We start from the raw sequence: 106,890 nt of genomic DNA on the forward strand, positions 1-106,890 counted from the left end.
CACAGAGTGAGTATTGGCATTAAATGTGTGGTTCTCGATGAGCAAATCAGACAGAGCAATTCACACTTGTTCTCAGTGCCCTGGAATGGCGGACCCAGGTATGATTGACGCTGCTTTTATCCCCGCTGGCCATTCTGACACTAGCCAGAAGAGCTCTGTGCTCCTGCCAGATCCTGGACCTACTGAAATATCCATCTTCTATCACTGAGGGTGGGAGCCATAAAAGCCTTGCTTTGTTTGGCTTCACAGATTAACTGAGGCATGAGAACCTGGGGAGACTGTCCTCAGATTCCAACAAAGGGACTAAGCAAGAACAAGTATGTGCAGCCCTATGTGTTGTGTAGGTCCCCACACTAGATCATAGGGCTCTTCCTATTAGAGAAAACAGGGCTCAGAGGAGGGCCATCTAGAGAGCATGGTGAAGTCCTTCTAGACCTAGCTGCCTGGAACTGGCCTCTGCTTCACATTTCCCCTTTCCTGGCTGACAGTGGATGTGCAGCAGACATGACTTGAACATAGAAATCAGAACCCTGGTTTCCCAGACCTCTTGCCCTGTTCCCTCTACCCCAGATGAGCTTACGGAAGCTAAGATGGAGCCAAGTTGGTGAAGTAGGGGGTGAGACTTCTTCAGCTTGTGTCTGTCATGGCCTGAACAGATCACAATGTCAGAACTAAGCGAAGAACAGCAATTTGAACTCTGGAATTGGGATGCCAGAGGTTACATGCTATCACTTGAAAACTCATGGATTTGACATTTACCACACAGAAAAGGAGCCATATACCTAGCTCTGTAACTGACTTGAATTTTCTTGGCTTCTCTCCCAGGGTTTCTCCCAATATGGGGCTTCTCTGTTAAGTTGGTATGAGTGAGCATTTGTTTTTTATCATGGGTAAAAGGTGATATCGAAACAGGCCATCCAGACCGGCTGGGATACAAGCTCTGTGATGATCTAGAACTGGCTAGATTTCCCTGGTCCTCAGTCCACAACTCAGCTTCTTTTTTCCTTTCTTCTGTTCTCATCATACTGCGCCGCCCCTGCCTGGCTCCTTCTTGTCCGCAGCTGCACTGGGCAGATCATTTTGCATTGACATAATGTTGTAATTATATCCGTTCTACCCTGTGTTTCCATTTGGGGCTGCTAGTCTCTGAGGCAATCACAGAAATGTCAGAATATGATGTCTGGTCTACTAGACAATACAGACACCCGACGAGCCCTAAGAAAGAGATAACACAGCAGCATCCTACGTACCCCCAGGCCTGCTGACTCAAAAGGTCATGGGTGGGACCTGAAATCTATGGTTTAAATCAATGCTCCCAGGATGTTATAATGTGAAGTCAGATTGGAAATCTGTCTATCCACTCATCAGGGTCTTCCTTGCCCAGAGTCCCTTTCCATCCCTTTCTGTCTTGTTTCCTTTAGCACCATGGCAGTCCTTTCTGCCTTTATTCCTTCGAGACTGCTTTTCATGTAATAACAATTCCTACATGCTTATAATATGCCAGACACTAGGGCAGGCCTTTGATCTCCACCTTTTAAATACCATTTTAGGAAATAACGGATTCCTGTTCTACGGAGGAAAAGGCCTGACTTCCCCATCCTCTGTCTGGATTCTACGGATCTTATAGCTATATGTGGTCACTGATTCAGGTCCATCCTGTGCCCCCCTCTGGGAATAGCCAAGAGTGTAGGGTAGATAGATGGAGCTCTAAGGTTTATCTTCTTAACACAATGCTTAGAAAACAGCAGGTAGTTAAGACATATGGGTTGGTGAGCAGCTGGGCAAGCAGGTGGGAGAACAGGGAATACTGGAAGTTGGGACAGCTTTTGCTCATCTGCCTTCAACCTTCATTCATTCATTCATTCATTCATTCATTCATACTCCTGCTTACTCTCCACCCTGGCTCCATCAGGCCTTCGATCAGACAATGCCTCTCTCTGCATGCCCAATCACTGCCCATCTAGGCCACCTTAAGATTCTGACCCCAATCTTGGTTAAACTCCACAATTGCCCTAGCTGTAGCAAAGACTTCCCTAAGGACTACCAGGCTCTACCCCTGTCTATGAGGCAGAGGTTAGACTAGGACTATCCCTACTTCCCCGTTCTTAGGAATCTGGGTTCCTCCCCACTTCCTTCTCTGCTTTCCCCCTCTCCACTCTTCTTCTAAAAGAAGCAGGCAGAAGGAAGGCTGCTTTGATTCGAGAAGGTTTTAGTGACTCGAGGGGGTGTGGCTCTTTGCAGCCCAGGACCTGCTCAGAGAAAACAGGCAGTCTCATGAGAACATGACTTGCTAATCACTCTGTAATTCTAGAGTTCTAGAATTCTCCTGTTTCTCCATGCAGGAGAGACCAGAATTGCAGTCCTGTAACAAAGGGGCTCTTTAAGAGCAGATAGCTGGTCTTGACCATCTTTATATCTTCCTGCTCCAGACTTTACTAGAATGTCTGGGAAACATTTGACATCCAGAAAATATGTGTTTAAAGATCAAATATCAAAAGCTGCCGTATATAGTCTCCTGCTAAATGTCAGCTACCATATTATCCCATTCAATCCTTTCAGATTTTTTTTTAAGATTTATTTATTTATTTTATGAGTACACTGTAGCTGTACAGATGGTTGTGAGCCTTCATGTGGTTGTTGGGTATTGAATTTAGGACCTCTGCTCACTCTGGTCGATCCAGCTCACTCCGGCCCAAAGATTTATTTATTATTATATGTAAGTACACTGTTGCTGTCTTCAGATGCACCAGAAGAGGGCATCAGATCTCATTATGAGTGGTTGTGAGCCACCATGTGGTTGCTGGGATTTGAACTCAGGACCTTTGGAAGAACAGTCAGTGCTCTTAACTGCTGAGCCATCTCACCAACCCCTCAGGTTTATTTTTAATTTCTATTTATGTGTATGTATGTTTTTAATGTCATGTGTATGCCATGTGTATGGGTGCCCAAGGGGGTCAGAGAAGGGTGTTAGATTCCCCGAAGCTGGAGTTTCAGCCAGTTGTGAGTCACCAGAGGATGTGGGTGATGGGAACTGGATTCAGGTACCCTTGACCTGGGAGACATTTCTCCAGCCCCTCCCTCAACTAATTCTTCCTAGAGAATTTATTACTAACAACGCTTTACAAAGGAAGAATTAACCCAGAAGACCCAGCAACTTCTTGAAAGTCACATGACCACTAAAGTAACAAAGTGGGGATTTGAACTGAAGTCTCTCCGGTTTTCAGGTTCCTCTTCTTTCCCACAGTGCTATCCAGGAACCTGGGACCAGACTAAGATACAATTATACCGACGACTCTGTATGGACTTGGCTAACACTCCAGCCTCAGCTTTCTAGTGTGTGTATACAAACAGACTCCTCTACCCCAGAAGTGAGGTTGGCATTTGAAATGGTCTAGTCATGAATCTGTACTTCAGAGCTTGGTTAGATAAGCACTTCCAAGGCCATCAAAATATATGCCCAACACTAGCTAGGTCTTAATGTGCTTGAGAGGAAATACTCTTTCCTCAGTGAAATAAGTGGTTTCATGACACAGAATCAGCCAGGAAGACTATCTGGGCCCTGCTGCCTTTGAATGAATCAGATAAGCCCAACTATTGACCTGCCTTTAAGTAGGGTAGGTGACTATTTTGTGCCTGCTTGCTGGTACATGAGCAGTTAGCTGATTTGGCCTCAGCCATTTAAAGTATCTCACCCTTAGGAATTGATAAGAGGCCATTTGTCAATGGCCTCTGCTCATGTTCCATTGCTGCTAATAGGAGAACTCTGCCACCACCAAGGATCCAAATTGGTCCAGACTGAATTTTATCCTCACCTCCCAAAGGTACCCTAAGGTATCCTTGAAGCCAAGGCACATGGTGACATTCTTCTCACCTCTGGAGCTCTATCCTTCAGTGTCTGGTCACTAGTAACAACAAGCTAACCATCTAAAATTCAACTATTTGTTATTACAAATGTAAGGTTTTTAATACATCACACTTAGCGTCAACAAATTAATAATGTCAAGAATAAAAAGCAAGCTGGGTGTGGTGGCATACATCATTAGTCCTGGCATTCTGGAGGTAGAGGCCAACAGACCTCTGTGAGTTCAAGGCCAGGCTGATCTACAAGGTGGGTTACAGATCAGCCAGGGAGATACTTGCTGTGATCCTATCTCAAGGGGGGCGGGGAGGGAGTGAAAAGAAGGGCTGCTTAATTAGCATTAAAAGGTGTTTGTAGCCGGGCGTGGTGGCGCACGCCTTTAATCCCAGCACTTGGGAGGCAGAGGCAGGCGGATTTCTGAGTTCGAGGCCAGCCTGGTCTACAAAGTGAGTTCCAGGACAGCCAGGGCTACACAGAGAAACCCTGTCTCAAAAAAAATAAATAAATAAATAAATTAATTAATTAAAAAAAAAGGTGTTTGTAAATACATATATATATGGATATAGACAGATGCATATAAATACATATATGAATATGCATATACATAATATATATAATGACAATAGTTGCATTTGGGTAGGGGTGATCTGCCAAAAACGGATAAAGTCTTAGTGTCCACTATTAGCCCTCTGAATTTGAAATTCATATCATGCTCAAGATTGCCTATTCAAAGTGTATGGAAGTGTCACCCCTTCACAAAACCCAGAGGTCTTGCCTATAAAGTCACTTGGAGTCCCACCCACCCAATTTAACTGCCTTCCTTAGTTCCTGAGCTTTCAAAACCGTGCATGAGAATGCCTAAGGAGGTTTGCTCCGTGGGCAATTCCCCTCTCCCTTCCCACCCCCAGATTCAGATTTAAACCTGGGGTGGGGCTGGGGATTTTTCTCGGTGAGTGCTTGGAGTGAATATTCTAGGCCCCGGGGTGTTTTGTTTCTGTTCAGTTTATGGAATTGGGAAAGGCAGCTTTTGTTTTCCCCTCCCCTCCCCTCCCCTCCCCTTTTCTTTCCTTCCTTCCTTCCTTCCTTCCTTCCTTCCTTCCTTCCTTCCTTCCTTCCTTCCTTCCTTCCTTTCTTTCTTTCTTTCTTTCTTTCTTTCTTTCTTTCTTTCTTTCTTTCATTCATTTTGTGTGCTGGGAATTAAACCCAGGACCTCCTTCATGAGTTCCGCCGCCCACTTAGAAGAAGCTCCTTCCTAACTACATTTCATTTGCATCTTCCTCAGCCCCATCCCCTAACCAAACATCTAGTCCCCTAACCAAACATCTAGTGTCCCACTCCCTCTGGGTGTATAATTGTTATTGTGTGAGTTAGGTATTGCAAACCAGGGCTCCTTGCCCTTCTGGCTCCCTGGCTGTCGCCTTTAAAATAAGCAAGACAAACACAAACAAACAGGTTCTCCTAGAGCTGTAGTGACTCGCTCCCCCTTCTCTCTCTCTCAACTCCAAATCAGTTGTGCAGACTGCTCGCTCCCAGTAACCAGGTGGGACTTTCCTACAGGTGGCTAGACACTCGCTGGGACCTCCTTCCGCGGAGGGAGGGTCCAGTCTGGTGAGCATCCCGCCGGGGATCCCACGCTGTCTGGGGGTCGCAGCGCGCAGCCAGCCCTCCAGGCGGCCCCGGCCGCGCCCCGCGGTGGGAGGCTGCGGCTGCTGAGGTCATTTCCTGTGCCTGGCCGCGAGCTGCCCGCCGAGCGAGCGCGGTGCGGACACAGCCGGCGCGGCGCTGCTCCCAGCGCTGGGGCGGGCTTTGTGCGGAGCTCCGGGGACCTTCCAGGCTCCGACCTCGGCCCGCCACGCCCACCGCGACCCCTGCAGCGGGGGAGCGGAGACCCGGGGGCCTCTCCGCACTCGGGGAGAGCCACTGTGGGGCAGAGGCGCGCGTGGCGGTCGGGGTCGCGGCGGGACTCCCGGCAGCTCACTCAGGTGAGCCGGGCGGGTCGGGGAGGGCCGGGGGGTGTGCCGCTGGGAGAGGGCGTCCGGCGGGACGGACAGGGCTGACTCCTCGCGGCCGGGAGGGCAACTCTGGAGCAGGTGCCTCTCTACCTGGGAGCCGTGGGACGGGCGCAGGCAACCAGGAGCTCCAGGACACCCGCACTGGGAGGCGGTGACTGCCCCTCCCGCAGTAGGTCCTGCTCTTTGGGACCGGCTTGATCCAGTTGCTCCTGGGAAGGCCCCGGGATGTACGTGCAGGCTTCCTTCCAACCCGGTGCTCTCCGCTCAACCCTTCCGCTCCTCTCAGCAGCTTGTCCTAGGTTGCTTGTTAATGTGATTGCTGGATGTCTCTCCTAGGAGTCCTAGGAGTCAAGCTGAACTCATACTGACGGCGTCCTGCCAAGCAGAAAAGAACACAGGTTGGACTCTGAGTGACATCAGGGGCTTTGTGTCCTAGCAATCTTAGGAATACGTCTCCCACGGAGGGTGGCAGAGGTAGCGAGACCCTGTGGAAATAGAATGTTCTCCCTGTTGCTCCTTCAGCATACTTCCTCCCTGTCAGGATCTTCAATCAGCTTCTACTGTAAATCCGCCTCATAAAACTTACTGACATTGACAAACTCCGGGTTCCAGGAGAATGCTCGAAAGATCGTTATTTGAAATAAGTAACCCTTCCCCCCACCCCCAATGTAGTAGCTATCAATCCTCAGCACCAGACTTTCTGGACTGTCTTGTTCAGGACACTGTGCGGTGCAAATAGTCGCCACTCAGTTCAACAATCCATTCACCTTTCTCTGTGAAGGAGGAAACTGGGACTCAGAAAACTTGTGTCTTGCCCAAGGTTATAGTGAAAGACTGTAAAGGTCACGTAGAGACAGGACTCAAACGTAAGCCTTCTAGATTCCACATGTGATACTGTCCTTTGCCTTCCCCTAGCTGCCTAAGGGACCTACTCAGAGCTGTTTTGTGATATTGTTAACCCTGTGGTCCCAAACTTAGGGAAATGAACAATTAGCCTAAACCAGTGTGCTGCCCTTCTGACTGAATCGGTCATCAGCAGTAGAGAGAACTGTGTTCCTCTCAATCCACTCTTAATGGTGTATTCTTTTTCTTTTTTCTCTTTTTTAAATTTCTTTTCTCTGTTTGTCTCTTTCTCCTTCCCCCACCTTTCTTTTCGGAGTCTCTCAACAGCCCTCCTGCCTCAGCAGCCTGTCTAGTGCTGGTGACACGTCACCACATCCAACTCATCTCTCCTAATTATTTTCCTTATCTCTACAAGGCTGTGTATATGTATTGAAATCTGTGTTCCTTACAGGTTGGGGAATGTTTTATTCGTGTAGATGTTTAGGTGTGGGAATCCCCTCCATCACTGCGTACGGGTGCTGAGCCACCATCTGTATTCTAAGGATGGACCAATAAGCTGTCTAACCCTGTCTGACCCTCTACTAATAGCCGGTTCCAGACTGATAATATAGCCTGGCGTGGTGGTCCTTCCCTATAATCAAAATACTTGGAAGGGTAAGGTAGTGGGATCACAGATCCACAGTCTACTATGTAGCAAGTTCCAGGCCTGCCTAGGCTATATAATAAGACCCTGAGAGAAAACCAAACGCTGGAGTCTGATTTGAAGAATAGGCACTTACTGTTGGCTGAAGTATGAATTAGGGGAGCCTCAAGGGAGTGCACTTTACAATGTTCATTACTTAACCCTATGATCCCATTTCTAGGACTACCCTTCAGATATATGCTGATACATATAAAATGAGGCATATTCATTGAATATTCATTGTAGTATTGTTTATTTTAGCAAAAGGTTGGAAAGAACTCAAATGTCCATCAACAAGGGACTCTTAAATAAGGTCATGTAATAGCCTCACAATAGGACGCATTAAGGTTCTTGACCAGGATGTATGCTGACGGGAAGAGCTCTGAGTGCTGCTGTTAAGTACAGAGAATGTAGTGTATCAGGCTAAAGAGGTGGCTCAGCAGGTAAGGGCTTACCGCTCTTGCAGAGGATCTGAGTTTGGTTCCTAGCATCTTCACAACTGCAACTCCATTCCATCTGACACCCACCCTATCCTCCCTCCGGCCTCTGAGGACACCACACATACACACATTATACACATACACACATGCACATTACACACACACATATACATACACATTATACACATACACACATATTACATACACATTACACACACATTATACACACATACACATACATATTACACACATATTACATACACATATAGACATTACATTCACACACACATATTACACACTTATATACACATTATACACATACATACATTACACACACATATGTGTGTATATATGTATATGTATGTGTATATATATATGTGTGTGTGTATGTGTGTGTGTATATATATATATATATATGTGTGTGTATATATATATATATATACATATACATATATATACACATACATACACAGATCTCTGTGAGTTCAAGACCAGCCTGGTCTACAGTGAGTTCCAGAACAGCCAGGGCTGTTATACAGAGAAACCCTGTCTTGTTTCTGTACTCCTGATAGCTCTAAAAACACACACAAAAAAAAACCACAAAACAAACAAACAAAATGAATAACAGTTGAAGTTCAATGGTGGGAAGAAGTTTTACTGTGTACTTTATACTTTTCTTTTTTTAATACTGAAAAATAAGATTATGTGATTATTAAAAAGTACCATGTGGCCAGGCAGTGGTGGCACACGCCTTTGATCCCAGCACTTGGGAGGCAGCGGCAGGCGGATTTCTGAGTTCAAGGCCAGCCTGGTCTACAGAGTGAGTTCCAGGACAGCCAGGGCTATACAGAGAAATCCTGTCTCGAAAAACCAAAAAAAAAAAAAAAAAAGTGTCATGTGGGGATGCCAGTAAGCATATTCTTAACCACATATCCTCATATGCCTGGGGAACATTAGCGGTCAGTCGTTGAGTGCTTATAAACTCAACAAGGGTCAGACTTAGACAAGACTCTTAAAATTTCAAGGGACTTCTGTGCAATGTCTCCTCCACCCCTCCCTCCCTTCCTTTCTGTTGTACAGGTATAGAAGAACCCTAGTCCTCACACACAGTAAGCACACCCATCCCTGGGATGGCTGACCCCTGCACCCCCTGCACCTCCCAGGGCTATCCTAGAACTGGTCCCTCCTAACTCTAGCTCTCTGGTACTGGGAATATGGGATGTCACACCCAGATGAAATTACGTCTCCCTCCATAGCACAGGCCGTCCTGGAATCTGAGGCTGTTTCCCTGTCTTAGCCTCCTAAGGGCTGGGGTTACAGTTCTGAACGACCCTGCCCAGCTTGGAATTGCTGTTTTGACAACGGTCAAAAAGATAGTTGAATGTTGACAGCTTCATAGGTCTGAACTGGTATCACTGCGCTTGTTTTCAGAGCAGAACTGGGGACCAGCAGAGTTAAGCAAATGGATTATTTAGTGTCTGGTCTGGTATTCAGACCCAGGTTGTTTGGTCTTAGTGGGGATTGTCAGAGCTGTGCTGTTCCGCCTGTTGATACCTAGGTTCTCAAGAGATGGGGCAATGCTCTCCCAGCTTCCCGCATCTCCTCCAACACTGTCTGAAGGAGGATGATGCTCACCCCCATTTGAGGTGGAGAGTTGGTTGTTGTTCCGAGAATGGTGTGAGATCAGAGGGATCCCTGTGTTTTGTCTGTTCACCACCTCCTCCCAGATGCATCAGAAGGAGGCATGGTGGTCTTCCTTTCCCACAGTTGGCCTTTAAGAGAGATAGCCCATCCCTTTAAATGGAAGTCACATGGGGCCCTAACATCCTCACAGTCCAGAAAAAAAATGCATCTTCTTCCTCCTTCTCTACTACTTCTCCTTCTTCTCCTCTTCGTCCTCCTTTCCTGTCTTCCCTTCCTTCCTTCCTTTCCTTCCTTCCTTCCTTCCTTTCTTTCTTTTTTCTTTCCTTTCTTCCTTTTTCTTCTTCCTCTTCCCTTCTTTCTTCTCTCCTCCTCTTCTCCCCTCCCCCTCCTCTTTCTTGGAAATTTCTTACTAGTGAACCCTCTGCCTCAGCCTCCAGAGTGCTGGAATTACACATGTGTATCACCAAGCCTGGCCCTCCCTACCTTCTGGTAATGTTATTGGAAGTATTGTGTGGTCCTGGGTCTGCAGTAACCAGACTTGAAGGCTTGAAAGATAGATCTTTAACAGCCTTACTGCTCGAATATTGCACATAGGAAGCACCATAAGTTGGCTGAATTAAGTTAAACCTCGGCATTTTGTCTATTTCTGGCCAAATTTGCCCCAGCAATCTCATAGCAAGTTTGTGTTTTCCCTGATACAGCCTGAGTGCAAAGTCACCAAACTGGTCTTGTGTGGTTTTTCCACAACCTTTTCCAGCCCCAGCCCTTGCCTCTAGCATGCCCCTGTGGGCCTCTATGACACTATGTCCAGGGTGCTGGGAATGCAGACCTTCCAGACAGCAGGTAGGGCCCTGGACATCATCTGGTCATCTGTCATGCACTCAGCCTTCTGGGCCCTAGTAAAGCAGGAGAACAGGTTTCAGACGAGTGGTCATGGGGTGATGAAGTATTGTTGAGTCTCCTCACTTCTTGTGTGTGTTGTAGCTTCCCAACAAAATGGTGGAGAAGGAAGAAAAAACAAACAAAATCCAATAGTGCTGTGTCTGTTTCCAGCTCATTAAGCTACATCCCCAACCTGTCTCGTTGATTTCTTTGGCCTTATATAATGTGTTTATTCTAGGCAAGCCAGGTACCACTGATGTCCACCGTCACTACTGAAGCATTCTCATAGAAAGAGGACTGTTGTAGATGTTGGGATAGCATGATTCTTGGCTCAGTTCTGCTCTTCCCTGTTTGTCTCTAAATGGATCACATGTGCAAGTAACCTCTTGTATTCACTGTATATAATTATATTTGTGCGCGCTCTCTCTCTCTCAAGTTCACATGTTGTGATGCTTTGAAAAGTTAAAAACTGGGGTCTGGGTTGGTTAAGCACTAGCCATGCAAGCATGAGGACCTGGGTTTGAACTCCAGCATTCTTATTTTAAAAAACAAAACAAAACAGGGTGTGGCCACATACCTGAAATCTCAGCTCTGGGGAGGCAGAGACAGGAGAATCCCAGAAACCTGTTGGCCAGTGAACTCCTTGTTATGTGAAAGACCTGGTCTCAAAGACCAGCAACAAACTCATAAATAAATAAAGTGGAGAGTGGTAAGGATGACAGTTGATATTGATCTCTGGCCTTCACACACACACACACATACACACACACACACACACACACACAGAGTTTTAAAATGCCAGCTATTCCTTTCTGTTTATCCTTGAACATCTTTTTGTGTGTGTGTGGTACACATGCAAGAACACTTAGGAGGCTAAGTTCGGTTTTGCTAGCATCTTCCCCTAACATCTCCTGCTTTATAGCTGTCGGTGCTGCCACCTGCTTTAGCCCAAAGCCTCCGGGCCTTTGACTTGGCCGTAGATACCCTTACTCTACTGAAGCCACTCTATGTGATTCCAAACCTTTAAATCCCTTCACAAGCTGTGCCAAGGCAAGCCTAGCTCGAGCCCCAGCCTCCTCAGGTCTTGTCAGCATCCCCAAGGAGGAGAGAAGGATTAGATTCTCCAAGGGAGAAAGCACTCCCTGGAGTCTAAGGGTAATCTCTCAAATATCACTGCCAGGCAGGCACTAGACGTTCTGTTTCCCGAATTCTAGGAGACTGATAATCTGGCATTTCCCAGTCGCCACCGAATCTCTGCAGAAGTTTGATCAATCAAAAAAAGGACTCAAGTATTTAAATCAAACTCAAGTCACCAAATTTCTAGTGACCTGCCTCTCAACTTCTGGGCTTTAGTTCCTAGCCTTGGACTGGAGAACAAGACTCCCCAAGTCCCAGTCTCAGATCTGCCACTTTTCCTGTTTATAGGATGAAAAACACAGTTTCCCCTGAAGGACAAGGAGACTCAAAACATGGAGCGTCCCAGCCTTCTCCGGGCAGTCCTAGACTCTGTTTGTCTTTACAGCAGTGATCTTAGCTCAGATAAGGTCATGTTTTGTTTTTGTCTTTTGTCTTCCTGCTTGTTCCAGTCGGTCCCAGTCTTTTGAAGTGGGACTGGCTGGGAGGTCACAATGTCCCTATTGTCTAGGATGACACTTCTGGGCTTAGGTCATGTGTCCAGTGTTCAGAGGAACCCAGAGCCAAAAGAATCAGACACTAGAACTATCAGTGGCTTAATTGTTCTGCCCTTCTCTCCAGGGCTACTGACAAGGTAAGTGTCTGTGCTTACAGAGGCCTGTGGTGGCAGAATAGCTGAGCCCTAGAAGCCTTGGAAATAGCTGAGCCCTAGATGCCTTGGAAAATCTGAGCTATAGGTTTACCTTAGTTCTGAGGCTTCTGGAAGACATTTGAAAATACTGACAATGTTATCTTCTCTTTGTGGAATCAGGAATAGAATGCCTCAGGTATGCTAGGCCAGCAGGTGTCCCACTACTGACCTGTACCACTGCACCACCGAACTCGTTCTTTCTTTCTTTTCTCTCTCTTTGATTTTGACTTTGAGTGGGTTTTGGAACCAGAATCCCAGTTCTCTCCTGGCCAGCTGTTGAAGGTATTCAGACTCTCGTCCTTGGTGACGTTGTTTGTATGGACAGTAGTGTCTTCTTAACAGCTTCTAGGTTGACCTGAAGAAAAGAGACTGCGTGCGTCTGCTGTACAGTAAGGATTCAAGAAGTCCTTATTTGTAAAGCCTAACTGGAGAGACCTAGCACTGGCCTACCACAGTGCCACACGCCTTTAGTGTCAGCATTCTAGAGGCAGAGGCAAAGGCAGGCAGAGCTAAGGCCAGCCTGGTCTACATAGCAAGTTCCAGGATAACCAGGGCTGCACAGTGGGACCCTGTTTCAAAGACAACAAACAAAACCACAATGGGAGAAATCTATTAGTCAAAGTCAAGTGTGAAGGGAGAAGCAATATTGGTGATTAACCGTGAAAGGTTGCTCCCAGGTAGTGCAAATATCTGGCAACAGCAAAGAAAATGACTGGGTTTTCAGAGGCCGCATGGCTCCTAAAGAATGAGAGAAGAGGATGGCAAAGCACAACACATTTTATTATAGACATTTCCAAGCATATTTTCAAGTAGAAAGACCAGTATAACCAACTTCCATAGATCTATCACCCAGCTTCCCAAATCACCAGCGGTTAGGGCTAAGGTGTAGCTGAGAGGCAGGGAGGACGCCTAGCATTCCTGAGTCTCTAGAACACATGAAATCATGAGTTCAATTTCCAGCAACAAACACACATCTGTTACTATACTTTTTTATTTTTATTTTTGTCTTTTGAGATGGGCTTTCTCTGTGTACCCCTGGCTGTCTTGGAACTCATGCTGTAGACCAGGCTGGCCTTGAACTCCTAGAGATCCTATTGCCTCTGCCTCCCAAGTGCTGGTATTAAAGGCGAGCACTGCTACCACCCATCATTGATTTTATATATATATGTATATATATATATATTTCTCTCTATTATAAACATAACCTCCTCAGTCCATATGTTACTTATATGTCTATGTTCTCAGGGCTGACCATTTGGTATTGGATAGCCAGTTAGTGTGCTCTTTCCTGGGAAAGATTATTTATTTCTCCAGCTCTCACAATGTCTAGGCTTGAGGCCTCATGAGCTCTCCCCCTTCCGTGTTAGCATGTCCACAGCTGTTTCCTTGTTCGGGTCACAGTTGTATTTTTTTAAACTTTATTTTATGTATATGGGTGTTTTGCCTGCGAGCGAGACTGCACCTCATTCATGTCACCCTGTGCCTCTGTCTCTAAGCTCAGGCATCAGTAGAGGCCAGAAGAAGGACTTGGATGCCCTGGAGCTGGAGTTACAGATAGGAGCTGCCATGTGGGTGCTGGGAATTAAATCCAGGTCCTCCAGAAAAAGTCAGTGTTCTTAACTGCTGAGCTGTCCCTTCAGCCCAAATTGTCACTATTCTAACATCTTATTCGACATGTTCTTAACTCACTCTGTCACCATAAGATATTTTATCATTTTCCCTACAAATCATTTGTAATACTTAACAGGTGATATTAAAGAATACTATCTACTTAGAACTATTAACAGTTGCAGGTGTTTTGTTTTGTTTTGTTTGAGATAGGGAGGGTTTCTCTGTGTAGCTCTGGCTGTCCTAGAACTCAGTGTATAGAGCAGGCTGGCCTCCGTCTGCCTGCCTCTGCCTCCTGAGTGCTGGTTTTAAAGGTGTGCACCACCATGGTCAATCTGGCTTTAACACTTTTCTTAAAGTGACTTGGTATTCAGGTGGCCTTGGACCATGGTTTGGTCCAGGCTTTCTTTATGCTTGCAGCTGAGGGTACCAGCTTGCTGCCTGGGAGACTTGCAAGTCCTGATTCTGATGGCCCCCTCCAGCTCTCCTCTCCTGCTCACTCTCTGTCTCCGTGCTCAGGCACACCCATGCCTGCTTCCTTTCTCAACCTTGACCCAGTTTTTTTCTTGTCTAAACTACAGGTAAGGGGCTTCTGGGTAAATTCCCCTGGCTAGGGTTATGAAAGATGGCTTTCACCAGAGTCTGGAGCAAAACATCTAGAAGTCTTCTGGGTTGCATCTTGTGACATGAAGGGGAGGAGAGTTTGTTTCCAGTCAAGATGATCCAATGACAGTCGGCAAGATCCCAGCTAAAGAGCAAAGTGTCAAGGAAACCCTGAGCATATTTCTTGTCCACTCTCAGCCCATCTGACACCAACAGAGATAGAGTCAGGACCAAAGCAGGAACCAGACAGAGCTCTGCTTCCAGTTAACTGTGTGGCTCACTTTAGAGGAATCTGTTTTCTTAAACACCAAGGCCCCCACCCCCTTTCCCTGCTTCTGTTTGTCCAGCGTATCGATGGCACATGTGTTATAATGGAAAACTTCAAGGCAGGGACCTCTCCTTCAACAGCAGAGCCTAGAATGGGATCTGACAATACAATACGGCAGATGAGCAGACAGTTAAATGAAAAACAAGGGGGAGCCCCATGATTCACTTCTTATCCAGTAGGAATAGCTACCATCCAGAAAGCAGGTGACAGCAAATGCTGGCGAGGATGTGGAGGAGGAGGGAGTCACTGCTAATAGGAATGTAAATGTAAACTAGTGTGACATAGAGATTACTATAGAAGTTTAAGAAATTAAAAACAGGGAAGGTGTTCATGGACCTCCACCCCTACCGGAGGAGGAGGAGCTATGGACTGTCGAGGCTTCTGGAGGGAGAGTCAATTCATTTTGAGGGCGGGATGGACACCACGCCTTCAAAAGTATATGGACACCACGAATTGCAGTCACGTTATTTTTTTAAATGTCATAAAAAAATTAAGAGTATAACTTTCAAATGACTCAGCTGTACTACTACTGGGCATATTCCCAAAGGACTCCATATCCTACCACAGGCACACTTGGTCATCCGTGTTACCATTATACTGTTCTTAATACAAAGGAATGGAACCAGCCTGAATCTTCAGCCAGTGAGTAGATAATGGAAATGACGTATGCCAAGTGGAGGTTTGTTCATCTGTAAATAAGAATGTAACTGTGAGCTGGGCACTGGTGGCGCACGCCTTTGATCCCAGCACTTGGGAGGCAGAGGCAGGCAGATTTCTGAGTTCAAGGCCAGCCTGGTCTACAGAGTGAGTTCCAGGACAGCCAGGGCTATACAGAGAAACCCTGTCTCAAAAGACAAAAAAGTATAGTAACAGATGTGTGTTTGTTGCTGGAAATTGAACTCATGATTTCATGTGTCCTAGAGACTCAGGAATGCTAGGCGTCCTCCCTGCCTCTCAGCTACACCTTAGCCCTAACCACTGGTGATTTGGGAAGCTGGGTGATAGATCTATGGAATGTAACTGTGAAATCTTTAGAAAAACTGATAAATCTGGAAATTATTATATTAAACAAGGTGACCTCATTTCAGAAAGACTCTACCTCTTCTTATCTCACTTATGGATCTTAGCTTTCAGTGTGTGTGTATGTGTGTGTGTGTGTGTGTGTGTGTGTGTGTGTGTAGGTTTTGAGCAAGAGTGGCTATAGGTTCTTGTAGGACCCCCATCATCCAGGTTGAATAGCCTTCATTTCACTACAACAGCTGTGACTATTTGCAAGTGACCCCCCCCAAGCTCTCTCCCCACCCCAGCCCTAGATTGGGCTTGTTGACTTTTAAAGTTCCCACCTAGAAGGAGGGGTTGGACCCTCCCCTGAGATCCCTGAAGCTCTGTCTCACCTCCTGCCCCTGCCCTCATTTCACATGACCTTGTGGGGCTAGAGTATATACACTGGAATGTCAGAGTGAGGCGATGCCGTCTATGCAGCTGTAGGGGAAGCTCATCCCTGCTGCATGAAACGGCTTTGCAGTCACCCAGGGTCCTATAAGTGTCCTTTCCCCGAGCTCTGTGAGTCAGCCTGTTACACTCACTGGTCTCCCAGGTTGGACTCTGGTGGAATTATCTTTGGTTTGCGGTTGGTGCCCTGTAAGGAGGGAGTTGGCCATTGTTTACATCTCCCCAGGAGAGAGTTTGAGTAACAACAGTTGGGAAACCAGAAAGGGAACAAGAGAGGGAAGAGCGGTGCTGAGGAAGGTGGCGTGGGCAAGAGAGCATGCGACAGGAGATTGAAGATGGTGCCTGTCAGTCCAAGTGGGGCAGTGGGGTGGAGGAGGAGAGTAGACAAGAACAACTTCCATTTGAAAATACCACAATAAGACCTAATGCTTCATATGCTAATTAAAAGAATCTAAGGCCTGAAACTCTTCATAAGCATCACTTACTATAATATATTAAAACAGTCAACAGGCAACAGTCAGCAGAAAGCAAGCTCTTCTTAAGGCGTCTTGGGTTTTGTCCAGATGCTGCTCAGCCACCTGCTCCTGGTGCTGGATGCCCTGGGCTGAGAGAAGGGGACACCGTAGGGACAGTTGGAACCACCCTCGTCCCCACCCTGTTTTCTCTGCCCTTTGCCCTCCTTTTCTCCTTCCCGCACATTCCTCCTCCTCAGACTCTTATCTTTCCATTTTCAGTGTGCTGGATCTTGGAGCTCCCGGGAGTATTTGGAAGTTGGTTCCGTCATGGCAGAAGTCAAGGTGGAGGTGGCCAGCATAGACTGGCAGAAGCGATGCCTATCCCTGGAAACACAGCTTTTCCGCTTCCGCCTTCAGGCCAGCAAGATAAGGGAGCTGCTGGCTGACAAGGTGAGTCCCTGGAGAGCAGGTAGTTCCCTCACATCCTCAGTGCAGGGGCAGGCAGAACACACTCACTCACGCACACGCTCACACACACACACACTCACATACACATACTCACACACACACACACACTCACACACACACACACACTCTCTCTCTCTCTCTCTCTTTCTCTCCCTCTTTCCCTCTCTCCCACCTTCCCTCCCTCCCTAAGACTTTGCTACATTTTTCATGAAAAATGAAAACTCAAAAGCTGTCATGTGACATTTCTCCTGGCTCTGCCACCTCAGGTGCCAGGCATGGACAAATGATACAGTTGAGCTGGCATGGTGTAGCAGAGCTTTAATTCCAGCAGTCGGGAAGCAGAGGCCCGCAGAGCTCACTGAGTTCAAGGCCACTCCCATCTTTGAAGGATTCAAGGCCAACCTGGGCTATGTAATGAGGTTGTCAAAAACAATTAAAATTTAAAAAACGATAAGGTCTTCTGGGTTCTCTGTCGCTTTGAGCCGCAGTGGCTTATCTTTCTCATCATTTCTCTTGCTGTTACTACTGCTGTTAACACTTTATCCTCTTTTGGGGCTGGACGGCACTTTAGGAGTACAATGGGAGTCCCCACCCTCCTGCCCATCCCTTATTATCAGGAGAGCCTCAGAAAGTGCCTGATTTTCTGGGGACAACAAATAAGCTTTGGAAAAAGACATGCCTGGCTCTATGAACTTCCACCTCTCAGGCCAGGGTGTTCTATATCTCTGAGCTATTTTGAGATGTATCTGATAACTTATGTAAGAGTTCAGACACAAATTAAGTAATGTGAACAGGTGTGCTATCTTTATAAGCTTAGGTAGGCTGGTCTGCAACACTGAGCACTGTTGTCACATGTCTCTGGGAAGGGACATCAAGTGGCTGACTCTCACAGGTATAACCTGTTCAGAGAGTGGAGAGCTGCAGTTAAAATGTATCTGTGTGAGTACACAGCAGGGGATGACTCAGCTAACTGTTCTCTTGATGGTTCTGATTATAGTGTCAGTGTACTTAGCTAATCCTTTCTTGGTACAAAGGTAAGGCCCAGCTCACCCTTATAAGTAAGGTCCAAGCCTTGATTAGTAAAGCTGGAAAGAATGGAACAAATAACCAGCTCCCTCTGGTGCTTCTGCAGCCTGGAGTTTGGGGAGCAAGTGGGTAGTGTCATTTTGGCATTCCCATGGCTGGGGCGTGGCCTTGAACTAGATTGGACTTGAACTCTTGAACTTGCTTGAGTCTGTTGGCATTGCTTTCTTAGTTCAGACAGCGTAGGGTTCCTGTGGATGCCAGCGGGTACTGCCGCCTCAGGGAAAGGATAGTGGGTCTAAGGATGGCGTGGTCAGAACCCCTTTCCCAGAACCACCCAGTGGGTTGTCTGTTCTTGGGTTGCTCAGTCCTCCTGTCTTAAGCCTTCAGAGTGCTGTTAATGTCTGGTTAACAGGCTCCTAGAATGGTTTTGTCGGTAAAGTTTGAGGACCTTGCCTTAGCCTGTGGTGTTGGGGGAGGGAATGAGGGAAAGAGACTATAAGGGGCTCTGCTCAGCCAAGTGGGCTGGAACACATCTCAGGGGGAAGACTTCTGAAATAAAAGTACTACAATGAAATAGCCTCAGATAAAACAAGAGGACCTCGAATGGAGCCCATGGAAACTCTGAAGGAATGAGAGATAAATAGCTCTGGAACACAGCAAGACCCCTCCCCAGAAAGGGGACAAAGAGACAAAGCAGGAGTGAAATGGGGTAGGTGGCTAGCCTCCCTGGTGGTCACACTGGGCTTCAGGTTGGAGTTTTTACATCTGTGGAGTCAGATGAGGTTTGGCTACTTAGAGCTAAAAAATAACCCAGAATCTCCTGTGTACTCTGGACTATTTACAAATGGAAATGCGAGAAGATCACCCACCAGCACCAGGAGATGCAGGAGATGCAGGAGGTGCCGGGAGCGTCTCAGACAGAAGGCTCTGGGAAGAACAATGCTTTAACAGTTGGATTTGTACAGCTGTGTGATTCAAGAACCTGAGTTCTGAGTCAGGGGTGGGTAACACAGGAGAAACTTGTAGGAACAGACTCAATGCTTTGGAGAAACAAGACTTCACTGCAGGTCCCCAGGAATCAGATTTAGTGAAGATGAACATAAAACTCAAAATGACTAGTGCCAGGGGTGGGGGTGGGGTAATCTGTAGTTAGTAGGAATTCACCTATGCAAGAGACAGTTGGACTTCTAATGATACAACTGTGGACAAGAGACTGTAAGTTAGTTCATTAAAAACTACTGATGATGGAATAAAGAAACTGAAGACTTGAGACAAGAACAACACTGTATCCAAAAGACCAGACTGACTTTAAAAGCCAGATAGACCTTTGAGAAAGTCTCCTCATTGAAATTAGTGGATAGATTAAATATCTGGTTGTGCACCGGAAGTTGGGCTGTGTGCCTATTACAAGGGATCAAACCTAGTACCTTGTGTGTGGCGCGATACAGCAGGATGTGGATGCAGGATGCTGAGAACCTGTCTGTTCCAGATCACGCTCCCTCACAGCCATGGAGAGGAACGTGGAGAGAGGCGTTATTTGAAAAGCTCATACCTACAAACAGCTTGAAAAGAGAGGTGAAGCTGCAGATTTGGAGACCACGAGGAGTGAGAACAGGCTACAGAACTTAAACATCTCCGTCTTCTGTTTTTAGCTACTTCACCGTGTGGCTGCTGTAAGAACCACACAGCGGTTAGACAGACACATGCTTGTTTCTGTCATGTGTAACTTCCCAGACAGAAGCAGTCCAGCCCCGAGCTGGATGATGGTTCACCTTGGTGGCCCTGGTTGCACTCTCTCCATCTAAGTGTATGACCCAGAGGTTGCTTGTGTTCTTTCTGCCCAGATCCCACTGGCCAAATCTTAGTCGCGTGGTCATGCTCAGCATCAAAGAAGACTGGGAAATGTCTTTATTCTCGTTCAGCTAAAAGCTGGGTATATTATTTTGTAGAGGAGAGAATGCATCACACAAAAACCAGCGATTTCTCTCCTTGCTTCTCCCTGTTTTCTCATTTTGTGGTACTAGGGATAGAACCCAGGACCTCATGCGTGCTACACAAGCCCTCTACCACCAAGTTACCGTCTCAGTAATCACCTGCCTTTGAGGCTAGAATAATAAAAGTGATAATAAAACCAAAAAGAAAAAACAATAAATAAATAAATAAATATAAAAGTGATAAGTAAAAATAAGTTATACACTAACTCACATCACTACAGTGAGGAAATGGAACAAAGAAAGTCTCCTGAGCCATGGTAAATGGGAAAGGAAGAATAGACAAGGGGACTATAGGCCAGCTATGGTAAGGATGCCTGTGACCCCAGCTCTCGGGAGGAATTCTCTCCTGATTTCCTTGCAGAAGGATCATAGCAAGGTCAGGTAGGGCTACATGAGATTTTGGCTCAAAAAAAAACAAAACAAAACAAAACAAAACAAAACCCAAACCAAACAAACAAAAGGAGTAGAGGACCTACAGGAGGGACAAAAATGCATTGGTAGGAAATAAATCTAAATCTATCAGTCATAGGTGACATATAAGAAATATATATATAGTGGTGCTGATGTATGAAAAGTAGGAACGTGTCTAGTCAGAGCTAAACCTGCCTGTGAGCACAGCACTCAGGAGACTGGTGTAGTCTTCTGAAGCCACACGGAGGACGTCAAGTAGGCCCCCAAACCTTTGCTTTATCTGTACTGTTTTGTCCAGTGTGTAAAAGGTAGGCGTAAGAATGTTGGGCACAAACTTTGGGGTGTTGGGAATCAGGCTCAGGGCTTTGTACATGGTAAGCAATGTTTTATTTTTCTGAGTTGCACCCCCAGCTTTGGGGGGGATTCTGTTGTTGTTTTGAGACAGTCTCACAAAGCCCAGGCTGACTTTCAACTTCTAAGTAGCCAAGGATAACCTTGAATTTCTGCTTCTGCCACCATCTCCTAAGTGCTGGGCTTATAGGCATGCACTCCCACACCTGGCCTGAGCCCCCTTTTCAGAGGGGCAGTTGAGACCCAGGTCTCAGCTCAGGTCTTAGCTCAGTAACTCGAGGCACGACAGTGCTGGGTACAGAAGAGTGCCTGCTACTCCACTGCTGTGGGGTTGGTATTTCACGGTCTGCCATGTGTCACAAGTTGCTGTGGACATGAGGAGTTGAATACCAGATTGGTGCCAAGTGCTTTTCGTCAGATTGCTGGAGCCAAGTCCTAGGGAGCTTATGAGTCTTAACTGCAGCTGGTGAAAGTGGATCCTGGACAGCTGCGTAAACCTGACACCTCCTCGGCTGGCGCGTCAGGAGAGACCCACACACTAAGAGGATAGCTGAGGACATGGGCTTAGGGAACCCACTGAGCAGAAGAAGGAAACCCAGATGCAGAGGGGCCCTGAGTTCACAGCTCCAGGTGTGCCTCGTAAAGGAGGCGTGGAGAAGCAGGGCACCAGTGGAAAAAACACGAAAGTGACGTGTCAGCGTGAGTACACCTGCGAGCGCTCCAGCAGCAGTGCGGAAAATCTGTCTTTATAATAACAGAAACGTTTAAGATTTCTCTTCACTCATGGCCAGTATTGGTAATTGTTGAGTACAACAGAAGATTCACAGATTGGCATGATGCTTTAGTCCTGTCAAAAGCTAAGAGGCTGAGGCAGGAGGATTGTGAGTTTGAGGACAGCCTGGACTACATAGGTAGAGTCTCTGTCTCACGAACCAAAATAAAAGTTCTCTTAAAATTTACTTTACTTTATGTTTATATGTGTGAATATTTTGCCTACATGTATGTATATGTCTGCAGAGGTTAGAAGAGAGGACCTTGGATCCCCTGGAACTGGAGTTATAGACAGTTGTGAGCCACCATGTGGGTGCTGAGAATCAAACCCAGGTCCTCTGCAAGAGCAGCAAATGCCTTAACTGCTGAGCCATGGCTCCAGCCCCTTAAAAGTTCCTTTTTAAAAAGGGAGGACTGAAGAGATACGGCTCCAGGGCTAAGAGCACTTGTTATTCTTGCAGAGAACCTGAATTCGGTTCCCCGTACATATATCTGGCAGCTTATAACTGCCTGTAACTCCAGATCTGGGAGATCTGATGCCCTCTTCTGGCTCACACAACACCAAGCACTCATATTGTACACACATATATTTAGCCGCTCAAACATTCACACAAACAATAACTCTTTCAATAAAGGGGAAAACCAGAAGTTCTATATATTTAAAATCACTCAGTTCAGAAGCTAGTTTTAGGACCTCCTCCTCCCCACAGAAGAGGCATAGAAGCGAGTGCAGAGTTCTGTGGAGCACCAAGTGTCCTGGAAAGTTAATCACAAGGAGGGTTGGTAACAGAGGACCATCAGCTGTGTGGGGCAGAGCTGCTTGCCAGTGGCTGACAGGAGGTGACTGGCTCTGGATGGCCTTACAGGGGCTGTCTGGTGTAGACTAGGCTGGCCTCGAACTCAGAGATCTGCCTGCCTCTGCCTCCTTAGTGCCGGCATTAAAGTTACGCACCACCACCACAGCCTGGCTAAGACACATTTTTTTTTCATGTGACAAAATTAGAAAATGTCAGACAGTTATTGTGGAAGGTCATAAACGTGAATTATTTCCCAAGGAAAGCCTATGGCTTTTGAGCCACAGAACAGATGTTAGAACTACAATCTAACCATCTGGGAAACTTGTCGAGGAGCCAAGACCTTACCATTCAACAGTTCGTTGTATTCTTAGAATACTCCCAGTCTTTGCATTAATTAGATTCTTTCTGGAGGACAAACCCCTCAACACTGGTTAGCCAAAGCAAACAGGAACTCTGTTAGAAGGACCAGAGCAGCAGGAAGCTCGTCATTTCTGCCCAACATCCACGACATGGTGGTGAGGCTGATACTTCTGTGCAGCTCCCTGGCCTCTGTCTTGCCTCCAGGCTTTAGAATCTCAAGAGATTTAACCTGCTCAGAGCTGAAGGGAGAATTATTTAATACTGAGTTGTATCGTTCAGCTCTCCTTCCAGCCACTGAGGAGATTTTTACCCCTGTAATACTGTTCTGTGCGGTGTGGAACTGGCTGGAGGTCAGGGAGCCCAGGCTGGCTTAGACCATGTGGTTTGACCTAAATGATACCGGAGTCTGGCACAGCAGCCCTCTCTCCTCGCTTGAGCTGAGAAATCTGTTCATGATGTCTTTGTTCAGTAGAGTGAAGGGAGGAAGTGCATTTGCCCTTGGTCCCTCTCACCTGTTGGGAGCCCTGTGGGAACAACTTTGAGTTTTACCTGGACCTTTGGAGGAGCATCCCCTAACTGCTCTTCAGGTGCAGTGGCTACTTAAAGTAGCTGTGTCTTCTTGGTCCCAAGGAAGGCAGCCTTAGAAAAGAGGCCCTCTGGGTCTCAAACATGACCTGTAGCTGACTTTCCCTGGCCCACACCAGCACAGCTTCTCTTCTTCCTTCCCACCTTTGCTCAAGGAAAGCAAAACTGCAGCTGAGGTGTGCCCGTGAAAAGACACGGGCGATTGTGTACTGTCTCATAAGCATCAAGCCGAGGTCTGGACCAAGGGAGACAAGGCTACATTTCTGGAGAAGTCAAGTCCTCCGTGAACAGCGGGGTGAGGGCTGGAGTTTGGAAAGGGAAGGGCTCTGGGTCTGCCCAGCAGCCACAAGGAGAAGGGTGAGGTGTGTGTCTCATAAATGAACAATGTAGGTGTGTTGCCCTGCGGCAGGAGGGAGGGACCCAGCTGGCACCATCTCAGGAAGGCACAGGACCTTTGACGTGAGAACCATATGAACCAATGGTTAGTGGTTCATGCAGCACACAGAGGCGTGCCAGCAGAGGGAGAACCTGCACTCCACACTAAACTATGAGCTTATCCCTTGCATGAGTTTCCAGAATTAGCCTTCTGCCCAAACACTCGAGAGGCTGAGGCAGCCAGATCTCTCTGTGAGTTCCATATAAGCACGTGCTAGGCAAGTGCTTTACCACTGACCATACATACTTCCAACCAGCAAAGTAGGTAGTATGTGGGTAGGAAGGTAGGAGGGTGGCTTTGACTATACCTCCAACCAGCAAAGTAGGTAGTATGTGGGTAGCAAGGTAGGAGGGCAGCTTTATTTTTTAAATTACACAATGTGTTTGTATAGGGGCCCATGTCATGCGCATGTGTGGAGGTTAGAGGACAGCTTTGTGGAGCCAACTCTCTCCTTCTACCTTCATGTGGGTTCAGAGATGAGCTCAGATCACCAGACTTGTGCAGCAAGCATCCACATCTGCCAAGCCATCTGACTGGCCCAGTATATGTTCTGTTGTTTGTTTGTTTGTTTTGATTCACTTATTTATTTACTTACTTACTTATTAAGACATGATCTTCTGTGGGCCAAGCTGTCAAGAATTTTGTATGTGCTAGTCCTGGATTTTTTTTTTTAATCTTTCTGTCCCCATCTCTCAGGGCTGTTACTGCAAGTGTACATACACTGCTCTGTCCTGTGCAAGATAGAATTTTAAAAATACATTTTATTATTTTATGTGTGAGTGTGTGTGTGTGTCTGTGTATGTCTGTGTGTCTGTGTGTCTGTGGTCAGAGTACAACTTTCAGGATTTGTCTCTTGCCCTTCTCCTTTCTACCTCTGCACTATCTGGCTCATTCCTAGATAGTTCTGTCTCTGCCTCCCACTAGACCCCATTTATGGTAGAAGTGCTGGGATTACAGGTTCGAACCACCACATCTGTTTGCAGAGATATAATCAGGTTGTCAGCAAATACTTATCCAACAAATGCTCAAATGCTTTTACCTACTTAGCTTTTTAATGTAGGAGTTGGTGGATCATCATGCCCCTGAGTTTCCTCTGACCCCCAGCACATACACAGACATACACATACTTGAGTATCTTTTCTGTTTGTTCCTTTCCTTCTCCCATTCCTCCATGATCTTACTGTGTAGCTCTAACTGCCCTGGGACTTGATATGTAGACCAGACTGGCCCTGAACTCACAGAAATGCACCTGCCTCTCTGCTTCCCAAGTGCTAGGACTAAAGCTGTGCACCACCATGCCTGGCCTTTTTCTGTTCCTTTAAGCTTAGTGAAATCAAGTAAGAGGACACTGATGAATTACCCCAGCTGGTCAGATACTTGGGTAGAGGGAGCATTGCCTTCCACTGGCAGAAAGTGGATGTGTATGGAAGCCTGGTCTGTGCTGGCACATGGGCAGACAGCAGCGTGGCCTATCCATCACCCAGTACAGAAGAAAAAGATCACCAGAGAGAAGAGACCAAGGCAGAGTTGGGGCAGTGGTGTTCAGGAAAAATGACAGTGATCTGCTATTCTACAGAGTGGCTTTTTGTCCTGATGACAGCAGCCATACTTCATGTACTGAGACTTGCCAAGAGAAATCTCTAGCCTGGAATCCTGGAGCCATTTACACAGGCAGTTGGAGTCTGGCCTGAGTATGGTGTCTGTGCACTTGAGTGCCCTGATACCACTTTCATCACCAGGACCTGGTACCAATATCTCTCCTCCCTCTCTGCCCGAACAGATGCAGGAGCTGGAGCAGAGGCTGCTGGAGGCTGAGCAGAGAGCTGAAAATGCAGAAACTCAGGTAACTCTGCATGGGGCTCTGTGGGAGAGTGCTGGGGAAAATGTTCTTCCCTTCCCACGGTCACACGGTCACACTCTTAAGAACCTGCAGTTACAGGTGGGGCTCAAACACATCAAGGTACTGGGAGCTTTCTGTGCTAATGAAGGAGACTCAGTGTAGTGAATGGGTACATTAATCCAAACTGGCTTCACTGTGCTGAGGGACAAATTGAAACTGCAGTCTGTGTTTATCATGTCCTCATGACTGGTCCACACCCATCGGGATTAACTTGGAGCCAGCTTCCCCTGTCATTCAGGAATCCAGACAGAAAGAGGTTCCATTGTCTTTTAGCTGGATCTTACACAGGCATGTACAACTATGGGGTCTGCGTGCGTCCCAGGACAGCACAACACATGTGCAGGTGACACTGTCATGTTACAATGACAGTGTACGAACACTCCTGCCTGGAACACACAGCCTTCTTGGTTGCCACTGGAGAGAATTTACTGGGTACCCATGCACCAGATTTTTAAATACTTTCAACCAATACAGCTAGTTCAAGGTCATTCAAGGTTACAGAGGAGGACCCTGTCTCAAAACAATCAAACTGTAAATACTTCAGCCCAGAAGTATGTATTGTTTCTACTTACAGCCCTTTGGTTAGATGAATGGCATGGCCTTGTCTAACTCTAAGAGGGTTAGGAAATATGAGGAGGCACATGGATGTCCTGTGAGTGGCAAGTTTCTCTGCCCCAGTGGGGTGGGAGCAGGTGCCACCCTGAAGCCAGCTGCTCGGCTTCTGATGTCTTCAGAGTAGCCAAAATGTGTTCTCAGTTGTCAGTTCCTTCGTTGGCACAGATTAAGGTCTCATTGGTCATGTCATTAATTGGCCCAGACTGGCCTGGGTAAGGGCTCTGGCTAGGAGGCACATTCTGAAGCATCAAGGGGTTAGCTCATTCCATATTGTATTAGCCATTGCACACAGTTCACGAGTGACCTGAGACCTTATGAGCACTTGTTGGTACTTTTCAGGTGGGTGTGATGGAAGAGAAGATAAAACTGTCCAATCTGAAGAGTGTGGACTCCACAGGTACCTTGCACCAAAAGTACCAAGAATTGCTGAGAGCCGTTCAAGGCAAGGACGAGCTCATCAGCCAGCTGCAGGCACAGCTGGAGAAGCAGGTAGGGGCTAATGTGAGGCAGAGCACGTTTCCCCTCTCAGCGTCACCATCAGTTGGCCTCAGTGTCTCTAGGGCCTGTGCTTGGGCCCTGGCTCTTCTTTTACTCGGCAATCATTAGCAGCTTCTTCACCATTCATTAGAAGCTAGGGGAATAGAGAGGAAGTAGGCCCTGAGGGGAATGTCACCTCTGCTGCCTGCTGTTCTCTAGGGGAATTGCCTGAGTCACACCTTTATACAATGGAGGTTATGAAACCTCTGAGGTTTGGGGAATAATGAACCCTAGGTATCTGTGTACAGTATCAGACACGTGGTTAGCACTTAGTTAGGAGATCTTTTCCTTCCCTCTGGTGGCCTTGTGCCAGGCCATCATGTGCTACTTGATACTCAGCTGTAGTGTGACTGAAGTGGCATAGGACTGGATTGTCCCCAGCTGGTTGGCCAGTTTCTCAATGAACCTGGACAGGCAGCGAACAGGGTTGACACTGAAAATGGAGACTTCTCGTGAATACATGGGAGCCTAACAGGCCACTGCCCAGTATCTAAGCAAGTTAGGATTCTTGCTTCTAGGGACTTCCAGAACCCCTCTGGCCCTCCCTTCTGCTACTTCCTGTGCCCAGACTTCTCCTTTTCATGGACTTATAAGCACTATTGGGTAGCCCAGTCTGGCTCTGAGCTCCTTATCTTCCTGCCTCTACCTTCCAAGTTCTGGGATTGTGGACATGTGCCACCATGTCTTCTCCACCCCAGTTCCATCTCCTCTGTCACTGGCCTTATCTACCCAGCTTTCCCCTGGTGCCATCTTGCCATCTATTCCCCATAACAAGCCCGAGGACAGGGTAAAGAGACTTTGACCTATCTGCATGTATATTTGCTGTAAAGGTTCCAGTGGATTCAAGCAGTTCCTTCCAGTAAGTGTGGGTGAATGGAAGTTGTCAGTACTCACTGGACATTCCCTTACTGGATGTGCCTCGGATGCACTAATTTTAGAGAAGTTTTTTCCTTTGAGTGGTTCAGAGTTGGAAGAAGTGGCAGCATTCTGATGGTTGATGGGGCAGGATGGCGTGCTCCAGGTTAGGATAAAAATGTTTACAACTATAATCAGCAGGGAAAGATCAGACTGTACTGAGCGGATGTTAGAGAACGGAAGTCTGCCAGCTTTTCATACAGAGCCGAAGAACTTACAACTTGCAACTGCCCAGTTCTGCTGTTAGAATGTGAAATAAAAAGTGATGATCTGTAAATGAGTGGGCATGGCTGTGTTCCAAGAAATCTTTATCTATAAAAATATGTGGGAGACAAACAGGTGGAGGAAGGCTTGCGTTTGGCCTCAGGGCTAATGTTTACCAGCTTTGAACTAGGTGGCTTTTAAGGTCCTTCCAGGTCTGAATTACTGATCTGAGGTCTTCATTCCCAGCTCCTTTCCATAGCCTTCTGGTTTGGAGTTTGTGTCTGTCATCTGAGAATGGTCAGGCAGTTTCCACTAGGAGATTAACGAGAGTCATTTCTGCTCCGCTCTGAACAACTCAGGGGCCATCACTTGCTTCATGCTGTTCAGGTGCAGAAGTAGCTCTCATCATCAGCTGGCTGGTACCTGTGCTAAAAGCACTGAACGTTTGACTCTTATTTCAACTCAGAATGGCCCGACAAGAGTAGAATACCTTATCTTTTATTTTAGAGATGTAGATCGAAGCACAAAGAGATAGGTTTAATGCCTGGTATTTTACAGCAGGAAAGTTTCATGCAGACAAACCTCTTCCTTCAGTTCACTCTAGGCTTCTTTTTAAGCTCTCTCCAGCACTGACACTCAGACTCACACTCTCATGCATGGTGGTGCATGGTGCATGACTGTTCTAACTAGACTCAGGCTGGCCTCAATCCAGAAGTCTGATGGCCTGTCTCCCTAGTGCTGGAACGAAAGGCTGGCTAGATGAACACCTTTCATTCCTTAATTATTTTGAGAAATACTGCTTCTATGCTCATTTAGCTCTTAAAAAAAACTGTAAGCATAATGTATGCTATAGTAAAAAAAAAATTATCACCCCCACTCCCACCCCTATACCATCCAGAAGGGTCTAAATGCTAAGTGGCCTTTGCCCTCTCTTCCCAGTGCTGTTTCTGTGCACCAGACTCTCGTTTTGTGGTTGTGCTATGTTTACTTACTATTGTCGGTGGGCACTCAGGCTAGTTCAGGGGTTGGATTCCTATGTTGTGTTGCTTTCTCAAATAGTATTTCATCGAATGTTTCCTATGCAGTGGCTCTGTGAGGCCGAGGGTCTGTGTGTATGGAATGTTGGCAGATGTTGTCTAACTGTCTCCACAAAGACCTTGCAAGTTTGTGCTAGAGTTGCTCCCAGTATTCTTTTTTGTTTTTGTTTTTGTTTTTCGAGACAGGGTTTCTCTGTGTAGCCCTGGCTGTCCTGGAACTCACCACCTCCCGGCACTCCCAGTATTCTTGACACTGAGGGTAATATCAAATTAGTCTGATAGAGGGAAGTGACATCCTCTGTATCTGCATGCTTAAAATCATGATGGCGCTTCACAGCCTTTCATGGGTTCTTTTTGTTGTTGTTGTTGACTTTCTGTTTATCTCCTGTGCATGTTTATTTGATTGTGCATGGTAAATACCCCTTTGTGTGTTGTTTCGTTATAAATCCTTCTTAGCCAGGCCTTTTGTTTTGTTTTACAAATGGATCTCTGTATTTGCCCAGGCTGGTCTTGAACCTGTGCTTAACTGCTCTTTCTTCGCACCTCGGCCTTGTGTACAGCTGAGTGCACACTGCCCACCACCATGGCCACCTTCCACTGGGGTTTCAGTTTCTTCAACTGCCTTCCTTTTGTCACACAGTAATTTATAGTGATGGTACATGGATTTATTATTAGTTTTTTCTTCTGTGGGTTTTTAGAATTTGTATTATGCTTAGGAAAAAGCCCTTCCCACTTGAACTTTGACTTGTTTAAATCAGGATTTTGTTGTGTAGTCCAGTCTAATCTTGGGATCCACCTGCCTCAGCCCCTAAGTACTGAGACTTGAAGTGTGTGGGTATCATGCCCAAGAAGAATGTTTTAAAAGTTGTAATGGAATTAATTTTTCTGTGCTGCAGTGCCACATCGAGTCACCGGGTTTCTCCTCCTGGCTTCTCTCCTCCCTTGCTATAATTAACCAAAGGCTGTCTCTTTGCAGAAGCAGACAAGAGCTGAAGAAGCCAAAATTGTTCAAGAAAAAGCTGCAAAGATCAAGGAATGGGTGACAGTAAAGTTAGCAGAGGTGAGTTAAACCCTCAGCCTGAGGGTCCTGTGGGGCTGCCTCTGCCCAGCTTATCAGGGCCCTGCCACTGCCTGGCCTTCATCCTGTGAAGGCTGCGATTCAGACACACCCGGCTCCACTTTCCCCCTCTCCACTTTGTCTTTCTAATCTCTTCCCTTTTCCTTTTGTCTGGGTCAGCCTTCCAGAAGCCTTCTTCTAGCCTACTCCTGGGTTTGAGGTTGGAAAAGGGAGTAGTAGCTGGAAGTTTCCAGAATCTTCTCAGCTTCTTTGCAGTGAGCACACTCATGATGCCATTTATTCTTTCTCCTTTCTCTTTAAAAAAAAAAATATTGTAAAGCATGAGCCAGAGAGATGGCTCAGTGGTTAAGAGCAGGCACTGCTCTCGTGGAGGGCCTGAGTTCAATTCCCAGCAATCACATGGTGGCTCACAACCATCTGTAATGGGATCAGATGCCCTCTTCTGGTGTGTCTGAAGACAGCTACAATGTACTCATATAAATGAAATAATTAAATCTTAAAACACAAAAGAAAACAAAAACAAATCCAAGTCATGGTGTGTATGCACACACACACAGAGTGAGCGAGCGTGAGAGTGAGAATGTGCGTGCAGGGGTTGTGAAATGATACCGCATACGATTTTTCAAAGACTTGGACTTTCGGGCCTTTTTGGATTATGCATATGAACAAGCAGGGTCTGGCCAGTCTAACTGATTCCTTACAGCTAGGTATTAAACCCAGGGCCTCCCGCTCTGGGCAAGTGCTCTGCTCAGAGACATGGCTCTCTAAACCTTCCTTTTCTTTTTGCTCAGCTTGAAATGGAAAATCAACAGCTGAAGACTTGTAACCAGCAGCTAGTGGAGCAGGTGGCGGCCCTTCAGGATGCTCTTGAGGGTAAGAGGCAGGGTGTTTGTATGCACACCAAGATGTGGGACTGAATGGGACATTCTCACTGGATGTGCCTGGTTGTGCCTCATTCACAGATCTTCGAATGACGCCTTCAGAGGAGCTGCTAGTTGTTCCTGAGGGAACCCCAGAGAGGGATCCTGTCCCTTCAGGGCCCAGTGACCAGCCTGTGGAGCAGGACAGTAATCCCCATACCCAGATTTTGAAGGTGGCTGTGCCTACACCTTCTCTGGGTACCCTGCAGAGCAGGGACTCCCTGTCAGAAGCCAGAAGTCTTGAGGATTTGCGTTTCAGCATGGTCCATCCTGGGGAAACAGCAGAGGCCAAGACCCTTCAGTCTCATCTTCAGAAAGAGGGCTCTCCCAGTCAGCTGTGCATGAAGCCTGGCAACCCCAAGCATGGGTCAGCCTCTTACAGAGAAAGTCTGGTCACTGCTCAGGGAGGGACATTCCCTGGGACCAAGACCTCTGCCAGGGAAGGTGGCCCTGGTAGTAGCCTGACCCTGCCAAAGGTGCGGGCTCCCAGCATCCCTCGGGACAGCTTCCAAGTGGCCAAAAGGCACCACAGTCAGCCCCAGGTAGGCCCTGGGCATTGTGACCACGTGGTAAGCATTGAGATTGGGGCGCTGTCAGCCCTCCACTCACCTGGCTCCTCCAAGTCTGAAGCCAGAGCTAAAGTCCGGGAAGAAGCAGAGAAGATGGAGATGGAGGCGCTGCCTCCATCAGGGAAGCAGGAAGAGAGAGAGAGCCTCAAGTCCCGCAGAGGTGAACTGGAGGACGTGGAACTGGAGAACAAGCCACCTACACCCCCACTGCACAGGTTTCCATCTTGGGTAAGTGATGTCATTGGGGTTGGGCAGGGGGCGGAGCCAACCGTAGGCCTGGTTTGCACTGAGAATATCCAGGGCTGAGCATGAGATAAGAAGGCTCATTCTCACAGCAAGGTGGTGAGGCTGGCAGGCAGGCAGGCCTTTCTGACCCACGCGCCTAGGCAGGGCAGAGCCAGAATCTGGAATGATATGTGCCCATGCCAAACTATGATCCTGAGGTGACACATGTGGAAGTGAAGAGCTGTACCCAAGATCAAGCCACTGTGTTCAGTTTCTACCTGTGAACCTGGGCAAGTTACTACAGCTGTAGACCAAGTTTCCTATCTCCAAAATGGGGGTCATGATTACTAATAGGGTTTGTTTATTTATTTACTTACACTTAAATTTAAAATAAATTTAAGTAATTTATTTACTTACACTTTATTTATTTACTTACACTTAAATTAAGCTGGTCACTTAATTTCATGTCTCATGAGCCATGGTTTTCATGTCCAGGTCAGAGGACAACAGGAGTCAGTCTTCTCCTTTCACTGTGTGGATTCTGGGAATCCGATTCAAGTGGTCAGGCTTGGTGGCCAGTGCTTTACCCACTGAGCTATCTGGCTGCTCCTACTAATAGAGTCCCTAGGAGGGTTACATGTATGTTAAGGGGATAGAGAGATGGTTCCCCTCTTCCAAAAGGAGTCCCCGCACACAACTGCCTGCAACTTCAGTTTCAGGAGCTCAAATGATCTCTTCTGGTCTTCTCAGGCACCAGCTGCACACGTGGTGCTCACACAGACATGCAGACAAATCTCCCTGCATACTAAATAGTCAGGTAATTAGAGTGTGTATTGACAAGTGCCTGTAAGTGGTGAGGGGTCTTCCATTGCCTTTTGTCTCTGAGCTTTCACTTCCTTATAGGTAACATTCTATAGTGACACGGTGTCTAGGGAGGAGGTGGGATCCAGGTAAACCGAGGCTGAGCATACGAGTGTTGGGCAAGGTTGGTCGTCAGGACAGTAGGTGATACAGCATGAGGACAGATGCAGGGTCCTGTGTTGCGCGCACTCAACAGGCCAGGAAGAACGACGCTGCTACAGGATCCTTCTGCACACATTTATTCAGTCCTGTTTCTTCTTTCTCCATATATCTCCCTTGTTTTTATATCTCCCTTGTTTATATATCTCCCCTGTTTATATCTCCCCTGTTTATATCTCCCCCGAACCCTGGGCCTCTCACTCCTTTTATACTCTCAGTTCCCATCCACGCACAGCAGGCCACGCCACCTCACCAGGCACGCAGCTTCAGCTAATCAGGGCAGCAGGGGCAAATCTCCACCAAATTGGATTCACCTGTATCCTGGTACACCTGCGCAGCACTCAAGATGTTTGTGTCTTGTGTGAGGAAGTCAGGTGCAAGTCATATGACTTAGCTGCAGTCCCTGGCACCTTTGGGACTGCCGCCACACCCGCTCCCCACAATTCCCCCTTTTTTCTTTTTTGGCAGAGAGAATGTCTGTAGATAGCCCCCCGCAGCCATGCCCCTTACCCGTCCTTGGGTGACAAACAGCATTGGTTTGATCCCTGTCTTAGGTTGGTGACATGCCCAGGGAGTCTTATCACTGACTACCTCTCTATCATGCCAAGCCACACCTGGGGAGATTGTGTTTTGCTTGTGGCAGGTGCATCAAAAGGCCAGGATGTTAATGAACCTATGGCCAGATCTTAATTGCTGCAAGCAAGCCTCATGGGTGAAGGTAGAGGTCTGATCCCCAGTGTGCAAGCATAGGGGCCCTACACAAAACCATCCCTTAGGCTCATCACCCAGAGAGGTCTTGGCCAGCTCCCGTGTCGTTTTTCCTGAGGGAAGGGAACTAGGACACTGAACCTTCATGCAATCAGACATGCCTTCCACAGGATGCCAACAGCAAGCTATCCTCTGTGCAGTGCTTAGCCTCGCAACCCATGGCATAACGCAGCATAATTTCTTTTAGAGCGGCAAACCGAATCTGAGGAGATTGTCCCGCCTCCACTGCAGCAAAAGCCTACGCTACCATGGCGAAAGTGCGGGCCGCACACTCTGCACCTAACACATGTGCCAAACACAAAACACACACACACTATAACAAGCATACATCCCAGGGCTCTCATCCCCGCTCATCTTCCCTGAAGCAAGGGATAGATGGCCAGCGGGGCTATTTCTTTAAGGGAAATTCAGGGATCAAAAAGCATGGAAAAATTTGAATGTCATGTCGAGCTGGTATCGGCTTCTGGAATACCGAAAGGATCTCTCATCTCGGCTCCATCCTTTATGCTTGTGGGATCATCCACCACATCCACAGGGGCAACTGGATCAGGAGCCTCATTCTTGTAGCGTCTCACCAATCTCTCCACCACCCAAAGAGGTTCAGTCTGGTCCTGTGGAAACACACAAACAGACCCTCTCGCCCACGTCAACACCTGATCCTGTCGATCCCCAGGGGAGATGGACACAATACCTCGTGGTAATGAGACCATAACCTCAATCACCTGTGTGTTCATCTGGGGAGTCAATATGAGAGTCAAGTTTTCACTAACTTCCCCTCTGTTAGGCAATGATTTCCACGCCCTTATAGGAATCTGATTCACCTGCTCAAACACCTGCACTGGATATCCTGTCTGTTGTTGTGCAAATCTACCTTGATCAAGCAGCATATCTCTATCCCATGCAAATTTAGCTTGATCAGTGAAAATAGGACATCCCAGCAAGGAGAATCTATCCTCTTTCCAGACCTCCGGACAGAAGGTCTGCCCATAGATGGCTGCCGAGGAGGCATAGGGAGGGGGAGCAAAAGCTAATTCGCCTTCCTCCTCTGCCTCAGCTCTTTTATTTTGTCCTTTCTGTCCACCTGATAACACTGTGTCTCCTTTCTTTTTCCTTTTTCTTTTTAAGCCCTTCTTTTCCGACATACTTTCTTGTTGCTCTATAAGGATTTTCTGACCTGTCTTGACTGCCTCTACACACAGTTTCAAACAGTAACAGAGTCCATATATCAGAACAAACAAGACCAAAACTATCAGACCTACCCACAAAGGGTCAATGGGAGAAAAAAGCATAACTACACAGCGAGGATCTATTGATCACTACACCGAGGTTATCATAGTTCCTTAACTTGTCCCAAAACCAGGAACCTTAACTTGTCCCAAAGCCGGGAACCTTTCGTTACCTTGTGCCTGCTTCCTGGCAACTTTATGCTTGCCTCTATTTTATCCGAGGTCCTTCCCAAACTCCTGGGGTCGCAAATTTCACTCACCGTGAACTTACCCTGCCGGCAACCACTGACTGCTGAAAGTTCTGAACTCGGTGGGGGAGTCGGTTCCCCGTACGGGCCACCAATTGTCACGCCCGCTCTCGACCAGCAAGAACGACGTGACCACCAGTCCTTCTAACAGCAGTTTATTCAGTCTTCATCTTTCTTCTTTCTCTTCATCAGTACCGTTCCCCAGCTGAAGAGTTCTGAATCCACGCCGGATCCTTCTCAACAGTCTGTTTCACGGGAACCTTTATTAACCCCTTCTTCCCCGTTATGCAGTTCTGAATCCTCCCTGTAGCAGGGGGTCTTCGCTTGTGCCTGAAGATGTTTCTTGTCCCGGGTTTCGGCACCACTTGTTGCGCGCACTCAACAGGCCAGGAAGAACGACGCTGCTACAGGATCCTTCTGCACACATTTATTCAGTCCTGTTTCTTCTTTCTCCATATATCTCCCTTGTTTTTATATCTCCCTTGTTTATATATCTCCCCTGTTTATATCTCCCCTGTTTATATCTCCCCCGAACCCTGGGCCTCTCACTCCTTTTATACTCTCAGTTCCCATCCACGCACAGCAGGCCACGCCACCTCACCAGGCACGCAGCTTCAGCTAATCAGGGCAGCAGGGGCAAATCTCCACCAAATTGGATTCACCTGTATCCTGGTACACCTGCGCAGCACTCAAGATGTTTGTGTCTTGTGTGAGGAAGTCAGGTGCAAGTCATATGACTTAGCTGCAGTCCCTGGCACCTTTGGGACTGCCGCCACACCCGCTCCCCACAGTCCTGCATCTCTCTCTGACACCTGTATAAAAGGTTACAATAGAAACAGGGAGGACAGAGTATCACTGGCTCACAGGGAGGACGGAGTATCACTGGCTCACAGGGAGACGGAGTATCACTGGCTCACAGGTTGCTGAGGAAGAGGACACACAGGCCTGGCTCAGAGCCTGACATTCGAAATACCCTCATCTTCATGAGGGACTAGTGTCACTTCTCCCTTTGACAGATAGGAAAGTGATGTCTACAGTGCAGCCACTTCCCAGGTCCTGCTGCTAATGAAGGAATGAGGCTTTCGGTAGAGGTGTGGCTGCTTTGAAGGACAGCCCAGCACTCTAGCTGCACTGCCCCCTGGGACACGGCCTCAGAGATCAGGCTTAATTAAGCCCAATGCTACAGCTGTGTTGACGTCTGCTCCTGGCAGCAGAGAAAGTAGATCCTCTCAGGTGGTCTGGAGGCCCAACGGCCAGCAGCACACTCCCAGGTCTGCTTCTGAAGTGCTGGTTCGGGGAGGCTCCCCAGCTAGGCTTTTGACTGTACAGTGACTACAGTGACTGCAGGCCAGCTCTCTGTGTGCCACAAGAGCACCTGCAAGATTCTAGACACGAGTGTTGGGCAAGGTTGGTCGTCAGGACAGTAGGTGACAAAGTGTGGTGTCCCTGGTGACCAGGCCAACTTTAAGCGGTGGCTACCAGCCCCTGCTGTTCTTCGCTATCTTGTTCTGCAGCCCTGAAGCTGATGGGGACAAGGGAACAATTAGACAGGGGCTGCGAGAGGAGTTTGTTCAGTAGGTGCTACCTGAAAGAACTGTTGTTCACGTCTGCCACTTTACCTGAAAATAGCTACTCACTGTGTGTACACACGTGTGTAGGAGAGAGTGAAGGGGGGGGAAGAGGACAGGTAAACAAGAAGCCTTAGCCAGGTGAGCTGGGGCCCTGAAGTCCCAGCGCTCTAGGGCAAGAGAGGGAGCCCAGGAGTCTAGGCCAGCCTGGCACCATGATTCCTCCTCCTCAGCCCACCGCAGAAGGCTCCAAGTGCAGCCCCGTCTCAGCTGCACTCGGGGTGAAGGTGTTAAGGCTCAGTGTCAGGGCTTTCCACTGACTGCCCCCCTTCCATCTGGCACCCAGGAACCCCAGTTTCCAGCAGTGCAGTGCAGTGTAAGGAGAGGTTGTCTCCTATTTTCAGTCCCCCTTGTAACTTGCTTCTGAGGGGAAGAGGACATGCTGCCAGCTCACTCACGGTCCCTAGTTAAGCTTAGGTGTCCCCCTCAGGCAGGGCCAGCCAGGCAGTGACCGCCAGCAAAGTCTGGAATTCAGAGGACAGCCTCAGTCCAAGTGACTGCTGGCGCAGTATACCTCCCTTCCCAAGTCTGTATAGCTCTTTTTCTCTTAGTCCTCTAACAACTGTGTGAGGGAAACCCTCCGTGGCCTTTTGTTTGACCTTCCCCCAACCTTGAGTTTCGTTTCCTTTATGAAGTGGTGCAAGTCCCTGCATGATCACTATGGGCAGAGAGCTACACCCAGCTAGTCCCTCACTGTGGTTGTGGCTGCCCTGCCCGAGTGCCTTCTGCTGTCCTCCACCTGTCTTGTCACAGCTCTGGTTATCTCAGCATATCATTCTACATCACCCCCAGCTATCCCCCTCTTGGGCCACACCAGTATTCATCCCAGTCTCTTTCTTAGTTGCTTCTCTGACCCAGCATGTCCGCCTCTGTGACTCACAGGGAGGACGGAGAGGGTTTGCATACTCTGTCTGGGTAGGGGAGCAGACAGCTCTGGAGCAGCCTGGGAAGGGCCTTCTAGGCTGTTGGAGCAAAACTCTCTTGCCCTGAAGTTGGCTTCAGACTCAGGGGCACGTATACTTAGTGCCAGACTTTTCTGCTGAAATGCTTTACTCTAGGGATCTGAGCCCTGTTGGGCTACAGTAGCTTTGCCATTGGCCTTGGAAGCCTAACATATGCACACAGCTGCTGTAGGAAGCTAATGTATCCTATCCCCCAAACAGCTGATGACAAAAGTGTATCTGTCTCCCTGTGGCTCTCCCTTCCTCACTGTCAACACTCTCAACCCCTGGGGTTGACACCCAGGGACCCAGAGGTCTCTAAACCAGGCCAGAATCCAAGAAATGCAGAGTCAGGTTATTGGTCAGCTCTTTGAACTCCCTTGCCTCAAGGGAAAGGGTGGAGGCTAGAGGGAGTGAATATCTGTTGGGCATGGGTTATGTCCTGGGCCTGAGATGTTTATATTATACATTTATTTGTATTTATACAGTATATCACAGATTAATTACTTAATTTGATTCCATTAGCAGACTCTTTAAAAATCAGTAGCATTTTAGAGCTGAGAAATTAAGGCTTAGAAATGAAGACATTTGTTTCAAGTCCCTCAGCCAGTAACTAGCTCTCCCTGAGTGGTGAACCCAGTTCTGTGTACCCCAAGTCATGTGTTCCCTCCACTCTTTTGGAAGAGCTGAGATGAGCATAGTCCTGACTGGCTAGAACTTTTCTTTCAGGAGAGCAGGATCTACGCGATGGCCACATCAGGCATGCAGCTGTCAGAAGTGTCATCACGACGAAGTAATGCTGCCTGCTACGGTGAGTACAGGTGGGGTGTGAAGGACCTACAAATCTCCTGATGGGCCTGGCACTCTGTCCCTGTCCCTGGGTGCAGCAGGCAGTCAACTGCTGGAAACAGAAAGTTCAGTTTCTCATCTAGCAAAGAGGGGTCAAGTCTCTCCTGCCTTTTAGTGCTCCGCCTGCCCTCCCTCACCCCCTGCAGGACTGGCCTGGGTGGGAAGAGCCCTGAGCCTCATGGTTCAGCTTGGGCACTGCCTGCTGGCTCAGGAGTCACTGAACACCCATAGCATCTGCATATTTATAACTCACTTCAGCAAGAGTGGGACATGGTGCAAGCTTCCTGGAGAGGAAATGGTTAAGGGTGATGCCTGGGTTCTGTGGTGATGGGTTCTTTATCTGTGGGGAAAGGAACTGATTGAGCCTTTTGCCCAGTTGCCTCCCTGAGCTTCTGGCTGAGTTGCACCTCCTGAGTTCATCGCTTCCCTCTTTTCCCCCTCAGCTTCGGGGCCGTCTGCCCTTGCATTCCCTGGAGCTTTCTCTGGCCTTGTCTACAAGAATGTCACTGTGCCTGTCTACACAGCACTGAAGGGGGTAAGTGGCTGTCCCCACCAAGAGGAGCCCCTAGTCCCAGGGCAGAGCTCGCATTGGCTGGAGGGTCAGGCCCCTTCGCATGGGATCTCAGTCAGGGAGCTCAGCCTACTGGGCGTGGTTGTTTTCTTTTTGGGAGAAAATGAGTTTATTCAGTTCACTGCATGGGGGGCCAGGCCAAGGAAGGAGCAAGAGCACTGCCCACTCATCCTTTTGTCATACTTGATCATTTCTCAGATTCACCATGTAACTTCAACGTAATATCTGCATCTTTTGCCAAGTGGCTTTTGTTGGTTTTTGCAGTGCCTGCGTTAGAACACAGGGCCTCCTCTAGCTAGGCAGATGATGTTCCACTGAGCTACACTCCCAGCTCTTGTTATTCATTTTAAAATCATAATAGCAATATTAGTAATGCTTGACAAAGCTTTTTCTTATATTTTTGGTTGTGAGCCTAGCCTTTAACGGCTGAGCCATCTCTCCAGCCTGACAAAGCTTTTTCTTAGAAGAATAAAAACACTGAGGTCTCGTTCACATTGCTTTCCCCGATTGCTAACCTCGAAGCCAATACTCGTCAATGCACAGTGCTTGCTCTGCAAGGCCTTCAGATGAAGCTGCAGATGACCTGCAGATGTGCATCTCTCCTTCCTTCCTTCCTTCCTTCCTTCCTTCCTTCCTTCCTTCCTTCCGTTTCTGTCCCGCTTCCACTCTCCTCCTGCCATACATGCAGACAGACACACGCACACACCGGGATCCTGTACACATTTATGCCTTGGCTACTCACTTAACTGAGTAGCCCACCCTTCCATGTTTTCTGTGTATTATCTTTGGAGTAGACAACACGTTACCTTAGGTCTCCTTCCACCGATTTACAGTAGATCGAATCCCTGTATTTTTTAAAAATAAATGTTGCAGTGAGCACCGCTGTGCACTTATTCGTGTTTCTATCAGAAGAGAATTCTAGCTAGAGACAGAAGTGCAGACAGGTTCTGTGATGCTTTACATTCTGATAGGGTCTGAACGTGCTCTGTGGGCTGGAGAGGTAGCTCTGTGCCTCTGCCTCCTGGGTGCCGGAAATAAAGCTGCGTGCCACCACGAGTGTGCCACCACGAGTGTGCCACCACGAGTGTGCCACCACGATCAGCACTATTGTTTGCCTGTGCTCCTGCTGCACTCTTAACCGCACTGAAAGGTCTCTCCCTGTCTCAGTGCCCTGTCCAACACCTGACTTGTGAAATGGCTTTCTAGTGGGAGCAGCAGCCTCTGGGGAAACACAGAAGTTGGGGTAGGGGAGTGGGGACCCAAAGAGCAGCATGGAGGTGAGACCACAGGAGTGAGGTCAGAAAGACTTTACACGGCTTGGAACTACACCTGGTCAGCAGTGCCTCAGCTGGGTGAGGGCCTCCCCAGACTATGTAGGCATCCCCAAGTGGATGCAGCTGCTGTGTGGCAGAGGCCTTGCCTCAAAGCTGTAGCTGGGGCGGCTCCTGTCTTGCAGAAAGCCACGCAGATCAGCAATGTGCCTTTTGTGGATGAGTCCTCCGGGTCTGATGATGACTGCGGCTCTCAAGCAAGTTTCCGGATGTCAGTCCCCTGCTCTGAGTACAGGAAGACCAGTGGACTAGGCAGCCCCCGGGCCATCAAGAGAGGTACTGAGAGGGAGAGGAGACTCGAGAGTCTTCCTGCCTGGGGTCCTTACCAGTTTCACCCTCAGCTGCAGACTCAGGGGATCCCAGCGGGTAATGAAAGCCTTGCATCTCTGATTGTGGGTATTGGAAGGGATGTGGGACCTCAGCCTTGATTCCCGATTCCTTCTCCTGTGGCCAGGGGTCTCCATGTCCTCACTGAGCTCTGAGGGTGACTATGCTATCCCTCCTGACGCCTGCTCACTGGACAGTGACTACTCAGAGCCTGAGCACAAACTCCAGCGTACTTCATCGTACTCCACCGACGGGGTGAGCAGTGCGTGTTGAGAATGGGGAAGGGCGCTAGGTAGGTGCGAACCTGAACAGAGGCTGCCGGGGCCTCAGTACCCATGCAGGCAGCGGAGAGAAGGTAGGGAAGAGGAGGAGGCTCTAGCGGGGTTACAGACACAGCTGTGCACAGACCCCAAGATGAAAGACAGCGTTCAAGCCCGGAACTTCTCTGACACATGAGGGTCTGCACTGGTTCTCTGTTTAATCTCCATCCTGACCCTCAGGTGCTGGCATGAGCTGACAATTAAGCTGCAGCAGGCCAGGGTGCCTGCCTCAGTGCTTTATGTCTTATTTGCCTCATGGTCTCCTGGGTCTTGCTGTGTTTTACCGATAAGCCTGTGGCTCAGAGACCTGCCTGCTTTCTCCCATCAGTGATGCCTCGACTGGCCTTTCTCCTCTCAGCTAGTCTATGTAAAAGAATCTGGCCTTCAGTTAAGGTTATCAATTTGTGGGTCTCAACCCCTTGGGAGTCAAATGACCCTTTCACAGGGCTCACACAGCAGCTGTCCTGCATATCAGGCATTTACATTATGATTCATAACAGTAGCAAAACTACACAGGAAGTAGCAACAAAAATAATTTTATGGTTGGGGGTCGGCACAACATGAACTGTATTAAAGGGTCACAGCACTGGGAAGGTTGGGAACCACTGGCTTAGGTGAGTTTAGATGCAAATCTTCCCCGAAGCCTCCCCTGGTCAGCTTCTCTGCTACTTACAACCCCTGGTCTGCCACCTTCTCCTGGTGGCTAGGTGTGCCTTCCCCAGTCCTCACTGAGAGCCCTTCCATGGCAGGACTGCCCTACTTTATTTATTCAGCTCTCTCTGGATCTCATAAGGATACAGAGCCTGGAAATAAACTCACTAAACAAAAATGACAGTGGCGGCCTAGACCATTTTGTCTTCAGTGGTGTTGGGCAGCCTTTCCCTCCTTGCCTTTGCTCCTCAGGGTCCTCAAGCGACTTCTTCCCATCTGTCCCCTCTTTCCTTCTTGCCTTTACCCCCTCTGAAGCCTCAATGTGACTCTCCCCTTTGTCCCCTCTTCTCTCCTTGCTTTCCACCTCAGGAGGCACTGGAAAAGTCAGGCTACCTGCTGAAAATGGGGAGCCGGGTGAAGACATGGAAGAGGCGCTGGTTTGTCCTGAGACAGGGACAAATCCTATACTACAAGTCTCCGGTGAGACCCTCCTCAGGGCCCTAATCGCATGACCACAGCCCCGACCCAGACCATATAAGGAAAAGGCAGTGTGGCTCAAGGCCTGGCAGGTAGAAGGCTCGACAGCCTGCCTGGCCTTTGGAGGTACTGAGTCACATAGGAGACTCTGAGGTACCTGCTCTCAAAATAAGCTGAAGGGACTATCAAAGCAGTCCTAGGACAGTTGGCTAGGGATTTCCTCTTTCTTCAGAACTGATTTCCTTGAATACCTGGCCTGGTAAAAGGTTGTTCCCAAGCTGCCCTTTTCTGGATTGTTCTAACAGGAGGGGCCTTGAACTTTGAGAACTAGGTTGATGGATCCAATCATGTTTTTAAAAAGAGGACAAAAAGGATTTGCCTCTTGTGAAACTGATTGCTTAGTAGGCATTGTTCCCAGCTCCATGCTAAGGATTCCGAGCCTGTATACCAATGAGAAACATCCACTATCAATTAGTAATGTCTGTAAGAAGACTGGAAAGGATAATAGTGACTTACGTGTCCTTTGACTAGGCCTCCTGCCATGGCCTACTAAGTAGCTGGGTCTGTAGGCACAGGCCACCACACGTAGCTTGGTCAGAGGACTAGGAGTGCTTTATAGATGGGCTTCTAATCCAGTTTTAAAGTCATACTCTCCTTTTTGAGATCTTTTGAGGCCTGGGTTAGAGGGTTTCATGCTCCTAATTATAGTTTTACTTTGCTAGAATAAAAACCTAGAATAAGTCACTCCTTGTACCTTAGCCAGGAAAGCCTGAGAACCGCCGTGTCCTTAGAGCCTGGGACCTGGGGTGAGACACGGTGACCTTAGAAGCCTCTTCACTCCTTCCTTTACAGAGTGACGTCATCCGGAAACCTCAGGGTCAAGTGGATCTGAATTCTCACTGCCAGATTGTTCGAGAGGAGGAAGCACAGACGTTTCAGGTGAGCCTGCTCGGAGCAGCTGGATTTTAGATAGACTGTGTGGTGCTGGGTTTAGATATGACTGTGAATGAAGCAAAGATGAGGCAAAAATAAACACGAATGGATGATATCATACCAGGAGAAGGGTATAACCTTAGGGTTGTGAGCATAGAAAAAAGAGACAGAATGAGCGGAGAAGGGAAGGGAAGAGAGTCAGGGAGGAAAGGAAGGGGGAGAGAGCAGGTGGCCAGTGGGAAGGCCAGCAAGTTGAAGGATCTGTGCCATCAGACTGTCACTAGCTCTAACCTTCCCTACTCCCACCCTGTCCCCACCACAGACTGTCACTAGCTCTAACCTTCCCTACTCCCACCCTGTCCCCACCCACAGCTCATCTCTGGAAACAAAACCTACTACCTAACAGCAGAGTCCCCCAGCCTCCTGGAAGAATGGATCCGTGTCCTACAGAGCCTGCTGAAGGTGCAGGTCACTGGCCCTCCAGCCCTGCATCAAGGGGGCACCAAGCCTACTGTGAAGGGCTGGCTGACCAAGGTACAAGGTGGAGCTAGTAGGGGGGAGGTAATAGGAGCCAGACATGGAAGTGCCCAGAGATGGTGGGTTCCATTCTCCAAGAACTACATCCCAGTGCTTAGTGGGTGGCCCTCAAATATGGTCTGAGCATACAAAATGACGGTGGTGATTCTGGAAACAGAGATGGGGTCTGTTACTCTCAAGACAGAAGGAAAAGAAATGTTTTTACTTAATGTTTAGGACATTAGTCATTGCCCTCCAGGGTATAACTAGCTGTGTCGGGATGTGTAAGGGAAGGTAACTAGGAAGCCCATTAACAGGACTGAACACTGAGGACCAGTGACTGAGCTCAGCCAGCTGATGTTTAGACTTTGCTCCTGGGCCTCTGCCTCCCATCAGCCAGTCTGTTGTTCTTCCATGTGCGTGTGCAGTTGCTGTTCCTTGGTGATTGATGCACATTACTTGGGGTTTCAGACTGCCAGGGCCTTTTATTTACCCTGCGGCATCCTTAGAACTCTTGCCTATGCCAACTGGCAGGCTCTTCCCATCTCCGTATTCTGACTTCCTGGATAATCTTTCACTGGCAGGTCATAGGTCTCTGGGTGGCCCAACAGTGACTGGGTTAGATACCGTAGCAGTCTCACTGTGAGAGGAGACCTGAGTTTGGCCACCTTCCCTGTGGCCTGTCTTGGCTAGCCCCGCATTTATTTTGGAGTCCTGGTTCTAATGAAGTCACTTTACTTACAGGTAAAGCATGGCCACTCCAAGCTGGTCTGGTGCGCCCTGGTTGGGAAAACCTTCTACTACTACCGGAGCCACGAGGACAAGGTATTTCATGAGCTTCCTAACAGGACCCCCTCTAGACTGCACACTGCATGCCACTGACAGCAGTCCCAAGCTTACCTGCAACAAATGCAGAGGTCAGCTGCCCAGCTCCCCTGAGCACGTGACCAGCATCATGGCCCACCGGTGTAGTCAGTTGGTACTTTCCAAAGCAGTCTTGTATTTCTGGCCTGGCTGCAATGCTGCCTCTTCCATCTCCTCACCCCGCCCTCTGTCCACACGTATGCTCTCCAGCCCCACACAACCTAAGCATCCAGGAAAGGAGACTCTCCTCTCTACCTGTTGTCCTATTCACGGAAGGCTCATGTCCACAGAGACCCCTGGGCTGCCTACCTGTGCAGGACGCTCACATAGAGGAAGTAGATCGGTCCTGTGACTCGGACGAAGACTATGAAGCTGGAGGAACCGGGCGCTTGCTGTCCTCCCACTGCACGCTGGTGATCCACCCCCCGGAGCACAGCCCCACCTACCTCCTCATCGGCACCAAGCATGAAAAGGTAGGGGAGGAGCTTGACCTGTGTGCTGCTTCTCCTTCCCTCTCCTGAGCTTTCCAAGTTCAAGTTCATTTCCTCTTGGACACTGAATGGGACACATCCCAAATGACTAGCATCTCTTCATCATGGGCCGTGACAGCTACAACTTGGAAATCTGGGTTTACATCCACCTGATCCTGTCTTTCTCTTTGGAGTGATGGTCTTGACTCGTGCCAGCCAAACTACTGAAAGCCTGCCCCTCTCAAAACACACCCGCACCCCAAGGCAGGGTCTCACATAGCCCAGGCTGATCTTGAGCTCTCTGCCTCAGCCTCCTAAAACCGGTTATGACATTATGACAGGTATGCACCTCCATTCCCACCTTAAATTCTAGGCTCACACACGTTAGACAGGTGTCCTGTCCCTGAGCCCTATCCCCTGCCCTCTTCTGACCACATTAGCACCTGACTATTTTCTGTCTTTCCCAGGATACGTGGCTTTACCACCTCACAGTGGCTGCAGGTGGCAGCAATGCCAAGGTGGGCACTGTCTATGAGCAGCTCATTGGGAAACTGATGGATGGTGAGGGTAACCCAGGTGAGGAAAGAGCAGCCATCACTGCCTGGGCTGCAGGGAGGTGGCAGGGTACTAACTGGACGAAAAGCAGAGAGCGCTTATGCATAAGCTGAGGGAAGCATGCCTGAGGGACGTCCCATCCCACGCTCCAGTGTTTTGCCCTCTCTGTCTCTGGCTAAAACACGGAGGTAACCACTGTGTGTGAGGGAATCTGTCTGGGAAACAGACTTTCCAGAAACCCAGGTAAATGTTTTACTGTTTAATCTGTAGCTTTGCTAGCTGTGCAGAAGACATGGGGGTAGGGGGTCGGGGTGGAGGAGGCAGCTGGTTAATCTATATTAAGTTGGTTAATAAGTGAAGCCTCCATTTGGATCAGCCTAACCTAAGCCTGGGATGTTGGCAGTCCTTATTTTGCTACTAAGTCTCAAGGTCCTCCTGGACCAACCTGAGGGTTGGTGTGTTTCAGGCTGATACATCTGTTCCTCCAATCTGAAACTGGAAGGAAGGCTGTCCCTGCATACGGACACTGTGCTCAGAAGCACTCACAACTTTGGTCACTTAGCCCTTTGCAGCTCCTCAACAAAGCTTTGGCTGCCTTCCTCCACAGCTGTGTGTGGGAATGTGCAACTTGCAGGGCACGCTGACATGGTCTCCAACTTGGAGATGATCAACCCAGCAAAACCCATGTTTGCCTTAGAGATAAGCCACAGTCTTCCTTGCACACAGGCTGGTAGGCAGGAGGTGAGTGTTCTCTGTAGTAAGTAACTGCCCTGCTCTCTGGCCTGTGCTTTGTGCAGACTCCCCACTCTGGAGGCACCCCATGCTGTGCTACAGCCAAGAAGGGCTATGCGCCTCCCTTACCACCTTGCCCTCCGAGGCCCTGCAGACGGAGGCCCTGAAGCTCTTCAAGGTAATGTGGGAGTGGAGCCCAGGCTGTGGGATGTGGGTGCCCATGCTCAGCCTGCAGAGTTTGATTCCCCTCACAGCTCAGGAGAACTGTGTGGTTACAGGGTGCCCCAAGGGTTGCGATAGGAAGAGAAAGTCCCACAGGGTTCCCTTCATGGCTTCCTTTATGGCAGGAACATAACCTTTCTGCAACCCAGGAAGTAGCTCTGGGGCTCTGGAAATGCCAGCAAAGGCTCTGCCTTGAGGAGCTGCCGTTGCCCTCAAGTAACGATAGAAAAGGCCCAGTTTGCACTACTTCTGGACATCAGGGATTCTGGCCTAGTTTACAGTCTTTGAGCCCATTTGCATTTTCTGGCCTTAAACAACCCCCCACCCCACCCACCCCCAAAAAAAGACAAAAACAAAAACAAACAAACAAACAAACCAAAAAGAATTTGCTAAGGGGCTAGTGTGGTGCTAAATGCTTACAGTCCAGCACAGGAGGCAGAGGTAGGACTTGGAGTTAAATGCCAGTCTGAGCTACATTGTGCTATTCTGTCTTGAAAAAACGTTTTCTGCGGGTACAGGCAAGCTTATGGAATAGAAACATTTAAAGGTGTAATTCTGCCCCTAAAGTAGCCTCTTTCAGCCTCACATGCAGAAACAGTTGCTCCCTGTAGGCTGACCGTTAGTGAGCTTGAGTCTTTCTTGAGGCGCTGCAGTGCCAGTGCAGGTCACAAGAATAACCAAGGGGCTGGGCTGTCCCTGCCTGTACCCACTGCCATCCTCCTTCCAGTCCTGCCAGCTCTTCATCAATGTGCCGGTGGAAGCCGCCTCAGTAGACTACCATGTGTCCCTGGCTCAGACGGCCCTGCAGGTGTGCCTCGTTCACCCTGAGCTACAGAGTGAGATCTACTGCCAGCTCATGAAGCAGATCAGCTGTCGCCCGCCTCAGAAGTACTCTCTTATGCAAGTGAGCATGCGCGGGGACCACTTGTAAGAGCTGTTTAGAGGGTAGAGAAGGTGGTAGCAGGTGCCTGGGCAGGTCAGGTGTTCTCCAGGCCTAGGCAGTGGGCAGCTTCTGTGCTCCAAGCTGTTTGATATGTGCATGCTCACCCACTGTGTGCATACATGCACACAGTGTGACTACCATCCTGAGCAATGCCTGGTCAAGGCAGCTATCCCAGTACCTGCCTAGGGGGTTGAGGTTCTGGTTGGAAGAAAAAAGCAGTGTAGGGCCTGTAGCTCAAAGCTGCAATAGCAGGATCCCAGCACTGACTCCATACGCCCCATGTTCCATGACAGTGCTGGCAGCTCCTGGCTCTGTGTGCCCCACTCTTCCTGCCTCAGCACCACTTCCTCTGGTATGTCAAACAGCAGCTCCAACGCCATGCAGACCCCAGGTGAGTGAAAGCACTTTCTCTCTCACTCCCGCACTGACAGGCATGATTCAAAGGGATGAGGGGAGGAATAAGTTGAATTAACTGCGTCTCCCTCAGATCTGCTCGGGGTTGAGAGACTCATCCATTACTGTGTATACCTGAGCAGGTGGAGATCTGGGCAGATGTTAGCTTTGAACACCAGTCCATGTGTGCTTGGGTATTTGGGGGTGAGGTGGGGCATTCTCATGGAATACCCATGCTATCCCAAACTATCCCCAAATGCTTGTTCCCTCTTCTGGCTTCTGCAAGAAAATATCCATGTAGGAGTATGGATTAGCTCAACTAGGACAGGTACAAGGCCCTGGGTTAGATCCCTAGGACAGGTTTTAAGGAAGGAGGGAGGGAGGGAGGGAGGGAGGGAGGGAGGGAGGGAAGGAGGGAAGGCAGGCAGGTGGGAAGGCAGGCAGACAGGCAGTCCATCCGTCCGTCCGTCCGTCCGTCCATCCATCCTGAGCTCTGGCTGATTGGTTCAACTCAGCTGTTCTGGCTCAAACTCCTCCCCAAGCTGACTGATTTAGTCTGGCTTCTTTCTCTCTGCATCTCCTGAATTGCTCTGCTTGGCCTCATACTAACTTTGGGAGTATGTTCTAATCTTCTGGCTCCTTCTCATTCTCTGGCTCATTCTGTCTTCACCTGTGTCTAGCTTGTTCCCTCTCTGCAACCTGCCTCTGTAAAGCTCTCCCTGTAAAACTGCCTCCTTCTCTTCCTCTCTGCACTGCTCTCTCAAGTAGCTCCTCTTCCCTCTCTCTTCTCCTTAGAGTTGGGCATATCCTATTCTGATTTGTCACTTTGTCTGCTACTCAGTTAGACATCACTTCCAAACATGGGTGCTTCCTTCTACAAACTAACTTTACCTTCATTATTTGTGATTAAAAGCATGTGCTAAGGACTGAGCCACACCACCACTAGAAACAGGGCTTTATAGTAAATAAAACAATCTCAGCGTTCACAATATGATCAAATATCCTGCAGGCAGGGGAGGGAGGGAAGGATCTAGCAGCCAAGTGCTGTGGATAGGTCCACAGTGATAAATGCAGCAGGGGAGAGGGCTCAGTAGGCAAAGGTGCTTGCTGCCAGGACTGACAACCCAAGATCAACTTCCAGGACCCACGTAGTAGGAGAAAACCAGAAGTTGTCCTCTGACCTCCACAAATGTGCTCCCTCCCCAAATAAAAATGTAATAACATCCCATGCTAGTTTTCAGGTCCCCACAGTCCAGTTAGCTTTTATCCTGGCTCAGTGTGGGTATACACCTCAGGGTGCCAAGAGGAAGGAACTCCTAATATTCCCTTCTGTTTACAGAAGTGAAACTGGTCAGTATGCTATATACTGCCAGCGAGCCGTGGAGCGAACCCTGCAGACAGGAGAACGGGAGGCCAGGCCATCACGGATGGAAGTAGTGTCCATCTTGCTACGAAACCCCTTCCATCACTCCTTACCCTTCAGCATCCCTGTGCACTTTGCCAATGGAACTTACCAGGTAAGGAAGTTGAGCATGTGCCTTACCCCAAGTCTTCCCATCCCACTATCCAGAGAGAATACTTCAGGGTGCTGCTAAGCCTTGTAGGTGTTCAGATTAAGGCTAGATTTGAGGTTGGGGATAGCATGCATAGTGTGTATAAGGAGAAAGGAGCTTGAACCCAAAGCACTATACTGCTTGGTGCCTTACAGGTAGGTCTTCTGAACCCACTGTGTGAACAGGGAAGCGGAGACACTGGACCAGAAAAGCATGAGATAAAACTCCCACAATATTGACTATAAAAGAGTGACTAGGCCTCTGTCCAGTTCCAGTTTAGTGGGCAGGCTCGGGTTGCTCAGAATGTGACTGTGGAATCCAACTGGCTTTGACATCCTGCCTTCACCCTTGTACCTCTCCACTGCTGTGTTCCATGATCCCCCTTCCGTGATTCCCTGTGGCAGCTCCTCAGGAAGTTTGTGGTTCAGGGTGCCTCTCCCTATTCCCAGGTGGTTGGTTTTGATGGCTCCTCCACAGTGGATGAGTTCCTCCAGCGGCTGAACCAGGAAACGGGCATGAGGAAGCCCTCCCAGTCTGGCTTTGCCCTCTTTACGGATGATCCTTCTGGCAGGGACCTGGAGCACTGTCTTCAAGGGCGTGTCAAGGTAAACAGCCCACTCCTACCTCTTAGCTCAGACATAGTTGGTGGGGTCAGAGTCTGTCCCATGTGCGCACCTAACTCTTCAGAGCCCTGTCTGGTGCTGAAACCAAGATGCTATGTCCGGGCCAGCATTTCTGTGCCACCCTAAAATGCACTATCTGTGCAGGCAGAGAAAGCTACATGTATGTACCTTGACTCTGGAGACAAAATCCTCACAGTCCTGTCTCCCACACAGGACTATGCAGCATCCAGGGGTATCCAGAGCCTCTTAGCTCAGTGAAAAGACGAGGAAGCCTGGCCAAGCCTGTCACCAATGATATCTGCCCACTTAGGTCAACAGCTACGCTGAGATCCAGTGGATGTGACTATCACTAGCTTTTACTCTGTCTGCCCGTGCTTATAGACAGATGCTTATAGATTCAGAGTTTAGGGTGGTAGGTCTTCATGGCACCTCTGAAGGTTGGAAGGCTTTTGAAAGAGAGAGTTGATCTGTAAGGTGGTCTGGGGACTAGTTCCACAAGGTGTTAAGCATTTGTGGGAATGTACTGCCACACTGGATGGGTGCATCTGGCTCCAGCATCTGCTTTCTTTGTTTCCTAGAACAAAGGGCTAGTCTTTAGCAGTGCATGAAAAATTGCCACGTATCTTCCTAGTAAATGTATGGGCATCTGTAAGGCTTTGGTCAGAGCAGGCATTTGGATGTATGTATTGAAAGGAGAAGTGGTGAGTGAAGTAAAAATGGAGTCACGATGCCATGATTTTAACTGGAGCCTGCCTAGTCTGGTCCCTCAGAGGCCAGCCTTCACACAGCCAGCGTGGCAGTGGTCATTTCTTGGAAGCTAACACATCCATAGTGCCATCTAACTCCTCATCTGAAGGGAACTGGTAGGCACTTCCCATTCTTGCAGCCTGAGACCTCACAGGGCAACCTTCCTAAAGGCAGAGCCCTCACTCAGCGTGGCCAGAGTCCAACTCTGGCTACCTCTGGCGGTAGCCCCCACAAGGGGCTTTGTTGACGTTCACCTTTTGCCTCTTTAAGATCTGTGACGCCATCTCCAAGTGGGAGCAAACGCTGAAGGAGCTGCATCCTGGGAAGTCTGAGGGTGGGACACGAGTCGTGAAGCTGATGTACAAGAACAGGTCCTGAGAGCTGCCTGGGGTGGGGAGGGGAGAAAACATGAGGGCTGCCCTGGGCCCCAGCTATCACCTCCCAAACACTATGGCTTGACCCCTCAAGGCAGAGAGGCCGCAGTTACTGCCCTGAGTGGCAATTATGAGGTGGGTTTCAGGTTGGCCCTGATCCTGATCCTTCAAGAAACCCTGGTAGCGCAGGGTTCTGTGCTGTTGGCATTCTCCGCACTGCCATGTGCACATGGGTGTGCATACATGCCATATGGGATGGCTGTACATTACCTTATGAGAGTACAGGTTTGTATAAGCACCAAATATTTAAAGCTAAGAAATAAAAATTTTCTGTGTATCAATTTCAGGACATACACAAGTTCTTTCTACCAATTTAAGTAAGAAAAATTTATCCCAGTATGCCTCCAGGCAAATAATTTCCAATTAGTCTCTTGGGAGTCTTAATTCATCCAGACCTCTAATAAGCTATGATTCTAGGTACCAGAATCTTCATGCAGAATGCAGTAAGTGTAGTGGTGTGTTCAAAACTAACCATCTGTTCCTCTGGGGGAGACCTGCGTGCACACATCTAGGTTAGGCTTGGCTACACGTTTCTTTGGTAGTAGAATAGAGGCTTGCAGATGGAGATCAAGATCAAGATTCCAGGAAAGCCTTATTTTTGTTTAGTGGACCAGCTGAGATCTGACTTTTCACTGTCTTCACTGTAGGCTGTACTTTCGAAGTCAAGTCAAAGGGGAGACAGAGAGAGAGCGGCTGCTACTTGCCTTCCAAGCCAGTGGAGAAATAGTGGCAGGAAGATTTCCAGTCACCAAGGAACTGGCCCTTGAAATGGCTGCCTTGATGGCCCAGGTGGGTTTCTTCCTGTTGGAAACACCATGAAACCTGACAGGAGACTGCAGCTCCTGTGGCAGCAGGGAGGGGCTCTGCTGTACAGAGAGAGTGATCTCCTTGCTCACTGCACATGGATGCTCTGTGCAGTAGACCGCTGGGAGCTGAAGCCTGGCCTGAAGTTCCAGCTCCCTCCAATATGAGAAGTTGCTTCTCGGTGCTTCAGTTTATTTCTGAGTATTTGAAAAACACAATTCTCTCTCTGCCACTATCCAGCGTATGTACTTCAGCAGAATATATCCCACAATGCACCACCCCACATTCTAAGTAGAAAGCTAAGAGCACACGTTTAGAATGACTCTCCTTTGTATTTCGTGCAGATGGCTATCTGCTAGGGGTATCCAGGATACCTCCATGGTTCCTATAAGTGTGGATGTAGCCAGATGTGGTGGCACACACCTATAATCCCAGTATTTGGAGAGCTTAGGCAGAGTTGGCACAAATTCAGGGCCAGTCTGGGTTCCAAGCCAGCCTGGGCTACACAGTGGCTCTCATAGTTATAATCATCAATGTGAATGCTCTGTAGCAAGCTACAAGCAACATTTCGGATGTATTCGCCTATGCACTTTTCATCCCCACTTAGGAGAAGGAAGTTGACATTCAGAGTTTAAATAACTTGAACAAAGTTCAAGGGGCTGACGCCTGAGCTGCCTTCTGTAGTCTGTAATCCCTTCTGTCTTCTAGCATTTAACCACAAATGATCTACTATTCTAGGACCTCAAGGATGGTCCTCTAATGTCTATGAAACATGGGGTTAATTCTTACCGTTGTTATCTGATAAGGCAGCGATGTGGTCAGGGGTTTGTTTACCTCTCGAACAGCAGCACCCACCACTCACCCAGACTCATGACTGCTATCTCTTTCTACCTCAGGTGGAGTATGGGGACTTGGAGAAGCCTACGCTGCCAGGCCCTGGGGGTACACCTCCCACCAAAGCCCAGCATCTCCTTCAGCAGGTCCTTGACAGGTTTTACCCAAGGCGCTATCGAAATGGAGCACCCCCTGAGCAGCTGAGGTAGGCCGGAGGCAAGGTCTGAGAGGAAACCTGTGGGGAAACCTGGGAGCTGTGGTGAAAGCAGGCAGGCACTTCACCAGCACTGTGTCTTTCTACCCGCCTGAACCAGGCACCTGGCAGACATGATGGCCACCAAGTGGGCAGCGTTACAAGGCTGCTCCCCTCCCGAGTGCATCCGCATCTACCTGACTGTGGCTCGGAAATGGCCTCTCTTCGGGGCTAAGCTCTTCGCTGCTCAGGTGAGTGACAGGAAGAGGAACTGCCCAGACCCTCAGATGCTGTTTCTCCTGGAGTTCCTCTCCTCTTCCTCTCTCTCGGTCAGAAGCCCTTCAGTCCAGTCTGCAGCCCCCACCTCCTCAAACACTAAGAGATGCTATCTCCTCACGCATTTCTGCGCAGACCACGGCCCACAGCTGAGTTCTAATTCATTGTTTATCTTCACGTTTCCTTTACTGACTTGCCAGTGCTTCTCCTGCAAAGACAAGCTCAACTAATTCACACGTGAAGATTCAGACTGAAAAGACAATGTCTGACTTCAACAAACCCATCTTGACTGGCTCCCCAAAAGCCCAGACGTAGACAGAAATGGACCTCCCGAGGGAATGAGACTATGCAGACAGACAGCAGTTACCTTCGCCTCTGCATTGAAGGCCAGCAGGCAAACAGTAATTTCAGTTGGAAGTTTCCGTCAGTCTGTGTCTGGCATGCATAAACTTTACAGTTAATCACAGACATTCCCTGTGACCAGACATTATAATCAGACACTGAGCCTGGAACCAGGGCCTGTTCATTGAGGCTACAAGTAAGCAAATGGACATTCGCTCATCTATCTAGCATAGCTAGGTAGGTTGTTGAAAGCATAATATTTCTAGTTCCAGCTGTTTAAAGTTATAGAAGGCTGGGAAGAAGAGTCAGCAGTTAAGAGCACTGGCTGCTTTTCCATAGGACCTAGGTTTGAATCCCAGCATCCATATGGTGGCTCACAACCATCTGCAATTCTAGTCTGAGGAGATCCAGTGTCCTCTTCTGGCCTCCTTGGATATAAGCACACATATGGTATACAGACACACATGCAGGCAAAACAACCCTACACGTTAAAAATAAATTTAAAAAATGTTTTTAAAGACATGAACAAATCAGTCCCTTGCTCTCAAGAGGCTTCCAAACCTGAGGGAACATGTTGTGTACTTGAATGGAGAGGTTGTACACTAGCCATACATTAGTGTTCTTCACACTCACTTTCCTGTCTTTTCAGTCTTTCTTAGAAGCATCCCCTCTATCTGCTTAGTTTTGGGAATATGCTGGGGACTAAACCAGGACTTTGCACATGAATGCTTTCTGCCCCTAAACTATACCTCCAATCTGTGTGCATGCACAAGAGTGTGTGCATGCATTTGTGGAAGGGAAGAAGGGAGGGAGAGGGGGGAGGTGGCGGCGGCAGTGAAGTAAAAATACAGCGCTACTGTAATAGAAAGCCACCAGCCTGGAAGGTTGGGAAAGCTTCATAAAAGGGTCTCCGTCTGTCTCCTTCCCCCAGGCTTTTGGGAAGCAGAGAGACGCCTTCTAGAGTACCTCATTGTAGCCCTGACAGAAACACCCAGGAAATGGCTACCAAATAGTCACAAACTCATGGAGAAGACCTAAGGACCATCTCTCTGAATTCTTGTCATCCTACTTCTTATATAGTCCCTAGGAAATTAGTTAAAGCAAGGTGTATTTTGCTTGTGAGAGTTTGGGGTACAGGAAAAAATACCTACCGACCAAGCTACACGCCCAGCCTCTAGTTCAGCCTGTGATCTGACCACAGAGCTCTCCATCCTGTTCTGGCAGGTGTGATCCCCTCCACCTTTTGGATGTTGGGTGCAGAGCCCCAAGGCCAATGCCTCCTGTCACAAGCATCCCTAATGATGTACAAATGCTGTTTTCTGTGTTTTCCACGATGACATGATTGCTCATCAGACTCTCGGGGTGGACCCCTCTTCCTCAGAGAGTACTTATATTCGGAATTTCTAACTGTGGGTGTGTCTGATATGCCTTTTCTGTTTCTGCAGCCTGCCCAGCTGTCTCCTAAGGAGAACACTGTGGTGTGGATTGCTGTGAATGAGGATGGTGTCAGCATCCTGGACCACCGCACCATGGTATGGTTCTAATCCTTCTTATTCTGAAACACTGAATTGTCTGCTCTGCTCTGCTCAGAAGCCTGAACTAAGCGGCCATGGTTGCTCTCTCTAACTCCTGCTGAGCAGTGCTGTCTTATAGTCTGGTCACAACTTACATCATCACCTTGGGGCTCTCCCTTCCTGGTTAAGGCTCCCTGTGTCTAAAAGAAAGTTTCCCCTGAACTCGACTGGCTCCTCCCACAGCAGGTGAACATCACTTATCCCTACTCTTCAGTGACAACGTTCGGTGGCTGCAGGGATGACTTCATGCTTGTGATTAGATCCATTCCAGACCAGAGCTCTGGAAAAACCCGTATTGACAAGTTGACCTTCCGAATGCCTGCTCCCAAGGTGGGTCTGACAGCTACTATGACAGTTTACCCTGGTCTGGTGTGATGTGGTAAGCTTGATACTTAGAAAACTCTGGACAGCATCCCTAAGGGTCCGGGTGGAACAGCACGTCCATCTCTCCACTGAGCTGGAACTTGGTGGGAACTGCCTGATCCCAGCCACTGCTATCCCTCCTATCCTCGGGAGGGTACTGTGCATCTCAGACTCTCTAGGCCAGCAGAGGTACATTTTACTGGACAGCTACTCTGTGTGTACCCAATGTTATAGCCAGTGAAGAAGGCAGCATTCAGGATAAGGCTAGTTTAATCCTTTGCTTCTCTAACCTCCTTAGATTACAGAAACTACCTTAATGATGGCCAGCTACATGAACCACTGTTCTGCAACTGTGAACCTATCAGCCAAGCTCCCTGCAGCCCGCCAGCCCCGAGACCTGGATGGACAGTTCTTTGCTTCTGTTTCCTGCACTAAGGGGTCAGCTTTGCTGTGAACATTTCTCCTCCCCATACCCTTGCCACCACTCGTGCCTCTGGGATCAGATTGATACCCTGGAGCATACACTACTGTGATGGGTCTAATGGCCCCTCCTCAAACTGTTCTGTGAATTGTGAATTCCAGGGTCTCTGAAACCTTTGTGCTCTTTAGGTGCCTTACCTTTCAAGGCCCAATGTTCTAAGATTCAGACCCAACATCAAAACCACTATTTTACAAGAATACTGACTCTGGATGCTACCTGATTCTAGATAGAGACAGGGATGGCCCACAGTTACCAGGGCAATGGTACTGTATTTGGGGCTTCTGCACTGATACTCAGGGAAGCTCATCTTTTTATATTATACATGGTCTTTACGTGGGGACTTATACTTGAAGTTTTCTGAACATCCCTGAATAAAAATAGGACTAAAATTCCTAATTTACCTAAACTCTGGCAAATGCCTACAAATCTCTAAAACTGGACTTCTTTCCCAAATGGGAAAAACCCTGGCCAAGCTGGAGAAGGAAAGAATGACGAGCCCTCCCCTATTGGTGAGGAGGCATTTGCCATGCCCTTTTGGGCTCTAATCTTTTCAGGACTGTACAGTATTCCTGTTAAGATTAAAGCTTTTCCTCTCACACTGGACTAGCACAGGCAGGGACAGAGCCAGTCTGCACCCTTCCTGTGTCATTTTAAGGCCCAACAAGGCTCAGTGAAGCCTGTGCTCACTACTGAAGGACGAGGTGGTCATCATCTCCTATTCTCTCCAAGACCAAGCACATAAATTTTGCTTGTTGCTGCTCTAAGAGGCCACCAGAGAAACAAGATATCAGGAACACTAAAGACCCTTCCATTCTTGGAAGGCCTGGATTGCTCACTAAGACTTTTGGTAGAGGGCTTCTCGAAATTAGTTGGAAGCACAGGGCATGTACATATCTGTGGAAGTAGAAAGTTTCTTTCAACTTTGCCTTCCTGAGAATATTATCATCCCTCTCAACGCAAACCTTTTAGTTGATTTTGATGAAGATGATCTTTCTTTCCATCTTTCCCCACAAAATAATAATAATAAAAAAACAAGTCCATACTTTGGTTTTCCAACATATAAAAAATAAGCTTTATTGTGTAGCTTTAAGGCAGTTTTATTATTTTTCAGTAACATAGACTAGGGGATAAGAGGAATATCAAGAAATAAGCCTTTAACCCAACAATGTGTGTGTTGTACACCACAAGAAACTGCAAGGCCAAAAATTAGTTTAATCTGAATGCCTCAGCTGCTGTAATCCCTCATCCTTTGAACTGACAAGCCTGACTTTAAAAAGGCACAAGAGTCTGCCCCTTAAAAAGAGCTTGACTTGCAAGCCAGGCAGCTTTATAGCCATTTCTGTTTGAACCCCAACTCCCACCCCAGATTTGGGGTTCTAGAGGAGACAGGTCTACCTCAAGTCACATTGCTATAGGCCCCTGGACAGCTCCTTCAAGGCTAGGTGAAGGGCAGAGAATGCAGTTCTTGGTTTACATCCCAAGGGCCTTAAAGCCAGTAAGGATGTAGTCTGCTCTCAGGTTGTTTTTGTTTTGTAAACAGAATTCCAGCTAATGCAACTGTTTGTAAGACTTGAAGGTCTGATTAGCTACTGCTGCTGTGCTGCTGCTTTTTTTTTTCCTTTCTCTTGCTCTCTTTTTGAGATAGGGTTTCACTATGCAGACCTGGCTGTCCTGGAACTCACTATGTAGACCAGGCTGGCCTCAAACTCAGAGATCCGCCTGCCTCTGCCTCTGCAGTGCTGGGGTTAAAGGCGAGTTCTGCCCAGTCCAGCGCCTTTTCTCCTTCCTGATCTTTAGCATCTAAGGAACCACCTCTGAAACAAAGGCTTCTGTCAACTGGCTTCCTCATCCTTTAATGTGACAGGCTCATGTCTGGGAACCAACATTTAATCTCTCACTCTTCACCTAAGCCCTCTTAGCCAAACAGCTTTTGAGCAATAGAAAATATTAACAGAAAGGTACTCTCATGCTTGACACCCATGGCTGAAATGCTATGTATGTTTGTCAATAAAACTGTCAGTGAACCAGACAATAACTGTGTGTTGTGGATATTTATCTTGGGGTTTGAGACAGTGTCTCATCACGAAGCCCAGGCTGGCCTCAAACTTTCAATCCTCCTGTTGACAGCTTCTGAGAGCTGGGATTACAAGCATCCACACCATCCCTAGCTAAATTGTGGATGAAGGAGTCATGATCCTGCACAGATCTTAGGAGCTGGGTGGATAGAGGCTAGCCCTTTAGGCATTTTATTCCTGCTAACTCATACATAAAAATGTGACTTATTTTCCCTAACTTTTAGACAAGAGTCTATACAGATGGAAATTACATTTTTCTTGTGAAATCTGGTACCAGTCTTAATACTTCACAGATTTTAACACAAACATGAAGGTACTTAAAGTTTTCAGTGTTCTTTTTGGACAATACTTTTGGGTGGAGGATACTTACTATGTAGCTCAGAATGGCCTTAAACTCAAGAGATCACCTGCTTCTGCCTCTTGAGTGCTGGGACTAAAGGCATGTGCCACTATGCCTGGCCGCCTTTTGACATGTCAAAATCCTTAAGGTCTCCCCTTGATTCGTAGTATAGAAAAAACTGTATTATACAGGGAACATTATGAACATGAATCAAGTTCCAGCCCCTCCTCTGTGGTTCTGAGATCTACTCATCCATTCTGATTCCCAGGACTGTGTCCTGATGGTTTTTACAGTATGGAAAATAAACCGGCCACTACAGTCTAGGAGTCCTCTCCATAAAGACAATACTGGCCTTTGAATGCTGAGCCTCATAAGCTTGTTGCTGTGGCTTTCTGGTGTGCCAGAACCTCCTGGCAGCTTCTGTATACTTCAATCAAGCAGTCCAACCGGGGCTTGGCACTCTGAATTCCAAAGTGGAGAAATACAGAGTCAAGGAGAGTGTAAGAAGAATCCACCTGGCCCCTTAACCTCTCACATACACCACTGGCTCTAAATGGCAGCCGTGAACTAAGAGACACAAGGTTGAGGGAATGAGTGCTCTGCCAGGAGGTCTCCAAATCCAGCCTTTGTATGTGGGTGTGTGGGGAATAAAGACAGGTTTTTATTTGATTTGGCTTTGGTTTGGTTTGGTTTCTAGACAGGGTTTCTCTGTGTAGCCCTGGCTGTCCTGGAACTAACTTTGTAGACCAGGCTGCCTCAAACTCAAGAGATCTGCCTGCCTCTGCCTCCTGAATGCTGGGATTACACGCACGCAAAATACAGCTTTTAGCCTGACAAAATTATATGACAGTGGCACGACCATCTCAGAAAATGTTTCAAGTTATGAAATAAGCCTCAGAGCCTAGATGGGTAGTTTAATATAAACATTCTGAGAAGATTTTGTACTATAAAATGTAATACAATTAAAATTAAGACAAGCCACAGGATAGGAAAACTGTATAAAGAACATCCAGTTTTAATAAATGTTTCCTATTCAAAATAACACAAAATTATTACAAATACATAACTGGTCTCTAGGTTCTACTCATCTAGCATAGAAGACTGATAGTTTACAATGAGGGGGTTTAGGGAACGTGCCACCATAGTGGTTTTTATTGTAAATCAAAACAAAAGATAGTCTAAGCATTATCTAAAACCTATCAATAACATAGCTAAATAAGCTGATATTTCAATATAATTAAATATAATTTAAGTATAATGGTTCTGATAGAAAATATATATATAATATTTATTACATATTATGTATAATATATATGTAAAAAAACCCTCACCCATAAGATATCACTGTGAAAACATAGATGGACAGACCTGAAGTACAAGAATGTGATTGCAGGCAGAAGTGGTTATAGGATTGGTAACTCTCTTCTCTAAAATCTAAAAAACTCCCTTTACTCAAATTGGTTGTGAGATATTGCCAGTACTCTGTCAATAGACGTTCATGTGCTGCTGAACAAAAGACGTAAGGGTAAGCAGAAAGAGAAGTCAGGGTTTTACAGGAGAAGGGAGAGCACGGTGCTCACCTGGAAGACAGGAACTACTCGAGAGATCTCGTGTGGCTTCCCCGGCTCCTTCAGTAAAATGCAGAGGTAGTAAATGACCTTCTGCTGTAAGACAAGAAACCAGAGACCGCAGTGAAACTCAGCTTCTTTCTTTTTTCTTCAGGGGAAGGCTAAAAAGTCCTTCTCATCCAGGGAAATACTTTATGAAAGGTATTACACTACATCTATTATGTAGTGGAATATCTGACAACTTCTGAAGTACAAGAAAAGTATATGTTTGCCAAGGGGGTGGTGGTGGTGGCAGTGGCACACGTCTTTAATCCCAGTACTTGGGAAGCAGAGGCAGGGGGATCTCTGTGAGTTCGAGGAAAGATCTACAGAGTGAGTTCCAGGCTAGCCGGCTGCACAGTGAAACCCTGTCTCAAAAAAAAAAAAAGACATTTTCATCTCTTATTTTTATTTTAAATATAAAAAATATATTTGTTTTGGTTTTCTTGAGACAGGATCTGACTAGGTAGTCCTGGCTAGCCTGGAACTCCCTCTGTAGACCAGGCTGGACTCAATCAGGGAGATCCACCTGCCTCTGCCTCCTAGGTGCTAGGATGAAAGGCATGAGCGGCTGTGGCAGCAAGAGATCACCCACTGTATTGTAATATGCTCACAAATAGAAACAGCATGGCTAGATTAAGGTAGTTACTCACACTATATACAATCAGGATGGCCACTCTGAAGCCGCAGGGCCTCACTTAGGGTTTTATACTTCATCAACTACACTTTTATGCCACGTATCCACTACAAAATAAGAAAAAGCACGACAGAGTTGAAACTAGAATAGCAATTAGCTTTATATCTTCCTTCATAATTTCATGTGTCCAGTTGCCTACATTTTGTCCTTTAAAAGGCCAGCCCCCCCCAAAAAAAAAAAAAAAAGCCAAGTATGCCCCCACGAACCAAAAGTCCCACCAACCAGGACCAAGGCAGGTGGCTGCCTGAGAGTAGGTTAGATATTAGACCTGGGCAACATAACCTCATTTCCTAGAGGACGTAAACAAACAAACAAAAAGACATGTCTGCATCTGAGCTACGAGATTAAAGGTGGAATGGTGACTCTCTATCCATGACAATCGGCTACTTCTTCAAAATAGTCACAGTTTACATATTTGCTATGCTTTTTAATGGAGTGTACTCCTACTCCTGTTAATCAGGCATGGTGACATACGTCTCTAATCCCAGCACTCAGGAGGCAAAAGCAGGTAGATCTCTGAGTTTAAGACCAGCCTGGTTTACATAGTAAGTTCCAGATCAGCTAGGGCCTCACAGTGAGACCCTGTCTCAAAATCAAACAAACAAACAAAAAAAGAGTAGAGGCAGGCAGCTAAAGAGATGGCTCAGCAGGTAATTGTGCTTGCTGTTCTTCCACAGGACTAGAGTTCAGTACCTAGCTAGCACCCATGTAGGGTAGCTCACAACCACCATTTTCAGGGGATCTGACATCCTCTCTGGCCTCAGCAGGATACACACACACACACACACACACACACACACACACACACACACACGGATAAGCAAAAACAAAAGCAAAAGGGGAAAGAGGCAGGAGGATGGGAAGTTCAATGCCAGCATAAACTATTCAATGAGACCCTGACACAAAAGATTACTGGAAAGCAGCATTCAGTGTTACACTTGGCAGCAACCCCAAGCACCTTGTGTTTATTACATACCATCACTGGGATGTCTGAGTGACTATACCATCTAAGTGTAGTATGTGCTCTGATGTCTGTACAGCCAACAACCTTGTGAACAACACATTCCTTGCAACATACCCCATCACCGAGGAAAACACGACTATAAAGAAACTTTTACTTGAATATAAGTTTCTCTTCTACAGTTCACAGGCATGCCAGTCAAAAAACTACTTGTATTGGAACAGAGGCACCTTAAATTTAGTTCTGTGACAATGAATGCTGTATTTGGATGCAGTTTAGGTCCCAGCACACCCCATGGGCTGACTGCCTCCTCTGCAGGGCCCAGAAGTACCACCTAGACACTTACCATGTAGATAGCCTCGTTAATGATAATGTCCTTGACCTTGTCCATCTCTATGAAGGTGGTACTTTCTTTGCCCGATGCATAAGATGAAGTCATCTGGATGCCAAGTGAGTCGATGATTAGTAGAGTCTCCTGGTCAATCTTCACAAAATGGAGGTAACCAAGCAGGCCTAAGATGGTGATGAAGATGGTGGCAGAGAGGACCATGCTATTCTGAAGAGAGAGCCAGACGCAGGCAGTAAGATCACCAAATGCCCCTCTGCACACGCCTATGCTATTCAGCAAGTGAACTGGACAATGAGGAAAAGGCCTCTGCTCTGGTGGCTATGCTGTGAGGTGAACAGATGAGGGAACCTAGATGAAGGGGAAATAGCACTGACTCCTCTTCCAGAGGTCCTGAGTTCAATTCCCAGCAACCACAGGGTGGCTCACAACCCTCTGTAATGGGATCTGATGCCCTCTTCTGGTGTGTATATGAGCTACAGTGTGCTCATATACATTAAATATATAAATCTTTAAAAACAAACAAACACCAAAGCAAAACAACAAAAACCAAGAATTTTAACAAACGAGTTCAGCCACACACTTCTGCTTGCCAACTCTGAGCGAAGAATGGCTCTTAACATTTTTTACAAGGTTGATGGAAGAACAAAAAGAAGCAGATGCAGTGGCTCATGGTAATCCAAGCTCCCAGGAGGCAGAGGCAGGTGGATCAGGACTACACACACCGAGCTCCAGGCCAGACAAGGCTACACACACAGTGAGACCCTGTCTCTAAACAAACAACAAATAACAAAAAGCAGGCTGGAGAGATGGCTCTTCCGTTAAGAGCACTGGCTGTTCTTCAAGAAGACCTGAGTTCATATTCTAACACCCATGTGGAAGTTCACAACTGTCTATAACTCCAGTTCCAGGGGACCTGACACCCTCTTCTCACCTCCTTGAGCACAAGGCATGTATGTCATGTACAGACATATACGCAACACACCCATACACATAAATTTTAAATAAAAGGACAAAAGAATATGGGACAGGGATCCACAAAGCCTAAAATATTAATTTGGCCTTTTAAAGAAAGAGCTTGATGACTTCCGTTCAGATGATTATTTCTGGCTGGTAAGCAGGAGTGAGAACAGGGCCTCTGATGACCCAGAAACAGCTACTTTCTGCTAATTAACTTCAGGTGCAGGGTGGTGTCTTGCAAGCAGTGCAAACTAAATAAGCACCGTGGAAGAAAGCCAAGGTAAAACTCAGCCCTCTACAGGTTGCAAGAATGATTAAAAAACAAAAGTCTAGAATACTGTGTTACTGACTTTAAAGTGTCAGAGGGAGGAGAAAGAGAAGAGGAAGGGGGGAAGGAAGGAAAAAATGATGGAGAGGGAAAAAGAAGAGAGGGAGACAGAGAGATAGATCAATGCACACAGCTGTTCCATAAAGACTTCCAAGGCCTCAGGACCCAGGTGGTGCAGAGAAGTAGTGCATGCTGACAGGTGCACTCTGCTGAAAGGGTACTGCACTGCAGATTGGAGTGATGTTAACTAAACCGATCAAAAGCAGGGGATGACAGGCTGAAGAACAATGAATGCTTAGGGAATGTTACCCACTCAGCCTCTGTTAAGATAATCTGCCTCAAAGTCCATTTTCCTGGCCAAAATTCTAAGGATGCACACCGCTCATCTGAGTCAGGGTTGAGCCACACATCTGAAGGAGTCCTTTGAGAGTTCTTTCCATGAATGAGTTTGAATAGGAGCAGAGATCTGAACTCTTGCACACAGAGGCCTCGGGAAGTCTTGAAGTAATGGAAGAGAGCACAATTACTTGTGCATTTGGGGGACATTTGGGTGTCCATGCCAGAGAGATGAGTGCAGTAGGGAACTGACAGAACAGCTCTGAGCTGGGTGTGGTTCACTCACCTGTCAGCCCAGGCCTTCACAGGGGCTGAACCAGGACGAAGCAGAGTGTGTGGACAGCCTAAACTACATAGCAAGACCCTGTATCTCTGAACAAACCAACCAGTAACAATTGCAACTGCCTGAGATCTGCGAGGCCAAAGTACAATGGAAAGGGATTTCAAAGTCAGGCAGCTCCAGTTTGGAAGCCCAGCTTTGTCACTTTATCAATGTCAAGGTTATTAAAGTATTACTCTTTATGAACCCCCCCGGGGGGTTGAAATAAGAAATTCAGCAGATAACTGCACGGGTATCAGGAACATAGGCTGGCATTAACATTCAACTGGGCATGGTGATGTATCCCTTTAACAACAGCACTTGTGAGGCAGTGACAGGTGAATCTCTGAGTTACAGGCCAGCCTGGTTTATACAGTGAGTTCAAGAACAGCCAAGGCTACATGGTAAGACCCCAACACTCCCCATCCCCCCAAAAAAGAATAAAAATCCAATTATATTAAAAATTTTGGGGAAGGACTAGGTCAGTTTAATAACTTCAACTGACCTGTGAAGACACTTTTAAATATAAATTGGTAAAGATTAGGAGTCTTTTAAAAAATACTATTTGTGTTGTGTTTGAGGCAGGGTTTCACTGTGTAGCCTTGGTTTGTTCTGGAGCTGGTAATGTAGACTGATGTAGCCAGGCTGGCCTTGAATTCAGAGATGTTCCTTCCTCTGTTTCCCTAGTGCTGGGATTAAAGGTGTGCACCACCACACCAGCCCCTACTATTTATATTTATTTATTGTGCAGAGGTCAGAGGACAATTTTTTTGAATCCATTCTTCCCTCCCATCATGTGGGTTCTGGGGATTCGGCTTAGGTGGTCAGGTTTGGCATTAGGTGGTCAGGTTTGGCATTAGGTGGTCAGGTTTGGCAGTCGCTGCAGTCATCTGATGAGCCATTCATTCCCCAGACCCTCAGTGAGGGGACTTAACTTCATCTATGAAAATCTGTGCAAATTATGATGCTCTGCCACACACTTTGATAGCATAAATGTGATTGAACCAGGTATGATGACACACACCTTTGATCCTAACCCTAGGGAGGCAGAGGCAGGCTCCACATAGAGCCTTCCAGTCCAGACAAAGTAAGAATAATAATAATAGCAAAAGAATAGAAAAAAGCTAAGGGATGTTTTAATACAAACAATATGAAAATTGCAGAAATAAACAGTTCTGGTGTACTGGCTCTATTAAGATCACTCCTGGAATAATATATTCATTTTAGGGCTATACAGGGAGTTAAAACAGAACAGAACATCCTGAACAAAGGCCAATCGGATGACTCTTTTTGCTTGGGAACTGTCACAAAATAATAGCAGTTGACCTTCGCAATATTTTGAACCATTAATTTCAACTTAGAGATGTTAAAAATGAGGCTCGGGGGGAAAAAAGATTAGAAAGTCTGAAAACTGAGCATAGAAAACCCTCGTGTCTTAGACCTGGCAACACTTTAGAAAATGCACTTAAACTGGGGAAGGGTTGGGAGAGGGGATGGTAGTTGACCTGGCCTTGAGAAACAGATATTAGGTGGAGATTCTGTACTGCACAGTTGTGGAGGCAAAAACTTTTCTGTAATTCTGTCGCACGCCTGCTATCCGTTGGCTTTGGTACCCAGTAAGTGATGCGGGAGGATGCACTGAGTTCTCTGAGGAGGTTATGTTCCATGAATGAGCAGGGCAAGTAGGTCCACTGTGGTAGAACGTCCAGAAGCACAAACTTCTCGGGGAGGGAGGGCAGTCCTGCCGTGGAACGGCGACCCTGATCCAGGGAGTCCCCACCCTCCCGGACCCACGGGTCAGCCCCGAGACCTCTCCAAGCTGCCTGCGCCGGCCGAGCGCCCGCCTTTACCTCGCACAGGGTGAAGAGCCCGTAGGCCGCCAGCCACACCGCGCAGGTGACCGCGGTGAGCGAGCACAGCGACAGCCGAGCCGAGCTGAGGCCGAACTCGCGGCAGTACGGTGAGTAGTAGCGGCACCGCAGGGCTAGGCGGCCGCCGCAGATATCGGAGAAGCTCTTCTCGTCCTCCATGGCCGCACACACCTGAATGTCGCGCCGCTCTAGCCCACCCGGAGGCTCGAAGTCTCGTTGGCTCCCGACCATCCCGGAAGCGGCTGAGCCCTGCCTGTCCGCGCAGCCGTAGTCGCTCACTGAGAGCAGGGCTGGGACTTGCAGCAAGTTCTCCCAGTTTATCCTTAGCCCAAACTCCCCAGAACCGCGGCACCAGTTTTGGGCAGATTAAGATCTCTGTTCATTTGACTGACTCATTTATATTGTTACGCCAGAAAGACTCCCCCAAAATGGTCTGCAGGTGTAACCATTCATTCATTCATTCATTCATTTCCCTGCGAAGGGATTTTAGGTACTGAAGATTTCTGTCTCTACATAGCTTCTTTCCTAGTAGGAAAAAAAAAAAAAAATAGACGTAACTTAAGTAGTGTTATTGACAAAAATGTTCAGACTAGTAGAAGGTCTGGGCAGCTTTAAGTAAAGGTCTTAAAGGTCTTCGCCATTAAACCTACAAGGGCCACACTGTTCTGTGGGGAGTTGGGGTGGAGGTGGGGGTAGTCTCCAGAAAGAAGGACCAGGAAAAAACAAAGTTGGAGGCTGGAATGGGTTTCAGTCACAGGAATCAAAAAACTAGCAAGGCTAGGATGCATGGGAAGAGAAGGTAGGCTTTGAGTTGGGCAGATGGCTCAGCTGCTAAAGAGTATATTAATCCAAAAAAAAAAAAAAAACGAGAGGAGAAAGACCGCCACCCAAATCATCATGACCAAATTAATTAAAGCAAGCTTTAAAAATTCACATACACGGGCTGCCTCCTCCTGAGATGGGGTTCAGCTTTGGATGTGAAGGCAGGCTTTTATAGCTCAGGGATAGGAAGGTTTCCAAATGAGGGGTTTGTCTGTCAAAATATAGTTATAGGAGCAGCACACAAGCATAGCAAGTAAGTCCCTCTGGAACAGAGACACAAGGTTGCAAAGATGGGCCTAACAAGGTAGCTATATAACCCTTTGAAGCAAAGGTCAGGTTGCAAGATGACTATAAACAACTTTTTGAAACAAAGACGTGATTGCATTCTTGGAACAAGCAGTACAGAACCATTTGTAGTTAAGGTCACAGGTGGGGCATAGCTCAATCCTTGAAAAACAGGTTTACTCATAAACAAGAATGAACCTAGATTGTCTTCACTGTAAGATGACTTTCAAGCCTAATATGGAAGCAGGCTGGTTCTTCAAGTACTTATCACTAGGGAAAGGTAACTGGGGGAGCCACTAATAGATGCTGTTTGCCAACCATATATTTGCATGGATGGAGCACTACTGTGGCAGTGCACAGACAATCATACTTCTGATGATGTAATTATTTCCACTGTTTTGAATTTATTCTTAGAACTTGAGTCACTATAAATATGAATAATGGAGAAACAAATGTAATTGAATAATCCCACTGAGGACTCCACAGGCTCAGGCTGGGCTCTTCAAAGCTTTTCTGTGGAGCTCTTGCTTTAGGATTTGCTTACACTTGGATTTCGTAGTTCTAAGACTACTGTGTTATGAGCCTCCCAGGGGCCCTGCAGGGAAAGCAACCAGCCTCCGAGGCTGACGACTTCAGTTCGAGTCATGGGATCCACATGATGGAAAGAGAGAACCAACTGCCACAAGTTGCCCTCTGATTGCCACATGCTCACTAGCCATGGCACGCCTAATAAATACACAGATAAATAAATAGTTTTATAAAGGAATGCTGTCTTATAGCTTTTATTCTGTTTGATTTTGGCAGAGGTGTATTTTGAAAGAAGGTTTCACGCTATAGCCAACCTGCCTCCAACTTGTGATCCTTCAGCCTCAGCTTTTTCTGAAATGCTGGGGGTGTGTAAATGGTCCATGTGAGAAAGTTACAGGATATCATGTATATAAGTCCCAATTAAGAGTCCTTACTGGCCAGTGACTATGACCAGCCTCAAAAAAACTCTTGGCCCCGAAGCTATGGTGGTATATAGCCTTTTAAAGGTAAACCTCATGATGGCATCAAGTGTAGGTCACAGAACTGTAACAATTGCTTGGGCTATATATTCAGATTAAGCATTTGAACCATGGTCAGGGTCATGGTAGGTCATAAATGTGACACCAAGGCCGACATGACTGTTCACAGGTTTAGGGAGCAAACATTAAATGGAGTTAGGGTAAGATCAGGACAAGATCGGGACTATTGTCTTAGTCACTTCAATTATGCATTTTAAGATATATGTGTCTTAGTTACTTTTCTATTGTTGTGACAAAATACCATGAGCAAGGCATGTTATAAAAGAAAGCATTTAATTGGGGCTCACAGTTCCAGAGGGTTAAAGTTCATGACCATCATGGAAGGGAGCATGGTGGCAGGCATAGCACTGTTGATTGAGAGCTTACATCTGATCTCTAAACAAGGGAGAGAGAGTACCAACTGGAATGGTGTGGGCTACTGAAACTTCAAAGCCAGCCCCTAATGATACATCTTCTCCAACAAAGCCACACGCCCCCTAATCCTTCCCAAATAGTTCCACCTACTAGAGACCAAGTGTTCGAACATATAAGACTATGGGGGGCAGGGGACATTCTCATTCAAACCACCTCAGTAAGAAAAGTCTAACATCTATTTCATCTCACTGTTGGTTTTGTTAATTGTCTACTTCATTTAAATTGAGATTTTTTTCTGGGTCTTAGAGGGGCATGTGTGTATGTACATGTGTGCATACATATGTGTGTACAGGCATGTACACTTGTGGCAGAGATTGAACCTAGACCCTTAAGCATGCTGGTGTTTTGTTTTGGTGTTGTTGTCTGTTTTGTTTTGTTTTCCTGTCTCTTAGTATAATGAGAGGCTTCCAATTCAAACCTGGGAATATAGGATTAAGAAAGCTTAGGCCTTATTTAAATCTTTGACGTCAGAACTCTTCTGCCACTACTATATCAAGGAAACAGGTCCCTATCAACACCAGGTAGAGGTAGAAAGAAGTCCAACCTCCTCACTTGGCCTGTACTAATGCCTGGCTGGGAAGGTGGTGTTTGTACTTGGCTGGGGTGCAAGTCCAGGCAACCTTCCTGTTCTCCTCTGGGGTATGAAAGTCCTTGCTGCCCCCTAGTGGCTGGGTGGGGCAAACTTTAGCCCTGGTGAAGGTGAAGTTTGGGTTTCTCACTCAGCCTTTGCTGACAGAGCTAAAAGAGCGAGCAACGTTTCCTGTGGTACTTGGCAGGAGTAGTTAATTGTCTGAAGTCTTCTCTCTTCCTAGGCCACTCCTTTGTTTGCCCTTTGGCAGGAGGAAGCAGGTTTTCCTTCGTGCATTTTGTGTGTGTGCACATACCAGCCTCACCACACGGCTCTTTCTCTTGCATCTGGTTTAAGATACACAAGGAAAAAGCAAAATCGTGGAGTGAACCATTCTGTCGACTTCTCAGGCCCAGAATCCCTAGGCAGTCTGCAGGGGTGACAGGGTGTAATGTCTTTTCAGTTACCAGTCACAAAGGTCATGGCCAACACACCTATCACTAAAAGTAGGCTAATAAACAAAAACATCAGAATTATTAGTTTAACATTTTACATGATATGAGAGCTTTAGAAATGAAGACACAAAGACCCAAGGAGCTTATATTTAGGCTCAGTGAAGAATAAGCAGCCACACAGAAAGGTGATTGATTGTATAAAAGAATATGATGGGGAAGACTCAGAAAGACCTGTGTATGGCATTCTTTCCCACTGTGTAGATTGCAGAACGCCTGCCACATAAGGACTGTCAATGGCTTTGGAGAAGAGGAACTGGTTTCTACAAACTGGCTCAAGGACAAGAAATCCTGACTTCTGTTACTTGGTTTAGAGAGAAGTGGGGTGAGAAATGGGAGACAGAAAGACTTTTCTTCTGGAGCAGTATCAAGCTACTTCCACTCAAAATATTTGTTTATAAAGCACCATATATTCGGCTATTGTGATTTGTTTTGAGTGTGAATTTGTTGTTGTTGGTTGGTTGGTTTGGCTTTTTGTTATTTTTATTGTTAATTTATTTATTTAATGTATGAGTGCTCTGTCTGCATGTACACCTGCACGCCAGAAGAGGGTATCAGATCCCACAATAAATGGTTGTGAGCCACCATGTGATTGCTGGGAATTGAGCTAAGGACCTCTTGAAGAGCAGTCAGCGCTCTTAACTGTTGAGCCATGTCTCCAGTCTATTTATTTATTTATTTATTTATTTATTTATTTATTTATTTATTTTGGGAACAGGGTCTGTCCAAGGGTTTCATTGCTGTGAAGGGACAATATGACCAACGCAACTCTTTTTTTTTTTTTTTTTCATTTTTTTGCATTTTTCGAGACAGGGTTTCTCTGTATAGCCCTGGCTGTCCTGGAACTCACTTTGTAGACCAGGCTGGCCTCGAACTCAGAAATCCGCCTGCCTCTGCCTCCCGAGTGCTGGGATTAAAGGCGTGCGCCACCACGCCCGGCCAACGCAACTCTTAAAAAGGCAAAGATTTAGTTGGGGCTGACTTACAGTTTCAGAGGATCATCATCATGGAGGGAAGCATGGCAGCATGCAGACAGACATGGTGTTGGAGGAGCAGAGAGTTCTAGCTCTTGATCCAAAGACAACCATGAGGAGACTGTATTCTGCAGGAGGAGGCTCTGTTTCCACACTGGGCAGAGCTTCAGCTTAAAAGACCTCAAAGCCCACCTACACAGGGATACACACTTCCTCCAACAAGGCCACACCTCCTAATAGAGCCACACCCTATTGCCAAACATTGAAACACATGAATCTATGGGGGCCAAACCTATTCAAACCACCACACTCCACCCCCAGACTCCATAGGCTTGTAGCCATTAAAAACTCCCCACAGTCTATCACAGTCTCAACAATGTTTAAAAATCCAAAGTTCAAAGTCTTTTCTGAGATTCATGCAATCTCCTAAATGTAATCCCCTATAAAATCAAAATCAAAATGAAGATCACATACTTCCAACATCACAGGTTATACAGTACCATTCCAAAATGTCATAGTGAGGAAATATTAGACCAAAGCAAGACCAAAACCCAGCTTGGCAAACTCCAAACTCTGTATCTCTATGTCTGGTATCCAGGTCCTTTCAGCTTTGTTGACTGCAACACAATTCTTTCTCTTGGGTTGGTCCCATTCCCTATTAGCAGCTTTCCTCAGCAGGTATTCCACGGCTCTGGCATCTCTATCATGCTGGGGTCTCCAAGGCAACTTCAACTCCTTAGTTTCTTGTTCCAGTGTCCGGGATCTACACATGATCTTCTGGGCTCCTCCAAAATGCTTGAGTCATGTCTCCAGCTCTGTCCTCTGTAGCACTCTAGGCTCTGGATGACTGCACTACACTGCTGCTGCTGTTCTTGATGGTCATCTCATAGTACTGGCATCTCCAATACTTTGGGGTCTTATGCTTTAACTAGGCTGCACTTTCATCAATAGCCTCTCAAAGGCTCTCTTCATGGTGCCAAGCCTCAACTTCTTTGCATGACCTCTTTGGTCCTTGACCTGCCCCTGAGACTGTACCTTCAACAATGGCCTTTCTGGCCATTCACAGTGCCAAGCCTCAGCCAGTCCATGATCCCCTTATGCCTTCAAAATGAGAGATCTTTTTTTAAAGAGTGTTACCTCCTTCCAGTCTAGTAAGGCTGGCTGTGACCATCAGCTGCTTAAACAGAGCCACCTGCTGTGCTGCTCCTTTGATGTGCCACTACCTGCCTGAGGCCCAACCTGCCTGAGGCTGAACCGGTTCTCTTCCAAGATTTTCCTGAGTTAGCACCGAAATCTTCTGAGTTCCCACTAAAAGGCTGACCTATCTACTTCAAAGAAACTTTGCATGGCTAGATGGGCCTCCCCTCTTCTTTATAAAGCGTGTTTGCTGACATTAAAATTGAACCTTGATCAGAATGACTGTCTTGGTTTCATATTTCTCTCGAGGTGCCTAGCTCCCTCTTCTCTTCCAGATTCCAAAATGCCTTCCCAGAACAGAACCCAGACATGTGAACCGCTGGCCGGACACAACAAAGATTTATTTATCTTATATTTGTATGAGTTCATAGTAGTGGTCTTCAGACACAGATTAGAAAAATGCATCAGTTCCCATTACAGATGGTTGTGAGCCACTATGTGGTTGCTGGGAATTGAACTCAGGACCACTGGCAGAACAGTCAGTGCCCTTAACTGCTGAGCCATCTCTCCAGCCCCACAACTAGGTGATTCTTACACATTATCAAGTCCAGCTACCAGCACAAAGTACAACCTTGGCTATCTCTGGAACACAGCTTCTTTGTGCTCTCAGAAAACACTTTTCAGAAGATTTCACCTCAATGATTCTGGTCTCTATTTAATCACTGCTAATTTTTAAGTTTCAGCTAGCCAGCATCAGTTGTCCCAGTAACTCCTTCTATTCTTGACTCTAAAGCCAAAGCCACATGACAGAAGCTGTCAAGTTCTGCTGCTTGCTGGGACTGGAACTTGGCCCCTTGGTTCAATTACATCTTCACCAGCTTTCTGTTTTCCATGGTTTCTTTCATTGCCTAAGCTTGACTGTCCTTAAACTTGCTCTGTGGACTGACCTTGAACTCAAGAGATCTGCCCTCCTCTGTCTTCTGAGTGCTAGGATTAAAGGCATGCACCACCACACCTGGACGTAAGCTTTTCTTTAATTCCTTTTTACAAGATCTTTATAAGCATGGCTACTATGCCTCAAGATCCAGATCAAAGTCTGTGTCTTCTAGCCTCAAGATCTGGATCCCAGGTGTGCCCTCCATTCCAGATATAGTCAAGTTGACAACTGAGAATAGCCATCACAATCTATCCCTTGTGAATTTGACACACAATTATATCTCCTTATGTCCAAATGAAAGCAATAACCAACCAGGTCATAATAACTCCTAACATGATATAACTATCCTTCGTTCAACTGTAAGTTTAAACAGTAAGTCTAGCTGGGTGGGACCTTGCACTCCCTTAATAACATTTAATATCTTTGAACACAGGATTTAGCTTCATTCTACGTCCTGGTGCCCCTTTAATCTTTGAACCACACATTTTGTACCTTTCCTTTCTTAGTTTGCTACATCTGATCAAAAGGCTCTTTATAAGAGCGAACTACAGGACAGAGTCTATGGTATGGTGTTTTGAGATTTCCTTTGTCAATACAATTAATCTAGATCTCTTTTGCCTCAGGCAGACTCTCCAGACAAGGGCAAAAAGCAACTCCATTTTCACCAAATTATCACAAGAACAGCCTCTAGGCCACATACTAAAATTTTTTACCTCTGAAACCTCTTGAGCCAGGCTCCCACAGTTAAAATCACCCTCAGCACCGCTGCCCTCCATGCTTCTAACAGTATGGCCCATTAAGCTCCACTTAAAGCATTACACTGCTTTCCAAAATCCACATTCCTCCAAACAAAAGCATGCTCAAGCCTATCGTAGCAATATCCCACTCAGGAAGCAAAGGCAGACAGATCTCTGTGGGTTCGAGGACATCCTTGTTTACACATTGACTTCCAGGACAGCGAGGACCACACAGTGAGACCCTGCCTCACACAAAACAAACAAATGAAAACAGTGGATGTCAGAGAGATGGCTCAGCCTGAGCAAAAGCATGAGGACCAGAATCCAGATCCACCGCTTGCTGGGTGGGCTTGAGGGTCCACCTATAATTCCAGAAGGCCAGAGGCCAGGAATCTCTAGAGCAAACTAGCTACCTACATATTCACATTGGTGAGCTCCAGGCCCAAGTGGGAGGTCCTTTGTCAATATATTAGATGGAAAGCAATTGACAAAAGCACTTAACATTAACATGGGGATTCTACACACACACATGCACACATGCCTGCTTACCTACAAACACACTTACATATACACAAACAAATATACCACACACTTGGTATCGAAGATGGCCAGGGGTGAGAAGAGGAAAAACCAAGTACAGAAGGTAGAGCTCTTTTCCATGGAGTCACAACCCCACCTTGTGGCCTTCTACAATAGTGACACTTGATAGTTTTAATTCAAGGAACATCATCTGGCTTTTGTGTGGAAGGATTCTCTCTCCTTGTAATATATGATGTTTTTAACTTTTATACACCAAAGTGCTAGGTTTGCTTTTGGTCTCTTTGTGGTTTTGGTTGGTAGGTTGCTTTTGTGGTGCTGGGAGTTGAACTCAGGGATTTGTGCATGCGAAGTGAGTTATCTACAGCTCCAGCCCTAACTACAAGCTTTTAAACCTCATAAACCAAAGTTATGGGAGAGTTTATTTAAAAAAAAAAAAGAACCTCGCCAGGCTTGGTGGCTCCCACCTGAAATCCCAGCACTAGGGAGATGGAGGCTGTCAGGATCATGAGTTCAAGGCCAGTCTGAACTATGTAGTGAGACTGTCTCAAAAAATAAAAGCCCAAACAGACAAAAGAAAAAGTGGGTCTAAACCTAAGAGACAAGTAGATTCAGTTAGATCAGAACACGTTTGTTACCTCGCTTATAATCACAGCCGGTGCCACAACAGGCCAGGTTCGGCCATTCACCGTCTATGAGACAATTAAAGAGCCAAATGAGTGCCGAAAAGCAAAAAGAGGAGATTTGTTACATATGGCCCTATTGGAAAGAGGGACAAAGAGAACCAGTGACACCACCCCCCTAATGCCCCCCCACCCCCCCCCAATCCATCTTCATGGTCCCAACGTGAAAGTGAAGCTTAGGGAGAGGGCAGGGCATACATTACCATGTAGTCTGGCCAAGGTGTGGTCCCCCAGCCACCACAGTCTCAGGTCCAGGTCTCTCCTGCAAGGTCATCAGACAACTTGTAAATCTTTCTCTCGGTGACAAATTCCGTCCTCTGGTTTCCATCAGGGCTTCTACGTTTTCTTCCAGCAAAAGATGCCTGGGGAAATTCTTAGTTCTTAGAGGTCCGTGTTTCAAAAGCTTGGCAATGAAAGAAAGGAGCGTGTGTGTCTCTTTAGAGCATTCATTCCCACCAGACAGGCTGCTGACACCTTTCAGCTCAATTTTGTGAGCTCATCCTGCAGCCTGGCTGGTCTGGAACTCGCTCTGCAGATCAGGCAGGCCTCAGACTCACAGAGATTCCCCTGCCCTGCTCCCCAAGTGCTGAACCAAGCCCACAGAAAGTTAGACTTTGTTTTTCAGTTTTGGTTTGCAGTTCTGGCTGATCTCACCATATAGAACAGGCTGGTCTCAAACTCACAGCGATCTGCCTGCCTCTGAGTGCTAGGGTTAAATCGCGAGCCACTATGCGTGGCGTTGAATTCTGAATACCAGTTTCTCTCTATCTCAAAGCATGTTTGAGTCACCTGAAGAACTTCAGATACCTGGGTCCACCTCACCATTAAAATGAAAAAGATTTGGACATAAGTATTTTCTAAAACTTCCAAGTTCTAATTAAGGAGCTGCCAGGGTTGAGCTATGTCAGGGGCAAGTTTTTTCATTGGCCATCCTCAGTATTTAGACTCTAGAGGGTAGAAGCCTGAGAGTTAACTGACCACAGAGAGAATAACACTGGGAAGAGTTATTTACACTCTGAGGATTGTTCTGTTGTGGAGTGTCCACCAGAGAAGACTTCTGGGACACAGGCTTAAGTCAATAGAAAGTTTTTATTAGCTGGCGACTACATTGAATGTTCAGGATTCCAGCCTGAGACTTTCTTAGGGTGAGTTTTTTGTTTGTTTTGTTCTTTTGGTTTTTTTTTTTTTTTTTAGATTTATTTATTATTATATGTAAGTACACTGTAGCTGTCTTCAGACACTCCAGAAGAGGGAGTCAGATCTCATTACGGATGGTTGTGAGCCACCATGTGGTTGCTGGGATTTGAACTCTGGACCTTCAGAAGAGCAGTCGTGTGCTCTTACCCACTGAGCCATCTCACCAGCCCTAGGGTGAGCTTTTAAATACAAAAACCATATCCTGAGGTGACATACTTCAGTTATTAAAAACAGCCACAAAACAGGACTGCGGAAGCCAAAAGCAAGGTTAGTACACTTAGAGACTTTGACAGATTAGGTCTTTGTTTTCATTTTGGCAGATAGTGCAGTCTACTGGCTGGATTTGATGGACTGAATAGTATTCTCATCATACAGTCAGTTGTACTAAGGTCTGGTGGCTTATTACAGCTCAGTCATGAATGGCTTTCTGAATAGCCAGGTGAAAGGATAGCTATAATGACAGAGGAGTGGGGCATTCTGCACGTGAGTGAAAAACCACTGCAAGGTTCTCTGGAGCTTTTTGGTGCAAATAAATAAATAAAAACAAAATTAGTTCTTTCTGGTGCTGAGTCAATCTTTCCCTAGTCGAGAAATTTCTCCTTTTTGTGTTGTGTGCATGAGTGATTGCCTGCATGTATGTATGTGTACCATGTACATGCCTGATGTCTCTGGAGGTCAGAGAAGGTGTTGGGGCCCCTGGAACTCAAGGTGTAAATGTTTGTGAAGCAAGCACCCTGTGGTGCCGGAGACCTAATGAAGAGCAGGACATGTCCTTAACCACAGTTGCTGCTAGGTTCAGAATGGAGATGCTACAGAGCCCAAGGGTCAGTGACTGATGATGGACCATTTCTTTTAGTCCTCCTTCCTTTCAGATTTATTTATTTTTATTTTTATGTGTATAAGTGGTCTTATATTTGCTTCGTTCCCAATGAGATCAGAGGATCCCCTAGAACTGGAATTACAAACTGTCATGGGTACTGGGAACTGAACCCAGGTCCTCTGCAAGAGCAACCAGTGGATTCAGTCATTTCTAAAATCAATAAGCCTGGGGCCTGTTTCTTCTGCCATACTCTCCAAACACAAAGCACACCTGTGCCTAAATGCAGCAGTGTGGGACAAGGACTCTCTCTCATACCATTAAACGATTTAGCTCTGATATTATCCAGAAGTATGAAATCTCAGAAGTTGGCAATGATGGTACACACCTTTAATTCCAGCACTTGGGAGGTGGAGACAGGCAGATCTTTGTGAGTTCAAGGCCAGAGTAGTCTACAGAACAAATTCCAGGACATCCAGGACTACACCGAGAAACCCTGTTTCAACCAGCCACTCCGCACACCACAGGGGGGAAAAAGTTCCCAGAAGTAGAGAACTTAGTTCTACAGGAGTACCTCAGGCTTAAAGTTCCAGAGACAAGCCTGGGGATAGCAGAGAGAAGTGCCCTCCTGTTGGGAATTGGTTCTAATACACTTTTTTTGGCTCCCAAAAGCCACGCTTTCAGTTCAGAGGGTCCCCGCCCCCAGCTGTCTTCGACTGATAATAAAGAATTGCTGTACTGTCAATGGCTGGGCAGGGAGACAGGGCAGGACTTTTAGATTGCTTGGACAAGGGATGGAGGGGGGGGGGGGAAGAGGAGAATCACTGTGACTCAGAGGCAGAGGGATCAGATTTAAGAGCTGCAGGAGAGAAACCATCCAGTAATATAGGTGGACGGGAATGCAGTGCTGCCTAGAAGGCAATAGGGCAGCAAAAATAAACGAGAGATTTAGAAGGTGTTAAGCCAGGATTACTGAAGGGAAGTGTGTGCTAGCTGCGGGGAGGTTTAGAAGTGTCCAGGCGTTGAGCTACTCAAGGCATATCAAAATTATCTGGCTAGCTGTCGTATGTGTGTCTTTCATTTGAGAATCCAGAGAGCTCTTGGGCAAGTACAGCTTGCTTGAGTGATCCTCCAGGAGCCAAGCAGTTTAACTAATTCACCGAGACACCCTCCTGCCTCCAGCCCTGCTGCCCTCCCACCTCTCTCCTCCCTTCTGCTTCTCATGATAGAGCCCTGGCAATGGACTGTGTTCAGTGCCATGCTAGTTTTGGCTGTCAGAATGCACTGGACAACGAGCACATCTTTCAGCCCCAGTAAGGCATGGAGATATTTCACCACTTTGAAACTGTACAGTGACAAGATGTTCCTGGGAGAGATCTGCCCGTGAAGCCAGAATGAGATATTCTCAGATGTGGTGAGAAATTCTACTGGATGTCAGCACAACCCGTATTAGCAGCACAAAGACTAAAACCCATGAGTGGACAGGAAAATCATCCTTACTTCTGTGTTGTATTCTTTTTAAAAGCAAACAAATGTATTTTTACCTGGTAATTGTTTGTACTTTGATACCAGTATCTTCTTAATCTTTTTTTTTTTTGTCCTTTTGCTAGTATTCCTATGATAGCCTTTCTCTCTCTCTCTCTCTCTCTCTCTCTCTCTCTCTCTCTCTCTCTCTCTCTCTCTTTCTTTCTTTCTTTCTTTCTTTCTTTCTTTCTTTCTTCATTCTTTTGTTTTCCAAGACAGGGTTTCTCTATGTAGCCCTAGTTGTCCTGGAACTCACTTTGTAGACCAGACTGGCCTCAAACTCAGAAATCCTCCTGCCTCTGCCTCCCGAGTGCTGGGATTAAAGGCGTGTGTGCCACCTCGCCTAGCCTGGAACTTGTTCTTAAGACCAGGCTGACCTCGAACTCACCTGCTTCCGCCTCCTGAGTGCGGGGATCAGAGGTGTGGGCACCACTCTGAAAGTTTTTCTCACTGGAACTTGGAGTACATAGTTGCCTTCTATTTTTAAAATGCTAGGTCACTGGTTGAACTTCACTGCTCTTGCTATTGTGTGGTGTATCCAATTGCCTGGATACACTTCTATTCTGCAACATTTTCTGACTAAACCCCTGTGGACTGTGCTTCCTAATGTAGACCCCAGGTCCCCCTGTTGCCCTTTCAGTCTTTCCTTCTAACCCATCTCCATTCTTCTGTGACACCAGCTGATGCACAGAGAGAGAGAGAGACACTCTCTACCAGGGATCCCACAGCCACCAATCACTCTTGGCTAGAATCTTGAGTGAGTAACAGCAACCAAAGAATGATCAACCCACTCAAAGAGACCAGACCTAAGCCAGAAACACGTCACAGCTCTAAGTCCACATGCCTTCATCCCAGTGCAGAAACACAAATAGGGACACACAAGATAATATGCCTCCCCCAGAGGCCCCAAGGACAGCAACTAGCTGAAGCACAAGACAATACCTTCAAAAAGCAAGTATGAATGTGTTCGAGGTCTTAAAGAAGACATGGACAGATGCCCGAAGGAAGGCTTTGAATGCGCAAACAGTTGAATGAAAGAGTAAAGTGTATTCAAGTCATTAAAGTGGAATTTACGAAAGAAATAAAATCAAAGAAGACAACTCAACCGGAAGTGAAACTGGATCTGAAAGACTGGGGATGTCAAACAAAATACTCAGAGACTGGGGCACCAATCAATGCTCACCAGAGAAGCTTCTTGTAGGAGACGGGAATTAATACTGAGCCCACAGCCAGACAGTGCACAGGCAGTAAGAGACAAGCATTCAACCAGGGTGTCTTCATTGAAACTCTTCCCCCAAGGCTCAGGTTCCTCGAAAGAGGAGGAGAAAGGATTCTAAGAGCCCGAGGTGATAGATGAAGCTAGACCTGGCTTAATACACCTGAACTCACCAAAGCCAGGACAGCACATGTTCAAGCCAGACGTGGTCCAGCACTAAGAGGGATAAGTTGACACAGGGCCCCATCTCTAACCAAAACCTATTTGAAACTGATTCCTGTTGGTGGAGGGGAGTTTCCTCCAGTGGGGTGCTACAGAACACACTGGATTTATCAATCACCCCGAGGGCAGCCCCCACGCCCAGAAGTGGTTGGCCAACACAAAAGGATCTCCATGGTTTTGTGTGGTTTTTGTTGCTTAAAATTAGTTTCATGGTTATAATGGGTGCTAAAAGTGCATTTGCATATTTTAAAACGTGATGAGATAAATTGTTAAAAACCAAACTGGACACTTGAAGAATTTTTAAAAGTAATTTTGCCCTTTGACTGGAAGAGAGGCTTCAGTGGTTAGGAGTGCTCAATGCTCTTCCAGAAGACGTGAGTTCAGTTCCCAGCACCCATGTGAGGCGGCCGCCTGTAACTCCAGTTCCAGGGGCTCTGACACCTTCTTCTGGCTTCCATGGGTCTCCATACATGTGTGATAAACATGTATACACACATCAGTAAAAAATAAAATGCTTTTATTTAAAAAGGTAAGGTTTTATTTTTTTATTCCTAAGGTGTAATATGACTGCCCAATTGTTTAATGTAAAAGCATTAAACTCAGAGAAGTGGCTGAGGAGTTGCTCTGAAGGAGCAAAGAGGAAGGCTGGCTTATGCCAGGGAATGTCTTACCTGGGTTCCCACTCTCTCAGCTATGCATTGATTGGTTGGCATCGACTACAGGTTGGGGTGGGAGGTAGAGGGTGAAGGGGGCTTGACTCAGTAGTAGAGAACTTGCCCGGAATGCTGGAGGCCTTGAGTTCCATCTCCTGCATCACAGGGTGAAAAAAGAAAGTTGAGCACAGGTGGCAGAAGGGACTTCCTGGAGGTTGTTTACCTTGGCAGTGGGATCAGGAACATTCCCCAGGCAAGGGCGGCAAAGTTCAGTGTGTGATTATTCCAGGAACACAGAGTACCTGGGTGACCCCCATCTGGAAGATAGCAACCAGACTTTATTTTGACCATAGGTCCAATTAGCCACTTGGGACCTTATTTGAACATTCAAGTAAGATGTTTCTGAAGTGAGAGCAGAAGGTGTGACACGCAGGATCCTAAGTTTACCCTCAGACACTGAGCCAGAGACCTTTGTTGCTGTGCTGGCCGATGGCTAATATGTTTTTGCAAATAACCTCTCTAGTCTCTCCTTTAAAAGCAGAGATAATTCTGATTATAAAACCTTAAACTTGTGACAACAGGCAGGAGGTACCTGGATGGGAGTTGTCCCAGGACTAAGGAAGCAATAAAATTAGAAAAGCAAAGGCCCCAGTGGACCAGATGAGCAGCCTCTTGCTAAAACAAAGCCCCCGAGAGACTGGAACACATGCACACAGAATTGCTGCTGAGTATATGATGTGTCTGGAGTTTCTAGCCTTCTGCTGGCTGCTGAGACACAGGCTAGACAAGAGCTTCACATAATTTTTGATTTTGTTTTGCTTTTTACTATTGTTTGTTTGTTTGTTTGTTTTAGGGACCCTCAGGGAAGTCTGTGTAAGTTGACATCATGCTTCTGGAGAGGTGGCTCACTTGCTGCTCTTCGGAAGGACCCAAGTTCTCTATATCCACGTTAGTGGCTCACAGCCACTTGTAACTCCAGCTCTAAGAGATCTGGTGCCCTCTTCTGGCTTCCTTTGGTAATGCATACATGTGGCATAAACTCACACACACACACACACACACACACACACACACACACACAGAGAGAGAGAGAGAGAGAGAGAGAGAGAGAGAGAGAGAGAGAGAGAGAGGGAGAGAGAGAGAGAGAGAGATACACATAAAAAAGAAGAGATGTTGAAGTGGGGGTGGCTGGAGAGATGTCTCAGCAGTTATGGGTGTTTCCTGCTCTTCCCAAGGATCTGAGTTCGAGTCCTAGCACCCATGTCAGGCAGCTCACAACCTAGTAACTCTAGTTCCAGAGGATCCAACAGCTACTCCTGACCTCCCAGGCACCTGCACTCATGCACACATAGCCACACAAAGACATACCTGTGCAACATTTTAAAAAATAGAATGAATCTTAAGAAAAAAGAGGTATTAGATTGTTGGGAATTGTAAATCAGTCAGTCTGCAAAGCCAGCACCAACCCCCATGCTCTTCCCCTGTGCTTCCACGCTTCCTAATTATAGGAGTCTGGAGTTATCAACGGATCCCCTTTAACCAAAGAATTAGTTTCCCCTCATCCTACTCTGCTTTCTATTGCTATGATAAAAATTTCTGACCAAAAGCAAATAGGGGAAGAAAGAGTTACTAGGCCGACACAGTTTATCATTGAAGGAATCAGGGCAGGAATTCGAGACAAGAACCTGGAGTCCAGAAGTGTCACAGAGGCCACAGAGAAATGGTGCTCACTGACGTCCTTTGCATGGGCTCGTTCAAGGAGCACTTGCCAGGAGGAGGTCACAGTCCATAGATCTCACAGCAATCATTAATTTAAAACAAAACAAACAAAACTCCCCGCCCCACTGTGATGGTTTGTATATATATATATATATATATATATACTTGGCCCAGGGAGTGGCACTATCTACAGGTGTGGTCTTGTTGCAATAGGTGTGGCCTTGATGGAGTAGGTGTGTCAACTGTGGGTTTGGGCTTTAAGACCCTTGTCCTAGCTTCCTAGAAGCCAGTCTTCCACTAGCAGCCTTCGGGTGAAGATGTAGAACTCTCAGCTCCTCTTGCACCATACCAGCCTGGATGCTGCCATGCACCCACATTGATGATAACGGACTGAACCTCTGAACCTTTAAGCCAGCCCCAATTAAATGTTGTCCTTATAAGAGTTGCCTAGGTCATGGTGTCTGTTCCCACCAGTAAAACCCTATCTAAGACACCCACAGACTTGTCTATAGGGCAATCTGATAGTCATTTCTTCAGCTGAGGGTTCCTCTTCCAAATTAGATCTAGTTTGTGTCAAGTTGTTAAAAAGCTAACCAGCACTGGTTCTCACAGCAGGGTTCTAGGATGCTGACTGGTAAGACATGTCAACCTTTGCCAGTCCTTTGTCAGAGGTCCCAGATCTCAGTTGCAGCAGCCCCAGGACAAGCATTTCCCCAGTCTGTGAAAACCTCATTTGGACAGGAAAGTTGGGATCATTCTGAGTAATATTTGTCTAGAGACTTAGCAAATTACAACTTTATGGAAAATAATTTTTTGTCCCCCCACCCCCTTTTTTGGTCAGAAAATAATTTTTAATCATGAAATATGTTTGGAATGTGGGAGGTTGATGATCAAGAGATGGGCTGGAGAGACGGCTCAGTGGTTAAGAGCACTGACTGTTCTTCCAGAGGATTCAGGTTCAGTTCCCAGCACCCACATGACAGTTTACAACTGTCTGTAACTCCAGTTTCAGGGAATCTGACACTTTCACATAGACATACATGCAGGCAAAACACCAATGCACCGTGTGTGTGTGTGTGTGTGTGTGTGTGTGTGTGTGTGTGCGTGCGTGTGTGTGTGTGTGTGTGTGTGTGTGTGTTATTTTCTCTCTTGAAATATGGTCTCTAAGTCTTTTATCTGAAGTATAGGTTTGGATTCAAGAGGACTTGCCTGATGTAAGTCAACACTTCTAGACATACATCCAGTCTCAAGGGCTCTTGCAGACACTAATGTTTTGTTTTGCTTTTAAAGATTTTATTTATTTTATATATGTGTGAGTATACTGTAGCTGACTTCGGACACACCAGAAGAGGACATTGGATCCTGTTACAGTTGGTTGTGAGCTACCATGTGGTTGCTGGGAATTGAACTCAGGACCTCTGGAAGAGCAGTCAGTGCTCTTAACGGCTGAGTCATCTCTCCAGCCCCAGAAACTAATGTTATCATTCAAGATTGTGCTGGAAAGTCTGGGAAAGTTGGGCTGGTGAGCCGGCTCAGCGGATAAAGGTGCAGTATGAAAGCCAGATGATTTGAGTTTGATTCCATGGTGGAAAGATTGAAAATACTCCTGAAAGTTGTCATCTGATCTCCACAATTACATGTGGGACACTTGTGCCCACATTGAAACACATACACACACATACACATAGACACACACACCCCACCACCACCACCAATAATAATAATAACAATAGTAATGATAATAATAATGTTAATTATTTTATTTTTATTTGTTTATGTATTTTGAAATAAAGTCTCTCTCTCTGTATTCATACCTTGCTGTCCTGGCACTCTATATGTAGACCAGTTTGAACTTAGAGGTCCACCTGCCTCTGCCTCCCAAGTACTAGGATTAGAAATATATTGTACCCTGTATGGCTATGAATGTTTATCTTATGTAGATGTGTGAGTGCCTGCATATAGGTTTGTTGTCCCGCGCTATCAGCTCGCCAGCAAGAATGCACACGGAACACCAGGATCCTTCTGCAGCAAAACGTTTATTGCATCTTGAAGAGGAAGACCCCAAGCCCCAGAAAGGCGCTGCTTATATACACCCTAGCGTGGTGTGTCCATGCCTGACTGGTCGCTTACCCATGATCTCATTGACACGCCCCGGGGTGGGCTATGACTTGGCGCGAACACACTCTTGCACATGCGCACACGGCTTGTCGAGCTGGCACAGCGGAAGCTGGCGCCATCTTGTGATGGCGAATGTTATGGGGCTCTCCACAGTTTGTGTGCCATCCATATGCCTGGTGCCCAAGAGAATTGAAAAAAGCTTCAGATGCCATGGAGCTGGAGTTACAGGTGGTGTGAGACACCAGTGGGTGCTGGGAATTGAACCCAGGTCTTTTGCAAAAGCAACAAACACTCCAAACCACTGAGCCATTCTTAACTGCTGAACCACCTTTCTAGCCCCATGTTTAAAAGGATGTCTTAAAATATGAAATAGTTCATAAATTGCTTGGCATCCTTACACAGGGTCACATTAACCATCTCTGTATCAGTCCTGTTTTGGTACATGTGCTGCCATTGTGAGGTCTAAGAATTTGTTTTTCAGAGAACTTGGTAAGTAAGCAAAGGGCCATATGTTTTATTTTATCTCACTAATTGATATTTTTTAGACAGGGTTTGTATATAGCTCAGACTATAACAGGGCCCCAGACCTTAGCACAACTGACTCCATGGTGGAAGGAAGTACCATTCAGGCTGTAAAACTTAGCATATAGCACCACTTGCCAAAAATGAAAACAAAGATCTAATCCACCAAAGTCCATAGTTCTGGGAAAATCTCAAACTGTACTAACCTTGCATTTTAGCTTCTGTCGTTCCACTTTCTAGCTAATTGTTCTTGTTAACTGAAGTATGTCAACCCAGAGCATGATTTGTATGCTTAAAAGCTCATCCTGAGAAATGCTTGGGGCTATAGTCACCAGTCAGCTAACAAAGGCTTTCTATTGGCTTAAACCCATGTCCAAGCAGGCTTCTCTGCTGAACACCCCACAATGAGACTATTCTTGCACTTAGGATCCTCCAGCCTCTGCCTCCTGAGTGTCGGAATTACAGTCTGCACCTGGCAGGACCCTACTTCTGATACCTAAAGGTATCAACAAAAAAGTGTACTAGAGAAGAATTTGAGAAAAAGGAGATGGTTTATTTTAGTTCGAATATTTATTTACTCAGCTACTTTGCACACTGGAGACTGAACCTAGGGTTTCATGCATGCTAAGCAAATGCTCTACAACTCATAAAAGCTTTTAAATAGCAGCTTGCAGTTGGGAGATGCAGCAAAGCTCACACATGCGCACATACACATACACAGAAACACACACACACACACACAGAAACAGACACAGACAGACAGATAGACACACATACACACACACACACACACACACACACACACACACACTCCAGGGTCTGGCTTGTGCAGAGAAAGTTTCCACACTGTCAGCAAACAGAGATACAATACTAGGGAACACTCCTGATTGGCATTTAAATTTGACTGTGAGTGGCCAAAAGAGCTTCAGGAAGCTATTTATCTCAGGGTTGGGAGAGAAACGCACCTAAGCAGAGGCTGCAAGTTTCGATCTGCGGTTCCTCTAGGACACTGTGTATATGACCTCTCATTGGCAGATGGCTGTCATACTTGGCCATTGAACTGAGACCCACTTAGCCACTTTGACCCTTCTTGAAGATTCAGCTCTTGTAAGCTTTCATGCTACAAATGAACAGATAGATTAACAGACGTACGAGGCAAGGTCTGGCAATGTCTAAGTGCAGGAACTTTTATTTCTATGGTACTGAGCTGTCAGCCTCCTGGAAGTGGATATGTTCTTATCCTCTGGAAGTACTCTGTACTCTGTCTGTCTGTCTATTGTTAGGGTCTAAAAATACTGAAGAATGACACCCCAGACTCAAATAGTATCCAAAAGCAAAGAGGAAATTCAGCTGAATTTCCTGAATGCAGGGGCCTCCCCATTTGGGAATGGAGACCCATGGTGGACTAGCAGGCCTGGCTTTTATTGTTAGTTAGGGGAACTCCAGGGAGGGGCGTGTACCTTTTTACCTTGATTGGCTAGCTCTATCTCTAGGGGTCTGACTGATACTACAACTGGATAGGCTCTGGAGACTTCTCAGGGGTTGCTTACCCATTATAGCTACCTACTCTTACTTCAGGCCAGATGACAAGGTGTGCTCAGATTGGCTGATCACAGGTTCCTGGATTTGGGTTCTCATTTCTGGGAAAAGGAAAGTTAGCTCTAGTCTCCCCAACTGCCAGTTTGTAGCCTGTCATGAAGTCAGCCTTGCTCTGGCTAACTCAGTCCTCTCACTATCTATCTATCTATCTATCTATCTATCTATCTATCTATCTACTATCTATCTATCTATCTATCTATCTATCTATCTATCTATCTAGATATCTATCTAGATATCTACCTACCTACCTACCTATCAATTTTTTTTGAGACAGGGTTTCTCTGTATAGCCCTGGCTGTCCTGGAACTCACTTTGTAGACCAGGCTGGCCTTGAACTCAGAAATCCGCCTGCCTCTGCCTCCCAAGTGCTGGGATTAAAGGCGTGCGCCACCACCACCCGGCTCCTACCTATCTATTTTGTGTATTGGCTGGCTTTGTGTTTCAACTTGACACAGATAGAATCATCAGAGAGGAAGGAGCCTCAGTTGAGGAAATGCTTCCATGAGATGGAGCTGTAAGGTATTTTCTCAATTAGTGATTGAACAGGGATGGCCCAGCCCATTGTGGGTGGTGCCATCTCTCAGGTTGTTCTCTAACATGCTGGGTTCTATAAGAAAGCAGGCTGAGCAAGCCAGAGTAGCAAACCAGTAAGCAGCACCCCTCCATGACCTCTCCATCTGCACCTGGCTCCAGGATGCTGCCCTGTTTGAGTTCCTGTCTTGACTCCCTTCAGCGAAGAACAGCAATGTGGAAGTGTAAGCCAAATAACCCTTTCCTCCCCAACTCACTTTTTGGTCATGGTGTGTCATTGCAGCGATAGAAAAGCTAACTGAAACATTTTGATGCAAGCCTTTACTGTTTAGTTCAGGCTGGCTTCAAAATTGCAGCAATTCTTTTACCTCTGCCTACTGCATGCTGGAATTTACAAGTGTGAGCCACCTCACTTAGCCTAGGATGCTTTCATTAACTACTGTGAATTTAGCTATAAGCAACAAGCAACTATGTCCTGTAGCCTGCTGGTACAGTTTAGATCCAAAAGTGTCCCCAAAGGCTGCAAGTAACAGACTGGTTGCCAGCTGATGGGAAGTGATCGAGTCTTTGACCTCATTAATGGATTCATCATTTGACCTCCATATGCAGTCCTTAGCACATTTTCTCACATATATCAAGAGTACATGCATGGGTAGGTGGGTGCACATGTGCACATGTGTGAACACACACAATTACAAATAATTTTTAAATCTCATATATCGGTCAACTATTTAGTTATTTCCAGAAAAGAAACCCATAGCAAGAATCACATAGAAATGTTTTAATTTATATTATGTAGAGGTATTTTGAACAATATAAAGATGGCCCAAAAGGCTAAGGTACTTGCTGATAAGCCTGAGGACCTGTGTTTGATCTGCTAGAGTTACATGGTGAAAGGAGAGAGAACCAACTCCATCTTTGAGAGCCTGACCTAAGGTTGAACTCAAGTTAACTCACCGGCCGGTACCTAGCACCAGTTCCCAGGTTAACCCCCAACAAGACCTGTGTCTAGTGTCATTTCCAGGTTACTCCCCAACAAATCTACACCTCCAGGTTACAAGCTTGCCCCTGGCACATCACTTTCTAACAACCTCCAATCAGGAGGAAAGCAGACGTTAAGTTTATGGTTTGGCTCCCAGCATCTGCCAATTATGTTTAAGGCCATAATGCCTCCCCACCCCCTACCCCCACAACCAAATGTGTACCAGGCTAGAAAACTCCTTCTTGCTTCTATAAATACCTGCTTGAAATTGAGCTGGGGGCTGCTGCCTCCTGTTCTGCTGCATCAGTCTGCCGGTGTGGCCCAAGCTCAAACTTTAAATAAAGACCCTAGTGCCATTGCATTCCTGGTTGGTCTTTTGGGGCTCACCAATGCTTCATGGCACAACATTAGGACCTACACAGAGAGAGGAGAGAACTAACTCTTATAAGTTACCTACTTACCTACTCAGGAGATGGATAGATAGACACATTCACAAACAATAGATGTAACAGAGAAAGGGGTGGGAGAGAGGGGGAGGAGGAGAGAGAGAATAGTTTTTTTAAATCTTAGATCTGACTGATAGAGTCTAAGGATGAATTTGTCCTGGAATATTCACCCAGAGAGATCTAATTGCTGATTTCTTTTTTAGAGTACTTTTTTTTAAGTTTTTTTCTTTCTTATTAGATATTTTATTTATTTATTACATTATTTATTTACACCATTTATTTACATCATTTACATTTCAAATGTAATTTGAACTTCCTGGTCCTCTTCCCCACCTCCTCTGTTCACCAACCCACCCACTCCTGCTTCCCTGTCCTGGCATTCCCCTACATCGGGGCATCGAGACTTCTGTCCTGGAACTCACTCTGTAGACCAGGCTGGCCTCGAACTCAGAAATCCACCTGCCTCTGCCTCCCAAGTGCTGGGATTAAAGACATGCGCCACCACTGCCCGTTTAGAGTACTTTTAAAGAACAGCTTCTTTTATATGTATGACTTTTGCCTGCTAGTCTGTACACCACATGCCTGCCTGGTGCTCAGGGAAGCCAGAAGAGGATGTTGGATCCCCTGGAACTGGAGTTACAGACAGTTGTGAGCCACCATGTGGGTGCTGGGAACTGAACCCAAATCCTCTTGGAGCGCAGCCAGTGCTCTTAACCACCGACCCCATCTCCCCAGCCCCGTGAGTAAGAAAGAGGTGCATCTAATAGATGCTTTAAAAATGCAAGTTTAAGGAAAGTAACAGAAATGAACCAATAAAGAAGAGAAAGAGGTACAAACAAGTTGTAAGTTTAAAGGTGGTGCTGTTGCTTTAAAAGCAAACATTTGTAGAAGAGAGGGGAGCTGAAGCAGCAGCTTTGGTCTCTCCCTCCCAGGGCAGCCAGGAGCTCAGCTTGCCTAGGAGCCCTCTACCAGAGCAATGCTACACCGAAGGGTCCAAAGACTTCCCTGGATGCAACTGACACTGGAGGAAACAAAACAAAACAAATTGAGCAATATACATATACGTATATATCAATATCAGCAACAGAAAACATTTCTGGGGATGCTGGAGAAAGTCCTTATGGCCCATCATGGGAGTGTCTGGGGGTGGGGGCGGGGTTTGATGCCGCAGCACTGCAGTATATAGCAATAGGCCCAGGATGAAGAGTAAAAACTCTACCACTTTCTTTAAGAAACTATTGGCCATAGACTTGAGTTAATTAAAACAGAGAGAGGCGTGGCTATTACAATGTAGAGCTGTTCTTGCATGAACAATGCTGAACGAGTGACATGGGGACAAACAAGTTACAGGTCTAAGTGTGATAGAAGACACAGAGCTCCTATCTCTCTGTGTCTCTGTCTCAATGTTGCTGTCTCTCTCCCCCTCCCTGAACCCACCCCCTTCTATCTAGTGTTAGGGGGTGAAACGCATGTGGGGGCGAGGAATAAAGGGTGAGAAAAGAACCCACAAAGTAGCAGATCCAGCTGCATGCTGGCTTGTGGGTTATACCATATAGGATCTATGCCTTGACTGACCAAGAGATAAAGACAAAGACCCTTTGTTGAGACATCAGCAAAGAAAGCAACATTCACAGAGTGGACTAAGACTCTACAAGGGTCAGCCAGGAAGAAGGTGAAAATCTACAAGAATTTACGTATGCCTTTCTGGTTCTTTATAAACATGCAAACACTTGCCAAAAAAAAAAAAAAAAAAGGTGAACATATGATATGGCAAATCAACTACCTGAATGCTGGTCAGCAGCCGGAGCAGACCTCTTTCTACTAAGCTTTAGGCATCACCACTAAAATCTCCAGAGGCACCATTAAAATTCTGAGGGATGTGCAGCTGATAAAAACTGGAGACAAGGTAGGAGCCAGAGAGCCACATTGCTGAACACGCTGGGCGGATCATCCAGCAGGTGTTTGACAAAGGCAGCATTTTTAACCAGGAAGTGCTGGGCATCACAGAGCAGGCCCTGCACTCTCGCGTCCTCGAGGATGTCCGTGGCCAGCGTCTGTCTGCAGATTGGGTACCTGACTGTTGCCTCGGTGCCGCACTCCATCATCAATGGGTACAAGTGCATCCTGGCTTTGTCTGTGGAGACTGAGTACACCTTCCCACTTGCTGAAAAGGTCAAGGCCCTCCTGGCTGATCCATCTGCATTTGTGGAGGCCACCACTGTGGCTGCGGCCACCATTGTTGCTCCTGCTGCTGCTGCTGCAGCCCCTAGGAATCAGAAGAGGATATGGGATTCGGTCTCTTTGACTAATCCCGTGAAAGCAACCAAGCCAGCCTGCTTAATTTGAGAAAGATGGAAATAAAGGCTTACTTCTCTTAAAACTCTGTCTGGGTTTATTCCGTGTGTTCACTTAAGCAGGGTTAAAAAGCAAAAACATTTAGGGAGATACTTTGTGTTGGCATCTTTCTAAAAATAAAGCTCCTAGTGGTTTAAAAAAATTGGGGGTCCCTTTTAAATGAAATCAGATGAATGAGTCTGTCATTTAGAATCTCTTGACTAGGAATGAATATGAAAAATATTTAAAAATAAATAAAAGTTTAGGAAAGAAGACAGGAAATATGCAAAAGTGTGAGGAGCCGCCCTCACATTTGCCATTATAAGATGGCGCTGACAGCTGTGTTCTAAGTAGTAAACATAATCTGCACACGTGCAGGGGCAGTTTTCCCGCCATGTGTTCTGCCTTTCTCGTGATGACAACTGGGCCGATGGGCTGCAGTCAATCAGGGAGTAATACGTCCTAGGTGGAGGATAATTCTCCTTAAAAGGGACGGGGTTTTGCCATTCTTTCTCTCTCTCTTGTTCTTGCTTTTTCTCTCTCTTGTTCTTGCTTTCTCTCTCTTGCTTTCTTGTTCTTGTTCTTTTTCTCTCTCTTGCTCTCTTGCTCCTGAAGATGTAAGCAATAAAGCTTTTGCCGCAGAAGATTCCGGTTTGCTGCGTTCTTCCTGGCCGGTCGCGAGAACGCGTGTAAGAGTTGGTGCTGAGACCCGGGACGGGACGAAAAGACCTGGGACGAGAAATCCTGGGATGAGAAAACCTGGGACGGTTACCATCACTGGCGCAAGGAAGATCCCTCATTCCGGAACCAGAACTGCGGGTCATGGTAATGAAGTGTTCCCGTAAAACAGACTGTTGAGAAGGATTCAACTGCGTGAATTCAGAACTCTTCAGCTGGGGAATGGTGGTAATGAAGTGTTCCCACAACACAGACTGTTGAGAAGGATTCAACTGCGTGAATTCAGAACTCTTCAGCTGGGGAACAGGGTACCCGTAAGTATAGCTTTACAAGGTAAGTCTGGTCTTGAACTTTCTAACGAAATTCAAGACAGTCTATCAGAAGTAAAGTGGGAAATAGCTTTACAAGGTAAGTCTGGTCTTGAACTTTCTAACGAAATTCAAGACAGTCTATCAGAAGTAAAGTGGGAAATAGCTTTACAAGGTATGTTTGGCCTTGAACTTTCTCTAGTGTTAGGAGCCTTTTTGTTCCTTTTCACATGTTATCAAGTGGTTAAGGCAGGGCTGAAAATTCTGGATGAAATTCAGGGCAATCTATCAGAAGTAAAGCGGGGAGAGAGAGTAGGAGCAAAGAGGAAATATGGCGCACAAAATAAGTATACAGGCCTTTCCACGGGTCTTGAACCCAAGGAAAAGTTTAGGTCAGGTAAGAATACCTGGGGAGAGATTGGAAGGAAGGAGAAGGAAAAAGAAAAGAAAAAAGATCAATTAGCGGAGATCTCTAGGAGAAGGAGCCTATACTCATCACTAGATGAGCTCAAGGAGCCAGTTCTTAGTAGTTCTGAATCAGATGAAAAGGCTATTAGGGCCTGGAAGGCGCTCTCCCGAGCAGGTGAAGCCACTGGACAACTAACAAAGATCGTCCAGGGACCTCAGGAGTCATTCTCAGATTTTGTGGCCAGAATGACAGAGGCAGCAGAGCGTATTTTTGGAGATTCGGAGCAAGCCGCACCTCTGGTAGAACAGCTTATTTATGAGCAAGCCACACAGGAGTGCCGAGCGGCCATAGCCCCAAGAAAGAACAAAGGTTTACAAGACTGGCTCAGGGTTTGTCGGGAGCTTGGGGGACCTCTCATTATGCGTTACTTCCATTCAGTATGAGAAATTTACTAGGGCAGCTAATTTGTTAAAAAGTCTTTCTCAGTATATGTTACAGAATTGGACGGCTGAATTTGAACAGACCCTTCGGGAATTGAGAATTGCCATCATTCAGGTCAACTCCACGCGCTTGGACCTGTCCCTGACCAAAGGATTACCCAATTGGATCTCCTCAGCATTTTCCTTCTTTAAAGAATGGGTGGGATTGATATTATTTGGAGATACACTTTGCTGTGGATTAGTGTTGCTTCTCTGGTTGGTCTGTAAGCTTGGGGCCCAAACTAGGAGAGACAAGGTGGTTATTGCCCAGGCACTTGCAGCTCTAGAACATGGTGCTTCCCCTGATATATCTATGCTTAAGCAATAGGTCGCTGGCCACTCAGCTCTTGCACCCCACGAGGCTAGTCTCATTGCACGGGATAGAGTGAGTGTGCTTCAGCAGCCCGAGAGAGTTGCACGGCTAAGCACTGCAATAGAAGGGCTCTGCGGCATATATGAGCCTATTCTAGGGAGACATGTCATCTTTCAAGAAGGTTGAGTGTCCAAGTGTCCTTCTCCCCAGGAAAAACGACACGGGAGCAGGTCAGGGTTGCTCTGGGTAAAAGCCTGTGAGCCTAAGAGCTAATCCTGTACATGGCTCCTTTACCTGCACACTGGGGATTTGACCTCTATCTCCACTCTCATTAATATGGGTGGCCTATTGCTCTTATTAAAAGAAAAGGGGGATCTTTTGCCGCAGAAGATTCCGGTTTGCTGCGTTCTTCCTGGCCGGTCGCGAGAATGCGGGTAAGACAAAAGCTACTTGGCGCATAAAGTAACAGTAATTCAGTATAATATCAAGGAGACTGGGATGTAGCAAGAAATGACAGAGGAGGCTTTATTTATAATATGTATGTCTGTTTGAGAAATAGGAATATGATTTTTAAATGATTTACTTACTTCACATGCCAGCATGCATGTCTGTGCACCACATGTGTGTCTGGTGCCCAGGCAGGTCAGAGTAGGGTGCCACATACCCTAGAACTGGAATTTCAGATGGTTGTGAGCCACCACCTAGGTGCTGGTGGCCTCACCCAGGTCCTCTGCAAGAACAGCCCCAGTGCTCTTAGCCTCTGAGCCATCTCTGCAGCTACAAGTAATGTGATTTTTTAAATGAAAGGTTGATACAATGAGGACCATTTGTGTTGGTTTATTTCACCGCTCAAGGTGGATTTTCATTACCAACAAAATGTCCAGAGTAAATCAAAACCCTCCTACTAATGGATGGAGGGTGGACTGGGTGCTCAAAACACTCGTACTGATGGGTGAGCCTGGGCGCTCAGGTAGCCAGACTACTACCTGGAGTGTGATTCTCTGGCCGAGTACACTCGAATCAAATGCAGCCCAGATCATCTGAATGATCAAATATAGTCTGTGATAAGGTATTTCATGACTAAGACCGAAGAACTTGCCATCAAATAGCCACTGATACTCAAGTCCCACCAGGCCCTATTCTAACTCTGAGTACTAGCCCTGCCTCTGTGCCAAGTGCCAGAAATGGACAAGCTGACAGTGGAGAACCGGAGTGAGGCGCTCTGCATATTCTCATTCCTTACCATGCATTTGGCCTCGGGGCAGCTCTCCCATCTGGCCAACCTTTGTGATATAAGCAACACAGATGCAAACGATCCAGGGATAAGAACAGTTTGAGAAATCATGACCTTTGTTCTGGAGATTCGACTAAAACTGAAAAATATTGAATAACTAGGTTGGTAAGGGTTGAATATGCACCATATGCTCACCTGCTTTGGGATGATATCCATCCCCCCACCCCAATTCTGTGATTGTCCATTGTCTGCTGGGAGAAGCTTGGGAATAGCACCAACCGACAGCATCCTGTCAAGATAGGCTTTGCAGAAAAAGAGCTTGCTCTTCCCCACTCCAGTGAGGCCTTATGTATCCCCAGGTTGGCTTCACACTCATTATGTAGACAAAGATAATTTTGAATTTCTTTGTCCTAAATTTGTTTTTATTTTATGTTTTCCCACATGATCGTCTGTGTGCACCGTGTACATGGCCCTCCGAGGCCAGAGATGGTTTCAGAGTCCCTTCGAGCAGAATTACAGATGGTTGTTAGATACCATGAAGGTGCTAGGACTTAAACCTGGGCTTCTGGGAGAGCAGCCAGTGCTGTTAACTGCAATGCCATCTCTCTAGCTGGGATCTTAACACTTGCATCTTCCTGGCTGCACCTCTCAGATGCTGGGAGTTCAGGCGTATGCTCCCAGGTCTTAGTTTACACAGTGCTGGGGACTAACCCCAGGGCTTCACCCTTGCTCGGCAGCTAGTCTACAACCAAGGCACATTGCCAGTCCCAGATATTTGTATTATTTGAAGATTTTGTTTTTTATTTTATATTTATGAATGTTTGTCTGCTTGTGTCTCTGAGCACCACAAACATGCCTGGTACCCAGGGAGGCTGGAGGATCTCTTAGGTGGTCTATGTGGATGCTAAGACTTCTCCCTAGACATCTGGAAGAACAGCAAATGCTCTTAACCACTAAGACGTCTCCCCAGCATCTAAACGTCTATTTATTTTATTTTAGTTTTTCAAGACAGGGTTTCTCTGTGTCGCCCTGGCTGTCCTGGAACTCACTCTGGAGATCACACTGGCCTCAAACCCAGATATCCACTTGCTTCTGCCTCCTGAGTGCTGGGATTAAAGGTGCATGCCACCACCCAGCTATTTATGTTTGTGTTTTTAAATGTCTTATGGATTCTTTGTGAATTCTACATCATGTACCCCAATCCCGTTCATCTCCCCCAATACTTTGTATCCACCCTCTTCCCTTACTACTGCCCCCCAAATAAAATAAAATAAAATAAAATAAAATAAAATAAAAGCAACAGTAAAAGAAAAGTACATCTTGTTGTGGAAGCTGTAGTGTGTCACAGTGTGTCCCACAGTGTTCCCTTTTGTTCTCACATCTTTACTTGCAGATGTTCACTGCAGTGAGTCATCGGTCTGGTTCGAGGCCTCTGGCTTCTGCTGCTCTATCAGTATTGGATCCTCACTAAGTACCAGCAATTTCTATTTTACGTGTATGAGTGTTTTGCTTATATGTATGTGAGTGCACTGTGGGATCTGGAACAAGAGTTATAGAGAGCTGTAAGCCACTGTCTGGGCTGGGAACCAACCTGAGTTCCCTGCAAGAGTAGCAAGTGCTCTTAACCATTGACTTCCCTCTCCGCCCCAGCCCCACATCACTTTAAAATAAAGGTGCCTTCCTCACCGCCACCCTTTACTGTTGACTTACTTGGCCTACTGTAAATGAGTAACTGGATTTGAACTTGGGCCTGAGTGTGGTGACAGTCCCAAGGGTGTTTCAAGAATCAAGCTCAAGAGTCTTGTGTGGTGGCTCACCTATAACCCAGATCTCCAGAGACAGAGACAGGACTGTTGTAAATTCAAGGCTTGCCTGGGCTACATAGTAAGGCTGTGTCTCAATAAAACAAAACATAAAAGAATCAAGAACGAAAGGCCAAACTTCGGGGCTAAAAAAAGCTATGAGCTAGGAAAAAAAAAAAAAAAGAATACATGCCTTCTGAACCATCGTGATACTGGGAACTGAATCTGGATCCTTTGGAAAATTAACTATTATTCTTAAGTGCTCAACCATCTCTCCAGTCTGAGTTACCCCATTTCATAAAGCTACTATTGTAACCATAAAGCTACTTAAAATAAGAAAAATAAATTTAAAAAAAAAAAAAACAAAAACAAAAAAGAAGAAGCCAGGCATAGTGTGTATGACTTTAATTCCAGAACTTGGGAGGCAGAAGCAGGTGGATCTCTGTGGGTTCAAGGCAAGCTTGGTCTATATAATGACCATCCAGGCCTACAGAGGGAGAGGCTGTCTCAGAAAGAAGAAGAGGAGGAGGAAGAGAAGAGAAAAGAAAAAAGGATGTTTGCTTAGTATGTGTAAGGCTTGGTCCTTAGGACTACAAAAATAAATATATAAATAAACAAGCATGCCAGGAATAAGAGTAATCTCAGCACTGGGAAGGTTGAGGCAGAAAGATAGCAGGTTCTAGACCAGCCTAAGTTACATATGGGAGTTATGGGCTAGCTTGAGCAATACAGCTGTGTCAAAATAAAATAAAAACAAAAACAACCAACCAAACAAAAATCCCCTATAAATTGTTATACTTTTCTCCTTTGGAAGATTAGACAAAATATGCCAGTCATGTAGAAATAATAAATATTTTTTGAGTTTAAAGGGATGTGGAACACAGAACACAGCACCCCCAGAGTAGAACCTTGGCATGCCGACTACTTTGAACGAAAGGACATCAGAAGGACCTCAGATCACAGTCTCTTCCCACCCTCCTGTCTCCTATAGCCCCTTTCCTTTCTGAGAATCCAGAATCCCTCTTTCCAAAGCTAGTCCTTGAAGACTATAGTGATTGTTATATCTTTAGAATGTATTGTGTTAGAATGTCTGACTTTAAAAATTGTTGAGCTGCTGGCTTAAGTTTCAGAAAAAAAATGTTCATTGAGTTTTAACTGGGGATTATGACAGAATTTCCAACAGTTACTGAAGTGGCCCTAACCATGTGTTTTGTACTACATATTTATATGAAGTGGTGTTCTCAGCATTGGCAATCATAAAATCAAAACATCAACTCTGAAAAAGGTTGAGGATTTCTGTCCTACTTTTCTTCTTGGAGTCTGTGATAAAACATTAACCAGAACAGTCTACCTCAGGGTTACGGTTGCTGGGACTGAAAACCATGACGGAAACAGGTCAGGGAGGAAAGGGTTTATATGGCTTACACTTCCCTGTCACTGCTTATCATCAAGGAATTCATCAGGACAGGAACCTGGAGGCAGGAGCTGATGCAGAAGCCGTGCAGGGTGCTGCCTACTGGCTTGTTCCTTGTGGCTTGCTCAGCCAGACCAAGGATGACCCCATCCACAATGAGGTGGGCCTGGCCCCATCAATCACTAATTAAGAAAATTCCCTACAAGCTTGCCTATACACCAATCTTATGGAGGCATTCTCTCAATGGAGGCTCCCTCCTTTCAGATAACTCTAGCTTGTGTCAAGCTGACATAAAACTAACCAGCTCAAGAACCAGTTTGGGGAAGAAAGGATCCATCACTGGGGGGAGTCAGGGCAGGGACTATGGAAAAAGCTGCTTGTTTTCTTGCTTTCAATGGCTTGCTTAGCTGTCATTCTTTCTTTCTTTTTAGACTTACTTATTTTATTATTTTATGTGTATGGTTGTTTTGCTTGGATATCAGTATTTGTACCATGTATGTCCCTGGTACCAGAGAATGTCAGAAGAAATGTTGGATACTCTGGAACTAGACTTACAGATAATTGTGAGCACTATATGGGTGCCAGGAATTAAACTAGGGTCCTTTCAAAATCCACAAGTGCTCTTAATCGCTTAGTTATCTCATTAGTCCCTTGGGTGCTTTCTGGTACAACCCAGGACAACCTGCTAGTACCACCTACAATGGTCTGGGCCCTCCAACACCAATCCATAATCAAGAGAGATGCCCACAGGCTGATTGGATAGAACCAATTCCTCAGCTGAAGTTGTTTTATTCCTAGATCTCTCTCTAGTTTGGGTCAAGATGACAAGAATTAACTAACATAATGTTCTTTACAGGCAGTATCAGATATGCAACTAAGATTTAATTCCTTATGTAAAATTAAACAATCAATGAATCTAATTAATATGCAATTTTGCTTTCTTTCTTTCTTTTTTTGATCAAGCCAGCTCAGTCAGTCAATGGGTTCTCCAGGGAGGGAGGGAGAATTGAAAAGGAAAAGACAATTAGAGAACACCATAACATGACCCCAGCCAGCTCTGATGCTGAAGTGGGTTTATTTTTTTCCAAGTCTGCTTTTATATCACTCTAGGTACATACAAAGAATAAGGTCAATCCTGAGGCATAAACAAAGTAGTCAAGGAACAAACAAGACAATAATCAAAATAATCAAACAAGGCAATAAACAAAATCCCGTGGTCACTGTGTTTAGGGGTTTATCAGGATGACCAAGATACAGGATACCATACATTTCTTGGCTGTAGTTGCCTGAGACTCTTTGTCATCCCAACCCCATGTCAAATTCTTGCCAAATTCCTAGAAGCAGCCCCAAAAGCTCTCCACAATTTTTAATAAATGTTAAAATTATGTCTGCCAACTAATTATTTTAACATACATTTTTGATTTGTCATCAGTAAATATTTGATCTGTGTACTTATTTTATTTTTATTAATATGTTTGTCTGTGTGTACGCAGGTGGAGGTTAGAAGAAGGGCATCAGATCTCCTGAAACTTTGTTTATTTTATATAGCAGGGGTTACATAAAAGAATTCTCAGGCCAGGTGAGGAAGCACACACCTTAATCTTTAGCACTGGAGAGGCAAGAGGTACACATATTGCTATGAGTTTAAGGCTACCCTGAGCTGTATAAGAAAGCAGGCTGAGCAGGGTTGCTGTACTGGCTAGTTTTGTGTCAGCTTGACACAGCTGGAGTTATCACAGAGAAAGGAGCTTCAGTTGACCAAATGCCTCCATGAGATCCAACTGTAAGGCATTTTCTCAATTAGTGATCAAGGGGGAAAGGCCCCTTGTGGGTGGGACCATCTCTGGGCTGGTAGTCTTGGTTCTATAAGAAAGCAGACTGAGCAAACCAGGAGAAGCAAGCCAGTAAAGAGCATCCCTCCATGGCCTCTGCATCAGCTCCTGCTTCCTGACCTGCTTGAGTTCCAGTCCTGACTTCCTTTGGTGATGAACAGCAGTGTGGAAGTGTAAGCTGAATAAATCCTTTTCTCCCAAATTTGCTTCTTGGTCATGATGTTTGTGCAGCAATAGAAACCCTGACTAAGACAGTTGCCAATGGCAATCCTTTGTAACCTCTGTTTCAATTTCTGCCTCCAGGTTCTTGTCCTAATTTCTCTCAGTGATGGATTGTGCTGTGGAACTATAAGCTGAAATAAACCTATACTTTCCTAAGTTGTTTGGTCATGCTGTTTTATCTCAGCAATAAAAAAACGCAAAGCCACTTAAAGAACTACAGCCTTACCAGGCATGAGGTCTAGTATTATCTGGCTGATTTTGCTAAGAGCACAGGATGTTTTTATTAAACCAGCAGGGGGAGACAAGTATGCTGGATATCCCCTAAAAACAAAGGCCTTTAAACCAAGCGACTTGGAGTTAGTGTTGCTATGGAGACCGCTGAACTACTTTAGAAAGCAGCACATAAATTGGCATCAGGTGAAATAAATTTCAGATGTTTATATAAAAATGGATCTGGGAAAGAACCAGGTCTAGATATTGGCAGGTGTATTAGTCAGGGTTCTCTAGAGTCACAGAACTTATGGATAATTTCTAAATAGTAAAGGAATTTATTGATGACTTACAGTCGGCAGCCCAATTCCCAACAATGGTTCAGTCGCAGCTGTGAATGGAAGTCCAAGGATCTAGCAGTTACTCAGTCTCACGCAGCAAGCAGGCGAAGGAGCAAGAGCAAGAGCTAGACTCCCTTCTTCCAATGTCCTTATATTGTCTCCAGCAAAAGGTGTAGCCCGGATTAAAGGTGTGTTCCACCACACCTTTAATCCCAGATGAAAGGCATAGCCCAGATTAAAGGTGTGTTCCTTAACTCGGAGATTCAATCTTCTGGAATCCATAGCCACTACCGCTCAAGATCTTCAAACCAAGATCCAGATAAGGATCTCCAAGCCTCCAGATAAGGGTCACTGGTGAGCCTTCCAATTCCGGATTGTAGTTCATTCCAAATATTGTCAAGTTGACAACCAGGAATAGCCACTACAATCCACCCCTTGTCAACTTGACACAAATAATATCTCATGTTCACATGAAACAATAACAAGGTTGTAAATACGCCTAACATGATATAACTATCCCTCGTACAATCGCAAACGCATTAGTAAATTTACAATGGGCATTCATAATCCTCGTTTCTGCAACTGGTTACGTGGCCTTAATTGGTATTTATAACTACCTTCCTCTACTACCCATTCTGTATTTCCTTCACCTTCAGCCAGCACCTCAGCAGGTCTTGGCTCTTTTCCTGGAGGATTGACCCATACCTTCATTCCTGATGGGTCTGCGTCCTTTGTCATCCTGCTTGGATTAGGCTGTTGTAGTTTCCCATTGACTTTAATCACAGGACATGGTAGTACTAAGAGACGCCCTAAGGGATCTCCTGCACTCCAGACATAATCTTGCTTACCACCATTGTGAAGAGGTAATCCAATTTCCCCATGGTAATCTGGATCTATCACCCCTCCTAACACTGTTATTCCTTTTTTAGCCTGTTGGTTTAAGGGCATTAGAAGCCCAAAATGACCAGGGGGAAGTCTGAGCTTCCAGTTCAATGAAATGTTTGTTGTAGCTCCTGGTAGGAGCACTCCCCTCTCTGGAGCCAAAACTTCTAAGCCAGCAGAACCTAGAGTTATGGGGACAGGAAGCAAAAATTTTCCTAGAGGGTCACTAGGAGTGATAGTAAGTGGAACTATTCCTTTTTCCACCCCTTGATTCCTGGACCCATGAATCCTGGCTATGGGTGAAACTGTACCATATATCGAGCGCTGATTCAAAGCATATACTGCCTTCTGAAGAACTCTACCCCAGCCTTCCAAGCTGTTACCACCTAATTGGCGCTGTAACTGCGTCTTCAAAAGGCCATTCCATCTTTCTATCAGACCAGCTGCTTCAGGATGATGGGGAATGTGGTAAGACCAGTGAATTCCATGATCGTGGGCCCACTGTCGTACTTCTCTGGCTGTGAAATGAGTTCCTTGGTCAGAAGCAATACTGTGTGGAATACCATGACGATAGATAAGGCATTCTGTCAGTCCGTGAATGGTGGTTTTAGCAGAAGCATTACGTGCAGGAAAGGCAAATCCATAACCAGAATAAGTATCTACTCCAGTAAGAACAAAACGCTGTCCTTTCCACGAAGGAAGTGGTCCAATGTAGTCAACCTGCCACCAGGTTGCTGGCTGGTCACCTCGAGGAATGGTGCCATATCTGGGGCTCAGTGTTGGTTTCTGCTGTTGGCAGATCTGGCAATCAGCAGCAGCTGTAGCCAAGTCAGCTTTGGTGAGTGGAAGCCCGTGTTGCTGAGCCCAAGCATAACCTCCATCTCGACCACCGTGGCCACTTTGTTCATGTGCCCATTGAGCAATGACAGGGATGGCTGGGGAGAGAGACTGACTGTCCACAGAACGGGTCATCTTATCCACTTGATTATTGAACTCCTCCTCGGCTGAAGTCACCTTTTGGTGAGCATTTACATGGGACACAAATATCTTCACATCCTTTGCCCATTTGGAGAGATCTATCCACATACTTCTTCCCCAGATGTCTTTCTCACCAATTTTCCAATTGTGATCTTTCCAAGTCCCTGACCATCCAGCCAATCCATTGGCTACAGCCCATGAGTCAGTGAATAATCGTACATCTGGCCATTTCTTCTTACAAACAAACTGTAATACCATGTGTACTGCCCGAAGTTCTGCCCACTGTGAAGATTTCCCTTCACCTGTGTCTTTCAAGGTTGTCCCAGAAAGGGGTTGTAATGCTGCAGCTGTCCACTTCTGGGTGGTGCCTGCATAACGTGCAGAGCCATCAGTAAACCAGGCTCTAGTCTTCTCCTCTTCGGTCAGTTGATCATAGGGAACACCCCATGAGGCTATAGGTGCATGCTTGGCAGCAGATGGCATTGTAACAGGAGTAGAAACCATAGGCATTTGAGCAACTTCTTCATGTAACTTGCTTGTGCCTTCAGGACCTGCTCTGGCCCGATCACGTATATACCACTTCCATTTGATAATAGACTGCTGCTGTGCACGTCCCACTTTATGACTTGCAGGGTCTGATAGTACCCAGCTCATGATGGGTAGTTCAGGTCGCATAGTGACTTGGTGTCCTATTGTCAGACGTTCAGTTTCCACTAAGGCCCAATAGCAGGCCAAGAGCTGTTTTTCAAAGGGAGAATAGTTGTCTGCAGATGATGGTAGAGCTTTGCTCCAAAATCCCAAAGGCCTTTTCTGTGATTCACCTACAGGGGCTTGCCAGAGGCTCCAAACAGCATCTCTATCAGCCACAGACACCTCAAGTACCATCGGATCTGCTGGGTCATATGGTCCAAGTGGTAGAGCAGCCTGCACAGCAGCCTGGACCTGTTGAAGGGCCTTCTCCTGTTCCAGGCCCCACACAAAGCTAGCAGCTTTCCGAGTCACTTGGTAAATAGGCCTAAGTAACACACCCAAGTGAGGGATGTGTTGTCTCCAGAATCCAAATAGACCCACTAAACGTTGTGCTTCTTTCTTGGTTGTAGGAGGGGCCAGGTGCAATAACTTATCTTTCACCTTAGAAGGAATATCTCTGCATGCCCCACACCACTGGACTCCTAAGAATTTCACTGAGGTAGATGGTCCTTGAATTTTGGTTGGATTTATTTCCCATCCTCTGATACGCATATGTGTTACCAATGAGTCCAAAGTGGTTGCTACTTCCTGCTCACTTGGTCCAATCAGCATAATGTCATCAATATAGTGCACCAATGTGATATTTTGTGGAAGATCCAAACGATCAAGATCCCTTCTAACTAAATTATGACACAGGGCAGGAGAGTTAATATATCCTTGAGGCAAAACTGTGAAGGTATACTGTTGGCCTTGCCAACTGAAAGCAAATTGCTTCTGGTGGTCCTTATGGACAGGTACTGAGAAGAAGGCATTTGCCAGATCAATAGCCGCATACCAGGTGCCAGGAGATGTGTTAATTTGCTCAAGTAAGGAAACTACATCTGGTACAGCAGCTGCAATTGGAGTTACTACCTGATTTAGTTTTCGGTAATCAACTGTCATTCTCCATGATCCATCTGTTTTCTGCACTGGCCAGATAGGAGAGTTAAATGGAGATGTGGTGGGAACCACCACCCCTGCATCTTTCAAGTCCTTGATAGTGGCAGTAATTTCTGCAATTCCTCCAGGAATACGATACTGTTTTTGATTCACTATTTTCTTTGGCAGAGGCAACTCTAAAGGCTTCCATTTGGCCTTTCCAACCATAATAGCCCTCACTCTACAGTTCAGGGAACCAATATGAGAATTCTGCCAATTTCTGAGTATATCTATCCCAATTATACATTCTGGAACTGGGGAAATCACCACAGGATGTGTCCGGGGACCTACTGGACCTACTGTGAGTCGGACATCAGTCAAAACTCCATTAATCACCTGCCCTCCATAAGCCCCTACTTTAACTGGAGGGCCACAATGTTTCTTGGGATCCCCTGGGATCAGTGTCAACTCAGAACCAGTATCCAGCAGACCCCGAAAAGTCTGATTATTTCCTTTTCCCCAGTGTACAGTTACCCTTGTAAAAGGCCGTAGGTCCCTCTGGGGAAGAACTGGAGAAAGGGTAACAGCAAAACCTTTGAGTGTCTTATCAAGATCCTTCCTCAGAGGAACCTGGCCACCCCTTCATTCAAGGGGTTCCGGATCTGCAAACTGTCTCAAGTCTGGAAATTGATTCACTGGCCGAGATTGCTGTTTACCACGATCTAATGTAGCCTTTCTTTCATTTGTTTGAGAATTTTTCTGCTTATACAGATCAAACAAATATGCAGTAGGCTTCCTATGTATTTCATTCCTGGAAACACCATGATTGATTAGCCAGTACCAAAGGTCCAAGCGAGTCATGCCATTATAAATTTCACCTCTCCTGTGCTGACCATTACTGGGTATGTTATTATAAACATTCTTTTGTCTACGCTGTCCATTATAATAACTAGGATCACCTTGTCTCCGGCGATTCAATGCTGCCACCTGGCCCTTGTTACCTCGGGATCCAACTAAACCCAGTGAATTTAATTCATCTAATTGAGCAGAAGCATCTCCAATGCTAAGATCTGGCACAAGGAAAAGGGAAAGAACAAAACCCTTCAAATGTGCTGGTGCCCCTCTCACCAATTTGCGTCTTATAGAGCTGGTGAAAGGCATATCTTCTGGACCTTCCCATTGTGGACAATTATGCTTTACACAATATATCCACTCTAGCATTGCAATTTCCCTAAGTCTTAAAATCCCTTCATCAACACTAAGCCACGGAATATCAGGCATCTCCAAGTCATTTCCAGTAGGCCATCTTTTGATAAACACCTCAGCCAACCATTCAAACAAACTTTTGACACCTTTTTTAACTATGCGAGCTTCCGTATTAAACCTAGAATCTCTACTCAGAGGACCCATGTCAATAAACTCAGCCTGCTCTAGTTTTATGTTCCTTCCACCCTTATCCCACACCCTTAAAATCCATTCCCACACATATTCACCAGGTTTCTGCTTGAATGAATTAGCAAACTCATTAAGCTCCTTAGTAGTGTAGCGAATTTCCTCATGGACTATACTTTCTACCTCCCCTCTAGGAGCCTGTTTTGCTTTGAGTCTGGTTACAGGTCTAGAAGAAACTATTGGTGGGCCGTGAGCAGACTCTGCAAAATTAATTTTCTCATGTGGGGAAGGCATTATTTCAAGAGGTGGGGCTGAGGGTACTACTTCCTCAGGTGGGGCAAACCCTTGAGAATCTGAGGATTCAAAATTCTCAGCTTCAACATGGTCTTCCCACACATCCCCGTCCCATGTTGTAGGATCCCATTCTTTGCCAATTAGAGCCCTTACTTTAACTGTCGACACACTCTGAGGCTGAGACTTGAATTTTCTCTGTAGTTCAGCCAACCTTACAATGAGAGTTTCTGTTTGATTTTCTGCAACTTGAGCTCTATTGCTACAAGAGAGAAGATTCTCCTCAAGGACACACTTAGCAACTTTTAGATCGTTTACTTGTGTCTGGAGCCTTTCGATTTTATCACACAACTCCTTCCTTTCATTCATCATTTTTTCCACAGATACTAAGAGCAGCCAGCCAGTAAAATCATTTTTCGATTTTTTCCCCATCTTGTAGAAAGCTTTGTGCACTGAATCACCTAATTCATTAAGAAAATCAAGGGCATTAGCTTCTTTAAGTTCGGAATATAGTTTCAACCATGGGTCTTCAAAATTCTCTGAGCTCCCAGGAGGGAGAGAATCTGGAGAGGTTTCAATAGTTGAAAGTGCTGGTGGATCAACAAGCCAATTCCAGTATTTTAAAAGATTCATCCTTGTACTTCTGTTACTCTAGAACCACTCCTGGTACCAACTTCTGTATTAGTCAGGGTTCTCTAGAGTCACAGAACTTATGGATAATTTCTAAATAGTAAAGGAATTTATTGATGACTTACAGTCGGCAGCCCAATTCCCAACAATGGTTCAGTCGCAGCTGTGAATGGAAGTCCAAGGATCTAGCAGTTACTCAGTCTCACGCAGCAAGCAGGCGAAGGAGCAAGAGCAAGAGCTAGACTCCCTTCTTCCAATGTCCTTATATTGTCTCCAGCAAAAGGTGTAGCCCGGATTAAAGGTGTGTTCCACCACACCTTTAATCCCAGATGAAAGGCATAGCCCAGATTAAAGGTGTGTTCCTTAACTCGGAGATTCAATCTTCTGGAATCCATAGCCACTACGGCTCAAGATCTTCAAACCAAGATCCAGATAAGGATCTCCAAGCCTCCAGATAAGGGTCACTGGTGAGCCTTCCAATTCCGGATTGTAGTTCATTCCAAATATTGTCAAGTTGACAACCAGGAATAGCCACTACAGCAGGCTACAGAGTCACAGTTAAGAGTACAGTGTTAGACAATCTTGCCACTGTATGAAACACTCAATATGTCCATTTTATCATACTGTAAACTTGTGCTTACAACAAAGAATGCAGATCCTTCTATCTCCCCTAGCTTGCTGTGTCTGTGGAGGCAAGAAGCATCGGATTCCCCAGAAGCTGGGGTTAATGGCTATGCATAAAACTCTGCAAAAACCAGGTCCTCTGCAAGAGCAATGTGTGTCCGTAATTGCAGGGCCATCAGCCACTATTTACTATTAAAACCATGAAAAGCTCCTTGATATTTTTGGATTTGTTTCAGCCTCCTTTTAATTTAGAATGATCAGAATGTGTTGATATAGTTGGCCTCTAGTAACCAGTGCTCTTATTGTTCATGTAAAGAACTGAAAACAGGGGCCCAGAGAGGTAGCTGAACAGTTAAGAGCATCTGTTACTTTTGCTAAGGGCTTGGGTTTGATTCTCAGCACTCACATGGTGGCTCATAAAGGTCTGTAGTAACTCTAGTTCCAGCAAATCCTATATCCACTTCTGACTTCCCTGGGCACCATGAATGTCTGTGGTGCACAAACATATATACAGGCAAAACACTCATACACATTTAAAAAAATCTGAAAAGGAAATAAAATTTTGTTTAAAAAAATTAAAAAAAAAATCTAGAAAGTAATTGCTTGGTAAATTCTAAATTCTCCCCAAAGATCCAAGGTAGGTGAGTTTTTAAAAAGCCAGACTCAAGAGGACACTGATGGGGTAAATGTTTCTAGGATTTTAAGCTTTGAGATAGAAAGCTGCAGATGGATGCTGACTTGGTGTGGGTTAGCAGATGACCCCGGGTGCGGGCAGGCCACGGCCAGTGCCAACTCTTCAGCCGAGATAG

General features: G+C 46.4%; 2 protein-coding genes, 1 long non-coding RNA gene and 1 pseudogene across 9 annotated transcripts; 2 read left to right on the forward strand and 2 right to left on the reverse strand.

Moving 5' to 3' along the window:
• Positions 1 to 5,583: 5,583 nt before the first annotated feature.
• Plekhh1 (pleckstrin homology domain containing, family H (with MyTH4 domain) member 1) lies at positions 5,584 to 58,076 on the forward strand. 3 transcript variants are annotated; one of them, NM_181073.3, is made up of 29 exons: positions 5,584 to 5,841; positions 16,913 to 17,083; positions 25,613 to 25,675; positions 26,687 to 26,836; positions 30,017 to 30,100; positions 30,910 to 30,991; positions 31,081 to 31,835; positions 38,393 to 38,474; positions 38,956 to 39,047; positions 40,540 to 40,690; positions 40,869 to 40,996; positions 42,082 to 42,192; positions 43,042 to 43,128; positions 43,495 to 43,656; positions 44,383 to 44,463; positions 44,793 to 44,975; positions 45,440 to 45,548; positions 46,325 to 46,437; positions 47,209 to 47,385; positions 47,718 to 47,815; positions 49,157 to 49,334; positions 49,820 to 49,975; positions 51,011 to 51,111; positions 51,822 to 51,963; positions 52,875 to 53,017; positions 53,127 to 53,256; positions 55,069 to 55,155; positions 55,381 to 55,527; positions 55,859 to 58,076. In NM_181073.3, exons 2-29 carry the CDS (start codon positions 16,961 to 16,963, stop codon positions 56,012 to 56,014), a joined length of 4,071 nt encoding a protein of 1,356 aa, NP_851418.2. In that variant the 5' UTR covers positions 5,584 to 5,841; positions 16,913 to 16,960; the 3' UTR covers positions 56,015 to 58,076. The 3 variants fall into 3 exon arrangements, with proteins under 3 accessions (NP_851418.2, XP_006515709.1, XP_006515708.1); XM_006515646.2 differs by having other exon boundaries at positions 5,590 to 5,841; positions 55,384 to 55,527; positions 55,859 to 58,073; XM_006515645.2 differs by lacking the exon at positions 5,584 to 5,841 and adding an exon at positions 6,199 to 6,269 and having other exon boundaries at positions 55,859 to 58,070.
• Positions 57,090 to 66,174, reverse strand: Pigh (phosphatidylinositol glycan anchor biosynthesis, class H). 5 transcript variants are annotated; one of them, XM_011243987.3, is made up of 4 exons: positions 65,861 to 66,174; positions 62,068 to 62,277; positions 60,037 to 60,117; positions 57,090 to 58,917 (listed from the first exon to the last, which is right to left on the reverse strand). In XM_011243987.3, exons 1-4 carry the CDS (start codon positions 66,110 to 66,112, stop codon positions 58,825 to 58,827), a joined length of 636 nt encoding a protein of 211 aa, XP_011242289.1. In that variant the 5' UTR covers positions 66,113 to 66,174; the 3' UTR covers positions 57,090 to 58,824. The 5 variants fall into 5 exon arrangements, 3 of the variants coding, with proteins under 3 accessions (XP_011242289.1, XP_030102381.1, NP_084264.1); XM_030246521.1 differs by having other exon boundaries at positions 60,037 to 60,120; positions 62,068 to 62,272; positions 65,861 to 66,134; NM_029988.2 differs by having other exon boundaries at positions 60,037 to 60,120; positions 65,861 to 66,091.
• On the reverse strand, positions 65,126 to 80,360 carry 9230116L04Rik (RIKEN cDNA 9230116L04 gene). The gene is made up of 3 exons (NR_110486.1): positions 80,202 to 80,360; positions 74,758 to 74,916; positions 65,126 to 66,406 (listed from the first exon to the last, which is right to left on the reverse strand). It is a non-coding gene; the product is annotated as an RIKEN cDNA 9230116L04 gene (long non-coding RNA).
• On the forward strand, positions 89,887 to 90,406 carry Gm8255 (predicted gene 8255; annotated as a pseudogene).

Source organism: Mus musculus, chromosome 12 (assembly GCF_000001635.26).
Source record: "Mus musculus strain C57BL/6J chromosome 12, GRCm38.p6 C57BL/6J".
Lineage (NCBI taxonomy): Eukaryota > Metazoa > Chordata > Mammalia > Rodentia > Muridae > Mus > Mus musculus.

Bases quoted from the DNA above. Each gene is read 5' to 3' on its own strand.
- Plekhh1 (NM_181073.3), top strand. From the start codon at position 16,961: ATGGCAGAAGTCAAGGTGGAGGTGGCCAGCATAGACTGGCAGAAGCGA. The intron at 26,837-30,016 runs GTAGGGGCTAAT...GTCTCTTTGCAG, and splicing joins AGGCACAGCTGGAGAAGCAG to AAGCAGACAAGAGCTGAAGA. The intron at 30,992-31,080 runs GTAAGAGGCAGG...CCTCATTCACAG, and splicing joins CCTTCAGGATGCTCTTGAGG to ATCTTCGAATGACGCCTTCA.
- Pigh (XM_011243987.3), bottom strand. From the start codon at position 66,112: ATGGTCGGGAGCCAACGAGACTTCGAGCCTCCGGGTGGGCTAGAGCGG. The intron at 62,278-65,860 runs GTAAAGGCGGGC...CTCTCTCTTCAG, and splicing joins GGCTCTTCACCCTGTGCGAG to AATAGCATGGTCCTCTCTGC. The intron at 60,118-62,067 runs GTAAGTGTCTAG...GTCTTACAGCAG, and splicing joins TTAACGAGGCTATCTACATG to AAGGTCATTTACTACCTCTG.